This window comes from Brassica napus, chromosome C5 (genome assembly GCF_020379485.1).
Source record: "Brassica napus cultivar Da-Ae chromosome C5, Da-Ae, whole genome shotgun sequence".
Lineage (NCBI taxonomy): Eukaryota > Viridiplantae > Streptophyta > Magnoliopsida > Brassicales > Brassicaceae > Brassica > Brassica napus.
In genome coordinates, this window is record NC_063448.1 from 43,074,040 (window position 1) to 43,218,218 (window position 144,179).

The window sequence follows — 144,179 nt, forward strand, 5'->3', positions numbered from 1 at the left end:
ACTCTGGTACTTCCTCAGCTATTCTACATTTTTAATATTTAAAGCACTAGATCTAAGTTACAAAAACTAAAATATGATTCTTAATTTTGAAGATTTTAAGTGATATCCTCGTTCTTTGTTTGTAGGTTACCACTTTTGCTGACATGGAGGGCGAAGAAACATTTGATCCGGCACACCTTGGATCTGCAGACGAAGTTGTGGAGGAGAGAATCGCAGATGATGATGTTGTGCTGATAAAGGGAACTAAAACAAGCAGTGCGGTATGCCATTTGCTCTCTGCTTTGGATCATGCTTAATTGTTGACACTACTACATCACACGAAATCAATCATATATTTCATTTGAAGTTATTCCCAGAAGTTATTGATTGCTATGAGAGTTTAGTCTAGTTTTGTCATGACTTGACAAGTTTTTTTGTCTATTAGGTTTCCGTGATCTTGAGAGGTGCGAATGACTACATGCTTGATGAGATGGAGAGAGCGCTTCACGATTCTTTATGTATTGTGAAGAGGACCCTCGAATCCAACACGGTAATATCCTCTTGCTACCTGTTAGAGAGACCTTCCTTGCATTTAGTAATGATTATCACATTTTTGGTTTACGCAACACTCTACTCTGCTTCGTATCAAAACAGGTGGTTGCAGGTGGAGGTGCAGTTGAATCAGCATTGTCTGTGTATTTGGAGCACCTTGCTACAACCTTGGGCTCTCGTGAACAATTGGCAATTGCTGAATTTGCAGATGCGCTACTGATTATACCGAAGGTGCGACATACAATCCCATTTCATCAATTTTATTAAAATAAGCAATGTTTTCATCTGTTTCTGTTATCCAACGTTATCATCCTATTTACAGGTACTTGCAGTAAACGCTGCCAAGGATGCAACGGAGCTGGTAGCTAAACTAAGAGCATACCACCACACCGCACAAACCAAGGCTGATAAGAAGCACTATTCAAGGTAATAATGCAATACTGCTGTTTGTGTCTTCTCCCCTTGAGGTCTTGCTTGAAAGTGTTAGCTCATTTGGCTTTATCTTTAAACGCAAATGCAGCATGGGACTTGACCTTGTTAACGGAACCATCCGTAACAATTTGGAAGCTGGAGTGATCGAACCAGCGATGAGCAAAGTGAAAATCATCCAGGTAAAGCATTTTGACTTAGTTTTTCACATCAAACAGATTCTCATAAAATCGAGTTGTGTCTTTAAACTTTAAATGAGCTTTGTTGTGTGGCCAGTTTGCGACAGAGGCAGCCATTACCATTCTGCGAATTGATGACATGATCAAACTGGTGAAGGAAGATGGCCAAGGCGATGAGTAACCAAACCTCAAGCTTCTCTTTGTTCGTCATATCTTTAGTGTGCGTTTCTCTGTCGGCTTCTTTTTCGAGTTGTAACAACGACATTTCCTCTGAAACATCAGTTTATGTTTTTTCGTTTTTTTACTTCAATTAATCTATGTCTTTTCGGATTTATCGTTTTCTGAACAATATCTTAATTCGTTGTCTTTTGATACTATAGTGTTAAAATCAATACTATTAAATTAGGAACATGTCCAATTGATAATAGTAGAGTTCGGTTTAAAATATAACTGTATTGAACTGAATAAATAGAATATATTTTTATTTGTAGTGATATGTTAATAACTGCATAGATCCATATTGTTATAACTGCATGAACTTTTTGTACACTTCCTACGTTGAGAATATCCTTACAGTTACATCATTGACATATCTTTCTATAATGATATGTTAATTGTTCCTCATAATCTCGGTTAAGAAGTAAAAATTGTAATTATTAAATTATAGACAAAGAAAATATATACTATTTTCACCGATTATTACCGTATAATATCTAACTATAATAAACTTTAATATATTTTTTTCAAAAAAAATTATCACACTACAACAACATAACTTCTCAGCCCAAGAAATTGAGACTTATTCAACCAGACATTAATTTATTCAAATTTGAAATATTTTACACAGACATTAAATTTATCAATTAGCAAATCACATGATGTTACAATAGAGTTTAACAGGATTTAAGTAAACTTTTAATAGAAATAAATATTCATATAAACTCATTTAGTACAACGGGTTTTAGATAGGTTATTCAATTTTTTTTAATTAAATGTGATTTTACTCAAAGTTAGTGAAGACCATATTAATCATTTACAAAATATATTAAAAATTATTATTTTTTAACATTTTTCAAAAAAATTGTTCAGTTTTCGATACAGATTGGGTTTGATATTGATTTTTGAATATATTACTTTAAGAATCGTTCGAGTATATAGACCACGTCTAATAGAGTATGAGACTTTGATTTTCAGGTTGATTACAAGCCCATTTTTTTTGTACGAATATTCTTGACTAATTATGTTAGGTATCTACTAAGAAAATATAATATACTGCAAACTTTAAGAATAAAGTTTAAAAATAATTTCTTAAATAATTTCTTAAATGCATATGTCACAAGTATATAGTTATGCAACTTGTCATATTTAATATAGTTACCAAAAATTATATTAAATTAAATTAATATTAAACATAAATATGATTAAAACTCTAATATTAAAAATTAAATTATCAAACAAATTAAAACAAAAAATATACCCTGACCTAAGGGTCAAAATCTAGTTTTCCATTAAATAGTTAGTGTCATATAATTATGAGCAGAAGAGACTAAAATATTTACCTACATGCGTCTGAAACAATCGATTAACTATACATTCTTAAACTACTACGCAACTATTCATATGTTCGATATGGTTCGAACGCTATGAGATGAAGCCAGCAACAATGCAGAGCCGATGCTCGAGCCATCTTCCATGGCCTTAATCACTACTTGTCGAGCCACGTCTTCTCCCAATATATCTCTCAAAGCTTCGTCCATGTATTCTCTGAACATCCTATAATTCGAATAGAGACCACCTTCTACTGCCACCACTGTCCTTCTCATCATCTGCTTATCGCTACTTCTTCTTCTTCCTTCTCCTACGCTCCCATCTCTCCCCAGTTTCTTCAAGATTCCTGAGATTCCTGCTGCTGCTAGCCTAGCAGCTCTGCGTGTCACTACATCGCATATCTTCACTACAAGTTTCCTCACCTTCAGTGGTACCTTCGATACCTGTTGTTATGAACAAAGGAGATGGTGTTTAAGTCATGGGATTGTAGGTAATCATTCATTTATAGGGCAAAACATCATTTACCCCTAAATGTTTCAAGATTGTTGCTACTTCATGTAACTCGGGTGTGTCATCTTCGTGCATTGCTGAGACTGAATTTGTTCTGTGATTGGAACAAGTATTTGATTTAAAACATGTGTAGATAAACTCATAAAATACAACTATTGGCTGCCATTACGTAAGCTTTCTAGCTCTGGCAATTCGTAAAAACCTTCAGATACAGAAGAAGATACAAAAGGAAATGTACCTTAGAACAAAAGGCGTCGATAAAATGGATGAGATGGGTCCAAAGATGTCAGACTCTTGTGACATACGAAGAATTACTCTGCGGACAATGTCGCCCAGATACATCCCTCCTATCATCTTCTCAAATCCCTATATTAAAAACACCCACCAGTTCATCTTTACTGCTCATTAGTTACCTGATGATAAGCCTTAAAGCATGATAAAACGAAAAGAGGAAAAAGAGAAGTTAGCAACACATTACCATGTCATTTGAATTCAAACTCTCTGCATCCAACTCAATGTCATATGAAGTTCTTGGAAGACGAGATGACCAAAAGTTTCCCCACTCCATGTTCACCACCTAACACATAAAGAGCAAAGCATTACATGATAATATTTTACACTAAACCCAGAGGAATCTAAAATGCAGGTTTCTTAGAATGAATACCATGCTTCCAGAAGTTGTGCGCGGATTCTGACACTTGATTATTGCATCAGTGCGTTCGAGGTAACAAGCATTACTACCTGTTCCAAATACAACAGCGGCAATCGTGTCTGGGTCATGATAATGTCCATAGGACAGGGCCCCAACTGTATCATTCACCTGCGTAAACAGTGAAACTAATATTAGAACCAATCCCCATGCTTCTTCCGTTAACAAGAATTTTGTAAACGGAATATGAAACAGAAAGGAGAAATTTCAAAGGATTTGTAATGGATGAAGGAGCAGTTCCCCCAAGGATATGAGTCTATTGCAGTAACAAAGCACTTACAAGAGCTGCGACGTGTATATCCAGCCCTCTCCTGTCCACCGCTCCTTGTAGACATTCAGCAATATCTTCCCCAGCCTAAAGTAATATGATCAATGTGTCAAGAAACATAAGAAAATAGTTAACTTTAGATGCGCTAACGCTTGACGCAGCATCAGCGATTATATTTACCCCAACCGAACTCAAAATGCAAGAAGATGGATCACATTATACGTCAGCAAATTAACATACAGAACAGAGTGAAGGTTATATGCTTGACTTGATCCAACAATTATATTAATTTCTTCACCGATTGAGATGATACAATGAAGCCTTAGAAGTAACCTTTAGAAGGCAGACAAGTAAAAAGAGGTTGCAGAAAATTTGAACTAACCATTTCACTAATTGCAAAACCTTTGGTCCATTTGATGAGAACTCCTGAAGAGAGGGAGGTTTGCTTAACTGGGAAAGAAAAAGTAAACGCAAGTTCCCTTTTCACATCTTGTGAAGAAATGGACTCGTGTCCTTCTTTCTCAATAAACCTCTGCAAAGATGATGCGAGAAAGTCGAAGAGAACCTGTGAATAAAAAATAAATAAGTAGTATACTACTCTGTTGGATTTTTATAAACCGAGCTAGGAAAAGAGCAATCTTGGGGGCAAGCATAGTTACCTCGCTGGTGCTATTCAACAAAGAGGTCGGTATGCTGTGTCTTTCGATATCTTGAACTTCAAGAGACGACCTTTGGCCACCCAAATGAACTCTTATAATCCTAAAGTAAGAGCCTCCAAGATGAAGTGCGTAATAAGTTCCTCTCTCACTCCTGAGATAAAAAAGAGGTTCATACATTACATAAAGATACTTACATTATGACAATTAAGCAACTAAAAAAACTTCAACTCCACAAAACTAACAAGCCATTTTATCAAAATAAATACTTTTTATTTCAAGGTCCACACATTGCTCTCTAACATGTCACCAAATCAACAAGCATTGACACATGTAAGAATATCTCTCACCCATTAGGAAGATCATCGACGAAAGTGAGGAGCATTTTAAGCTTAGACCCTCCTTCAGAGACCAAACCAGCTTGCATCTCAACAGCTATAGCATCCACCATCTGCCTCAACCTCCCCAACGGCGTCTCAAACGATTCCTCCAATTCCTTCAATAGCCCCACCACCTTCCTCCACTTCCTCCGACGTTTCACCCTCCTCCTCACCATCACCGTCGCCACCGAACAAGCCACAACCGCCGCGGCTGTCGTCAAAATCACCACAACCCTCCCCATCCCAAAATCAAGCGCAATTTGCAATGTCTGTAATCAGAATGTTGACTTTTCTACAGGTTTGGGTGATGATTGGTGATCGCAGATAGATCCTTGATCCGCGTATTTGTATCTCGTGGCCGGATCGTGGTCTTCGCGGGAGGATTGAATTTGGGTGCGAAAGGAGAAGATAATCTCATCAACATTTTCTTGCCTTTGATGGAAGAAGAAACAACTGTATCCCCCCAACTCTCTTTCTATTTTTAAAAATCCACTTGATTCGCCTTTGTCTTCTACTTATTGGGCTTCATGTTCCGAACCCAAGCCCACTAGATTTTCTTTGTGTTTTCTAAATACTATTAAATAAAATAAAAAATTAAATTGCTATTTTTAAAATTCATTTTAATATCATTACTATTTTTAAAGTATTTTGTTAATTAAATCATTTTAATATCATGGTGTTCATAAAATAATTTAAAAATAAAAATTACTATCAAATAAGTTTTACATTTCTGTTTTGGTTACGATTCATAAAAAAAACTAATGAGTGTTGGGTAATTTATTTTAGATAATTATAATTATATATTTAAAATTTTTTAACACATATCAAAATCATAGATTTTTTATTGACATATGTCATAATCATGTTAATTAGCAACTTTGGAACCAACTTTATGAATGTGAAATAAGAAAAATAAAATAAATTTATTTCACTCATTTCTCATCAAATTTGAATGGAACATTTTCTTTATATATATATATATATATATATATATATATATATTAAAATTGATAAAATGATTCTTCCATTTTAATTCAAAATAAATTTTATTTTTGATAGAATTAAAGGAATAAAATATTCCATATCAATCCATTTCATTGACATTCCAATTGAGATTTGAGTTAGAGATCTAAATTTGCACTAACTAGTTCATCGAGCTTGAAAACGCTTCTTACGATAAACATAATATATTTTTTTGACCTTTTGTAATGCAGAGGCATCATTGATGTTTTAAAAACATGACAATATCAATTGATTCAAACTAGTTATCAATATAAAGAGAACTTAACAACAATCCACATAATACATTCAATTTTTTTTCTAACGGAGCCGTTACATATAAGTAGATGAATTTCATTTCAAATGCACCAAAGAGCCGCTCTCTTCAAAATTCCAAAAAGGGAAAAAGAGATTTTTTCTTAATATAAAATAGGAAAAAATATTTAAACATAGAAGGTAAAATTTCATAATTCAGTAGTTTGATGAGTGTATAATTTGTAGATTACTTTGTGAAAAAAAAAAATCAGCATGATACGATAGATTTTTTAAATGTTGAACTTCTTATAATGGTTTAGAGTGATGAAAGTAGAACCATGATACATGAATTTTTATAAGATAAATAAAACTGTTGGTTGAATAATTGTTTATATGAATTTTTGTGATTTGTAGTATAGGGTTGACCACTTAGTCTTTAAGGTTTAATTGGAATGAGTAGTTTTAATATTTTGTTGTTGTTGACTTGAGTCATTCCAACTGAACTCCAAAACACTATTTTGATGTAACTTTCACACTATTTTAGTGTAATCTATCCATCCAACATTAAAATTTAAATTATTTTAGTGCAATATTATAATTATACACTAAATTGTATAACTTTTAGTGTTGAATTGGAGATGTTTAAGTGTGAAAATCACACACTAAACTAGTGTTTTAGAGTTAGGTTGGAGATGAAAAATTTGTTAGCGTTGAAATCACACTAAAATAGTATAAATGTAATTTTGACACTATAATAGTGTTATAAGTTAGAAATACTTTCAACGCCGTAGATTTTTATTCTGCGCAGGTAGATATTTTAACAGTAAGACTTTAGTTGTAGATTTGAAAATGCTTACTGATTTACTTGTAAATTGTCTAAAGCTAAAATATAAGTGCTCTTACAATTTTGTTTTCTACAGCTATAAAGAAAAAGTAAAAAAAAAAAAAATCTAGAAACCATGCGAGAGATTATGGTTTTGAAAGATATTGGGCTAAAGAAAAACTCTATCCGCTCTTCTGAAACACTCCCAATCACACTCTTACACTTTCTCTCTCTCTTTTTTTCTTTTCTTTGACATGATCAAATTTCTCTCTCAAAACCAAATCATGAAAAATGTTTTCGGGTCTTATTGGTAAAGACTGTAGCTTTAACTTTTTTGCTGTAGAACAAGTGAAGTAGATTTTTTTGCCGTAAAACTTTGGCTGTAAGATCTTAGCTGTAGGTTTTCTTTTTAAAGCACGATTGATATACATTAGCTGTAGATTAGTATTATATATATATATATATTAAACAACATACTAATAGAAACAAAATAAAAGTTATAATAATAATAATTTTGCTGAATAAATAAAAATAAAGAATTCTAAAAAAAAACCATTTAAAAAAAAGTAAAAAAAAACTTTTAATATTCTTCTTGTTTTCTCTGGATTTTTTTGGCTCTTTTACGTAGGTAGTATATATATGTTAAGTTATTCTTGGGTTCACCCCCTAAGGTTCAAGGTTCACCAGCCAATAGGATTTCATTATTTCAAATTCGATATCTTTTAAAAAAGGAAACAAAATATTATCAAGTTATATTATGTTTTTAAATTAAAAAGTAAAAAAAATATAGCAGCTACAGAAAAAAAGAATTAAAAAAATATTTTTAACGTCGTCAGCAAAACACTAAACCCTAAATCCTAATCCCTAAACCCTAAATCCTAAACCCTTGGGTAAACCTAAACCCTTGGGTAAACTCTAAACCCTTGGGTAAACCCTAAACCCTTGGGTAAACCCTAAACTCTTGGATAAATCCTAAACTCTAAATAAAAATACTAAACCCTAAAACTCTAAACCATAAATCCTAAACCCTAAACCCTTGAGTGTTTTAGTGTTTAGTGATTTTGATTTAGAGTTTAAGATTTATCATAGAGTTTAAGATTTATCCTATAGTTTAGGGTTTACCCAAGGGTTTAGGGTTTAAGATTTAGAGTTTAGGGATTAGGATTTAGGGTTTAATGTTTTGCTGACGACGTTAAATTTTTTTTTTTGTAATTACTACTATTTTTTTTTTTTTACCTTTTAATTTTAAAAAATAATATAATTTGACAATATTTTGTTTCCTTTTTTAAAAGATATCGAATATGAAATAACACAATCCTATTGATTGGTGAACCCAGAAGTTCACCCCAGGGGATGAACCCAATAATAAGTCATATATGTTTACAACTAGGACTTTTAGTTTTAGTGTTTAGCTTAGGTTTCGTTAGTTTTTATCTTATTTTTTGAATAAAAGTTAAATGAAATATTCATTTTTTCTTTTGGAAAGTTCATAAAACTGAGCCGTAGAGAATTTGCTTTCCAAAGCCGTAAACTAAAACAAAATATGGATTTGGCTGTAAGTTTTAAAAAAATAATCAGAGCATGATTACTTTGATTTTGGGGCTGTAGAGAGATTTGAGGCTGTCTGTCTAGAGCATTCACGTCACTTACCAATCGCCTCGGGTTTTTTAATTTACATACATATCAACCCTTTTAATTTGTAAGATTAATGAAAGGACCCAGAAACAGGGTTAAATGTTAAAACGGTATTTGAAAAAAAAACAATTTAGGGGGATTTCTAATTAAAAATGAAAAAAGGAGGGTCCTTTACAATTACATTACAATAGTCAGTCGTCAAGCGTCAGAGAAGAGTCCTCTCCTCTCCTCTCTCTGCTGTTTGTCTCTCTCTCTCTCTTGGTTTAACTGAAACTATGCAATCTGGCGGCGATTACACCAACGGTTTCCACGGCGGGCTTCAACGGGACGAGAAGCAAGTCCCCGTTCTCAGCTCTCTTGGCCGAGCCAAGAGGCGCAGTCGCGGCGGAGCTCGTGACCCTAGAGGCGGTCTCACCAATGGTGAGCTTAGGGTTTCCGACCAGATTAGCGAGCAGAAGCCACGGGAGACTCAGGAATCTCCTCCGCCTTGTACGGACTTCGATGTCGCCTATTTTCATTCCTATGCTCACGTTGGGATTCACGAAGAGATGATCAAGGTACGCCTTCATCTTACTACTCTGGTATGAGAGCTTGAAATTGAAATTGAAAATGAAAGTTAAAGTTGAATTCTTTTCGATTTGGTGAAGTTGCCCTCTGAGCAATTGGTGTATATTAGTTTCAAGTTTTGTGTCTTCATCTTCATTAAAGTTTCATTCTTTCTTCTCTGCAGTTTTTTTGTTGTTCCTTTGGAGTTCTCACTTCTCTGTTGAGTTTTATTGGTTGATACAGGATCGGGCGAGGACGGAAACGTATAGAGAAGCTATAATGCAGCATCAGAGCTTAATCCAAGGAAAGGTACTACTCTCTTTTTGTTGTAATTTTGTCCTTGTAGATGATATTGACCAAGATTCAGACTGGTAATTTTGTTTAGTTTTTGCTTAGCCTGTGTCAAGATTCGATTCCTTTGTGTGAAGGCTTTCTTTAGCAAAATGTTTTTGTTATTTGGTAATGTTAGTATTTTGTTTCCAAAACCTATTGCTGCAACGATTGCTTGTAACAGGTTGTGGTGGACGTTGGCTGTGGAACAGGCATCCTTTCAATCTTCTGTGCCCAAGCGGGTGCTAAACGGGTATGACTTATGTGGAGACACAACTTTGTTATGGAACATTTTGAAGATTGTAGCATTATATATGATTACTATGCATGTATCTAGTTGACTGTTGTCCGTATAAAATCCATAGACCACAAGGTAAACCAATACTGTTAATGTGTTTCTTACAGAAGTTAATGTTCTTACAGGTATATGCTGTAGATGCAAGTGATATTGCAGTCCAGGTACTATCCAGTTACTTAGGCATAGACGATTTCTCTCTATTATCTTATCCTTTGTTTCTATTTTCTGCAACTTCCGTGAAGTGATGACTGATGAGAGTAGCCATTTCTTATCATCAAGTGTTAATGGCTTGGAAATTTTCCAGAATAGTTTTTTTTTTGTCATTTTTATAAAACCTGTTGTCGTATGTTAAACTTTGAACTTGGAATTGGTGAAATATGTCTATAGTGTACTGATAGTATGTCTTATTGTCTTGAAATTTTCACAGTTAAGTTGACCCTAACCTAGGCTTTGTTTGTATTTTAGTACTGCTCTATTCACTACTTGATGTTTTGTGTCACTCTTGACATTTAATCAGACCAAGAAAACAAATCCTTAGAATTTTTCTGAAGTATTGGGCTCTGTGAAGTTGATCTAACTCACATATAATTTATTACGAGTTTGGTGTCTTAGCTCTGCATATGATATTCATTAAAAATTGTTTCCCTATCAGAGTTGAAATGCTTATCTGAATCATACTAATGGCTTCTGTTCATTCTTTGTTGTTCTCCTAATATCACTAGGCAAATGAAGTTGTAAAAGCCAACGGTTTATCTGACAAGGTTATTGTTTTGCATGGGAGAGTGGAGGTAAATTCTGTTATATAATAAAAATCTGTCCTGATGTGTCAGACTGAGACATGCTTAAGGTTGATGTCTATATAAGTTGCCAAAAGATAAATTGGTGTCCCTGTACAGAAAGATGCGAAATTAAATGATTGAGATGAAGAATTTAGGATACTATATACCTTTACACCAGTGCACCACCATTGAGGTGGATTGATTGGGTGCAACAATCATCCAAGTTTGTTCTGTAGTAATTCTTCTTTCGTTATAATGTTCTTCAGGATGTTGAAATCGGCGAGGAGGTTGATGTTATAATTTCAGAGTGGATGGGTTACATGCTCTTGTATGAGGTTGTTTCCTTATCTTGTATATTTAACTTTTTATGTTGATGTCCAAATGATAACCTACCTAATTATTAAACTTACTTAACTCTCCCTGGTCTCTCATTCTCGTATTATGTTTGTTGATGTGATGTAGAGCATGCTGGGAAGTGTTATTACAGCTAGAGATCGCTGGTTGAAGCCTGGAGGTTTAATTCTCCCATCACATGCCTCTGTATGATTATGATCTCTTCAAATATTATATCACAGTATGCTCTAATGACTTTTGTGAAACAAGGCAACATTTAATATCTTGTTATTTACTTTGTGTTGACAGTTGTACATGGCACCTATTTCACACCCTGACAGATACAGTCACAGCATTGATTTTTGGCGCAACGTTTATGGAATTGATAGTAAGTATTATATCAACTTTAACTTTGAGGCAATCACTAAAGTTTAAAAAAGTACCTCGCAGTAAGGTTTCAGTAATGATGTATGATGTGGTTTGCAGTGTCTGCAATGATGCAACTAGCAAAACAGTGTGCATTTGAAGAACCTAGCGTGGAGTCCATATCAGGCGAAACCGTTCTAACATGGCCCGAAGTGGTATTTTTCCTTGTTCTCTAAGTGCTTGTTACCTGCAATCCCTTTGGGATATCTGCAATGTTAACTGCGCTACTGAGCGAGTATCTATCCATTTAAATGCAGGTTAAACATATAGACTGTCAAACAATAAAAATCCAAGAGCTAGACTCTGTTACTGCAAGATACAAATTCAAGTCAATGATGAGAGGTATATCACTTTCCATCAACTATCCGTGCGTTTTTATGTTCATCTAAGAGAGAGGATTACTCTGTGCTGAGGCTTTTTCCTTTTCTTGTTGTAGCACCAATGCATGGTTTTGCATTTTGGTTTGACGTTGAGTTCAGTGAACCTGCCAAGAATACTAATGCAACAAGCGTTGCTAATGGGTCCTCATCAATAAGTCCTTTTACCGAAGGAAATCAGAAGAAGCGGAGTAATCCGAATGATGCACTCGTGCTGTCCACCTCTCCTGAGGCTCCTCCGACGCATTGGCAGCAAGTAAGACCATGTTTTTTTTTTTGCATTTACTTCCCAATTTTTTCAAAACTCTTTTTTTTTTGTGCACTTTCAAAATTCTTATCAGTTTTACTTTTCAGTGAATCATCTAAATTGATTCTATACAGTATAAAACATGGTAATGTTATGGAAAAAAATAGCTTACACGTTGTGACCATTTGAACCACTTTTCTTGTACAGACGATTGTATATTTCTATGATCCAATAGACGTAGAGCAAGACCAAGTCATTGAAGGTTCCGTTACTCTTTCTCAAAGTAAAGAGAATCGGAGGTTCATGAACATCCACCTCGAATATACGTGAGTAACCAACTCACTCTTTTACACATTTCAATTTTTCCGAGTTCCACCAATGCTTAATCTTGCGGTTTTTGCAGCTCGGCCGGCCGTTCCTTTGTGAAGGAGTCGGTAATGCGTTAAGAAGGCGAGAGATCTCCTGAATCTAGAAGCTCTGTAAGGTTGAGTCTCTTTTGCCAAAGCAGTCATTAGTTCATAACTGAAACCCGAAGACATAGGCAAAGACAAGCTATTGTTAGTCTGCGAATTCATATGTTCTTGTAAGAATATTAAGTTTTAGATCAGATGGAAGCAACTATAGGACATTGTTCTTGAAGCCATTTAGCTTCTTTACTAGTTACTCAACATAGCATACTTCTCTATGACTGCTTTTATTGATCATGCATTTTATTTTTTGTACTTTTGTGTAACTAATACATTAAGGTCGGCATAGTCAAATTTATGTGTTTAAAATAATTTATCCTCAATTATTAGTTAGTTAGTAAAATCTATCAAATGGAATTTAAACGGTAATTTACAGTTAAAAATAAATTAATATAAATATCATTTCATATGAATTATGATACTGCATTTTTAAAAATAAATTATTTTTTTATTTCTTTATTTCATTTTAAAGAAGTTAAAATTCCTAAATATATATATTATTTGGAAATAAGCATTTAAAGTACATATTAATATGTATGTATATATATGTTTCTTACAAAATAAAGTTTGAAAGAATACAAATTCTATTTTATTTAAAATTTAAATGTTAATATATTTTAAATATATTGAATATCTTCAAATTAACTTAAATTACGTTTTTGCCAAAAAAAAAAAAAAAAATCAGGGTGCGGTGTGAATTTAAAAAAAAATATTGTACCATTTGGTTCAATTCGGATTTTTGAGAGTTTGGTTCGGTTTGGATCTTTGCGGGTTTGGTTCAGGTTTGTGTTCGGAAAACCTATTTTTAAAAAAATTCAAAAATTAAAGTTCCTATATATTTTAAAATTTTCAAAATCTAAAAACAAAAATAATATATAACATATAAATTTGAATAATGTATACCAAAATACTTAAACTTAACTTAAAAATTGGCTTAGCTTAAATATTTGGATAGGAAATCAATAGGTATTTTAAGTATTTTAAGTATTATATTTTCAAGTATTTTGGACAACTTAAAAACGTCTTATATATTTTGTATATTTTTTAGATATCAATTTTAAAAATAATTAATATATTTGAGTATATGAATCTTGTTCGGATATGTTCAAATACCTATAATATTTCGGTTTGGATCGGGTTCGGTTCCGGTTCACTAAATACCAAAATTTTGAACTCATTCGGATATCTAACCAATTTTAGTTAAAGTACAACACTATTCTTTGGATCGATCTTGGTTCGGTTTTTTGGATTCAAATTTTTTGTCCAAACCTAAATTTTTATTGTGACAAAATTTTAAACGAAAATTATGATGGTTCATATTGATTTTGGGTATGCAATAATTTTTAAACCAAAACATATTTTACTATATATGTGGTTCATTTAGTTAATCTTTAAACATTGTTCTATGCAAATTTCAAAATTAAAATATTAAGGTCTTAATACTCTTTCAATGCAAATTTCAAAATTAACATATTTACGTATTTTAAATGGTACATAGTTTAATTTAAACGATATTAATATATATATTATTTAATATGAATATCTAATAAATAAAAATTCATATTAATACGATTGTATGATCATTTGTATCTTGTTATAACAAAAACATAAGCCATTGATCACAAAACTTTCAAAAGAATTTATAACATTTTTTTGTAATTTGAAGTCGTTTCAAAAAATTCAAAATATAACATATAAGGAAAAAATAAAAATTTTATTATATGGCTAATGTGATTGTTTAATTTATTTTAATAATATAAATTAAACAAAAATGAGGAAAGATGCAAAAATTATTATTAAATCTTTATTATTTATAATCATTAATTGTCATATATATGTTAATCATTATACGTAACTCCGTAACTTTTATTTAAGGAAATAATACATGTTTCTTATATTTTGGGTTAATATAATGTTTTCTGGTAATTGAATTTTGGACCAACATTTTATTCAATTGATTCCTAAGCTGTCACATAAGATTAATTGCATCTTAATTAAGTGACAACTCAGCAAGACTTTTTGTAATTATTACAACTATATGTTACAATTTTTTTAATGTTTCTTTATTAATATAAAAGGAAATTGTAACAATAATTTTACAAAATCTATTAGATTTTCAACAAAATTTTAAAGTGAACAAATTCTCTAAATTTTTTGATCCAGTTAACCTTTTTACTGTTCTTGTGAGAGAACTTTTATATTTATTTTATTTATAGATATTTACAATATATCATAAATTCTTGTTATTGAAAACATTATCAATCAATGATCTTATCCTTAGACCATCTCCAATGATTCACTATATTTCTCACTCTAAAATAATAACTCTATAATATTGTTGTGATATACTTCGTTGGTACTCTATTTTAGAGTGGAAAATATAGTGATGAACAAAAAAACAACAACTTACTATATATATAGAATAAACTCATCTTTTGCTCTATTATAGAGTGAAAAATAGAGTACTATTAGAACATTTTTACTTTAAACTCTATTTCAGAGTAGAAAATAAAGTGGGGCTGGACTACATAGGATAAATTATCATTTAAAAACCTTAACAAATTATGAAAAATTCCCTCCAATCCCTACCATAAAAGTTTTTACATATAAAAAATACTAGGATAAGACCAGCGCCTTGAGCAGGGTGAGTTTATTTCTATATATTATCGATATTTTTTTTTTATATATATACAATATTTTTTTGTTGTTATTATATAATTTCTTTCCGATAGATCAGATCAATTTTTATTAAAAATGATGAAACAAAACTATAATTAATACTTCATGGGTTGATCGGATTGGACATTAAACAAATTATGACATAAAAATCTTATTTTTTCCATCGAACACATTCTTGAAAAAAGTGAACAGTATTGTTTTCACAGTTGAATTATTTTAACTTTTATCTTCCACATTGTTTTGAAAGCTTTCAAATCAACTATCGAATTGATACATGTCATTTTAATGTTTTTAGTCGTATACTCAAGGAAAACTTACATTTTTGAAATTTAAAGTCGTTTTAAAAAAATCAAAACATAACATATAAAAAAGAATCTAACATATAAGAAAAATATAACATATAAGGTGTCCTCATTTTTGTATTTTAAAGTCGCTTTTAAAAAAAAATATATAACATATAAGGTTTCCTCATTTTTGTAATTTAATGTCATTTTAAAAAATTCCAAATATAACATATAAGAAAAAATCTAATTTTTTTATTATATGGTTAATGTGATTGTTTTTTTAATAATATAAAATTAAACAAAATGAAGAAAGATGCAAAAATTATTATCAAATCTTTATTATTCATAATCATTAATTATCATATATATATGTAAATCATATTAGGTCATTTCATAGCTTTTATTTAGGGAAATAATACACACTTCTTATATTTTAGGTTAATATAATGTTCTCTAGTGGACATTAAACAAATTATGACATAAAAACTTTATTTTTCCCTCGAACACATTCTTGAAAAAGTGAACAGTATTGTTTTCACAGTTGAATTATTTTGACTTTTATCTTCCATATGGTTTTGAAAGCTTTCAAATCAACCATCGAACTGATACATGTCATTTTAATGTTTTTAGTCGTATACTTAAGGAAAACTTACATTTTTGTAATTTAAAGTCGTTTTAAAAAATTTAAAATATAACATATAAGAAAAAATATAATATATAAGAAAAATATAACATATAAGGTGTCCTCATTTTTGCATTTTAAAGTCGTTTAAAAAAATATATATAACATATAAGGTTTCCTCATTTTTGTAATTTAATGTCATTTTAAAAAATTTGGTTACTTTTTAATAATATAAAATTAAACAAAATGAAGAAGGATGCAAAAATTGTTATTAAATCTTTATTATTCATAATCATTAATTGCCATATATATGTAAATCATATTAGGTAATTTCGTAGCTTTTATATAGGGAAAAAATACACACTTCTTATATTTTAGGTTAACATAATGTTCTCTAGTGGACATTAAACAAATTATGACATAAAAATCTTATTATTTCCCTCGAACACATTCTTGAAAAAGTGAACAGTATTGTTTTCACAGTTGAATTATCTTCACTTTTATCTTACATATGGTTTTGAAAGCTTTCAAATAAATCATCGAACTGATACATGTTATTTTAATGTTTTTAGTCGCATAATTAAGGAAAACTTACATTTTTTTAATTTAAAGTCGTTTTAAAAAATTAAAAATATAACATATAAGAAAAATCTAACATATAAAAAAAAATATAACATATAAGGTGTCCTCATTTTTTTTTAAAGTCGTTTTTTAAAAAATAAATATAACATATAAGGTTTCCTCATTTTTGTAATTTAAAGTCATTTAAAAAAATTCAAAATATAACATATAAGAAAAAATCTATTTTTTTTATTATATGGTTAATATGATTGTTTATTTTATTAATAATATAAAATTAAACAAAAATGAAGAAGGATGCAAAAATTGCTATCAAATCTTTATTATTCATAATCATTAATTGTCATATATATGTAAATCATATTAGGTAATTCTGTAACTTTTATTTAAGGAAAGAAATACACACTTCTTATATTTTAGGTTAATATAATGTTCTCTAGTGGACATTAAACAAATCATGACATAAAAACCTTATTTTTTCCCTTGAACACATTCTTGAAAAAAGTGAACAGTATTGTTTCCACAGTTAAATTATTTTGACTTTTATCTTCCATATAGTTTTGAAAGCTTTCAAATCAACCATCGAATTGATACATGTCATTTTAATGGATTTAGTCGTATACTTAAGGAAAACTTACATTTTTGTAATTTAAAGTCGTTTTAAAAAATTTCAAAATATAACATATAAGAAAATTCTAATATATAAGAAAAATATAACATATAAGGTGTCCTCATTTTTGTAATTTAAAGTCGTTTGAAAAAAAAATATAACATATAAGGTTTCCTCATTTTTGTAATTTAAAGTCATTTTAAAAAATTCAAAATATAACATATAAGAAAAAATCTAATTTTTTTATTATATGGTTAATGTGATTGTTTAATTTTTTTTAATAATATAAATTTAAACAAAAATGAAGAAGGATGCAAAAATTGTTATCAAATCTTTATTATTCATAATCATTAATTGCCATATATATGTAAATCATATTAGGTAATTCCGTAGCTTTTATTTAAGGAAAGAATACACACTTCTTATATTTTAAGTTAATATAATGTTCTCTAGTGTTATATAATTATGGAATAATGTGACACCATTAGATTAAATTATACTTTATATTAGATGCTCTAGAATTCTTTGAAATAGAATTTAGAAGACATTTAGAGTGCCACCTAAGATTTGAGGTTTTTTTTCATTAGTACAAAATTAAGGTTCTAATTTTTTAAATGCTTCTCAATTAATATATAGGGGATACAGTTAATTTAGTATACTTACAAAATACAACAAATTTGATATTTATGAAGGGTACTCACAAGTTTACTAAAGATTACTAAATCAGTTACTCATGTGCCCAAACAGAAAAAGATGATATGAATGTACCTAAAAAAAAGTTAGACATATACTCTCTTCATTTCACATTTGATTTTGTTTAAAGTTTTTTCACACAGATTAAAAATAATTAAATGGTCAGTTTTATCCATATTTAATTATTAAAATTTATAGTATTTATTATTTTAAAATTTAATTAGGAACATGAGAGATAAATTCATGTAAAACTGAATTAAAAATATAAAATGATATTTCTTTTGTAACAAAAAACAATTTATACGACGAAATTGAATTTGAAACAGAGGGAGTATATGCATTAATAATATTTCCATGTAGTATTTTATCACAGTGTGCTTATTTTCTGATAAAAAATCTTTTAAAACAAACATAAATGTAATGATATTGATTATAATAATTGAATTATTTTTATGTTGTACGCACATTTTTTTATGTTTGAAACATAAAAAAATATCATATAATATAAGTTTCAAGTTATTTTAGCTGTGTTTATAATAGTATAGAACACTCTAAATAAACTCACTATTTCACCAATATTGATGCACACTAAAGTTTAATTAAATTTTAGTTCTACATATACCCATTCGATTTGTGTATGCCGTGTCCATCTCTTATATATTAATTGAGAAACATTACAACATTGTTTTGTAGCCACGTGTCACCATGAGAATGAAATTCAGAATTCTTAGAAAAAATAGGTTAGTCCATTTTAACTTATATTATGCTTTTTATTAAACTAACTATTAAATTGATAAATAGTGTACAAAGAAATATTCTCGCACTTTCCTTAAATAAAAGCTACGGAATTACCAAATATGATTAACATATATATGACAATTAATGATTATGAATAATAAATATTTGATAATAATTTTTGTATCTGAGCTCTTTTGGTTTAATTTTATATTATTAAAATATATTTAACAACCACATTAACCATATAAATATTTTTTTCTTATATGTTAGATTTTGAATTTTTAAAACGACTATAAATTAGTAAAAACGTTAAATGTCTCACACTAAAATTTGTGATCATGGTTTAAGATTTTTTGTAATAACAAGATACAAATGATCATAAATCGTATGAATATAAGTCTCATTTACTAGAAATTCATATTATATATTAATATAGTTTAAAATTAAACTATATAACATAGAAAAATACTTAAATATGATAATTTCTAAATTTTTATTTAAAAAATATTGAGACCTTAATATTTTAATTTTGAAATTTCCGTTCAAAAAATTGCACATTAGAAATTTTGTGTTTTCACATGAGTATAAATTCTCAATAATAAATATTTATATTAAAATATAGTATATATCTATGTACATGTCACTGAAATTTAGTTATATACCATATAAAATAAATAAAATGATTGTTTTGATTTATTTACCAAATAATTATCGTAAATAAACAAGATGTATTGTTTGATTTATGTCTTTACTCTAATTTAATTATATATATAATACTTAAATGAATAAAAATAAATAATAATAAAATTCTTTTTATATATAACATTCATCCCGTGCAATTGCGCGGGTCTTAAGCTAGTCCTACCGATAAAATAGAAAATATAAATTATGGACAGGCACAAGGCAACCCGCTTATTTTTGGATACTTAGCACTTAACTTGTTGTTCAAATAGTTAAATTTGCTATTTGTACGTGATCGGTTTAACACAAGTATTTGCCATACCAAGTATTTATCAAAATTTTAGATACTTGCAAGTTAATTGATTTGTTCTTTGACTTATTCAAATACATTGTTTAAATCGAAAATACCTGATTACTTGAATTTATACTTTAATTTTAATTACTTAAAACTCAAAAATACAATAATTTTTGATTTAAAACTAAATTATTAGACTTCTTTAATAAAGATATCGATTTTTAAATCACAAATATCTATTAAATTTTGTTTATAGAAATATGGATGTCAACATGTATATTGAGTTTTGTTAGAAAGACATAAATGTTAACAACACTTATTCAATGAATATTAAGTAGAATTACTATATGGGTTTAAAAGTTACAAAAATAATTAGATTTGATATTTGACTTGTACTTGTAAGTAATAAAATTTAAAAACTTATTACTTGACTTGATAATAATATGTATTTGATTTTTCAAGCCGAGTACGAGGCAAATAGCATGTATAAGTCAGGTACCTATGCTCGGCCCTAAATAGAATAATACTATAATTCACAACAAAATGGAAAGGAATAGAAACAACAGGTAATGAAACCATCTCTCTCAGTTTTGAATGATTACTTTCTTCATTTTTAGAAATATATGCATATCTCTCTAAACCTAAAACCTTATAGTATTTTTGGAACTTACAAAGTTATTTGGGACAACCTACTTTGCGAAAGAACACACAAAAGTAAATGATTATTTACTTATCTCAAAGGTTCTCTCGTGATTAATACACGGTGTTATGCATTGGCTATTAGATATAGTTCTAAACACATGAGCTCAACCAGTCTTTCATATTAAGTATACACGCATTAATGAATATGATACCAGATTACCAGATCAGATCATTATATTCTAGAATTTTTGAAATTATTTTCCCATTCATATTGTATGGAACAAACCCCATTTAAATATGCATATACATGTATCATTGGATTATAAAATGTGAGGAGCTTTTAGGTGTAATAATTGCTCAATTATTGATAAGTGGTGCATGTCTTATGTAATACCCAACTAATGCCCATTTAATAAAAATTAATTATCCATTCGACCGTGTGTTGCATAAGATATTTATATCGTCTCTCTTTTTCCAAATTATTTGTAGTTGGTGTTGTCGTTCTTGTGTTACATGCTAATAGCAACAGCCATCAAAAATATATGTTTTTATAATCTCAATAGCTTTAGAACTTTTGGGCACGCCCACAAATGTATGAATCACGTAGCACCATTTCTTTTCGAAAATTATTTCCTTTCCATGATTTATAATTTATTATTGAATTAGATTGTATTTAGAGAAGAGATTAGATTTGCGTTAATTTGTTATCTAATGGGAAATCTTCTGAAGTTAACGGAGGAACATCAAAATGGATTACACCTCCTCGTGTAATGCCAAAACAAAAAAAAAAACTCACATTTTTCCCACCAAACTTGACTTCTTTTAAGAGTAACTAGATTCTGATCCGTCCTTAAAAAGGACGGGTATATTTTTTGTTTTACATCTTTTTAGGTCTTTTCAATTGGTAATTTAAATATAAGTCTAATAGCATAAAGCATAATAAATAATATTCTAAATAATGATAAAGATAAAAGAAATAATAGTTGGACCATACTTTTATCAATGGGTCACACTGCTATTTTAATAGAATAGATTAAAATATAATCTTATAAAATTTATTATTTGATATCTTACCATTTTATGTTCTATTTTACAATACTACTACAAAATTTATAATACATTCAAAAATTCATAAAATCGAAAAGTTTACAAGTGCTCGAAATTGGTTTAGGAATTCATTTTAGCCTGTTCAAAAGCATTCATGAACCAAAAATATAGAGAGTTTTGGAATTTTATATAAGTTGGTTTTGAAAGAACAGTTTTGCATGTACTTTGATACTATCCTATTAATTACTCTTTTCTAGGTAATTGCATTACTTTAAAAAAGCGTAGGCATTTGGTATTCTTGTTTGGTTTGGATAAAAAAAGTTTGGTTTCTTGAATTATTGGGTGAGGATATATTTTTTTATTCCATCCGTTTCATAAAGAATGTCACTTTGACATTTTTCACACAAATTAAGAAAATGATTGAAATGCATTAAAGTTTTTATTAATTACACATATTCAACCAATAGTATTTGAGATAAATGAAATTATTTATAAAATCAATGCATTTGTAATTAATTTTAAGCTGAAAACTGCGTTGAAATTCTAAAATGATATTTTTTTGTAACAAGAAAAAAATGCTAAAATGACACTTAATATGAAACAGAGGGAGTATCAAACAGGAACCGACATGTGTTGGTGCGGTTTACACGATAAATAAATTTCGGTTTAGCTAATGTTTCTGGTTTATTTTCTTGTAACCGAAAAAAAATCTTTTAGATGAATCAATCGTGTGTGTGATCAATTGTACCATTCAACATGTCGATTTCATATATACGCAGCCAAAAGCTCACTTGATACTTCCAAATCTTCGTTTATCCAAGAATAAACCGTTGCTAATTAAGAAAGACATGGAAGGAGAGGCACATCACATGAATAGCCAATAAATTGTCGTCGTCTTTGAAAATCTTTTTTTTTTTGGTCTAAATAATGTCTTTGAAAATTCTTCAACCAGTAATAATCACAGAAGGCGCCCTTAACCAAATTCTTTCAAGAAGCTTTGTAGCATGGGGATCTCATCCTCTTTTTTTTTTTTTTTTGAACACAATGGGGGATCTCATCCTTGCCTCAGTTTCACTGCTTTCTAAATTTTGTGATTTCTTGCATATTTGGTAGCGTATACCATGAAATAAGAAACGTAGACAAGAACAGCGACCAACATCAGAGGAGAGCATCATTTGCTTTCCAGCATGGTGATACCAAGACAAGTAGTGATATAAAGCCAATGAAATCATTAACACTACGTGTATATATCATGGTTGTGTTCTTATCTATTACTGTCATTATATTGTGCTATAGCCAAATTTCTCTGAAATGCTGCAACGTAAGTCATATATACACGACAATGTAATTTCCACAATGTAAATATACTTCTTTATTCAATAAAGCATTTCAACTATCTCGTGGTTTCCAAGTATGAACTAGATATTGTTTTGGTATAGTTCAAGAAGATTGGATGAGACAAATATGCCAAAAAGATGATCTAAGAAACCACATATGTATAGTTGCAACCAACATTTGCTTTTGAGCTACTCTTGCACTATGTCCAATCTTAAATATGTTTTTAATGTGGCGTTAATTCTAAAAATGAAAGATAATATTTTCAATTTAATCAAGTTTTGGCTCATACGACGAACTTTGTCCTTGATCGTGAAAATAGGTAGTGGCTTTCATAATATACGAATAGCCATTCTTGTATATGAAGTTCTTACATTTCATAGCTTAAATTTTCGACATAAGCAATGGAGATTGGAGATGTTGAACTCAACAAACAAAAGTATAAAAGAACAATGGAGATTAAATAATTAAAAGAAGCTTAATACCTAAAAATTAATTGTTCATAATTCAACATGACATCGTCTTGATATGACTGAGAAACAAATATGAAGGTAAATAAACTCAATAAGAAAAACTGATATCTCTAACTACTAAATCCAATATGATATTATAAACTGGGGATTGAACCTTAACATGTTTACCTGGTTGGGATGGATGCTCTTTTAGGCGGATATAACATGATACTGATAGGTACCGAAAGGCATATTACCGTAAGAGGAGGGGTAAAGAAGCAAAGGAAGAGAGTGAGGAAGTAACATAAGAGGAGGGAACAGAAGAAGAATAAAAGAAACCTTTCGATTGAAAGAGAGTATTTGCAGTTATTCATTTCATACCGTTAGACGATATTAAATAAGGAGTAGAGTGTTCATTGGTAGGGTATGCTTTTGTATGTGATTGTAGAGAGACGAGATGAGTCCTCTGTTTCCAGTCGCTATGAGACTGTCGATGATGATGAACTCGTGATGAGAGTGATTCATTGTTGAGATACAAAGCTGTAAACACTTCTTCATTCTTATTCAATACACGAGTTTGGGATTTACAAGTAATAGATAACTTCAGTCTATCATTGGTTCGGCGAAACTTGATCGAGCTCACGTGTAACAGCATTGATGGAAGATACGGGGATCGGAGTTGAATCGGAGGCGACGACGACCTTCGGGATGCAGAAAGAGACGGTTTGGCGACGAATGGAAGATGAAATCGAGTATATGCGAATCGGTTTTGATAAGCTTGCGCGAGCTGACAAAGCTACTTCGGAGCGTCTGGGATCGTTGGAGAATCAAATCACGACGATGGGTTCGGAATCAGCGGTCAGATTGGGAGCATTGGAGAGTCAGATGTCCTCGATAACGGCCACACTGGCTTGGATCGAAGCTAGTTCTGTGATCAATCAACGGCCTGGCAAAGGGATTGCGTCTTCGTCAATGGATTATCATGATCAGGTACCGATCGCAACTTCAGATCTGGATCAAAATCATTTAGGTTATCGGGGAATCCACAATGCGTTAACAAATAGAGATAAGTTGTTGAGAAAAGTGGATATGCCTGTGTTTGCTGGTCCTTTGCCATTTGATTGGATTTCCAGGGTGGAGAGGTTCTTCAGAATTGGTAACTATGACGAAGAGGATAAATTACAGTTGGTATCATTGAGCTTGGAGGGTCCCGTTCTCAATTGGTTTAACGGAGAAATGCTCAATGATCCATTTCTGAGTTGGACTCAATTTACAGAGAGGATGTTAGAAAGATTTGCTGGTCCAATTGATAATAATCCTGCAGCGAGATTGTTCTGTCTACAACAAGAAGGCGACATTGTAGACTGTGTCAACGAGTTTGAGTCTCTGAGAAATCAAGTAACATGAATTGATGAGAAAAATTTGATAAAGGTTTTCTTCAATGGATTGAAACCAGAGATGAAGGAGGTAATCAGAATGAAGGAACCAGTGGGTTTAACGAATCATAAACTAGCAGTGTTGAAGATGCAGAAAACTACTTTCTGCAAGGTGATTGGATCAGCGGCAGGAGGTGACATTCAAAAAACATATCAGCGCCAATCTCATAATGTTAAAACTGCAAGTTTCACTCCAAAGCAAAGCGACGATCAACCACGGCTAGAAGCTGGAGCTAACAAAGAAAATTTACCACCACAACGAAACACATTGAGACCAAGGCAACAATATTCGGATGCAGAACTTGACCGTATGAGAAAAGAGAAGATCTGTTTCAAATGCAAAGCTCCTTGGTCTCCAGCTCACAGAATGGAATGTCCAAAAAGAATGCTAAGAGTACTTACAGTGATCAACGGATTAGAGCTTGAGGTTATTGACTCAAACGAAGAGGAAGATCAACAAGAACAACAGAATCCGCAAGTACTACACACGTTATCACTGAATTCTTATTTGGGCATTGACTCTCCGAAGACTACGAAGATGAGAGGTTTTATAAATAACAGAGAGGTGATTGTCATGCTTGATAGCGGAGCATCACACAACTTCATCTCACCTGAGGTTGTGGACAAGTTACGATTGAAAGTTTATGCTGACAGTAGCTTGGACGTGTTGTTGGGTAATGGAGTGACTGTGAATGCAATGGGAGTATGCAGATCAGTTTCATTCCAACTAAATCAAACCAACTTCACAAGTGACTTCATCTCTCTTGAACTGGGGAATGTAGATGTGATACTTGGTATTCAATGGCTTGAAACCTTAAGCATTTGTGAAGTGGACTGGAAGGAGCAGGTCCTTTCGTTTGTCTATGAAGGAAACAAAGTGACCTTGTTAGGCGAGAAAGAGCTACACGGCACTAAGTTCTCTTTCAAGTCATTGAAACCGGTCTATACAAGCTGCAAGATAGGAAGGGAAGTGCTTCTTGCTTCTTCTATAGCAACATCTCCATTTCCAGAAGTTCGTTTGCAATTCTCCCAAATACTCCAGGAGTTTGTTGATGTGTTCGCAGTACCAACTGCCTTACCACCATTTTGTGGACAAGAACACGCAATCAACTTACAACCAGGAGTATCTTCAGTATCTGTTCGACCTTATCGGTATCCTCATGCCAGCAAGGTGGCTATGGAACAGATGGTGAATGATATGTTATCTACGGGCATCATACGACTAAGCACCAGTCCTTTCTCCAGCCCTGTACTACTGGTGAAGAAGAAGGACGGTTCTCTACGTTTTTGCGTGGACTACAGGGCTTTGAACAGAGTAACCGTGTTAGACAAGTACCCTATTCCTGTCATATACCAGTTACTCGACGAGTTACATGGGGCTACGGTCTTTACAAAGCTTGATGTACGCTCAGGCTATCACCAAATACGGATGGTGGAAGCAGACATTCATAAGACAGCGTTCAGGACAGTGGAAGGACATTACGAGTTCCTGGTCATGCCATTTGGTTTGACCAACGCTCCAGCCACTTTTCAGGGACTCATGAACAAGGTGTTTTAACCATTCCTCCGCCGTTTTGTCCTTGTGTTCTTTGATGACATATTGATCTACAGCAAGAATCAGTCAGATCACGAGAATCATCTAAGACAAGTGTTAGAAGTGTTGAGGGAGCAGAATTTATATGCTACTCAAAAGAAATGCACGTTTGCAGTACCGAGTGTGGAATACTTAGGCCATATAATATCAGCTAATGGCGTAGCTACTGATTCTGCAAAGACTAATGCTATGAATATATGGCCTATACCCAAGGTGGTTAAGCAGTTGAGAGGATTCCTTGGGTTAACTGGATATTATCGGAAGTTTATAAGAGATTATGGAAGTATTGCTCGTCCTTTGACCACACTGCTGAAGAAGGATCAGTTCTCTTGGCCTACTGAAGCTCAGCAAGCTTTTGAAAAGTTGAAACATGCAATGGTAACGGCACCAGTACTTGCGTTACCAGACTTCAGTCAAGCTTTTGTGATCGAATCAGACGCCTCAGGATTCGGGTTAGGCGCTGTGCTTATGCAGAACAAGAGGCTCATCGCTTTCTCTAGCCATGCTCTGACAGCACGGGAGCAACTGAAACCAGCTTATGAAAGAGAACTGATGGCTATCGTGATGGCAGTGAGAAAGTGGAAACACTATCTACTTGGTAGAAAGTTTCATGTTCACACGGATCAGCGGAGCTTGAAGTTTTTGTTGGAGCAAAAAGAGGTAAATTTGGAGTATCAAAAGTGGTTAACAAAGCTATTGGGATTTGACTTTGACATCTTCTATAAACCGGGACCGGAAAACAAGGCAGCAGATGGCTTGTCTCGGAGTATGCCTGTCTCTTCACTGTTACTATCATTGACAGTCCCAACAGCTTTACAATGGGAAGATTTGTATAAGAAAATACAAGACGATACAAAGTTAAGCACAAGGGTCATGCAGATTCAGAAAGGAGAATTGCACTATAAGAAGTATACGGTGATAGAAGGGAGATTGTGGTCAAAGAAAAGATTGGTGATTCCTAAGACTTCAAAATTCATTTCAGTGATATTGCGAGAGGCTCATGACAGTAAATTCGGTGGTCATTCAGGTGTTTTGAAAACTTTGAAGAGAGTTCAGTGTTCGTTTTATTGGACTGGAATGTACAAGCAGGTGCAAGAGTATGTGGCGGCTTGTGGTATTTGCCAAACACACAAACATTCAACTCTCTCTCCAGCCGGTTTGCTTCAACCATTACCGATTCCAGAGATGATTTGGGAAGACATCAATATGGACTTCATTGAGGGGCTTCCGGGGTCTAATGGTTATAACAACATATTGGTGGTGATCGATCGTTTAAGCAAATTTGCTCATTTCATCAGCCTTAAACACCCGTTCTCTGCACTGGATGTAGCCAAGAAGTTCGTGTCTGAGATCGTCCATTTACATGGTTTTCCGAAGAGCATCACGTCAGATAGAGACAAGATCTTTCTGAGTTCTTTTTGGACAGAGGCTTTCCGTTTGGCTGGGACTAAGCTTCAGTATAGTACGGCATTTCACCCTCAGACGGATGGTCAATCTGAGGTGCTCAACCGTTGTTTGGAAACATATTTGAGATGTTTCTCGTCTTCTCACCCTCGGACTTGGCACAATTATATGGCATGGGCAGAGCTATGGTATAACACGGCGTTTCACAAGTCGATTCAGACAACTCCGTTCAAAGTGGTCTATGGCTGTGATCCTCCTCCTATTCTGCGTTTTGAACAGGGTTCTACAAAGAACTTTGAGCTGGAGCGGGCGTTATTGGAAAGGGATGAGGTATTGATCAGTTTAAAACAAACACTTACTCGTGCTCCGGAGATACTGAAGAATCAAGCCGATAAGTCAAGGAGAGATGTTCAGTTGGTGGTTGGTGACATGGTATTTCTTAAGCTACAACCCTATCGTCAGAAGACTGTGGCTCGTAGAGTTTGTCAGAAACTTGCAGCGAAATTCTATGGCCCATACAAAGTGTTGGAGCGCATTGGAAACACAGCTTATAAGTTACAATTACCTCCAGCTGCAAAGATCCATCCTGTGTTCCATATTTCCCAATTGAAGTTAGCCTTGGGTTCGCAGGAGCAATGTGATGCGTTACCACCAGGGAGTATCACGGAGGCTGAAGAACCGATTAGTCCAGAAGATGTATTGGAGAAACGTTATGATGCAAAGGGTGAACTGGAGTTATTGGTTAAGTGGGTTGGGAAATCTTCATTGGAAAATTCATGGCTGTATTATCAGGATTTCATCACTCATTTTCCTGATTACCAGCTTGAGGGCAAGCTGGATTTCGTTGGGGGAAGTATTGATAGGTACCGAAAGGCATATTACCGTAAGAGGAGGGGTAAAGAAGCAAAGGAAGAGAGTGAGGAAGTAACAGAAGAGGAGGGAACAAAAGAAGAATAAAAGAAACCTTTGGATTGAAAGAGAGTATTTGCAGTTATTCATTTCATACCGTTAGACGATATTAAATAATGAGTAGAGTGTTCATTGGTAGGGTATGCTTTTGTATGTGATTGTAGAGAGACGAGATGAGTCCTCTGTTTCCAGTCGCTATGAGATTGTCGATGATGATGAACTCGTGATGAGAGTGATTCATTGTTGAGATACAAAGCTGTAAACACTTCTTCATTCTTATTCAATACACGAGTTTGGGATTTACAAGTAATAGATAACTTCAGTCTATCATACCGAGAATTCTATAGTGCATATGAGTAGTTCATGTGGTTCGTAACATATGCCAGGAGAAGACGTGAAACGGGCATGGTCGAGGGTCGCATGACAATTCACAATTGCTTTTAATGATCTTTAGTGTTTGAGCCTTGATATGCTTAGTGTGGAGTAACTTGCACGATGGAGGCAGTGGTTAATTGAAAATAACGAGTATGCAGGCCATGTTAAACTAGTAGATCTCTTGTGGTGCCTTGTAAAACTAACATCAAAGTCAGGATGGCCGAGTGGTCTAAAGCGCCAGACTCAAGTTCTGGTCCTTGTAAGAGGGCGTGGGTTCAAACCCCACTTCTGACAATATTTTTTCATTAAAAAGAAGAAGATGCAACATGGCACTAGCAGTTAGTCTACCACCTGCATCTTCCGAGTCTTTCCTTCCGTATGAGACGCGCATGAACCTGTAGCTGTTTTATGGACTCTCTTTGAATAATTGATGGGCTTGCTTGCTGGCATCTGTGATTATGGCTGAGAGCGGAGTAAATAATATATGCGTCACGGATCGTTACAAAGTATAACTGGATAAATCAAACGAACACTGCTTCAGTCTATAACCAGATGTCAGAACTATTAACCGCTGGTTTAGTTTCTCACATGTCATCACTATGAAGCATGAATGGTCAGCTGATCACATAAGGATAATTTTACAATTTCCAGGTCGAATCTTAACTTGCATCTATCTTGATTCAAATTTCATAATTCCAGATATGTAAAGATTCGATGTCGTTTTAAGAAGTCAAATACAAAGTATTGGTTTTAGAGGTGTAAATATAAACTAAAAAAAAATTGTATGCCCCGAAAACAACATAAAAATAATAATATGAAATTTTGGTAAAAATAGTTAGAAAATTGAAGAATATATGAGTAAAATGTTTTTTTTAGAACTTACAAGATAATATAGTATAGTTTTACATATGATTTATGAAATATTTTTTAGAAAAAACTACAAGATAATACAAAAGAATATTTGTACAGATAGTTTATGAAATACATGCTAATACCATGTATTTGCCTATCACAATTATCAAAAAGAAAATCTATACAACTCTCAAACAAAACAAAGAAGACTGGAGGAGAGTATAGAAGGAGATCGAAGCCGACGTGCAAAATCAACGGAGGAAAAGAGAAGGCCCCACACAATCCACGTAGGCAATAAAAAATAGCAATAAGAGATATCGACCCATCACTTCCAAACCATTACATAATCACAAGTCTCAAGTGGTCTCTCACCTCCAATAAAGAAATTGGAGACGAAGAAGAAGACACCAAACATAAAACTCATCTTCTGACATTAAAACCCAGAATCCAAGAACCACTCTTCACGCTCTCACACGGGTCTTTGTGTTCGGCGTTGTAAACAATGCTGCTTCCTCTCTTCTTCCTCCTCCTCCTCAATCTTCATCTCTCTTCTTCCTCTTCAATCTCCTTCCCTGATTTTCAGATCATCGACGTTCTACAACCGCTCACCGTCACTGGAACCGGAACCCTTCCCGATTTCAACAACACCGATGAGTCTAAGTACACTCTTCGTCTCCTCCACCGCGATAGATTCCCTTCTGTTTCTTACCGTAACCACCACCACCGTCTCCACGCCCGTATGCGCAGAGACACAGACCGAGTCGCCGCCATCCTCCGCCGCATTTCCGGGAAAACTGTAGCTTCCGGTTCGAAATACGAAGTCGACGACTTTGGCTCCGATGTGGTTTCCGGCATGGACCAGGGGAGCGGTGAGTACTTCGTGAGAATCGGCGTCGGAAGTCCGCCGCGAGATCAGTACATGGTGATTGACTCCGGGAGCGACATGGTTTGGTTCCAGTGTCAGCCTTGCAAGCTCTGTTACAAACAATCCGACCCGGTTTTCGACCCGGCTAAATCCGGGTCCTACACGGGAGTCTCCTGCGGGTCTTCCGTCTGCGACCGGATCGAAAACTCCGGCTGCCACTCCGGCGGGTGTCGCTACGAGGTCATGTACGGAGACGGGTCCTACACGAAGGGGACGTTAGCTCTCGAAACGCTGACGTTTGGTAGGACTGTGATTCGAAACGTAGCGATGGGATGCGGCCACCGGAACAGAGGGATGTTCGTCGGAGCCGCCGGTTTATTAGGTATCGGAGGCGGTTCGATGTCTTTCGTTGGTCAGTTAACCGGTCAAACCGGCGGTGCGTTCGGTTATTGTTTAGTGAGCCGCGGCACAGACTCGACCGGTTCGTTGGTTTTCGGGCGTGAAGCTTTGCCAGTTGGTGCCTCGTGGGTCCCGCTCGTCCGTAACCCGCGCGCGCCGAGCTTCTACTACGTTGGTCTCAAGGGCCTCGGAGTTGGCGGCGTCAGAATCGCTTTACCGGACGATGTTTTCGACTTAACCGAAACCGGCGACGGCGGTGTGGTTATGGATACCGGAACCGCCGTGACAAGGCTTCCCACGGCGGCTTACGCCGCTTTTCGTGATGGGTTCAAGTCGCAGACAGCAAACTTGCCGCGAGCTTCCGGCGTATCGATATTCGACACGTGTTACGACCTGTCCGGGTTTGTTTCGGTCCGTGTTCCGACCGTGTCGTTCTATTTCACGGAAGGGCCGGTTTTGACTTTACCGGCGAGGAATTTCTTGATGCCGGTGGATGATTCGGGGACGTACTGTTTCGCGTTTGCGGCGTCTCCGACGGGTTTGTCGATAATAGGGAACATACAGCAAGAAGGGATCCAAGTATCTTTCGACGGAGCCAATGGCTTTGTTGGGTTTGGTCCCAATGTTTGCTAGCGTTTAACAAAAAAAATAAAAGATATTTACGTTTTTTGTTCGCTAGTAAGTAAAAAACTTTTGTCTCAATATGTATCTGTCTTTTATTTATTAGCTTTTGGTTTTGAGTTTTAATAAGTGGTAATTAGTATAGAGAGTACTGAAATGTATATGATTTGACCAAAATTGTCTTTTGGATTTTTGATTGAGGAATCTATATAATGATATGAGTTACTGTTTGATTTGTGATAATAGAGTGAGATTACCAAGTCAAAAGTAACTAAACAGCAAAAAGGGTTAAAAGTTGCTCAACACTTTTTGTGGTGAAGCGTGAGGGACATTGGGGAATGGACCTTTTGTAGTTTTGTATTGACCAAAGTTAACGTTACAGTAAATACGTTTTACTAAGCAGTTAGCACTAGCAGCACATGTTCGGTCAGAGATTTTCGAAGTCATGATTCATGATGAACACTTAACTGAAGTTTGACTTTTTAATTTAACATTTACACAAAAATTACCAAAAGCTAGATTGGTATGAAGTTTCATAAGCCCTTTGTGTTGTTGTAATTTTGCATAACCTGATAGTATGTGATTAATTTTGATTTGGAAGAGAGGCTAAGGAGTAGGCCTGATGGGCAAAAATTATATGGTGCCACTCTTTAAGTTTGTACATGAGTACCTGAGCCAGAGAGACCAACAAAAGCTGGACATTTTTATTCAAAAAGGAGTGAAAGGGGTATCATTTAAAGCAACTTAATAATCTCTAGTCACAATCGTGATGCACCTCTTCAATTCATTACTTCCCCGTGGTATTTTTCAAAGTTCGTTAGAAAGAAAACATAATAACTTTCAATTTTCACTTTTGTGTCCTTTAAGTGGGTTTCATGATAATCACAATACAGGACCCAATCTAGTTGATTCATGGATGAAAAGGCCCAGAAGTGTACCTTCCCAATTGTCAGAATAATTTTTTCATCTTTCTTCTATTACCTGACGTATTTTCTAAATGCCGTTGGATACCTTGAATTTTTAACAATAGAGTCAATTATTCACACCGTAACTTGAAAAAAGGAAGAGAAAAAAATCAAGATATGAATATGAGGAGAGAGCACTAACCGACGAGAAGCACGTGCATTCATACCATCATAATTATCAACTTCTTGTGAAAACTTAAACCCAAAAAAGCCTTTGGTGAAAAATGGAAAAGAGAAATGACTTAAAGGGCCAAAAAAAAAAAGGAAGAGAAAAGTCATACATAGAAGAGGTCCCATTGTCTTCTATGTTGTCCCCTTCATAGGGCATTTAATCAATAAAAAGTTCCACCACTGTGTATCACAGTAATGATTCATCATCTTGAATCTTAAAGCTGATTCTTGCACAGAACCAAACTTTAACTTTCTTAGCAGTTTCCACTCATACTTTGTTATTTCTGTATCTATTTATATATATGTGTAACATTGGTTCCTCCCCTAATCTCCCACCTAAATTGCAGAGAGTTTTGTCCTAAACTATCTTTAGGTTCTGCATTTATTTGATCGAACACATCATGAATGCCTCTCCCACATAAGACAAAAGAGTTTTCTCCAGTTTCTCATCAAATATACCTTCCTCTAAACTGCAAGGTGTATTTATGTTAAAAACCATAGACAAGCGTAGACATCAAAACGGGAACATAGCAGCAAGTCAAAGGCGGACCTAGGATGGTCGAGTCAATCACTACGACCTGATTAGAGGAAACCATCCTCATCCTCTTCCAACAAAGGACCATGAAGGAACGAGCTATGTACAAACAGAGGTTCTCTCACCTCATCTACATTGCTGAAGAGGTAGGTAAGCACACTGCACATATATGCACACAACAGGAGTTTCCAAAACAGACGCAGAACCTGCAAGCTTTAAAGGTTGCTTAGCATGGTAAGACAAGAATACATAACTGTCATGATAAGATAAGCTGCTCGAAGGTATCAAATATACAGCAGGAGATCCTTAAGATTCACCGTTAAACTCTTATACAAACCATGAGACGATTTAGTTATTTACATATGGCATACTTCCAATCGATGCAACTCCGAAACATAAAAAACCTAGACTGGCTTCAAACCCTCACAAAACCAAACCCCAAATCCTAGGAGAGACACAGTTAAATTACATATGCAGGTAGAGGGGTTTCTTCCTGCCCAAAAAAGCTCTGTGCATAATCTCCCATAATAAATACTATGCAACCTAACTCAAGCAGCGATTCGAAAGCTAAGCGTAGAGCATACAATGCGTGGTCTACACCATAAAAAGATACTTGAGATCGTCAACTGTCAGTCGAGTGGCAGAGCTTCCACCATGCTCTTCACCATACGCAGATGCAACAATCTTCCTTTTCTCTTCCTGATGAAATAAAAAATTGAAAATGATAGTGCTGAATCACTGTAACCAAGTCAGAGCGAGCTGAAATATTGCGTAGAATACCTGAAGTAACAAAATTCTATCCTCCACGGTGCCTTTTATAGTGATGCGAGTTACACTAACTGGCCGAGTTTGACCAATACGATGTGCACGATCAATAGCTTGATCTTCGGTTGTTGGATTCCACCAAAGATCCAGAAGAATAACATGACATGCAGCTACCATATTCAACCCAAGGTTTCCAGCTTTTAGCGACATCAGCATCACCTCTACCTGTTAATAGAGAGAGCTTTAGGATCGATACTCCATGATTCAGAGAAATGACTAGTTAAAGTATTTTGGAAAATATATCTAAGATATTCATATCACTCACATCTGGATCATTGCTGAATTCTTTTACAGCCCTGTCTCTTGCTGCTAGACTCATTGTTCCATCTAATCTTCTGAATTCAATACCATTTTCAATAAAACTCAGCTCAACCAAGTCAAGCATACCCGTCCACTGAGAGAACACTATCGTCTTTATTGCCCCCTCGCTAAGTGAAGATGAGTTAAGAGTCGTCGGCTCTATAATGGTAACATCGTCATCATCATGTGGCTGTGAGGAAGAAGAAGGCATTTGACCATGTTCGGAAAGCGATTTCAGAATATCTAGGACAGCCTTAATTTTTGATGAACTAAACTCGCTTTTTCGAAGAGCTGATCTATCCTGTGAAGAACTACATCCTGTATCATTGGTGATGCATTTTCTAAGGGAAGATTCAGAGAAAACAACATCACGCCCAATGTCTTCTCTGCATCTCCGTACAGGGCACACGTTCTCATCCCCAGTGATATGTTCTGAAACACACTGATAGCAAAATACATGCCCACACATCGTAACAACAGGGTTTTCCGGTGGATCCTGCAGATAAACAGGTAACAAGAGTAAAAAAATTCAGAACTGGCCTAATAATTAGAGAACAGTGAGCCTGAAGACATTTCGTAGCTCTCAATTACTCTGCATTTACATCACATATATTGCAGATGGCGGATGATGACTCTAAACGATTGAGCAAGTTGATTCGAGCCTCCCTCGGGAGTCTTTCGACCGCTTCTTCTGATTCTTTGCCAAGAGGATCTGAGTTATATCCGTTAACAAGTTGTGGGTGGTCACACGCTTGGCGTAGACGCAAAAGCATCAGAAGAATATTTCCGTAGTTTTGGCCCAAAGTTCCTGCAGCAGCATAAGCCTGCAGAAGATATGATTAATCATCTTAACAGGTACAAGACTACAAGTACGAGTTTATGTTGTTTCGCTGGCAGAAATAAAAGACTTGACACCAGAACATGATTTTCCAAGAACGCTCATGCAAAACTACAAGGTCACATAGAGTTGCTTTATAGTTGTTTCTTCTTTTCCAACAAAGTGCACATCAAATTTCAAACCAAGTATGAACTGATAAAGTGTGGAGGACGAAAAGGAAAACCTTGAATTGTGATCGTGAATCTGCTTCAAGCTTCTTGTAGAAAGAGCGCTCCTCCACTGAAAAGTCCACTTTGCTCAAACTAATTTTCTTTGGAGGTAGATTAATAATGGGTTTCCCATCAAGCAATGTTCCTAGATATCAAAAAAAGGTTGTGAAGTCCCCACCACCAGAAATCGCACAACCAACCATCTAAGAAAACAGAGAGATGATCGGAATACCTTTGGTACGGCGCAGCATTATAGCCTTTAGAACAGCTTGAAGCTTCTTGTAACCATGAAGAGAACTTTTGGAAATCGGAACCTTGATTGTATGGTAAAATGACTTGTACACGGCATACGGATTATATCTAAGGAACCTGAAATAGCTGTATAGATCATCAATCGTATTTTGAATTGGCGTTCCAGACAAACACCACCTCCTCTTGGCTCGAAGAGTGCAACAGGCTCTTGCCACCTGTGTTGTATGATTTTTAATTGTCTGAGCTTCATCTAGTACTACTCTGAGCCACCCAACTCTTGATAATGTACCACAATCAGAGTCAAAAGATGAACCGTCCATGCTTTTTCTACCTCTTTTCTTACTCTTCTTGCTGGCCTTCATTGCAACCTTACGTTTCTTCTTGTTGCCATGTTTTTGGTTATTGTCTTCATCGTTCTCATCATCGTCCAACAAGGACTGTTTGGGAGCTTCATTGGTAACAATGGCGTAAGTTGTGACAACCACATCATATTTTGCTAACTCCACAGGATCTTTGGTCCTATTACCACCATGGTAGACTAAAACAGAAAGTTTAGATTCATCAGAAACCTTCTCATCAAGCTCTCTTGCCCATTGCCTCACAAGACTCGCTGGACAAACAACTAATGTACCAGCAGCTGGTCTCTTTCTTTTAAACTCCCTTACTGAAGTACTCGCTTCTTCATCTTTGACTTTCTCCGTATCTGAACTGTCATTCTCATCACTATCACCAACACTCAGAACCGTGGTCTCACTGTTGGTTAAAACCTTGAGCTCTGTTTTTGCGCGACTTTCACTCTCATGTTTTGCATTTTCTGACTCATCATCAGCATCCAGATCCAATATTTCAGCTTCTTCCTTAATAGACAGAACCGTGGTCTCACTGTTCCTTGAATTGAGCTCTGGTTTTGCATGACTTTTACTTTCATGCTTTGCATTTTCTAACTCATCATCAGCATCCAGGTCCAATATTTCAGCTTCTCCCTTGGTTGAGATTTCAGACTTCAATTGTGACTCAAACTTTTGCTTCAGGATAAGAGCAATCATCGAAACTGTCTTACCAAGTCCCTACAAAAATAGACCTTACGTAGTTTGAGGGGAATATCCACGCAACAAAATCACAGATATTAACTTGGGAAGAAATTTAAGAATATGTGACCTGATCATCTGCTAATATCCCTCCCGAACAGTGCAAACTAGTTGTTTCCTTCTGAAACATCCACGCCAATGCAATTTTCTGAAAGCAACAGTATTTTCAGTACACTGTACACAAACCAATTTCAACGGCCAATAAATGGTAACATTGAAACATGACAATACCTGATGCCTCATAAGAGGAACTGAAAGAATACCAGGAGGTAGATCAATCTCGGTCTTGGGTTGATTCAAATCCTGCAGGATTAACATACTCTTTTATTAAAAATTGCACTTAATATACCATTAAATATCAGGTTGACTATGGAAACAACACAACACAGAGGCTCTCAACATATTTACAATGCACCTGGGTAAAATCGAAAATGAATGCTCCTCATAAACACAATTATCTAAAATATCATTTTTCAGATGAAGAAAAATAAAGCAGCTTATTGCATAACTAGGATACTCGGTCTAAAATGAGTAGATTCAGCATGGTAATATAATATGACTCCAGCATCAATGAGAAACCATATAAAACGAACAATGCACCATAAATCTCTGAAAAATATTTAACCAAAAGAAAGGAGCCAAGTTTGGAGCTATTCATTGCTCCATATTCACTATTGCAATCATACCAGGTGATTAAAGCGGCGCAAGACATGCAAACAGAGAAGAACAGCCAAGTGTTGAAGGCCATACATAAGAGAAGATTGAGTTACCTGTAGCGCAGCCTGATAGATCAACCTCTCGTCGTTTTCAGAATTCATGTCTTCACCAACGCCAACCCTGTGCATTGGATCGCTTGGGCCACCATAATGTAACGGAGAGGATGCAGATGTTCCAAGGGTCATAGATGGAGGAAGGATCCTAACCCCATTCATGCCACGATGAATTCCTATCTCAGAATGAGCTCCACGGTGACGATCACCAAACGCACTCTTGTTGCGTACAGCAGAACTAGTACTATAGTCCGCACCAAAGCGACCCACGTTGCCATGGCTTATACTGTTAGTAGCACTTCTTGGAGGAATAGGAGCCGTATTAAAAGATGGTGGAAGGGTTCTTTTCAGAGGTTGTTGAGAAGGTGGCGGCTTCTTCTCATAATCTACACCAGAAGGAACACTGGAAGTCCTCGAGTTAACAATGCTCTTGTCATTCCCTGTAGAGCAGTCTCTTGGGCGAGATACATAACTAGAGGCACCATAGCGAGAAGCAGGATTTGGAGGTCTGGCTTTAGGTTGAGTATTAGCAGCAGAGGAAACCTTTTGAGGAAAACTAGTGCTGCCTGGAAAAAAAGTAGCAATGGTGATTTGATAACTCCATGAAAGCTAAACCTCACTGAGAGAGATAGAGACTGAAGATAAAGAGTATACCATCTAGCCAAGGGGGATTCTTCCTGGTTTTAACTTCTTCCCTAATGGGCTCTACTGATACCTCTTCATCGCTGCTACTACCTGAACTAATATCGATAGCGGATTCCATCATGGGATCTCCTTCGTCTTCACTCTTTCCAGCAGTCGAGCTTCTGAGAAATCGAATCAGCCTGCGATGCAAAACATTCTCCACACTGAAAAAACCATCACAATAGCCAGCAATGCTATCAAATTCGACTAAGCTGAAGATCAATGAAGCTAATCCAAGGAAAATCAAAACGGAGTAAGCAGAAATGGCGGGATAATGGAAACGGAACATTTATTTTGATTTTGAAGAACCCTACACGAAAGAAGACGAGGAAGATGGAGAATCGGGAAATGAGAGAGAGATAGAGTGTACCAAGGAAGCAGCGAGGTGGAGAAGAAGGAAGCCACTGTTGATTCGGAAGTTTTTATTTTTTACCTTTCTGTCACGACGGCTGGTTGCGGTTTTGACGGAGAGCAAGCAAGCGAAATGTGAAGGGATGTTGGGACGTCCGTTTTTTTTTTTTTTAAAAGAAACTTTACTAATTTACCTTTTTAACCAATGTAAAAAAAAAGGGTATTAGCCCGGCCCATAGTGCCTAATTATCCATAAATCCAAAATTAATAATTACTTATATACTAAAATGTTTTAGTTTATATAACAAAATTTACCTATAACTTAACGTAATTTAGTGTTATATATTATGTAATTCTATAATAGCTATGTTTACGTGTCTTATATATTATTACTATAAATTTTGTATTTTTGTAACAAAAATTATTTTGGAAACTTTATTATGTAACAATATTACTTTACATACTTTTTTATTTTAAATTTATATGAAAAAAAATTAAATTAGATCTATATAGTAGAAAATATATCTTTTGAGATACTGTAAAGAATTTCTTTTAAAGAAAAACTATAATAAATTGTACTTCAAAATATGTTTGTAGTAAATATCATATTTGAGAAATACACTAACTTGGATAAAATATCTTCTTTTAATTTGAAATAGAAATGAATATTTCTAACAAAATCTTTGTAAATTTTATTTTTGAAAATTAATCAGTTTAGATTGTTATTTTCAGTGAATATATAATTATAATACTTTATATAATTTTAAATTTTCATATATAAATCAAAACTAAAATAAATTTTAATTTATTATTATAGTTTATTATAACTAAAATTAAAATTAATTACTTTTGGATATAAAATTTAAATTGATTCCTAAAATATTTTAAAAAGATTTTTTAGAAATTTCTTAAAAAATATTTATTGTTATTCAATTAAAAATATAAATATTAAAATTAATTCATGTAAAATTTGATAAAATTTTAAAGAATGGTCCAAATGAAAAAATCACGCATGAAAAATTCATCACTATAGTATTTATTTATTAAAAATATTATATATTTATCGATACATGTTTGTTAACACAACATCTATATAAATACTGATACATGTATAATGTATAACATAATTAATAATAATAACACTTATTATGAAAATACAAGTGTTAGGATTTTAATATTTGATTTGATTTTATTATTTGTATGGTGAAATTCTAACATTATTTTATTTGCATAATAAATGTTAATTTTTATTATTATTAATTAGATCATATGCAGGTATTAACTCTAGAATAATTAAATGTTATTATTATTAAGTAGAATATAAATGTTTATATGCAACTATAATTATATATTGATGGAATAAATATATTTTCGAAATTATCCATTATTAATAATATTTTGATGGAATAAAAAGATGGCTTTTTGCAAAATTGACCTACAACTTAAAGTCAAACACAAAACTAACCTCCTTTTTTTTTGAAAATTGGTTTTGCCATATTCACCCCACAAGTTCATATAATTTACGAAAATGCTATCAATCTTTTTTTTCTTTTTTTTTCGAAAATGACATCTTTACTCTCTCACCCTCATCATCTTCAAGTAATTACAAGATTGCCATTGTCATCAATACCACAACCACCATGAACAACCAATTTGAAGCTCTTAATGCTCCCAAAATCGATTTACCCTTCTTCTTTTTCCATTCTTGTGAACTAAACACAACATATCTCTCATTTTTTCTCCACAATGAGCTAAAAAACCCAAGATTTTGATTCTAAAATTTTTATGGTTCATAGAGTCATAGAAGCTAACGATTCTGGGTGGGTGACTTTCGTTTGTGATTCTGTGTGCTTGGAGAAGCCTTATGTATGCTAAGGAACTTATCTCACCAATTTAAGGTATGACATCGAGTTTTTTTCCAGATCTGTTCGTCAGACGACTTACTTGGGATGTCGTCTGGCTGTAGACGACTTAACTGGAAGTCGTCTGGCTGTAGACGACTTACCTGGAAGTCGTCAGGTAAGTCGTCTGGTCAACGCAAAGGTTATTTTTGCAATTGACTTTGAAATCTGTAACCTGAGACGACTGAAAGTTAAGTCGTCTACTATTGTTTTGTTTCAAAAAAATTTCTAAAGAACCTAGACGACTTACATTTCAGTCGTCATAGGTTAGTTTTGCATTTGACTGGATAATTACAGAAGTTTGACTTCCCCAGACGACTTACATTTCAGTCGTCTGTCGAAAATTAAAATAATAATATTTTTTAAAAAGTAAACGACTTACAATTAAGTAGTCATAGGTTAGTTTTGCAATTGAAAAAAAAAACTTCAAGATTTAATTATACACAGACGACTTATAATTCAGTCATCCACCAGACGACTTACTTGTAAGTCGTCGAGGATTTTTTTCCGAGATTCTGGTCAAACCTCGTAAATCCTGGACGACTTACATTTCAGTCGTCTCGTGGACGACTGAATTATAAGTCGTCTGTATATAATTAAATCTTGAAGTTTTTTTTTTCAATTGCAAAACTAACCTATGACGACTTAACTGTAAGTCGTCTACTTTAAAAAAAATATTATTATTTTAATTTTCACTAGACGACTGAAATGTAAGTCGTCCAGAAAAGTCAAACTTCTGAAATAATCCAGTCAAATGCAAAACTAACCTATGACGACTGAAATGTAAGTCGTCTAGCTTTTTTGGAGTTTTTTTTTTAACCAAACAATAGTAGACGACTTATTTTTCAGTCGTCCGAAATAACAGATTTCAAAGTCAATTGCAAAAATAACCTCTGCGTTGACCAGACGACGTATAGTTTAGTCGTCTGGACAACTTAGATTGAAGTCGTCCGCGTCTTCTCTGCTAGTTTTTAAGTCTTCTACGTTAGTTTTTGAATAACTTGTATTTTTAAGAGTGATAAGTAACTTCAAGATATGTAAAACTCATATTTACAAAATATGTTCTCTCCCTTAGTTTTACTAAATTTGACTAAGTTTTTCAACGCAAACTTATAAAAAAATATGATATGCTTTGACTAGTTACTATTGTTTGTTTCTATCTCTTAAGTATTATTGTTATAGACAATAATGATGACTATTGTTATGAGTTGGAAGAAGGGTTAAATGCTTCTTAAAATGTTGTATCAATATGAAGCTACCAACATTCTTGTTTATTAAGATGAGAAAAGGCCATTGGAGTTTATTATTGCATATGAGAGATCCAAAGATAAGAAAAAGGCTACTGAAGTCTATTATTTCATTGATTTGTAAATGTGTAAACACATTGTTAGCACATTTAATACATCTTGGAAAACATTATTACTGATTTTACAAAAAATTCACAACTAAAATAGTAGACATGCAATTCACAAAACAGACCACAAACAAAACTATTATAGATCATTCCTCTACAAAGACAAGCTTGGATTCCACTTGAGCAGACAAGACCAGACGACTTTTAAGAAGTCCAGACGACTTCTAAGAAGTCCAGACGACTTCCAGGAAGTTCAGACGACTTTGTCAGAAGACTTTTAGGAAGTTCAGACGACTTCCAGACGACTTTACAGGAAGTCCAGACGACATTTAGGAAGTCCAGACGACTTTCAGACGACTTCCGGACGACTTCCAGACGACTTCCAGATGACTTTCAGACGACTTCCAGACGACTTCCAGACGACTTCCAGACGACTAACAAGTAAGTCGTCCCAGAAGTCTTCTAGATCTGAAAAACCTGCATATTAAATCCAGATTTGAAAAACCTGCATATTCAAAAACGTTCAAATGGCTTAAAACAGAAAAATGAGTGGAAGATTAGATAAATCTACCTTTACAGAACACACAAAAATACATATCTAAAAATAATAGATCTACCTTTAAATTAGTGGAAGATGAGTACCATCTAATTAAAAACCTGCAAAAAAGATAGATTAGTAAGAAAGACATGAGACAAAACTGAAAAATTCATATAAAGTTTGGTGTTTTCAAGTCAAAAAGATTAGAGTAGGTTTGGAGAGTTTTAGTTTGGGAAAAAAGTAAGAACTTTATACAACAAGAAGTTACCAAATGAAGAAAAATCAGACATAAGAACTTACTAAAACGCTCAGAAAAATCCAGATGACTTCCTGGAAGTCCAGACAACTTCCTGGAAGTCCAGACGACTTTGTCAGAAGACTTCCAAGAAGTCCAGACGACTTCCAGACGACTAACAAGTAAGTCGTCTCAAAAGTCTTCCAGATCTGAAAAACCTGCATATCAAATCCAGATCTGAAAAACCTGCATATCCAAAAACGTTCAAATGACTTAAAAATAGAGAAAATGAGTGGAAAATTAGATAAATCTACATTTATAGAACACACAAAAATACATATCTAAAATTAATAGATCTACCTTTAAATTAGTGGAAGATGAGTACCATTTGATTAAAAACCTGCAAAAGAGATAGATTAGTAAGAAATACATGAGACAAAACTGAAAAATTCATATAAAGTTTGGTGTTTTCAATTCAAAGAGATTAGAGAGAGGTTGGAGAGTTTTAGAATGATGAACATTACATTTTTGTTGCAGCCATTTGAGAGGAGGAGAGAGAATGTGTAAATTTTTTCTTTATATAGGGAGACAAAAAATCCAATTAGGTTAAATATTTTTGACTCAGACGACTTCCTAGACGACTTACATTTCAGTCGTCTGTTAAAGAAATTAAAACAGACGACTTACATGTAAGTCGTCTAGAAGAGTTTAATATTTTTAGTGGGAAATTAAATATTTTTAGCGGGAAACTAAAATAGAAGACTTTCCGGACGACTTACAAGTAAGTCGTCTGGTTTAAATTATTTAAGCGGGAAAATAATTTTTTTTAAAAAATTTAGGCGGGAATATTTGGACGACTTACATATAAGTCGTCTGTTTTAATTTCTTCACCAGACGACTGAAATGTAAGTCGTCCGAGTAAAATGATCCGGTTAGGTTAAAACGTACATTGGTAAAATTAAAGGTTCGGTACGATGTGGACGACTGAAATATACGTCGTCCGGGTAAATTATTCAACAGACGACTGAAATATAAGTCGTCCACACCCTAAACATAACCCCTAAACTTATTTATCTAATTAAGCACTTCATAAAACCAAATCAAACTTGAAAAGTGTTTACTATACACAGAAATAAACACATATAGGTGAAAACTAATTTTTGAAAAAAACATTTTAGTTTTCCAAAATCTAACCCTAACAATACATACAATACTACAACATATGTTTGCCAAACTCCTAAACCAAAGTATTTCATGATTCACTACTTCCACTCATCTATCTTCAAAACAAATCAATTTTATCATATCTTAATTTATATCACTTAAAACTGTTTATAATTACTTGATTTTTATTTTTCACGCATCAAAATATTTTTTTACAAGATTTATAAATTATTTTTAAAATAAACTGGTACCAGGCGACTTACACTTCAGTCGTCCAGACGACTTCCAACATCTCAAACGACTCAGACGATTTACTGGGGCTATATTCGTAAAAATGGCTTCTGTTTTTTTGTTTGGTCACAAGGGGTTGAGCTGTAATTTCACTAGGATTTTAGGTTAGTTTTGCATTTGATTCAAGTTTGGGTATAGGTTTGGGATTAAAATCAAGTTGTGGGTTAGTTTTGGCAAAAACCCTATAAAAAGATAATTAAATATCTTGTTCGGATATTGTTATGAAGATACAAAAAAAAATAATGCAAGCAACTTTCTATGGATAGTCCATTTAAAATATCACACATAAAAGAAGTATAGATTTTCTCTTTTAATAGTATAGATTTTTTCTTCTTGATCGAACTACACAACAAAAACTTCCACAGTTCCACTGGTGAAAATTTTATGAACCAGAAAAAAAAATCAATTCGATATCCGGCCAGCCTATTTCCAGACGACCATTCCCTTACATTCTCGCTCAAATGATCTTTGACACCCGCAAATGAACGACTCCAGAGCATGACACAAGACTTTGTTGGTAATAATTGGGTTGTAACCCGAATAATTTAGAATTATATACTTGGATAATGATTGAATCATCATGCTTTTTTTAAAGAGTATTTCGACTCTATTCCAAGCTTTTGGGTTACACGAAATCCCTTTGTAAGATAAGACGATCAAAAGTCTCATTCTTGTTCTAAGCTAAGATACAAGAATAACAAATAAAACTTTAATGCTTATATGTGTTTCTTCAAAGATCTTTGATGATCTTCGAACAATGAATCTTTCTTTCTCTCTCTTTTATTAACTATTAGTTTTTGATCTTCAATCTTGTTTTACAAGTTGTGATTCAAGTTGTTATTTTCCATTGCCCACAACTCCTTTTATAGAATACTAAGGGTTGCAATGGTTAGCACCAATAGTTACAATGGTTAGTGAAGAGTTACAACCATTAATACCAATAGTTACATTGGTTAGAAAAAAGTCACAATGGTTCATCACCAAAGGCTATAATCACCAATGGTTACAATGGTTTATCACCAAAGGTTGCAACCATTTACCACTAATAGTTACAATCACAAACAGTTGCATTTGTTCATCTAAACAATTGCAATGCTTCACTTTAATGGTTGCAAAGATTCACTTAAATATCCAACAATCCTCCCCCATTTAAGTGTAATCATAGATTCATTAAATAATTAATACATATATCAAACTCATGCATAAATGAAAATGTTCGAAGAATTGAATTTTCATCTTAGTGAAATACACATTCCAAATGCCCGAGAATCAGGATGTCCTACGGATTGAATCCCTCAACCCATTTTGAGCACATGAAGATAATACACACACGTGTTTCCACACTACTCTAAGTGTTTATACTTGACACTATTATAAGCCATGTGTCTCTATCCATTCATGAGTGCATACAATGCCAAGTCCCAGCTTATTGAAGCGGCATCACTTCACACTCATATAGGTAATTTCACTCATGCACCTGCAAATACACTTTTTCAAAGTATTTATTAAGAATAAAATTTTAACCTAGCTCTTTCTTGCAGGTCCAAGCACATACCTTGGGATGATATAAAAACATGTGCTTCAATCTTTAAGTGTAGGCTTTCCACATTGAATTCAACCTCTAACATCGTATTAGAGGGGAATTGGGTATCCCACCATTAAAAATTTCAAATGGACTTTAAACTCTCCCTAACAAACATAGTTACCAAGTCTCTAGCTAATCATTTCGTCAAATGATATGCTACCTTTCTTTCAGACCGAACAAACTCTTTGGTAATCACCTCGTGAGTGATCAACTCACATACTGCTCTATATCTAACGCTAGGTGTCACGAATTACCATTATATGCTTAGTTACAAACCTTAACCAAGATTTATTCATTATCAATATAGATAGAAACTGGTGATACTATTTCGGTCACAACAAAATCTCTTAAACTAAATTCCTTAGCCAATATGCCTATTTACCGGCATATTCTAATGCTACAAACTCTTATTCTATAGTAAAAAATTTCATTCAATTTTGTTTCTTGGAAGCCCATGAAATAGCACCTCCCCAAGCAAAATTACTCAACCATTTATAGAAGAATAATCGTCTATATAGATAATCAAACTTGCATCTAAATACTCTTCTACCATCGAAGAAAATCTGACATATAACAAACCATAATTTATGGTTCCTTTCAAATATTCAAATAAATACAGAGAAAAGACAGAGAGTTGGTCGGATTCAACATCCAAGACCAAAGAGTGGTGTGAAGGCCACAAAGAGGCAGTTTTGGGAGAGATCAAAGGGGAAGTTATGAACGACCCTTGATGGTTTTTGATTCGTGTTAATATCACCTAAAGCATCCTCCAGGACCTGAGAACACACGCAAATGGTCAGGAAAGAAGAGGGATGGCCGGATTCCACTTTCTACGGCCAAGATAGCCTTAACGGGAGATGTGTGTGGGAAGGCAGTTTCATGGGAGTTAGGAACGACCTTTGGATGGTGTTTGATCATGGATGATCACTCCCTAGGCTTCCTCCATATCCTGGGAACACACGCAAATATCCAGGAGAGAATAGAGAAGGTCGGACTCCAATCTTAGTGGCCAAGACAGCCTTGAAGGCGGATGCAGTGTAGAACCGGTTTTATGGGGAATCAATGGAAGGAAAGATTGGTGCGACCCATGGAGGGATATTATCAATACTGGAAGTATATGATAAGAATTGATAAAGGCGTGTGCAAAAGGATCAGGGACGTCCATGATAAGGGAATGCACAATATCTAGTAATATCAAGTATAAGGTAACCGATTTATGATTACTTCCCGGTTTATGTTTATGTCTCTTGTAGAATCGGTCCTGGCCAAGCATGGCACGCCCTTGAAGACTACATATAATGTGATGTGATCTAAGGATCCAGTAGTTTAGGAAGGGGCCGGATCATGGTTGGTATAACATGTCCTTATGGTGTGTTGGACGGATGCATTGCATTGGCCATTCCACAAGGAGCGGGACATGGAAACTTGGTTTGTGTTGATTGATATATGGTATTTTTGGCATCTTGTATATATTCTTTTAAATTGGGTTTCAATTCTTTATCGAGTCTTCCTAGTCCTTTTCGAGTCATTACAGGTCTGGAGTTGCATTGGAAGGGAGATGGACCAACTGGAACAGAAGAGGCGGAAAACAGTGCAATTTGGTGATTTTCACGCAGAACAGTCAAGCGGAGCAACCTGAGTGTCTATTCCAGCGGCAGAGATATTTAAGGAAGTTTCCAAATATTTCGGGATTTTACCTAGAGCATCCCCCCTTTTACTCCCAGGCCGCCATAGACCTGCATATATATCTTTTCTTATTTTCTATTATGATTTGACGCTAGTTTTTATACAAGAAAGCATTGGAGACTTTTATACTTGAAGATTTGTACTCTTGTTATGGGAGAAGAATCTCTACATCTTTTGGAGAAGATTTCTAAACCCTCTTTGCTTTTTATTATTAATTCAGACATGTTTTCTTCATCTGTTATCTCTGTGATTTCTCTGTCCATGGCTGAGTAATCCACTTGCTTAGTCTAGGGTGTTAGGGTGTTAGATCCGTGAGTTAAACATAGATAAGTGAATCCATTGATTGTCTTCATTCATAAATGTTCTTAATGCTTGCATTAAACTGGCCGTTTAATGTTAGATCCTAGGTTTAACCTGTTCATTAACCGTGTAATAGGTTGCTAGATCTGTTGTGCAAGATCTGTTGTGAATGAGCATTGCATCCCTAGTCAGCGAGAGTAGATATTAGGGTGTATTGTGAACATATCGGACTTGATATCTAAAGCTTGCTAGCGCGTCTTGATCCAAATGAGAGTTTAGGCATCAAGACCGACTTGCAAAGGAATCAATACCACGAGAGTGGGTTGATTCAACCTGAGTGATCCGAGTTCTAGATTTACTCTTAATTGAACTTGAATAATTGTCTGGCTCACACTTGTTTAACACCCGATCAAACCACCCTAGGCTAGCATTCTTAATCATCTGAAAAACCTTAAATCAATCTCTTACTTGCTTGTTACGAAATCAACTTTAAAACCCCCATATTGTTTTAGCTTGATATTGATCCTATAGAAATAAAGTGTAATCATTGGTCTCTGTGGATTCGATCCTAAAGTGCTACATCGACATACCATTCGATTGTGGTAGTGTGCACATTAGGTTAATTGGTGTGCGTATACACGTAATATCAATTTGGCGCCGTTGCCGGGGACCATCTTTTTACCTTATTTTTTTGGTTATTTATTTAGTCTAAGACCTCTAACTTGCTCTATCCTTTTTGTTGCAACTAATTTTTCAGGCGCATGACCAGTAGACATACTCGGAGAAACGCACAACGAAATTGGTTACACTTACCAACCAGGAGCTAGCAAGGTTAGAAAGAACAAATCGTCAACAGCCAAGGCAAACCGACACCACTATGGGTGATCAAGCCAATCAGGATGATCTTATTGCTGCAATGGCAATCATGCAGCAGCAGATGCAACAGTTGCAGCAGATGCAACAGTTACAGCAGACCATTCAAGCGCAGGAACAAGCTGCTCAACAGTAGCAGGAACAGCAGGCACAGACTGTTCCGATCGGGATGAGAAACCTTCCGCGTAACATCCCTACTACGCGCTCTGCCATTGTTCCTCCACCCGGCACCAGGCAGGACTACGAGATCAAGCCTGCTTTGATCGGTCTAGTACAGAGAAAGGTGTTCTCTGGTCTCTCTACAGAAATTCCAATGGAGCATATTGAGAGCTTCGAAAAAGTCTGCAGTTTCACTCGCGTGAATGGCGTACCACCAGACTACATCAAGTGCATGCTATTCTCATTCTCTCTTAATGGAAAAGCTGCACGGTGGTTGAACTCCCTCCCTACCGGCTCTCTCACTTCATGGGAACAGGTCCGATCAGCGTTCCTCAACAATATCTACTCTAAGGCGAGAACAACTGCATTGAGGAACAAGATCACCTCCTTTAGACAGCTCACTGATGAGCCTTTCTGCGACGCATGGGAGCGCTTCAATGACTATCGCAGAGAATGTCCTCACCATGGATTTGATGATGACTACCTCTTGGAAACTTTCTATGATGGAGTTGACTGGGAATTTCAGAGTGCAATGAACTCTGCCAGCAACAGAGACTTCATGACTCAAACCACTGATGGAGCGTTTGAGCTGATTGAGAACATGACTGCTACCTCAGCCAATAAGAACGAGGAGACCTATCGCTCCAAGAAAGGGAACAGTTCCGACACCCAGAAGATAGATGAGCTGACTGCCAAGGTTGATCAGCTACTGAAAAATAACCAAAGGCACGTCTTCAGCATGGAGCAAGCTACGGCCGGATAGATTCAGAACCAGAACCAGCGACAACCGCAGAGCAATCAGCAAGCTATTCCAGCTGCCGGGAATAATCAACCAGATGAGCTGAAGGGTATGATGATGCAACAGTTGTTGCAGGGTATGCAGATTCAGGGCAAGGCATTGACTCAAGTTTCTACAGACATCAACACCAGGATGGACAACATGTTCACCGAGCTGAATACAAAGTATGATACTGTGAGCAACCACATAAAGAGGATTGATGTTCAACTTGCTCAAACAGCTGAGAGTGTTAAGAGGCAGCAAGGTATGCTTCCTGGAAAGAGTGTGATGAATCCTAGGGTTAAGCACTGTAATGCAACAGAGCTCAGATGTGAGAAACCTGAGGGAAAAGAACCAGAGCAACTATCTGCTGAGACTGCTTCAGGCGCAGAAGAGAGAACAGAGCAGCCTGCTAGCTCTGAAGTGACTGCTCCCGACGAACCTATTGAGATTCCACCAGTGCGAGTCTATGTTCCTAAGGTTCCATATCCAATTCCATCTAAACATCTGATGGATCCTATTGGTGCAGAACAGATGGCTGGGTTTAGGAAGATGGTAAGAAGGCTTCCTCAAAATATCTCATTTGAACATGCTTGGGAGATTCGGCCGTTGCATATTTTCTTCAAAAATTGCAGAGAATCTCAGGAGGATATCAAGGCACTCTTTACTGAAGCACTGACACCATCGCTGAAGGTACTGCCTAAGGTTGATGACCCTGGAAAGTTTGTTTTTCCTTGTTTCATTGCTGGAGTGGAATTCAAGGAAGTTTTTTGTGATTCTGGGTCTAGTGTGAACTCAAAAGCGATTGTAGAAAAGTTGGGCATTGTTGATGTTGAGCCTTCTCTGGTGACTCTGGCTTTTGTAAACTCTTCCATGACTGTCCCTTATGGCACAATTCGCACCCTTCCTGTCCAAGTTGGGAACTGTATTCTCCATACTGAATTTCAGGTTGTTGAGATGAGCAAGGATCATGAGATGCTTTTGATCTTTGGAAGGTCATTTATGGCTACAGTTGGAGCAGTTGTCGTCATGCCTAATAAGAGAGTCTCCTTCTCCAACATCAACAAGAAGGTTTTCTACAAGGCTCTCCCAACCAGATCACAAATCCGCTACGCCTCTTGCATCTCAGTGGTTAGTGGAGAACATCTGGATATTGTTCCTAAGAAGGAGCTTGGTAAAAAGGGTGAGATCAAAGAAGTTCTAGATGGAGATCCTCACACTGATACCAAGAAACTCAGTGGGAATGCAAGGGTGAATGAAAAAGTCCAGAAAAAGGGTCAAGGGTGACCCTATGATGACTTTGATACCTCGGTTGTGTGATGAGAAATCCATTGAGTATGAGGTAAAGTGCAAGGGTACCTCTAAACCTTTATGAGTTAAAGTGCAAGGGTACCTCTAAACCTTTCTCTAAGGTCAGAGTAATTCTCACACATGAGCTGAAAGAGAAAGGAGAAGCTGTTGTGAAAGGGTTGTTGAGCAGAGTTTTGAAGCTGAACATGTCTGATCGTGGAGCTTATTTTGGAACACTACAAGAAAACACAAGTTTAACGAGAAAAATTAACGAGGAAAAACAATCCTCGTAAAAATACGTCGATTTTGCGAGGAAATTACGTGGAAAAATAAAAGCATCGTTATTTCCTCGTAACATTACGACAAAAAAGTTTCGTCGTAAAGATGATGTAAATTGACGTGGTTTTTACGAGGAAACACTATTTCCTCGTAAATACGACGTAAAGTTTGCGAGTTCTTTACGAGGAATTAGTTTACGTGTACTTTACGAGGTAATTTTGAATCCACCACCAAGTTAGCTTCCAGAGACGAAATCGTCGTAAATACCTCGCAGTGTAAAAACTAGAAAAAACATAAAAAGGAGAAAGATACCAGATTCACATGTGGCAAGACTTCCAACAATTATACTACGTAAGTCTCGCCCACATGAATTCTAATATCTTCTTCTTTTCTTTTTTTTTCAAATATTTATAATTTGAATAGGATTTTCCTGAGGGGTGTGATTTGAGATAGGGTGTGATTTGGGAGTTTGTGTGTGGTTTGAGAAAGAGAGTTGTGGGTATATTTATAGGAAAGCGCGGCTCGTCAATTCCACGTAAGCAAAATCGTCGTTAATACTTCGTACATAAAAATGCGGGCCTTTGTAATTCCTCGCTATTTCCTCGTACAATAAAACGCGGGCCTTTGTAATTGCTTGCTGAAATCAAATTTCCAGGGATACTGAAGCTGAAATGCGTCCTCTTCAAATGTGAATGGTTTGACCCCGTTGTCAACAGAGGTTTTTGGTCTAACAAATTCGGTGTAGTTGATGTCAACGGTGGACGACGGTACAACAAATTCGAGCCTTTCATCTTAGCTTCACAAGCAGACCAAGTTAGCTTCCTTCCATACCCTCGGATGAGAGATTCGAGTATAAATTGGTTAGCAGTGATCAAAGTTACACCTCGAGGACGAATCATCAGTGGAGAAGAGCCACCATTGCAAGAAGAACAGATAAATGAAGTCGAGGAACCTGAACAAGAAATTGATGACATCCTTCTCATTGATCCGCATAATCACGAGTACGAAGATCTTACCGATGATGCCACAGACGAAGCTGTTGAAGACAAGTTTAATGAAAATGATGACATTTCTAGTGATGACGAGAATGTCGATGAATCCGATTGATGTATTTTCGATTTTGTGTAGTTTGTTTTATGAATAAGGTAATGTGAGAGTTTGTTTTATGAATAAGGTAATATTGTGGGAGTTTTTTTTGTGAATAAGAAAATGTGGGAGTTTGTTTTATGAATAAGTAAAAGTGGGAATTGTGGTTTGGAATATATGAATTAGAAGATAAGGAATTGTGGTTTGGAATGAAAATAAAGATATGGTTTGGAATATATGAAGTAGAAGATAAGGAATATGGGGTTTGGGGTTTCGAATTTTAGGGATTTAAACGTAATACTCGTTAATTCCTCGTACGTTGACGTCGAACTTACGATGCAGTCCTGGTTTATTCCACGTTGACAGATTCGTCGTAAAGGACTCGTTGAATAACGTGGAAATAACGACGAAAAAAAAAAAAAATAAAGAAAGCGAAACCCGTTAATTCCACGTAGGACAGAATCGTCGTAAACACCCCGTAATATAAATGATGAACGCGGCCCTCTTTAATTCCACGTAGGACGGAATCATCGTAAACACCTCGTAATGAAAATCGTCGTAAACACCTCGTAGTGGAAAAACTAGAAAAAAAAAAAGAAAAAGAAGAAAAATACTGGATTTACATGTGGCAAGACTTCCAACAATTATATTACTTAAGTCTCACCAACATAAATTCTAATATCTTTTTCTCTTCCTTTTTTCTCAAATTTTTATAATTTGAATAGGATTGGATTTTGGAGTATGATGTGAGATAGGGTGTGATTTGGGAGTTTGTGTGTGGGTTGAGAAGGACAGTTACGGGTATATTTATAGGGAAGCTTTCTTCGGTAATTCCACGTAAGCGAAATCGTCGTAATGTCCTCGTACCTAAAAAACACGTGTCTTTGTAATTCCTCGTAACTTCCTCGTACGATAAAACGCGGACCTTTGTAATCTCTCGCTGTTTCGTCGTAAAGAAAAACACGGGCCTCTGTAATTCGTCGTAAAATTACGAGGAATTTGCGACGGTATGTAATCTTATATATACCCCCGAGCGCTCACTCTTTCTTTCCTCTCTACTTCCTCTCCACTTCCTCCATGTTTCGTTGCAATGGTAAGCCTCTCTAATTCCTCTCTAATTTAGTTAGTTTAGGTAGATTAAGTGGTTAGTATAGGGAATTTAGATAGGTTTACGGATCTTATGTTATTTAGTGTTGATTAGGTGGATAATGTTGGAAAATATACTGTTGACGAAAATTTAAAAAATTAATTTTTTTCTCAGGTTCGAAAAGGTAGACTTACTGCCCATTACAGAGAGATGTTCGGTGAGCCGGGTAGTCGTTTAGACCCGTCGTCTTCTTCAGCGCCCGGTTCTTCAGGTCAGGAGACTGTCCCCGAGACTCAGTACACTCAGAGAGTCTCTGGGTCTCCTTCTTCTAGTGCACCATCGGTTCCTCATGTGCCTCCCCCGATGGCTCATCCGACGATGCCTCCTCCTGTGCCTCAGAGAGTCTTTGGGTCTCCTTTTTATTATTCATTTAATTTAACTTTAAATTTTTACTAACAAAATTTATATTTTCTTTTTAAGGTTGTCCCTAAAAAAAAGGGACGGACGTTGGGGATTAGTTCCGTCAACGATGTTCCGAGAGTGACATCGTCTTATGGTCAGCGATGGGATGGTGAAGTCTCTCAGCTGCGTAGGGAGTCCGATGAGTTGCGTAGAGAGTCTGCTGAGCTACGTCACGAGTTGAGCTCGACGCGATCTCGTATGGGTGGACTCGGGGGCTTCTTGGACGTTGTAGCGGCCACAAATCCGGAATGGGAGACTTTGTTGAGGACCATGCGACAACGAAATCCTATTCCAGGCGAGTCAACATCCGACACACATGCCGAGGCGGATGTAACGGCGAGGAGTGATGAATTCTACCGGCGATTAACGACCCTTAGTTCTTTTTAATTTCGGTTCTTGTATTATGAATTCAAAACTTATTTATATATAAAATATTTTGGTTTTGATTTTTTTAGAATTTTAATTTTATTAATAATTTAAATAATTTAAATTATTTTTTAATTATATTTTTTTATATTTCTGTAAAATAACGAAACGAAGTAAATTCGTAGCTAATTTTGCGACTTCTTTACGTCGAAGCTTAACGAGGTTTTTACGAGAAAAGGGTTACAAGGAAATGACGTGGAAAGTTCACGTGGTCTTTACGAGGAAAGCTATCAAGGTATTTACGTTTACTTTACGAGTATTTACTTTCAAGTTATTTACGTGGGTTTTACGAGGAACGGCTTTCGAGGTATTTACGAGGAAATTTAGCGACGTCCTTACGTGGAAGCTTTACGTGGTCATTACGACGAAATATTATTCTTCGCTTTTACGGTGAAATTATTTCCTCGCTATGTTACGACGAATTAGCGTGGATATATGCGTTACGACAAACGTATAACGACGAAACGGGTTTCCTCGCTAATTACTCGTAACATTGATTTTACGACGAAATCATGAGGAAAACTGCCCTCGTAAAACTTGTGTTTTCTTGTAGTGGAACAAGCCCTCATGCTCAACCCGACTGATCCCTGTCACCAAGTCAAGCTATTGACTTAAACCAAGCGCTTGGTGGGAGGCAACCCACTGGTAAGTGTAAATATAACTTGGTTTTGTTTTGTTTGCTTATTTTTCGTTTTAGTTTATTGAGTATCAGGTCAAAAGGCAGAAAAACCCGAGATACTTCAAAAATTATGGGTTGCAGCAACGAAACAACCTGCCCCTTGAAAAGAGCAGTTGTTCCAGGCGACCATCTGACGATAGAACACCCAAAATTTTCATGGAGCACCCGCTCCACTCAGGTAAGTATCTCAACAAAAAAAAATGTTTATTCTTGTTTTCACCTTCTTTCTGATTTATTTTCACACCAGGGACGGTGTGAAGTAAGTCTGGGGGAGGGTTTTCGTCGTTTACTAACTCGTTTCTTTTTTTTTGTTTTTCTTTTGAGTCAATTTGAGTCAGTCTTTATGATCGAGTCAGTCAAAACTTTGTGGGAATTATGATCTTATTCCGTGTTGATCACTAACCACCTCGTGCTTTAGTTATCTTATTCAGTGACCTTAGCGGTGGTGAAAGACACACATGTGGACCTGGAACACCCTGACATATCTCACTTGATTCTCCAGAAGTTCTCAGCCGATCAGATTACACTGGGTAGACTTAACTCCACCTAACTTGAACATAATCTTCACTGAAATTCTTCTTGTTATGAGCACTAGATCAGGGAAACGAGAACACACTCAGGACTTCTTATCTTTTTTATCCATCTTGCTGATCCTGAGTGGCTAGCTCATTTTTAGCTAGTTCTCACCCTGCACCTTAGCCTTTATTCCACCTTCATGCATTTGTTTTTCAGTGTCATATGTGCAGATATATATGTGCAAAAAGGTCGGAGAGGAAATGATCGACGCAGCCTCTTACTCGTTACTGCTGCAGAAATTCAGTCAAAAAGAGAACAAGCAGATTAAGGGAGCAACCGCTCCATAACCAATGAACTGCGCAAGAGCAGGGGTAGAGAATCAGAACCACCAGTGGCACTCAGAAACATCATGTATTACCTCCTCCTTCGTCACATCACCATATCAGTATTCAAAAAAAAAAAGAAAAAAAACCGAAAATGGGGTGATGAAGAAGGGGAAGAAATCAAAGAAACATTAGCCACTGGGAAGGTCAAGCAAAAGAGTGGGTACCAAGTTGAAAGATTGGAGAGCAGTCAGATGGCTGATCCAAAACGGAGCAGTCGTTCCAGAGGAAGCAAAAACGAGTAGAAGCTGTGGACATCAATGGATCTATCCTATCTTGCCATTTTGTGTGATATCCTGCATCTTCTACAATGAAATGGTAGCCCCTAAACACTTTTAACACCACCATTAAATAGCCTGTTTAACACCAAGCCCGTCTACCCTGAATAGTGCCTGTGATGAGAAGCTCACGCTACTCTTAAATGAATGTAGGGAGTTTTGTCTCGATAGTGTTGCTTTTTTCAGGTTTGAGATGTAAAGTATGGAGCCGATTTTTGAACAGCAGTCAGTGGGGTTCTGGTAAGGGTGTGTTATCCTAGTTTTACTGCTTATATGGTTCAAAGATTCGTGGTTAAAGTATGGTTGCTGAGAATAGGAGAGTTCCCACACTTTCAAACTTTTCTCCATGTTCTTGATACTTGACATTGTTTGAGGACAAACAAGGATCTAAGTCTGGGAGAATTGATATATGGTGTTTTTGGCATCTTGTATATATGCTTTTAAATTGGTTTTCAAGTCTTTATCGAGTCTTCCTAGTCCTTTTCTAGTCATTACAAGTATGGAGTTGCATTGGATGGGAGATGGACCAGCTGGAACAAAAGAGGCAGAAAACAGTGCAATTTGGTCTCAAGTTCCAGCGGCAGAGATATTTAAGGAAGTTTCCAAATATTTCGGGATTTTACCTAGGGCTTCCCCCTTTTACTTCCAGACCACCATAGACCTGCATATATATCTTTTCTTATTTTCTATTATGATTCGACGCTAGTTTTTACACAAGAAACCATTGGAGACTTTTATACTTGAAGATTTGTACTCTTATTAAGGGAGAAGAATCTCTACATCCTTTGGAGAAGATTTCTAAATCCTCTTTGCTTTTTATTATTAATTCAGACATGTTTTCTTCATCTGTTATCTCTGTGATTTCTCTGTCCATGGCTGAGTAATCCACTTTCTTAGTCTAAGGCGTTAGGGTGTTAAATCCGTGAGTTAAACATAGATAAGTGAATCCATTGATTGTCTTCATTCATAGCTGTTCTTAATGCTTGCATTAAACTGGCCGCTTAATGTTAGATCTTATGTTTAACCTGTTCATTAACCGTCTAATAGGTTGCTATATCTGTTATGAATGAGCATTGCATCCCTAGTCAGCGAGAGTAGATATTAGGGTGTATTGTGAACATATCGGACTTGATCTCTAAAGCTTGCTAGCGCGTCTTGATCCAAATGAGAGTTTAGGCATCAAGACCGACTTGCAAAGGAATCAATACCACGAGAATGGGTTGATTCAACCTGAGTGATCCGAGTTCTACACTTACTCTTAATTGAACTTGAATAATTGTTTGGCTCACACTTGTTTAACACCCGATCAAACCACCCTAGGCTAGCATTCTTAATCATCTGAAAAACCTTAAATCAATCTCTTACTTGCTTGTTACGAAATCAACTTTAAAACACCCATATTGTTTTAACTTGATATTGATCCTATAGAAATAAAGTGTAATCATTGGTCTCTGTGGGTTCGATCCTAAAGTGCTACTTCGACATACCATCCGATTGTGGTAATGTGCACATTAGGTTAATTGGTGTGCGTATACATGTAATATCAGTTGATCACGGCCTGAACCATCAGAGTGTGAACTCTGGATGGTTATGAATGGCCACGATCATGTGTCATTGGTGGAGAGTCGTGACCTTTCACCATGTGGGTTATTTATGACAGTTGCAACCGAGTGATCGGGACTGTTGTGAAGGAGAACTAATGGCCGCATGGTCTATTAGGGATGTTGATGGCTTATACTATCAATCATAGTCTGGACTGAGACTGATGGTATGATGAGTATCAAGCCAGGAGACACGAATGTCTGGTGAGGCTGGTCTTGCAACAATGCGAGACAAGAGTAAGGCTAGTACTATGTGTCATGGATCATGAGTATTGAGCCTAGTTTTGTTTATTCAAGGAAGGCGGTGTGTGATCTGATCATGTATATGGACGACCTGATTCCATAGATGGTGGTTCAAGGTGTTGAATCTAGTTGATCAAAGGATGCATCGGTTGGAAGAACAAGACAGATCGGTTTGATTGGGATCTAATTCCCTGGTCGGTTAGTTAAGAGTGAAGACTTATCAGTTCTGAGTCATGTGGGGGTGGTTGGTTGATTGACTTAGGGTTGGAAGAGAGAGAAAGAAAGATTCATTGTTCGAAGATCATCAAAGATCTTTGAAGAAACACATATAAGCACTAAAGCTTTATTTGTTATTCTTGTATCTTAGCCTAGAACAAGAATGAGACTTTGATTGTCTTATCCTACAAAGGGATTTCGTGTAATCCAAAAGCTTGGAATATGGTCGAAATAATCTTTAAGGAAAGCATAGCGATTCAATCATTATCCAAATATATAATTCACAATTATTTGGGTTACAACCCAATTATAACTAACAATCTTAAAGAGTATTTTCGCTGTGAACTATAACTTATGATTTTGTGCGAGAGATAAAATCAAAGTTTGAGAAGTTGTAAATGCTTGAGAGAATAGACTTTCGAAGAGGTGCGATCATATTGTAATCCAAGGGATGCGAGTGCATCGTGAACCAAGAGATGCGAGTGCATCGTGATCCAAGGGATGCGAGTGCATCATGATCCAAGGATGCGATTGCATCGTGATCCAAGAGGTACAAAAGTGTCATGATCCAAGAGGTACGAACGTATGATGATCCAATGGATGCGAACGGGTCGTGATCCAAGGGATGCGAATGGGTCGTGATCCAAAAGGTGCAAACATGTCGGAACCCAAAGGGTGCGAACGTGTGGGAACCCAAAGGGTGCGAACGTGTCGGGACCCAAAGGGTGCGAACGGTTCGAGACTGAAAGGGTGCGAACGGTTCGGGACCGAAAGAGTGCAAACGGTTCGGGACCAAAAGGGTTCGAATGTATCGTCACCAAAAGGGTGTGAATGCATCATCACCGATAAGGTGCAAATGTAACATCAATGAAAGGCATGGGGAGGTAGATGTGATTGTTAAAATTTTACATATAAGTAAAAAACTATTGTTAACACAATCTCATTATATTGAGAAAGTTGTTAACTAGTTCAACTGTGAGATTGTTCTCCAATGAAGTCTCCCATGTATGTGAGAGTGAAGCTTGTACCTTATATAGGACAAGAAGTATCACAACTTGTAAAACAAGATTGAAGATAAAAGACTAATCCCCTTACTATTATATGAGGAGTATTCTAAATAATAAACATTTGCCACATGTGTTATTATCAAGATTGTCATTACTTATGTGTCATCATGAGAGCTCTTCTCATAGCATTTAGTGAATAACTCATGTTTGCCTAGACTAATTACATATAGTGTCATTGGACATTTAAGTTTCATATTTATGCATAATATAATTGGTTTTGGCGGATTATACATATATTTCTTATTTTCATGAGAGTTTTAAAAATGTATTTATTTATTTCATGCTTATATCTTCTCATTCTTTCTTGGCTGTATTTTTTTTTTTTTTTGCAACCTAACAATAGTAGTCAACTGTATTGTAATCAATATCGCATTGTAAAGAAGTTTTTATTTCTTATATTTCTTATTGAATGATTTAAATTCTACAAATATAATATTTGTGTTCGTCAAACAAAAATATATAATATTGGTGTATGAGTTTTATAAGGAGTAATATGAGTTTTTATACGGAGTGATAACACATTTCGTAGTTTGAAAAAATAAGGACCATATATTGATCAACGTTGTAGAAAGTTGCTATATTTCTAATAAACTATAGTTTACTACATAAATATAATGCATAATCTAACTTCTTTTTTAATGGTATACGTACTATGTAAGCGTATAGTTTAAATATTATATATAATATAATGCATAATCTAATCTTTTTTAATCTTGTATGTACTATGTATGCGTATAGTTTAAATATTATATATAATATAAAATACTCGAGTTTTATATAATTGTAAGATATAAACTATTAAAATTAAAATTGAAAAACTTTATGTATCTTCATCCCCACAACTAGGTGGTGCCCAAACAAATTTAGTGACTATATATATGGCAATTTTTCAATGCAGTTTAATAATATTTGTCCAATATTTCAAATCGTTGAATCTATAACAATATATATGACATTACTTTCCGTTATATATTCACAACTTAGTATTCGAAAAATTATTATAGGAAAGTTTTGACTCAGACCAATATTCGTATGGAAATTAGAACAATATGTGCTACAATTATTTATTAATTTAAAGTCCTATACAAATTCTATTCAATTCCTTAGATTAAGCACCAAGATTCTGAAATTAAGGACTCAGCCCATCACAACACGTCAATCTGGTTATATTCGATCAAGTTAATTTACAAAGTTAATTTTGTCTCCTATATATTAATTTCTTAATTATATTACTTTCCATAATTTTAAAATTGGCAGCTCAAATTAAAGAATTAGTTCGATTTGATTTAGGCGAGATAATATTATTTTCTCTCTAATCTTTCATAAGCAAAATCCTATAATTGATCCATATATATAACATTAGACTGAAATTCATCCACATCAAAACCTACTATTTTTCTACATAGAAAAAAAAATCATGAATTTCGTCTCTGATTTTGCTTACATTTTTTTTTTATTATGATGAGGTCGATTGAAGAATGTGATTAACATTGATGGGTTTCAAAAATTATTTTTAAACCTAATGATGTTCCAGAAATCGATGTTTTCAGAAATAGGTATATCATTTCGTTTACTGAATTTGGTAAATATATGTGTTTAGTTTGGTAAGTTGATACTTTGTTATGGCTTTCTATAGAATTGCAAACCAAGAGTTCCGAAGACTCTTCTAATAGTAGTTGTGGTTTTATCAATTTTTTATTTGTTTCTTTATAAATTTGTTTCTTTCATATTTTATTATTCTGCTGCATATGTTTCGTTTTATTTTATATTCATAATTTATATTATGAAAACAATAATGTTCTTGCTTTTTAACTTAAATTCATAATAAATTTATATAAGTTTTTACTTACTCTTTTAGATGTATTTCATAAAATATAATTAAAATACACCAATAAATTAGTCTATATTTTTTTTAAAGTTATAATCTCTTTTGGTCCATCACTCCGCGCAGGGCGCGAATTACCACCTAGTAGTTAGTAAAAGAGAGAGAAAGAAAGATTCATTGTAACCATTGGTGATTAAAACTTTTGGTGATGAACCATTGTGACTTTTGTCTAACCAATGTAACTATTGGTATTAGTGGTTGTAACTCTTCACTAACCATTGTAACTATTGGTGCTAACCATTGCAACCCTTAGTACTCTATAAAAGGAGTTGTGGGCAATGGAAAATAACAACTTGAATCACAACTTGTAAAACAATATTAAAGATCAAAAACTAATAGTTAGTAAAGAGAGAAAAAGAAAGATTCATTGTTCGAAGATCATCAAAGATCTTTGAAGAAACACATATAAGCACTAAAACTTTATTTGTTATTCTTGTATCTTAGCGTAGAACAAGAATGAGACTTTGATTGTCTTATCCTACAAAGAGATTTCGTGTAACCCAAAGACTTGGAATATGGTCGAAATACTCTTTAAAGAAAGTATGACGATTCAATCGTTATCCAAGTATATAATTCACAATTATTCGGGTTACAACCCAATTATAACCAACAGACTTAGTTGTGGAGCCGAACATAACTGCTAATTCCCTCGCTATTTTACACATGCAGGATTGTAATGATGGCTACGAAAGGAAGCCAGAAAGAAGAACAACTAGTCGTCTATGAAAGAAAGAGAAACAAAAAAAGAGGGGCGATTAGAGAAAGAAAGTGACGACCAACTCTTAGATTATTGATTGCTTGTTCTGTATTCTCAAGAGTCCAAACTTGTATCATTCTTTCCGGTCTCATTAATACACTTTATTAAACGGAATTTATAGTCTTACCTCTATATCTTATTATTAATTCTTTGGTCTCTAAAGTTGACTAGAGGTTTTAGGATTCAACAATCAACATCGTTGATAGATATCTTTTTCCCATCATAAAAGTCATGTAACAAATGTCAATCAAGTACATCATCAAACCCTGTACTTTTAAATCTTTTCCAGTATTCTACTGTAAATGTTGCTAAGTGACGCTTCTCAGTGATTTTAATGACATTTGGAGTAAATAAAGGAGTGGCATATGGCGTGACAGTTTGATGTATGCCACAAAAGTGCTTTTCATACCATCGCATTAGTCTCATCCGCTTTAGAGTTTAGCAGAAGATGTAATTAACATAAAACTGACATAATGCAAAGGAGTGGGATTCACATTTTTAAATCATACCACCACCTTGTTCTACTCAAAACTTGTCACACGCTTGTTGAAATCCACGAAGGATTGTTATGATTTCATTAAAATAAGTCGAATAACAATATGCGATAAAATAACCATCAACATATAAGAAACTCTATAAGCCCTTTCTAAAAAAAAAAACTCGAACAATATGCAATAAAATAACATCATCAAACCTTGTAATATGATTTTATTTACCGGGCTTGATGACTAAAGAAGCAAGACTACGAGCACAAATCTCCTTGTTCAATTCGTTCAAGAGAGGCCTAATCAGCTCACTAATAATAGTCTTATCAAGTTTTAACACTTCAGAATTTGTTTCAAAGAGAGACTTCCACAGGGGAAGAATCTCAGACTCAATTGCTTCCCTAGCAAACCCATATGCCTCAGAAACATCCTTGACAGAACCCAGATTCTCCTCTAGCTTCTTCAGCTCTCGGTTGTATTGTTCAAAAACAGACGGTTTCACCAGGCAACCAATTTCGAGAGTGGAAACAATGTGAGCTAAACCTCTGATGGCAGAAACAAAATCTTGTCGAAACGTCCCCATCAGTTTTGATTGAGTGGATTTTCCGCCATCGATGTAGACGAGATTCTTGGGTTTGATATATGTTGCATACACTTGTTGTATGACACGGTACAATCGTCTTACCGCGGGACCACGACGATCCATCTTTGTTTTAAACAATGTCAAAAAACAGAAGTACGTCATAGAACGTCTGTCATCGGATAATATGAACATTGCTTCAGCCATAAAGAGGGAGAGCTCAACTCCGAGTCGCACAGCTAGTAGTCCTGTAAATAAATAAATAAATATGAGAAAAGTAAGGGATTTAGACTTCCTCTCAAAGGGAATGAACATCATCACTGACCCATTAGTGAAAGGGGAACATCTAGACTGTGGTAGTCTCTTTGTGTGACGGATAACACGGTCAGTCATCTGTTGTTTCAAGATACAAATAATCAAATTCAGAGTCAAAATTTCTTATCTAAATCGAGCAATATAAATATGGAGAAGAACCCTAGATCGTAACTGTAGCCTCTAATTTTTTATCGACTGAAAACTAACGATTCGAATCAGGGCTTATCGATTCCTTTTTATCCTTTTTTTTTTTTTGTTGAGACGGTCAAAACTGAACCTCTGTTTACGGTTTTAGCATTTATCTATGTAGATAAAAATAATCTCAACCATTCCCACAATTATCTCAACCGTTTTTAGAATTTTATTCCTCCCTGATCACTATTGCAATCATACCAAGAGAATACAGGAGCCAGAAACACAGTAAAGCTGGTTAAACGGACACAAGACATGCAAGGAGAAAAGAACAGCCAAGTGTTTTAACTTGAGAGAAGATTGATTCTATCTGAATTGTTCTTTCTTTGGTCAAAACTGATTTATTCTTAAATAGAAAGGAAATGAATAGACCTCTCGGTGGTAGTAAAAGAGACCTCAGGCAAGAAAGTAAAAACACAAATAAAAACTCCTTTAATTGAATGTTCTCCGAGAGAAAACCTAAACCGCAGGTAAACATCACAACATTTCCTTTTGTTTTTTGTGTTCAACTTCCCAAAGAAAAAAACCCTAAACTGAAATCTTGAAGGGAGAGAATATAATGAAATTGAACCGAATCCCCCGCACTACAGCTGCTACAATCTGCAGCTGCCAGGGCTTTTATTGCGTGCGTCATTATGCTTATTAGCCGACTGTTAGTCCGAATCCAAACTTGTAGTCCTTCTTCTTATGGTCAAGCTAGAGATAAACAAAAACCAATCAACAGTTAGAAAAGGAGAATCTTCCATTCAATCTCAGTGCAAAGAACAAGGAGAACTGTGTACCTCTGCAGAGATAAGAAAATTGAGTCCCATACTCAATCTTTCTTCCAGGAGAGCGGATGCTACACCGTTTGAATCTATCTTTCCCCGCACACGAGCCTGATACGAACACAGATAGTTTTCAAGCAATCTATACCAACTCCATTACAATCCAGAAAAATAAAAATGGCGACTTTACCTGTCTGAGCATGTAGTCATACCCTACACTAGCTACAGCTTCTCTTGAAAAAACGTTGTACATGAAATCAGTGGCAAGTGAGACCTGATCATGAGAAGAAGGTGTCATGTGTTATCTCTATCTCTGTAGGTTATAAGATGAGCTCAGTGATAAGAAGTGCATTTACCTTATCGGAAACCTTCTGAACATAGTTCATAAGAACAAGACCAGTGCTTGCAACTTGCCCAGAGGCGACCTGTTGGTAAAGAAAACGTTCTTAGTATGATAAGGACACAAACGGTTAGAGTATTGTTGTTCTTGAAACGAATGAGAAGAGGAATTACCATCTTATCAGTTTCGTATCTTGCAGCGTAACCTATACCCGACTTCCGAGGCCCACCAGCCCAGAAAACTTCCCCACCCAATGATAGACGTGGTGTCACACTCTGTCCAATAATTCATGAAAAAATACAATTGAGTACAATGAAACACTAAACAAAAACAAGTAGCACCTCGCACATTCACCGTACCAAAAAGTTTTACTATCACAGTTCTAAACTCGAAAGACTTATGAAAGATGAAAGACAACTTTTCTTATCGCCATAAAACTAACCATGAGTTATGACCACAACATGTTGATTAGAACGATTTATAGTTCATATCTCATCACTGCTTTACAGCTAGATGAATAAATTCAAATATGGCTAGTCCTTTCCTTAACAATATGACTTTGCGCAGAAAGATTTACAAAAAAAAATGCAGCTGTTGCTAAGGAACAATAGTCCACTTTACCTGAATATAGTTTGCTCCAATTAGAGCACTGTTCCCAAATTGAAGTTGGGCTCTGTAGTCTGATCCCTACAGAAACATGAAACAAGAAAAACTTCAGACGAACCAAATGCTAGCAAAGGTGCATCACAAGGATGAATGTAAAGCTGGGAAAATTCCTCACCATGTAATCAAAGTGAAACATTGCACTCGACATATGAGGCTCATTTGTTATCTGGAAAAGAGTGTAAACAAAGATGTTACATACAAGATTTTCAGAGAATGAATGTACACCATAGAACAAACAAATTCTCACTTACCTGAGCATTCGCCTTCATCATCAACTTATCAGTTAAATCAGCTCTCACTCTTGCACTAGTTCTACCATCAGTCATAACCCTTCCAACAAGCATCAGCTGCATATCTTTATTTTGTCATTTTTTTTCATATCTTCTTGATAGCCACAAGTATACAGAACAAAACGACTAGCATACCTTTGGGTCAGCATAATTGGCACCAAACTCATAGTGGGCAGTTGGAATTTTGATGGTAGTGTCAGGTGACTGAGAAGGAACTTCCGTTGGCCCCATCATTACACTGTTTCAAAAAATCGTTAAACAAGCTTAATGAGAGAAACGCAAAAGAAAAAAGTGTAATCCTTTTTTCACCAGTAACTGTAAACATAATCTTACTACCTGTGGCAGAGAGCAAACTTTTGATTCAGGCCCTTGGTAAAGTCGAAGCGAAAACCCTCAAAATTGTCCGTCTTTAAAGACACTGCAAAGTGTAATCAAACCACAGTTAAAAACATCATATAGAAGCAAAACTAAAATGCTTCACAACACAGGAAGTAACCATTAGGAGAGCCATTCATGATCTCCATTTAACTATCAAAAGAAAGCATCGTCATGTGAATAAGATTTGACCCCAAACAAACACTTTGAAAGAGCTGAGTGAAACAGTTTCACAAACGTTAAGTAGCTACAATCTCATTTTTGACTATTTGAGAATCATTAACAAAAGTGTCATTAACCTAACTCGATCCGAACATATATAAAATCCAAAAAAACCCGATCAGAATCTGAATGTGTACTCAAACGCTCAGGTCTATTTCAATCACACTATATAGTTTGCAAAATCTTAAGACCTCGAGATGATTCATGGAAAAAAAAAAGCAATTAGAGACAACACAGAAGCTAAATCTCTAAGTCAATAATCGAATGCACTAAAGCCACACTCCTCTTCTAGATTGCTTCATTCCAAACAACACAGATCAGATCACCACACGGATTGAGATATTTTAAAAAGAAGAAACGAAAATCTAGATCGAGAAGAAGTAGATAATGATGTACTGAACTGTAAGCTTCACGGTGGAGTTCATCGTAGGGAACAGGGCAAGGGAGATTCGAGTAATCGACTTTCTCGTCGACTTTAGGCTTGTCGTCGATTTGAGCCGTCACGAGAGGTGGGAAAAGATCCGCCATCGCCGCCGCCGCTACCGAAAATCCCTAACGGCGAGAGTAGAGAGAGAGGGGGAACAAGTGTGTGTTAAGGGTTTTCTCTTGTGATTTTGGGGGCGAGATCCTCTTTTGGGTTTTGTTGCCTTTTCAAGGGTTTTGTAGCTTCGTTTTTTACTCTTTTTTCTTTTAATCCAAATTCGGTTATTAAACTTAAACCGGTTCTGGACCGTTCATTCCCCGGTCTCATCCAATTCGGGTAAGGACCATTTAATTTCATCTGGTTCAATAATAAAGAACACATGCAAGTGATATCATTTTACTGGTGCCCTGTACAAACTTTACTAGTTCTAGAATGTGAAAGTATATGTACATATAAACGTTGCAGTTTTAGTCGTTCAGTTAGTTAAGCAAACCAAATATGTGCATAACCAAACATACCATCGGTTACGAGTGGTGTTGTAAGTTGTAACCAATGACATCAGGACGTTTGGGCCTTGGTCACTTGCATATATCGTCGTGTTGGCCAGGATGCGGGATAAGCAGCTTCAGGGATGAATTTCAATATTATGGGACTTACTCAGCCCAATATGTACTCCTGTGTCCTGACATTGCTTCTCTACACATCTCGAACATTTTCTACTTTGAAGATGTTTTTAGACTGTTAATCATTTTTTTGCCGTATAGTTTCTTGTGTTGGAATCTTTTGGTTCCCATTTGAGTTCTCTATCGTCCAATTCCCATACTTTCTCGCCTGTGTTACATTGTGGGAAGTACTAAATATGATCAATCTTCATAATTGCATGAATTAATGACATATACCATAAGGCAAGAAGATTTGATCTACATGCATCGACTGATTCATCAATCTTTTTATTAAACCTTATTTTGGTAAGCATAATAAGCAAGCACGTACAAATTGTAATCTTAGCGGACAAGACCCAAGTTCAAGATCCCCCAAGAAACATCAGGCCAAGACTGATCACTTGACTTCATGAGAAGAACTCTAACCCAAGCAATCCAACCTTCCCATGACATCCTCTTGTCCCAAGGACTTCCCCATTGCAACAGCAGGACAAGCCCTCTCTCAGCTTCTCTTTCTGCTTCTAAGAATCTCTTCCTTCCCAAATACACTTGACTCAACAACACATGTGGCTCTCCCACAAATGGATTCTTCTCTATACACACCAACAACCTCTCCTCTGCTCTCTCCAAGTACCCTTCTTTGCTCGCGTCGCTGCTCACAGCTTCCCAGTACGTGTCCCTTGCTTCTATCTGCTCTTTTGCATCTAGTACCTGTTCCATTACATGTGCACAGCTTATCAATAAAGCTCTTATAAAGCTCAACTAGTTTATTATTGATAACAACTGAAACCTACCGAGTCTATCTATATGTTCTTTGATGAAAGTTCGTAAATAAGTACCAAGAGGCACTTATAGTGTCATTTTGTGAAAGCACATTAACCAAAGGAGAGATACAAATTGTATCATACAATCAATGAAAGCATCATGATCTACACATGAAAATAATTAGCTAATTAAATACATATATAACCTGGATATATGTGATGCTAACTAACATTTTATTTATTAAAAAAACGCACTTTCATTCTTGATAGCATGTACTATTCATCTTTCTTTCTCTTTATTTATGATCAGTTTCATGAAAGCTACTAAACTAATGAAGATAATATTAGAGAACCCAGTTAATTTAGATTAGCTTTTGGTTAAGTTTAATCATCGGTTTAGCTTTCCTTCACTAAACCGTATGCAATGTATGTATAAATGCATCTCTTGTACGTACATTGATTGATTGAGAAAGTATTTTTTACACTTTAAACAACTTTCTTGTTATGGTATCAGAGCACATAATGAGCTTCCGCCATTGATTCTCGATCTTCTTCTTCAAATCGATTCAAGGATGAGTGTTTCAGTTCGTGAGCTAACGATCGATCTCTGCCTTCGCTTCATCCTCGATTTGATAGAACTGGTATCGCGAATCACCTTCGTCTTCTTGGTTTTGTTGCTCGATTGAATCTTTCTGAGCATGTGATCGATCTCTTGTGATGTTTCTTGCTGATTTCTCGCCGTTCTGAGTTCTCGTTGATCTTGATTGATTGTTTTGCCGATTGCTTTCAACATCTCTTGATTCAATGAGCTCCACGGGTCAGAAACAGTCCGTTCCCGATCCATCTCGTTCGATTACTGATCTGTACGAGAATCCGTACTATCTCCATTCATTGGATCATGCTGGTTTGATTCTTGTTTCCGATCGTCTGTCTTGCGGCTCGGAATTTCACTCTTGGCGTCGTTCGATGAGGATGGCTTCAAATGTTCGCAATAAGCTTGGGTTTATTGATGGTACGATTCTGAAACCCTCTCCCAATCATCGTGATTCTGGTTCTTGGTCAAGATGCAATGATATGGTGGCCACTTGGCTTATGAATTCCGTTTCCAAGAAGATTGGCCAAAGCTTATTGTTCATGTCTACTGCTGAATCTATCTGGAAGAACTTGTTGACTCGCTTTAAGCAAGATGATGCTCCTCGGGGTGTACGAGATTGAACATCGTCTGAGTACTATACAACAAGGTTCGATGGACATCAATACGTATTATACAGAGCTTGTTACTTTGTGGGAGGAATATAAAAACTATGTGGAGATTCCGGTTTGTACTTGTGGCCGTTTTGAGTGCAAAGCTGCTTTGTTATGGGAGAAGATGCAGCAGAAGAGCCGTGTTATGAAGTTTCTCATGGGTTTAAATGAAGCATATGAGTCTACACGTCGTCATATCCTCATGCTGAAGCCCATCCCAGACATTGAAGATGTGTTTAACATGGTGGCACAGGATGAACGACAGAAGTCAATCAAACCATCCACACGAGTGGATAATGTGGCTTTTCAGAACATTGGTCCTATTGATTCTGCTGCAGTCAACCTTCAGGATCCTAGCTTCTATACTGGTCCCATTGATAATGCATCTTATGCTACAGCTTTCCAAGGCAATCACTATTCTCAGAAGCCTGTCTGTACTCATTGTAAACGTCATGGTCACACTGTTCAGAAGTGGTACAAACTCCATGGTTATCCTCCCGGGCATAAACTCCATCAGATGACTTCGTCGTCTTCACGTGGTCCACAACAACAATATGCTCCTAAGTCCTAGTTTCCTCCGCAGAGCCAGTTCCAACAGAATCAGTCAGCTAATGCTGTTGCTGCTCCTAGTCCTTCTCTGGATCTGAACCAGTTTACTACGAACCAAGTTCAGAGCTTGCTGGCTCAACTGATTGCTCAAACAAGAGTTGGTGACAAGCAGTCTTCTCAACAACCAATTGACACTACTACTGAACATGGTTTCATGGCCTCTACATCTACTGCTGGTAAGGTTTCGATTGTGTTTCCCTCCACCAACCTCCGTTTTGAAAACCACATTTTAACCTTTCAACATCATTGCCTTTCCACTTTATATTCCATTTTGCCATATGGTTGTTGGATTGTTGACAGTGGTGCTACTAGTCATGTCTGTTCTGACTTGATTTTGTTTAGTGAAGTGTGTCATGTTTCAGGTGTAACAGTCTCTCTACCTAATGGCACTAGTGTTCCCATCAGTCACACGGGGACAGTGCATATTTCGGATTAACTTACACTTCATAATGTTCTGCATGTTGAGAGTTTTAAATTCAATTTGGTGAGTGTCAGTTCTTTGCTTTAAAACCGTGATCTGTCTACTCATGTTTACTATGTTTCTTGCTTCATACAGGACCATATTCGGGACTTGACTATTGGTAAAGGGTCACTTTTGCATGGTCTTTACATTTTGGAGCCTCAATTACATGCTAAAACAAATTCTTTATGTGGATCTTTGCTTGATGGAACTCTGTGGCATCAACGTCTAGGACACCCTTCGTTTACAAAACTGCATCACATTCCCGGTATTCCTTTATCATCTAAAGTCAATACAACACCTTGTAATGTCTGTCCTTTAGCTAAACAACGCAGTTTACCTTTTGTTTCTAGTACGAAGTTGTCTGTAAACCAATTTGATCTTATACATATAGACATATGGAGTCTTTTTTCGTTTGAGTCTATAGAAGGTTTCAAATATTTTCTTACCATTGTTGATGATTGTACTCGTGTGACTTGGTTGTATATGTTGAGGTATAAAAGTGATGTTAAAACAGTTTTCCCAGCTTTTCTTACTCATGTTAAGACTCAATTCAAAACTGTTGTTAAGAAAGTTAGAAGTGACAATGCACCTGAGTTGGCTTTCACAGATATTTTTCTTTCTAAAGGAATTATTCATCAATTCTCATGCGCTTATACGCCGCAACAGAACTCTATAGTTGAACGAAAACGTCAACATTTGTTAAACGTTGCTCGTGCATTACTCTTCCAATCAAACGTTCCTCTTGCTTATTGGTCTGAATGTGTTCTCACTGCTGTATTTCTGATCAATAGAACACCGTCTTTGTTGCTTGATAAAAAAGCTCCTGATTTTTCTTTCTTACGTTCGTTTGGTTGTCTTTGCTATGTTTTGACTTATCTTAAAGATTGAAACAAGTTTACACCCCGTGCAAATCCATGTGTGTTCATTGGTTATGCTACTGGTTATAAAGGGTATAAGGTTCTTTGATTTGCAATCTAATATTGTGAGTGTTTCTCGAAATGTAGTTTTCCATGAAACAACTTTCCCTTTTACAAATGTGCAATCACCTAAACCGCGTCTTGATTTGTTTGGTCCTACTATTCTGCCTATGCCTATACCTGCTGCATTAGATGTTAGTTCTTCATCTGAATCTGTGTTGCATGATACACTGTCCTCGCATCCTCCATCGTCTGCTAGTGCCTCATTACCACAAGAGACTGTTGCAGCTGATTCAGAGCAGACTTCATCGATCAACACTCGGCCAAAGCGTCATACTAAAACACCAGGTTGGCTCAGTCAATATCATTGTAACCTTCTTTTCAATCCCTCTCCACTTACCCCTCATATTTCAGAAACCTTTGATACTGCCATTCCATTTCCTTTGTCCTCTGTTCTCACTTATTCCAAGCTTCATCCCTAATATGAAAACTTTACCCTTTCGTGCACAATCGAGACTGAGCCTCATACATTTAAAGAGGCAGTGCGACATGTGGTTTGGAACAATGCCATGGGGGTTGAGATTACTGCTTTGGAAACTAAGGAGACATGGATCATCGTGACGTTACCGTCGGGGAAGCATGTCATTGGCTGTAAGTGGGTCTTTACCATCAAATATAATCCTGATGGTACCATCTTGAAGTATAAAGCTCGCTTGGTTGCTAAAGGTTATACCCAGAAAGAGGGTATTGACTACATTGATACGTTCTCTCAGGTGGCTAAACTTGCAAGTGTCAAGTTGATTTTGAGTTTGGCAGCTTGCTTTGGTTGGAAGTTAACACAGATGGATGTTACAAACACGTTCTTACATGGAGATCTTGACGAGGAGATCTACATGAGCTTACCACTTGGCTATACACCTTCAAATGGAGTTCCTCCTCCAAATCCTGTTTGCAAGCTCCGCAAGTCTTTGTATGGCCTCAAGCAGGCATCGAGACAATGGTATCATTGCTTTTCGAAGGTGGTTTTAGCTGCTGGTTTTACTCAGTCTCCGGTGGACAACACTTTATTTGTTCGAAAGACTTCGACTTCGTTCACCGCATTGTTGGTATATGTTGATGATATCTTGATTGCATCCAACAATGATGAGGCCCTGAATTCACTGAAGACGGCGTTACATAAAGCTTTTGAGATCAAAGATATGGGCGTTCCTCGATTCTTCTTGCGATTGGAGATTGCACGTAACTCAACTGGTATCTCTATTTGCCAGAGGACGTATGCGTTGGACATTCTTTCTTCTACTGGAATGCTTGTGTGTAAACCCGTCTCTGTTCCAATGGATCCTTCAGTGCATCTTCGTAAGGATACTGGTACTCTCCTTCCTTCTGCAAAGCCGTATCGTGAGCTGATTGGTAGACTGCTATACCTCACGATCGCAAGACCTGATATCACCTTTTCTGTGAATTACTTGAGTCAGTTCCTTTCTTGTCCTACGGACGTTCACTTACAGGCTGCTCATCGGGTCTTGCGCTATCTGAAGTCTAATCCAGGCCAAGGTTTATTTTACTCTGTTGATTCTGATATCTGCTTGAACGCGTTTGCTGATGCTGACTGGGCCACTTGTCCTGACTCTCGCCACTCTATCTCTGGCTTCTGTGTGTATCTTGGCAAGTCGTTGATCAACTGGAAGTCCAAGAAACAACAGACCGTGAGTAGAAGTAGCACTGAAGCGGAGTACCGGAGCATGGCTCTTGCTACTTGTGAGTTGATTTGGCTTCACCAGCTCCTGAAAGATTTGAAGATCACGGTTAGTACCTCTACGAAGCTATTCTGCGATAACAAGTCTGTTATTCACATTGCTCATAATCCCGTGTTTCACGAACGCACAAAACACGTCGAGATAGACTGTCATACTATCTGTGATCAGATCAAGAGCGGCTTCATGCGACTCTTTCATGTCTCCTCCAACAATCAGCATGATGATATCTTGACAAAGGCGCTACACCCGGGTCCATTTCATTCACTCCTTCGACGTTTCTCCATTTCAAATCTCTTGTCTCCTTCTTCGCCTTCGGTTTGAGGGGGTTGTATTAGAGAACCCGGTTAACTTAGATTAGCTTTTGGTTAAGTTTAATCATCGGTTTAGCTTCTCTTTACTAAACCGTATGCAATGTATGTATAAATACATCTCTTGTATGTACATTGATTGATTGAGAAAGTATTTTTTACACTTTAAACAATTTTCTTGTATAAAAATTAAAAATACAGCAACACGATGATTATGACATGAAGCACAACCAACTTAGCTAAACACAATGATCTAGACATGTAACCACTTACCTGACTAGATACATGTATCATTTGTATATATGTGTATATGAAGACACAATTAAGCTCAGTTTAATTTTTGAAAGCAACTGATAACTCTGAGTCTACCTTTCTTTTTATGATCAACTAAAGAAGCAACGATGATCATGACATGAACTGATGAAACAGAGCTAGTTTAGCTAACTAGATCAAAGAAGAACACCACTTTGGGATCTAAATCATATATACCTTGGTGCAGAAGCTGAAGACTGGAGGCACCACAAGCTCAATATCTTCATCTCTCTCCTTCCTCGCCACAAACTCAGAACCATAACCTCTTTTCCTCTGCTCCATCAAAATCTCTTCTTCTCTCACTATCAAATTATATATTCCACCCATTCTCGAGCTAGAGTTCATCCACAGTCCAGGTTTCCCGTCCCCAGGCCATAACGCTGTCACGTTATTGCCTCTAAACTCCAATCTCCCGTCGTTGTTACAGAACAACTCGTCTCGAAACCCAAAAAACTGGTCGCTGAAATCCGCCATGGTCATCAGTAAGAAAACACCAACTACTCTCCTCGAAACAAGAACCTCTTCACCCGTCTTGATGTGCTTCACAACGACCCCGTTCTCAGGCACCAAACCGTTCAGCTTCTTCCTCCACACTTCCTCTCCATCGAAAACACCTTCCTCCTTAGCCTTCCTCAATGAAACCTCAGAGAGTTCAAGATGCTCGATGAGTTCGAGGTCGGAGTACTTGAAGAGAAGGTCGTCGTGGATCAGAGTTTGTCTCGGTATAACGCAGAAGAGATGGATCAGCGACTCTGCAGACCTCACCTACGTGTCCACGGACGACGTCACGTCCGGTGGAGGGATCGAAGATGGCTAAGTTGACGTATGAGTTGGAGTAAGCAGAGTGGAACAGACCACATAGGCAGACGGGTTCAGGAGCTTTCCACAGCTTGAGGATCTTGTAGACATCGACCAAGTGATGTAGGAAGCTGCCGTGTTTGTACCAACACTCGCCGGCGCCGACGCTTTTGAGGACGGCGATCAACGAGGGGAGTTTGGGGTTGATCTTCTCTAGCTCACCTCGAAGAAAAGGCCGGGCTAGTTCAAGTACCGGAGACGATAATGAGCCCATTGTTTCTCTCTATACACTCTCTTCTCTTCTTGTTATCATCATGGACATGGAGGTTGATCAGCCTCTTTTTAGTCATTTACTAAATTATAAAGAATGACTAAACAGTAACCGTTTTGACTTATAATTTACGATTTATTCGATGACCAGGCACCAACATTGAAACACTACAACAGCTTCCCACTTCTTAGTGTTTCGGCTTTTCTCATAACAAAATATATGTAAGCATGCAATATCTGAATTCAAATAGGAAATTATTTTAGAATTAATGTCATTTTTAACAACAGCAAAAGAGTATAGGAAACATTGTAATTGAACAATACAGAAGAAAAGATTGTGGGAAAACAAAAACAAAGTAGAGAAAATCACGAGTAGACTCAAAACTACTACAAACTATTGCCACCAAAGTGTCAACTTTTGAATTTCACAAGGAAAAAATGTTACGTAGAGGACATAAATAATAATGAGTAAATGAAACCCATTAGTAGATAATATTATATATCTACATAATAACACCTTCTGAGACTGAACGTATTGCCTATGGTAGCAATGGCTTCATCATCATCATCATCATCACAGCAATGTAAGGGGGGTACAAATATAATAAGCGTAATCATCATAGGAAATATGGAACTCCAGTCCTTGGCCCTCTCATTTGATTGTTCTCTTCCGTCTCTGTGAAGTACTTCACTGATTTTTCCTGTTGAAAAACAAGCATTTCCACCGATTTCATTCAGTAAACCATGGACAATTATGATCCAATATAACGCAGTTATTACCTAGAGAATCTATGACAAAGCAGATACCAAATCATAAAGTGTGTGCTTGCTCTGGTAGAGAGCATAATATCGAAAATAAACATGTGATATAACTAACTGAAGTAAAACAGAATCCTCTCTTGTTGAGAGAGGAGGTGGTATGGATACTATGCATGAATAGAAAAGACTAGACTATTCAATAGTAAAGACTTGAAGGGATGGCTCACCATGTTGTCATCGAAACTCAATATAGAAGCTACATTCCCACAGCGATAGCAGTAATTAGGCGCAGACCATACCTTCACACCAATGAAGAAGAAGAAGAATAAACACATCATTAAGCATAGTAATATTTCCAATTAGCTAGCGTAAGAAATTTAAGTTATAAGAAGCAGTACACTCACCGTTACAAGGCTTTTATCTTGGAACATGTACTTAAGACCTTCTTGTACCAGCTGGTGTGCACGGCATACTAGATCAAGCTTGTTTATATGGTTAAACTGCACAAGAAGCCAAAACCAAATATCAGACACGTAAAATCCGTTAATCATTTACAGTATTGAAGAAGGGAAACATACCTCAGTGGTAACCCTCGATCCGAAAAGCCAACCAGCTCCACGTGGACTAACAGCCCATGTTTCAATGTCTTCAGGATCGCTCCACATAAGATCGCAAAAGGGCCCTTCATGGGGAATTTCACAGTTTCGATCTACTAGTCTTATCTAGAGCCCACAATAAGATCGAAGTGAGCAAATGACCTTAATAACATGCTGAGCAACGGGTGGAAACCAAAAGCAATAGAAGCAGAGTTTAACCTGATCAATTGTCCGGACATCCGGGGAAAGGCCGCCATGAACACATAGAACCTAGACAAAGAAAGTATTTTGTAACTTCAGGATACAGCAAACATATGCACTTTAATCGACAACACCAAGTTGCTGAAGAAATTACTTACCGTGCCATCTATTATAGCTGATAAGGTAAGATAGTCAAAAACATCTGTGCAATAGCGCCACGCATTGGCGTTACCATACTTCCTTTGGCATTCGTCATAGAAACCATATACCTGACAACATAAAATTGGGATGAGAACCTTAATCCCATAAATGACATACGAAATATGCCTTCCAGCGGCAAAACAGAATCATAGACATTCACTACGAAGCAATACAAAACAAAGTAGATCCCCCTCACTTATTTCTATTGTGGATATCTTGGTTTATCAATTGAATGGTTCTCTGTTACAGAAAAAAGAATATCCAACATCTACAATAACAATACTTCATCCAACTCTTGGAACTGTTTACGTGTAAAAACACCAACTTTACGACTTATCACCATGAAGGTTTGCCAGGAGTGAAATGATTCAAAGAAATTATCACAATAACTTTCTTACTTAAACAGCGCTTGTATGAGATACAACAATGTAGGGAATACGATGCATCAAGAGCGCCAAGGAGACAACACATGGTTAAAAGAAGACCGGCACTAAATAAAACACCTTCTAAAATTAGATTTCCAATACTCGATTCACATAAAATGCATCTTAGCTTAACATCCATGTCTACATCTGACATGGAATTGCACAAAATCAGGACTTTTCAGAAACCTGATATAACAAAGAGGGCGAGAAGATAATCAAAAGTACTTGCCTCCTAGAAAGTGCGTGAACAGAATATTAAATACCTGCGTTAGCTGCCTACTTTCATGATTTCCACGCAGAAGTGTAATATTGGCTGGATGTCTACACATTACAATACAATTAATTGCATATAATTGAAAAATAGCAATCGAATTTAACACCAATTCGCATTCTCACAATAGAGAAAATGAGATGCTTGGGAAGCAAATACGTCCTCATTTGGACCAATTCTGAATGAAGAATGCTCTTTCAAAGAAATATAAACAATTGTCAAGATCAAGGGCTTAAAAAACAAGAGCAAAACGCTAGAAAAGCAGTGGTCACTGAAACATTAAAGAAACACGTCTTTACCTAGCTTTAAGAAGCAAAAGAATAGTGAAGACTTCAAGGCTGTTGTAACCTCTATCCACAAAGTCCCCCTGCGAAAACGCCACCGCCAGATCAGGATTGTATTCATCTCGAACGTGTCAACACAGGGGATTAAAAAAGAAAAACTAGGTACCATAAATATGTAGTTTGTGTCGGGAACATGACCCCCGGTCTGAAAAAGCTTCATGAGATCATGAAACTGGCCATGGATGTCACCACAGACGGTGACTGGACTGTTGACAGGCTGAACGTTGGACTCCTCAATCAGAATTTCTTTCACCTGCAAGCAACAGAAACACGGAGAAAGTCTATTGAACCATCTCCATGGAAACTACAGAAGGAAAAGCCCTAAATCTAATAACCAAAGTGATACGATACATAGCGGAAGAGACCAGATTCAAAAGTCGCCTCCCCCCCCCCCCCCCACCAAGATACAGATTAAGTAAGTAAGGAAGAAGGAGAAGGGCGTACGTATTCGCAGAGAAGCTGAAGCTCGTCTTCGGAGAGATGCTCGCCGTCTTTAACCTTCGAAATCCATTGATCCAAATCCATTACTCTCTATCTATCTAGCAAGAATCACACCTCTAGCGTTCGATTTCAACGGCGAATTTCTGGTTAAAAGGAAAAAGGAATCAAGATAGATCTAGCAGAGATTCTCCGAGTTCGCTAGGGTTACGTAAAAGATGAAAGAGAGAATGAGAGGTTCGAGAAAGGAAAAGAAAAAAGAAAAAAAATGGGGAAAAAGATCTCGCCACATCGCTCTCCGCCGCTTCAAACGCAATTCACACTTCTCCCGTTTGGGTTTTTAATCAAAACGCAATTGTTGTTGAACAGCATCTTTTTCTTTTCTGTCAACATTTTTATTATAGGGCTGTTTGCCCAAACATTACAAGTAGAATCAATATATTCCTATTTTACATTCAGCCCAAGCCCAACTTAACGCTAAATAAAGATTAACAAAAACACGTGCTTTCTTGAGCTGGCATTCGACATTTCTGGAGATCAGAGATGGTGCCGTCGGTTTCGTCGGAGACCTACCGGATCAATAACCTTCAGCAACTTTCTTCGACAAATTCATCTACTTGACTGTTTCTCCATTCTTTGTTCCCGTTAATCCTACGCGATTCTTCTTCTTTTTGGTATAGGTGAATCGAATGAGTAGCTTTAAAGAGATAAAAGGTGGGGCCTTGCCAGAACGATGAAAACTCCAGCTTTATCTGAACCTGCATTATCTCTCCATGCTCAATCAATCATCTTAATCCCAAATCTTCAAAGGATACTTCGCCATAAAACTCTGAAGCGAAGATTGATTCCTTTTATAGGAAATAAATTAAGCTTAACTAACAATAAGATTGGAGTCTTGTAACATCAAACGGGATAGTAGTTTAAAAAAGGATGAATAAATCAGACTTAAATACAACAAAAATTGCCTTATATGAAACCAAATCGCCTACGCGAAGAGAGAATTCGCCTTGCGAAAAGACAAAATCGATCTGAAGATCGAAAATATTTACAACCAAAAGAGTCTATTCAATCATAAGATTGAATCGAAAGATAAGCTTCTCATCTCTTCTTCTTCCGTGAAAGATACATAGACAGATAACGGTGAGAAGAGAGAGAAGTTAAACAATGTCTAACGGTAGAAAAAGTAATGATTGTGATCCCTCATAATTCTTAAAATTACGAAAAATAGCAAAATACTTTTGTGCAGATCTCTTAGATAGCAAAACAAAAGTTATGAAAAAAATAATGTACATAGAGAAAAATCGAAAGCTGACAAAAATCGAAGGATAAAATGACAAATTACTCCAAAGCTTAAATTCTTACCTAATTCTACCTAAATAATAATTTTTAAACTATAATTCTTAAATATAAATCAAAATTATAAAATAGTCTCTTTTAACTTTAATTAATGTTATTATAGAATTTTATTTATTTATCGTGTGTGCTATTTTTCAAACAAAAATGTGTTCATTTACTTTCCTAAAATATTTATGATTGACACCTACACATGAACGCTTGGATCAGGTTTCTCAAATTCTGAATTCATATTTGTAAGTGCCATTAAAATTTTATATATCTTCAGATTAGATTTTGTTAATAATATTTTAAATTCATTTAGATTTTTTCAAATTTATTATGGATCTCATTTAACAATATTTTGAATTTAATTAATTTTACGTTCAGATCAGAATAATGAATATTTAATTTCATACTTATCTATTAAATATTATTTAATGGCATATTTAAGAACTAACCTTTAAAATATAAGTTACTAGGGTAAGTCCGCGGTACGCTGGGATATGCTCTATTGTGTAATGTATCATATCAATATATATATATATATATTGTAAATTATAATTGTTTGTGTATTATATAACAAAGTGGTAGAGAATGACATTATAGGTCTGTGTTTTTAATGGATATTTGTGTTTTCTTTGGTTCTTTATATTTAGATTGTTTTGGCATAATTATTATGGTCTTTATAGGGATAAAATCACAATTCATATGACTAATATAGAATTCAATGGTCTATGAATAATGGGGTTATGGGTCTTGTTATTGTATTTCCTATGAATAGTCTAAACTATTTTTTATTTCCTAATAACGAATTTCGTAACACGTGGATTATATACCTAGATTTGTTAAACTCATAATAAAATATATGTAACATTTGCATTGTAGATTATATTTAATTTAATTCTAAATTTTGAATAGTCCATAATTGATTTTTTTTTGTCTTTTTCATTTGTTTCAAGAAAGAGATTAACTATCATTTGTAATTTTATAATGACTTTTACATACATATTTTCACATTAGTTGATGTGATTGTAAGAAATTAATAATTATTATACTTTTAGCTTAATATTTTCATTAGAATATTTTAGTATGTCTTAAGTTTTATTTTATATTTTTGATTTTGGTATCTTATAAGAAATTGAAATACATTTACTTTTTTTTAAACTAACATATTTAAATTTCGCCTATTATTTATTTTAAGCTCAAGTTTAATTTGATGGCTAGATAATTCAAAATAAGTCTCATGTGCAAATAAACAAAACATGGAACAATGTACAAAGAACCTTAGAGGATAATGGTAGAATATTTATGAAGATGTTTTTTTATGTTCAACTTAGTGTGAGCAAAAAGAAAAACCACTTGCCCGAATAATTTAAAATCTTAAATTCCAAAAAAGCTACAAAAAGATAAAACTATGTGCATATAAACACTCCTAAATTTTTTTTTAATGTTCAAGTTAGTGTGAACAAAAATAAAAATTACTTGCCCGAATAATTTAAAAGACCAAATTCCAAAAGAAGTTACGAAAAGAGAACACTATGTATAAACATATTATTAAAAAAATCATATTGTAAATTTTTATAAATGATATTTTTTTTATTTTTACTTTATTTTTGATTTTATGATTTATATTTCTATTTTAAAAATATAATTTTTGTTATTTTGTCTTCTTCAGAAAATAATTAACCATCGAAAAACTATATTAACTTATATTGTACATATTAAAGAATGTCACAATATACTGAAATATGAAATAAAATAAAAATTAAGAAGTATACTGAAATATGTTTTTTTATTGTATCATATTCAGATGGTTAATTTTATATAATAAAATAATTTTCTGAAGAAATAATATACCTAAGTTTCCATTTTGTAGCTTTTGATTTTCAAAACCCAAATGGGAACATGCTCAATTTTAAGGGTTGGTACAACTCTACCTGCAAGAACAATAAAGTGATTCGGCCTATGGTTCTGATTCGAGTCCCTCGCTTAGTGAACCTGGTGCATATTTTTCTTAAGCCTTTGCTCATCTCAAGAATATGTACATGTTATCATTTAATACACAATCTTGAGTTCATAATTTGCTTTTTGTTTGTAATTATTTTCCAGGCATCTAATGCATATCTTGAGCTCCTAAAAGGTTCTCAGACAAATATCCTCTGTGAGTATATCAAAGAAATTCCCAAACCAGAGACTAAATTGACCCTAGACATCACCTCCCTAATCGGTCCGCTCTTCTTCACATGGGTCATTCTGCTGCTATCCCCTGTAAGTCTTTAAGATTGTCTGAATGAAACACTCGAAAACACTCCTTCTCTCATGGCTTTCATTGAAGTTTTTTTAATCTGGATCATGTAAGGTGATCTTAACCACACTGGTCTATGAGAAACAACAGAGGTTAAGAATCATGATGAAGATGCATGGACTTGGTGATGCTCCTTACTGGATAGTTTCATACACCTATTTTGTTCTTGTGTCGATTCTATACATGTTGTGCTTCGCGATATTCGGTTCAGCCATTGGTAACTAATTCGTGATAATATGTGTCTTTCTATATTCATTTTCAGTTCCTGTTCTTGATTCTTTTACTTGTCTTCCAGGGTTAAACTTCTTCAGGCTTAATGACTGTAGTATCCAGCTTGTGTTCTTCTTGCAAAAGTAACTGTTCTCTACCAATTCTCAAGAAATTCTCCTCTTGTAAGAGTTTGCCAGTGTCTACTACTGATTTCCACTGCTACCACTATTAAGTTGATGCATCCTTCAGACGTAGGGAGTCCTCTATCCACTGGAATAACTGATGCAATGTTCCAAACTTCCTTTTATATATCTCACTTTCCATGTCACTACTCCTCTTAACACTGCACCAAATACACAAACATCAACTATGATCTATTAATAAAATACCAATCTGAGCTAATCCATGAGTCTGTTCTTACATTTTATTTCATCAAAATAAGCGCGTTTACAATGATGATTACATTGTCAAGAATGATTAAGCATGTCTAACATAAAATCAACTCATTTGATTTTCTTCATCAAAATCAAATCAAAATCAAATGATTTGATTTTCTTCATCAAAATCAAAACTTAAGAAAACCTACAAAACTGGTTTTTGAAGTTACTAAACATGTGGCTATACCACCGGCAGTGAGTGTCATGATATCTCCGGAAGTACAGAACATCGATGGCGGAGCTGAAAACGTAGGCCAAATGCTCTCTCCTAGCTCCAGTTACTTCAGCAGCCTGCATATACCGGGGATCCGCAAGGGTCGCGGCAACCGCCACATCAGCTTTAGCCATTTGCTAATCCTTCCTAGAGCACGAAGACTTGGCAGTGGCTCCTGCAATAGCAACAACAGCTGGAGAAATAGATAATGGTGAAAATTTTAATCAAACTCATCTCTCTTATAATTAATTAAAATTTCAATGAGCATTGAAATTTGAACAACCATAGCTTATTTACTCGCATAGGATAACCATGATATACAAAATCCTTCAGTGATAGTCAAAATTAGGGATGTTAATATGGGCTACCCGGCCCGTTTAGACCTGCCCGTTTAGACCATGCCCGTTTAGGCCTGTTTATTGTCAAGTCCGTTTAGACCCGTTATCCGTTTAAACACGTTTAATGTTAGTCCATTTATGTTGATAGTACCCGTTTAGTCCGTTTAGGCCCGTTTAATTTTTTTTCCGTGAATTCTATTTTTTGTCAATAATCTTTTGTCATATCTTTATATGATTTTAATAGTTTTTATTTGATTTTAAAACTTATAATAAATAGAAATTCCAATTAAAGCAAAATTTGAAAAAAATGCTTTACTTTTATTAAATATTAATCAGTTCATAATTCCTTATATGCTAAAGCACAAGTCACATATCAAATCAAAATTTGACATTTGGCAAAAGATTTATAAAAAGGTAAAAAATAAAATAATTAAACTTTTTTCATCTCCTATTTTTCTGCATTAAAAACAAAATATTATTTAGAAAAAAATAAACATGATCGTGCAACAGTTACTCAAACCACCACGATCATTTTTTGCCCACTATCCTTTTTTCTACCCTCTTATGTCTCTCAAATTCTCTCAGATTGGATTAAAATATGAGAAACTACCAATCGATCTAAAACAAAATATGAGTTAACATTCTCCTTCTTTGATTACAAAATCCTGCTTCATAATTTCATATTGAATGTTCCGAGAGCCAGTGCTGAATTCAATTTATAAGTAAGCAATGTAAACGTGGTAAAAGTCGTTTGATAAAGGTAAATGCTCTTCGTATGTATTATATTTAAATATATTTGTGAGTATAACTTTAGAGAATGGTTGACAAAATCTAAAACATGGAAAATCATTATGTTTGTGTGTCAATGAATAAGATATTTAATCTACTGTCCATGGTTTAGTTTTGTTGACGAGTGAGTGGGCTTATAATTGGTATCATGTACTTTAAAAGTTATAGGAGCAAGATCAATATTTTTCCATGTACAAAATTAAGGAAAAAATTAAAAGAACTAGACATAAAAAGTAAAATAGGAAGGTTCAAATCAAACTAATATTTACATTCAACAAGCTATTTCAGATCAATATAAATTTTTACAGGTAGATCAAACTTAATTTTATATGTTCGTTGTTAATTTTACATTCAACAAGCTATTACAGAACAAGTTTATTTTATACCTATCAAGTTTAATTAACTGAAATGTGTTTTAAGCAAAAATATTCTCATGCGAAGCATGGGTTAATACTAGCATCATATAAAACATCAACAAATTTTAGTAGGTTTTAAACACAATTATAATCAAAAAAATTTCTAGAGAAAAAAATACAATATATATATATATATATTTGTTTTGTAACACAAACTATATATAATATAACTATTTTCTTTCAAAACAAAATTATAAAAAATAATATTTTTTGGAAAAAATAATCTTTAAAAATAATTTTTTTTTTTTAAAAAAAAACTCGTAAACTGGTTTAAACGGGTACCCGTTTATTTAGCGAGTATATCTGTTTATTTAGCGGGTATACCCGTTAACGAGACATGCCTAAACAGACCGATCCGTATAAATCTGTTTATTTTTATATCATAAAAAATGAGTCACGGGTCCGCCCGTTTATACTAAAGTCCGTTAGGTCCGCGAGCTTCAAGCCCATTTTAACATTTCTAGTCAAAATCATAATACGAAAGAGAATTAGAAATTTGAACACATTTTTGCCGAGATGGTCATGGCCCAGTGGCCATGCTTGTGACAAAGTTCACCTTGGCATCAAGGGTTCAATCCCTCCTCTGCTCCGAAGGAAGGAGCCTCCCCTTCATGGGGTTAATGGGCTAACGGGCCGGCCCGTTGTGGCCCGAAGTTGACAAAAAAAAAAAAAAAAACACATTTTAAAAATGGAGAAATCATACGTGAGAGTTCGCAAAATGATAACGGATAACGCTATTGACATGATTCAATTGACGGTTCATCACAAGGGTTTTGGTCTATCGACCAATAGGATTGTGGAATAGAAGAGGCTGTCACTCCTGGTGTGAGAGTTTGTGAGGATTATACCGATTGAGAAATAATGTTGAATTTCACAGAATCGAACACCGTTTTTGTAGGTATGGATTCGGAACCCCTGAGAAAAGAGACGGTGCCATGAACGAGACGAAGTGGGAGGAGTGTGTTAACGACAACGGTGATTAGGTTGATTGCAGGCAACCGACTGCCGCGTCTTCAAAGGTAATGGATAGAACATATATCACACTATGGAGGAGACGTCGTCTGAGATAGATGAACATGGAGTTTGTCGGTTTATTCATTAAACCATCGTGGGCTTTATATAATTTATGGCCCAACAAAATAATTCAACGACAAGCAAATCAGCACTCGATTGAAACGCACCGTATGATTAAGGGACATGTGTCGTTCTCTGGCGCATCGATTTTATGACCTGAAATCCTAGGTGACAGCACCCCAAAAAAAAAATCTTTCTTTATATATAAAAACTAGATTAAGATCCGCGCCTTGCGCGGAATAAACATTATATATATAAATTATTTTATGTATTATATGTTCTTACATATTATGAAATAATAAATATATATTGAATAATTAAAAGTCAGTAACTATTACATATATAATTAAATTGGTGCGAACGTATAAATCAATTTTATTAATCCAAACATTTTTTTAAAAAAAATTGATAGGATATGTAATTAAATTTAAATGATATTAACATACATAATATATTTTTAATATTAATTTTTATTTTATTTTTTTTAAATGATGCTTTCTACTCATATGTTTTTTTATCATGTGTATTTTTAATAGTAAAAACTTTAAATTACTAATAACAAAATTTTTATTGTGGGACTAATAATTTTAGTAATTGATAATTTAAAAAAAATTATCAATGTTAGTTCAAAACTTTTATAAAAAAAAATTATTCAAAGTAAATTTTGAAACTAAAATATTTTTTTATTCAATTTGGTTTATAGTTTAATTTAGAATGATATATATACATATATATTTTAAATCTTAATGATTAATTAAATTAGACTTTTACTTATATGATTTTGTAATCATTTGTATTTTGTCATAACAAAAATTTTAAACCATGGATCAAAAAATTTGAATGTGAGACTTTTAACAGTTTTAGTAATTTATAGTCATTTTTTAAAATTCAAAATATAAAATATACAGAAAAATGTAAATTTTTATAATATGGTTATTGTCTTTTTTAAAAAAATATTTTAATAGTTTTAAATTAAACAAATTTGATAGAAGATACATTTTTTTTATCAGATCTTTATTATTCAAAATCATTAATTGTCATATATACTGTACCCACATTAGGCAATTCCGTAATCTTTATTTAAAGAAATAATAAATGACATTAATAATGAATTTATGATTAGTTTAATAAAAAGCTTATTATATAATTAGATGGACCAACTTATTTCTCTAATAATTCTAAGAATCATCCTAGTGATGACATGTGGCTACAAAAAAAAGTCGTAATGTTTCACAAATAATATATAGGGGATTAATATAATTGTCATCATCCTAATGTGTCACCACAATAGTTCTTCTCACATTCTTACACTTTAAAGATCCATGTTTTACTAAATTAATTATAAGATATACCATTCAATATCACATTCCCTTATATATTATTATCGTCTAATTTTATTGATTAGAGATTATAAATTAAACAATAAACATGTTAATATGAAAAACCTCATGTTACAAAACAAAACTCACGTAACTCTACAACTTTTGTGTGACCATTACATAATAGAAATAAGAGCTCATCAAAATAGAGTATTATAGCATGTAAATCAAAAGCATCATGGAGACTTAAATTTTAACAATAACCACATATAACATTTATCTCATCAAAAATTCTCTTATTCAAGAAGTATTAATCGTCTTTAAAAAATACTAGAACTTTTCCCGGGCTACGCCCAGGTTTATTTTCATAATTTTTGTTTTATTTTTAAAATATTATGTTCTTATATAAATATATAGTATATATTGGAACTATGATAAATATAAATTACTAAAATAATTATAACTTATTAGAATGCAAAACCTAAATAATGATAAAAATACATTATTTAAAACATTGCCATAGTAAAAAATAGCTTAAAAATTTAATCATTTAAAATTTTGATTTCCTAACTCCTCTGTTCGTTCTATATTGCTGATTCATATTGTATAATTAGTGGTTAAGTGTTTAAGATTTTACCAAGAAAACTAATCTTTCTAGAAGTAGTATACATGAAAAATAAAGTGGGGTTGTTGAAATTTTTCTTCCAATTTTAAAAATGTTGGATATAATAAATATGTTTTGTAGATACCTCGATATAAAGTAAACAATTAATTTCTTATTTTTTCTGAAATTTCAGAACTGTTGAGAAAAATACTATAGTTTTCGAAGGTGATTGGTAAGTACTACTCTGAATGATTTCCACACTTTTTTTTTCCACATCTACTTTAATTTAACCATGCTCTAAGAAAATAATTTAAAGATACAGCTCAAAAGTTAAATTAAAAATTATATTGGTTTTGAAAATCAATTTTTTTCTTAAATTTTATATTTAGTTATTTGAAAGTTTTTTTGAGCAAAGTTATTTGAAAGTTATTGATATAAATCTATATCAATAGATTATATAGCTACAATAGAAAGACTTACATTTTATATTCTAAAGCAAAGTAATTAAATCTATAGCTTCTACCAATCAAACACTTAATGAGGTTCCTATTTTCCAACATCGATTTTTCAAGAATGAAAATAAAAGACATTATAGATATTAGATACAAAGCGTTGGTTATGGCATGATTAGTCCTGATCTCTTAGTCGGAGTTCTTAATTCATGATTTGATATTTTTTTGTGTGTTTTTAACACTTTTCGGGTAAGAGACGGCTCTTCTATCTCTTATTTAAGAGACGGTTTTTAGATTTTTTAGTTAAAATCTAAAAAAAAGCTAAAATTAATGATGGTCTTATATATTTTTGTATCCTGATACGTGAATTCTCCCCATTAAGGAAAAAAATACATGTTAAGAAATATGTTGTATGGTACAATCGCAATAGATTATTAAATATAAATCGAAATAATATTTTTGTTAAAAATAATAATTAAGATTTGGGTTGTGATTTTGCATCTAGTTAGTTTTTTTGTATTAAAATAATACAAATGTTTGTAAGATACTTAAAACAACCAAAATAGGACAATGTGCCTTCTAATGTATGATATATATTAAATTGTTCATATACAAACACTCATATTACATATTTAAATGTTATTAAATTAGGGGATTTCTAATTTTACCATAAGTTTGATACATTTTCTAATTTTTTTTGTTAAAAATAATAATTTTCATAATTAAATTAAATCTATGATAAAAAATAAGACTAAACTAAATTCTCCTAATTAACTCCAATGATACACAAAAATAACATTAATTTATAATCCACTATCTATAACTCTATTATAGAGTGAACCATTGGAGCAAATCCAACTCTATAATAGACTTACTCTATTTTAAAGTGAATTATAAGTATTCAGGACAAGGTTCGCTTAGTACTTTGGAAGGTTTCGATGGATTACTGGGGGCGAGGAATGTAAGGGCTAGTCTTTCGCCTCTTCATGCGGAGATGGAAGCACTTTTATGGGCAATGGAATGCATGAGGAACTTACGTCAATTTCAGGTTACGTTTGCAACAGATTGTTCTCAATTGGTGAAGATGGTTTCGGAACCAGAAGAATGACCAGCTTTTGCAACATATTTGGAAGATATCAAGATCCTGAAAGAGAGTTTCACCCGATCAGAAATCATCTATGTACCACGGACGCAAAATTTAAAGATGGATAGTCTAGCACGCAGTGCTAGAAAACAGCCGTCTTTCGTCGTTCACATGGATGCAGATCACCCAGTTTGGTTCACAGAGTCAATATGAGTCTGTATTGTTGATGACAAAAAAAAAAAAACTTAAGAATCATTTATAAAACATTTATAGAAGTTTTGTGATGAAATAAATACAAAATACAAAATCAGTCAGAAAGAAGTGTTAGGAGTCATTATTTTATGAAACAAAGGGATATGGCTACTGCCTACTGGCATTGAGTTGCAAATAACCAATAGAATAATGAGTAATATAGTAGAAGTCGTTAAGAAAATTAAAAAATTAAAAATTGAACAAAAAGAAGGCAAGTAAAACTTTTAGTATACACAACCCTCGATAATAATTGATGAATGAGGAATACAATCACTGTTACCTCTGTTTCCTTGTTTGATCTAAAGCAAAATGTGAAATCTAAGATCGTTTTGTCTCTTTAGCTAAACAGTTCCAGAACTCCACCGATTCTAGACCAGCGTGATGCCCAATTGTGGTTCCAAAACCTAGAGTTCCTAAGATTCTGATAAAGTGATAAAATGTAAGACGAAGCCTCTGAGCTGTGACCACCAGCCATCCATAACACGCAACAGCAGATTCTGCAATTAGAAAGGTCTCATTTGTGTCTCAATCTAAAGATCCGAGTCTGAGATATGTGATAAAAGGAGATGATTTGATAAAGGAAGGATGTATAATGATTCTTACAGCTTCTAGAAAAGGACCATGTCTTGTCTTTCTGATTTGTTATGTGTATTCGCAGAGCTCAACATATAGATGGACTGCTCTGTTCTTGGTCTTGTTCTTCTTGATCTTATCTTCCACTATAGCTCCTCTTTAATTAATCTGAGAAACATTAAAAACAAAAATAAAACAGGCAATGAAGTTGAATTTCGTTTTGGGTCTTAGTGGCTCGATCCGATAGCTCTTAAACTTGCCTACATTATTAAGCGGCATTCCTCTAGCAGATAGCAGCAACATAGAGCAGCGAGACTGATTTATCAAGACACACACCACAACAAAAAAACGATTTGGTTAGCTGAGTCACTTCACTGTAACGTAACATGATATAAAGAGGACTACTGTTATCTAACATGATATGTGATTCTATCAACCCGATTAATCAAACACAATCACTCAATCTGTGAGAATAAAAGTTTATCAAATGCTTACATTAGCACCAAAACGAATGAGAATCAAACGACCTCCAAATGACCATGTTGGCAAGCCTGCACCAAAGTCGTTTGTACAAAGCTATAACCTGTCCACGTTAGTTACAGAGATTGATATCAACTCCTGATTCCACCAACACATAAAATATCTGTGGATATAAACAACAAAACCCATATTAGGATCATCCTTACCATAAAGATCAAAACTTGTTAAAATCTCTGAGATCTTACAAACTGGGATACTTCGTGGTGGCACTGGGCGGCAGCATAATGGAGAGGAGAGTTACGAACACCGAAGAAAGAATAGCGAGCAACTTCCAAAAATTAAAAACGAAAAAGTTTTGCTTTGGAAGGAAAAACAACAATTCCACATCATCTGATTGAGCAATTTACATCTGCTTGAGATGTTAATTACAGTTGCAGCATTGTGATATAAACAAATTGGGAAACACTGAATAAGATGGTACATATTCCAATCAGATGGAAGACTTCCAAACCTAAATCGACCTAGTATTCTCTGTCTGATGGTAAAAGGACAACAAAATCAGAACTGACATGGAAGCCTAACTTTCAAGGCGGAGCCGTAGATTCTGTAACTAAAATCTACCTAGTATTCTGCAACTACGAAATGTTTTGAACAGTATTAGTGGAGTTGGCATATATATATATATATATATATATATATATGGTTTAGAGGGGAAGTGGAATAGTAATTCGTGGAGTTGTTGTCTTCGATTTGATGAATGCAAAAATAGATGTATTAGTGGGAGGAGGAGAAGTTGAATGGTGATTTACAACTGAAAGGGAAGCGGAAAGGCGATGAAGATGAATGAAGAAGTGGAAAAGGCCAAAATCCTTAACCTTACCGCGACAAAAGCTGAAGAGAGAGATACTTTAGGAGATGGGACAGATGGCTTTTTCCTATTGGTTGAAATTTTAATCCTATGTGGCATAGCTCTCTTTTGAATATATTTAACTTTTAGTATAGTATAGATTAACCTCACATTATTAAACAATAAGTATTACCAAAGCCAACGTATCTACTTTGGAATAGTCAAGAAAAACTTTGGTTGCTTTTCAGACTCATGAATTACTTGGTACAAGAACAATCTTGATGTCATCCTAGAATATCGAATTACTTGGTTATGCAACGATCTGAGAAGTAGTTCCCTTCAGCTCATCCTCCCAATACAAAATAGAGTGCATAACAAATGAATTATACATTATTTCTCATCAATCAAATCATCATGAGAAACTACGCACAACTTTTCAATCAGTCACCTTCAAACAAATACAATAAATGGTGACCTATGTAATTCAATTACCACATTTAACAGTGACCTCTAAAGTGGAAGTTCAAGTATCACATCAAATTTATTGTATTTACAAGCTGCAAAATCCACTTTTGTACGTATTTTGAATTCCTAAAGCCAAGTTACATATAAGAACAAGATTGTTTGCTTGATCAAATCATAAATCCAAGTTACACTTTACTTGTTCGTTTATCAAAGCTAAATGTTAATAATATATATTGTTATCTTGTCGATATGATTTTATTGCTTACTATAGAGGAAACAAATTAGATCATTTATGCATGATATATTACAATTATAAAAGATTGTTACAATAATAGTAAACATCCTCTTTTCTATCATTTTGTTTTTCTTGGGTCGACCGTTTCATCTAATGATATGCTTGTAACACAAATACTTTTAATCAAGAAATCAGTATTTATTTGGATTGAATATCGTAGTGATACAAGGTATACTAGTTCATATCTTTTGATATTTGGACATGGATTTTTTTTTATCAAAACAAGAACATATATTAGTGCTTTTAGTTCTTGTTGGAGCACTTGTCTGAGCATGAATCCACACAGTCCGCAACTTTGTCTACATCTGATCATTCCACAAACAACAATAATAAACCATCAATTATATAATTTTCAACTAAAATCCATAATAGTATATATTATGTTTTGACAACAAATAAGATACTAAGTATATTTATATATATTGTTATCAATTAATAAGATCTGTTCATATAATAGAAAGAAAAAAACTTACTCGGATTTTTGAGGGATGAAAGAGAAGCACAATGATTAGTAGCACAACCAAGCTTGCAAAAGTAATCAATATGATCGATTCCCCTCGCCAAAAACATTTGAGAAGGAGGAGAAGGAATATTTGATGTTGGAGGAGAAAGACAAGTAAGGAGACAAGTGAATGGACACAAAAGTAATTTTGGTAACTGCTTCTGAACGGCACAACCATCAATACAACTTGGATAACAAGTTCTAAAAGATAGAGTGTCTTGAGCTTGTGTCTGAACCACAAAGTTCCCCATTACCATCACTACTATCATTGAAATGAATATTATGTTCACTCTTTTGCTTTCCATTTTTTCTCTCTTTTCTTTTTGGTTTGAAGAGATGATTGATTATATAATTTGAGGTATTTTTTTTTTTTGTTGCTAGTGGATGTTGTTAGCTTCTGTTGTTAATGTTCGTTTAAATAGAGATTGTGGAACCTTTTGTATAATATTATTGGCAGAGAAAAAAGGAAAAAAATCTTTTGTAATGATTGACATTTCTATAGTCAACAAATTTACAACATATTAGGTGTAATTATGGAGCGGATTTTAATTATTATAATAATATCTTTTAATTTTATTTATTTCTAGTTTGGTGATTATATTATATTGTTTGTGAGGTAAGAGTTTGCATTAACGTAAATATGTGCAAGCTTTTCAGATATCATCTACTTAAATACATGAATCTACTTTTTCTTGTTTTGACATCTCATGCATATGTATGAGTGTGCTTTCAAAATATATGTATTAATGTGTATGAAAAATTATTTTATTTGATGATCACAGTTTATATCGTATTCAAATTTACTTGTTTACAATAGTATAGTAACCATCTAGTTTCTTACGAGGACAATGTGGAGATAAATTATAGTATGTTACATTTATAACCTCTCATAAAATGAATAATGATTTACGTACATAATTTCTATATTGTGCAATACAGTTTTTTTTTTGACTAAAAAGGTTAAATCCGGATCAATTAAAGACACATAACTAACTTTCGGATGGAGGTACAACCCACGGATATACCCTCTCCTGGGCATTTAAATGAGCCGAAAGCAATAACTCATATCCGTGTGGCCAGCGGGGTTCGAACCAGGATTCGCCGTATTGGGTATATTCCCTCAAGCGCCACTGGACTACCACCAGTGGTTTGTGCAATACATATTTTAAACTAAAAACTTGTAACTTGCGTGCTAAAACTAAATATATTTAAATTTTGAGATCTAAAATCATCAAATTTTCTTAAAGATTTTTATAGTACTATTGCTATAACTTATTTGCGAATAATATCTGAGCACAATAAAACTATATGCTTAAATATAGTTCCGGGTTCAGAGTTCTATTATTGATTTGCTAATAATAGAAGAAAAATATCAAATACAATAAACAAAATGTAACACCCGTCTCATTAACACTCGAGACCGGCGTGCTACTAATCAACAACTTATATCTTAAATCCGTAAAAAGGTCTGAAAATCGACTTTCATATAAATAATGAAATAAATCCATAAATCCCATAGTCAAAATAACTGAAATAATCGTCAAAATAATAAATAAAAATCTGAGAAATAGAACAAAGGAAAACGCCCAAAAGCACCAGTTGTCCGATCAATTTCCTACTCGTCAGTCTCACCTGAAAGGGGCAAATGAGGGATGAGTAACGTGGAAGTCACTCAGTGAGGTATGGGATACTAAACCTGAAGTCCATGGACCCGGACAGAGCACTCCGAATAAATATAATTTAATCCTAACACGTTGCAAACACGGTACCTAAAGTACCCAAAGATCACACAACAGTCCTAGCGAGGTGCACACTCGCTGCCCACTAACAGGCCAAAACACCACCGAATATGTGCTCGGTAACACACGCCCGTAGACGATTTATCGACCTCGAAGCCTTGGCACAACAGGTCGACTAAGCAGTGCCGCAGCATACACCACACCCAATGTACTGGTCCCCAGCCGACACACAGAATTATCTCCATGGTCGGCTAACACCCAAATCACCTCAATATACTGTATACATATATATTATCAATTATAAATGAACAAGCACTGTTGAACCATCTAGCACCCTAGTTCCGGTTTAAGCGAAAGCCTAAAACTAAATAAGAAATGACAGACTCGATTTCACACAGACGGAACACATTAGAAACAAATTATACTTATTCGAGGTCCTAAGCCGTGTAAGAGAAGCTCGAGAAAAGACCCTCACCTTAACAACGTGGAAAAGTAGTAGCTATGAACTCCAACTGCTCAAACAGACCCCAAATCTGAAATCAGGGCGAAAAATCGAGTCAGAACGCCCTTCGAACGGTTAAAAACGGATAACCGGCGATCTGGTCAAAAATCAACCTGCTGGTCAAAGGTCAACCGACCAGAAGTCAACCTGCTGGTCAAAGGTCAACCCGGTCAACTCTGACCCAAGCCGGTCAACCCTTGACCAAATTGAAATCAAATTGAACCAATCGGTTTACCCAAACCAAAATCGATTCCAATTAGACCAAATCGATTTTTCCATAATCGAATTTAAATCAATTTTAACTACCGGTTTAACTTAACCAATTTAATTAATTTAAACCAAAAATCGATTTAATAAATAACCGGTTAACCTAAACCGAACCGAAATCGATTAACCCAACTGGTTGACTCGCCGAGTCGACTCGGTCGAGTTGCCGAGTCACCGACGGCGGAAAAAGGACGGCGGCTTACCAGAATCAACGGCGGCTTACCAGAATCAACGGCGGCGATGGAACACGGTGCGTGGTGGTGGCGCGTGAGATCCACTCGCGGAGCGTGTGGAGGACGGCGGCGGCGCATGTGCTACACGCGCGGAACGACGCGGGAGAAAAGCCGTGCTTGACGGCGCGTCTGGGCGACTCTCCGGCTGATCTTCCTGGTCCCGACTCGTCTCGACGTCACGATCACGATGGTGGTCTTAGAATTACGAAATTCCAAATGGTTAATGAGTTATGATTGATTGAATGAACGGCCGTTTTAAAAACAAATCGGAAAGATGATTTCCGGTTACCTTCGTTTGGGATCGGCGGTGAACTGGTCGATCTCGGCTCTGGACGTGGTGGTGGCGGCGGTACGATCTCAGGTATGAGTGACGGCTCAGTCTCTGTAGAGTTACAACGCTTAGGGTTTCTGAAGAATAAAATAATGGGGAATAATGGTTTATATATGGGACTCACTAAGGGCTTCCTGCAACACTAACGGGCTCTGACGGGCCGAAGTGACTGGGCTGGGAATTGGGTCGTTACACAAAAAATTTCTTGAAATAGATATACTAGATTTCATATATAGTTATTAAAAAAATCAATGAATGTTTCCTTAAAGTAATTGTGAGCTACGTTGCACGGAAGCTTCATCTGAACCGGAATCGGAACCTTGTGGAAGCTTACGGAATATCGCTTCCAAAACGCTTCTAAAATATTTTCTTTAAAAACACGTTGGAAGCTTACGATTCCGTTTTGGAATCACGCTTCCATTCTTTAAAAAAAACACAATATCTTATATCAATAAAAATATAAAATTATAGTTTCAATTTATATAAAATCCAAATTTTAATAGTATTGAATAGAGAGAATAGAAATATACATATATTAAAATTAATACTATAACTTATCTTTATGCATTGAGGTTTAATTAAAGATAAATCATATATTAAAATATATTATTTCAATTAATTATAAATTATTAAAAATAATTAATATAATATTTTATTTTAAATTTAATTTATGTGTATTTTCATAGTTTTAATATGAAATCATTTCAAAATTGTTATATATGAATAAATACTTTATTTTAAATTTAAATCATATATGTATATGTATATATATATATATATATAGATATGATTCCAACTCGTACCGTCGTATTCGTTTCCTAATTTTTTTAAAAATCTCGCTTTTGCGCTTCTGTTTCATCGTACCCGCTTCCGTTTCCATGTAACATAGATTGTAAGATTGGCAACTGATGAACATTAAAGCCAGAGTATAAATTACACCGAAGAAGTTAAAAGTGATTGGAATGCAAATTATTGGAACCTATATAAGAGACTACGTTACAATTTCCATTGAGGCGAAGTTATCGAAACATAAGATTATGTAGATGAGTATGTACTCTAAAAGAACAAAAAAATATACCTAACCTACTTTACACACTCACTCCACCATTATTGGAGTGAAAAGATCTTAATGTTAATATAGTGAATATCCATTAGTAATTGTATCAATATCTATACATAGACTTGGTCCTAACATCAGATTGGCTTGTGCTTAATACATTAATATATTTATTAAGAATTTAAGGGCACAAAACTTAGAGAAACCGGTAGACAAGTGATAATATTGATATCTTATCGATAAGATTATATTGTTTATTGTGGAGGGAACGAATCATTTCAGTTGATATATTACAATTATATAAGATTGTCACAATAATATCAAACATCCTTTCTTTTTATCATTTTTTTTTTCTTTGGTCCATAGTTTCATATGTTGATTAGCTTTTAACACAAATAATTTCAATCTGAAAATTCGTATTTATTTTGATTGAATATTGTAGTGATACAAACTACACTAGTTCATATCTTTTGATACTCAGACATCTATTTTTATCATAACTAAAACATTTAATAAATTTGCGTCTAGCTCTTGTTGGAGCACTTGTCTGAGCATGAATCCACACAGTCCACAACTTTGTCTACATCTGCTCATTCCACAAACAACAACAAAAAAACATCAACTAAGTAATTGTTAACTAAGATCCATAATAATAGATCTTATGTATGACAAAAAGAAAGATAATATGTATATATATATATATGGCTATTAATCAATAAGATATTTTCCTATAATCAAGAAAGAAAATGTCTTTGTATTAATCAAATAAAACAGCTTTATTAGAAATAAATAAATAAATAAAACTTACTGGAATTTTGGGGAGAAGAAAGAACAAGACAATGATGAGTAGCACAACCAAGTTTACAGAAATAATCATTATGATCGATTTTTTTGTTTGCCAAAATCATTTGTAAAGGAGGAGAAGAAATATTTGATGTTGGAGGAAGAAGGCAAGTCATGAGACAAGTGAATGGACACATCAAACCAGTGGGAAACCTCTTCTCGATGGCACAACTCACTATACAACCTGGAAAACAACTTCTAAAAGGATTAGCTTGAGCTTGAGCCTCTGTATAAACGACAAAGTTCCCAATGACTATCATCATGGTAATGAACATTATGGTCATTCTTTTGCTTTCCATTTTTTTGGTTTGAAGAGATGATTATAAAATTGGAGGTAACTTAATTGTTTGTTAATCGTGGAGGTTGTTAACTTATGTTGTGAATGTTTGTTTATATAGGGATTTTGGAAGTTTCTACATAATAAGCTAGTGACATTAAATAAAGAAACAAATCTTATGTAATAGTTAACACTAGGTGATACCTGCGCCCTGCGCGGAGCGAATGGATTAAAAGAGATTATAACTTTTAATCTATAGATATTAGAAATGCAAAACTTATAGTCACAAGATTACATATTATATAATGAGTTGAGACCCACCATAAGTGTTTTGCTTGCAAGATCGAATTTGTAATGAAGGTTTGGGAAGAAGAATGTGATGAGTAGATATGCTCAAAACAACCTATTTATATATACGATGAGGAAGGATCATATGTGATTCGGATGAAAGCTAATCTATAAGAGTAATCAAAAACTTATATAAACTAAATTATGAAGGAAAAAAAAACACATACAATAGAATTATTATTTTCATAAAATAAAATATACATATAAGATAAAATGAAATATAAGCAGTAAACTAATAAAATTCTTGAAAAACATGAGCAAATACACCATAAGAAACACACTTAATGATGACGTTACTGTAATCATAAAACATGATATTGCAGCATCTGTGATAGAATAACATAATAAAGTGAAATCACGATGTTATCACCTAGGTAAAATGACAATGTTACCACCTAGGTAAAATCAGAAAAAACTAATGTTTGGTAACAATGTTTTGAGATATAGACTGTGGTGAGGAGATGTTAACATCGGCTGCATATTTATATACAAGAAGTTTTGGGTCTAGGGTTTGCTATCTTTATTCGAAATCGCTTTAAATATATGTAATATTCAATAATTAATACTGAATAACTTGCACTACAATTCTATTTTGAAACTCGCCTTATTACTCCATTTGCGAATTGATCTTTCAAAATCAGAAAAAAATTTATTCTTATTTTTAATATAAGGAAACAAAGATTGCAGCTTGATTGAAAAAATCAATCGATCTCAAATCAATAATCAATTCTGATTTTGAAACTTTTCATTTTTCGTCGCAATTTTTGTATAGAAATTATTGAGTTCAACTCCTATAACATTCATTTATTCCAATAGCGTCATATTTATCTTTATACATTCCTGATTTGAAATATCATGGAGATCATCGTATGTCCCATTAAGTGTTGTGTGATTGACGATCCCTTCGTTTAGGTGAAAACTTATATTATTAAGAAAGTAGAAAAATATTGTAATATGTAAGTTTTAATATATATTTATTTTCACCAATGCCATTATTGCTGTAAGAAAATCTTTAAAATGCATAGCAAAGATATTTATAATGCATAGCAAGGATTTCATGTACACTATATGTTTAAAATGCATAGCAATGTTATTATATATGGCTTATTGAGAGTAAAAAAAAATACTCAGTAATTACATATCCCAGAAAGGAAGTCTTTGTTTGAAAACAAAATCTACATTTACATTTGAAATATTGTATCATAAATTTTATAGAAAACTCCTCTTTTCACGTCAATTGTGTTGCCATTTCCTACGCTAACATTGCCATTGACAATAATTTATTTGATCCCGTGATTGACAAATCAATTTTGATTCATATATTATCGGAACACTCAAAATGGTAATGTATTAAATTGTGTTGCCTTGAATCCAAACTATCATAAAATGATCGTCGATTACAATTGCATTGATAATTATGGAAACGATAAACGTGGTTAACATACAATGGAGAAGATTTGAAACTATTATTAGCTTTTAAAAATACTATATATTAGATCGTTTTATGAAATTTTTTTTGAAAAAGTTGATGTATATATCTATAAGATTTTGCGATTATGTAAGAATTGTTGAACATTGTGTTTGACAACACATATATAACGAATTCGTGATATAGCAACACATATATAAGTAGATATGTAGATATATACGTACACAATGGATTTTATATAGTTTAACTATATAGAAAGACATTAATATTTAAGTCAGGCTATACGGATTTCCATATTGAAATCGATAATTATGAAGAATCTCTGGTTATGGTAATAAAATCTCTGCGTATTTGAAAATGGAAACGTTTGTAATCAAAGAGTACTAGGGCATGGGATAAATTATTTTGTTAGTCAATAAGCTTATAGTATATACGGAAGTTTTAATGTAATTAGCAATGACAAATTTTGTAATTAGTCCAGTTAAGAAAGAGTGTTTGAAAATAAGATGTGAGAGAGCTTGTGGTGATGCCACGTAGGAAATGACACACATGTAATAAACACATGAAGTAAAGGTTAGTTTTATCTGATGCTCCTCAAATAATAAGAAAGGGATTTATACAGTGAAAAACGTTACGTATTAGGTGTATCCTTATGGAGCGGCTTATATAATTATATTATTTTTTAATTTTATTTGCTTCATGTTTGGTGATAATATTATTCTGTTTGTGAAGTAAAATTTGCATAAGCATAAATATGTGCAAGCTGTTTCAGATATACATCTACTTAAATACATGAATTCTACTTTTTCTTGTTTTGATGTATCATGAATTTGTAATCTGTGTAATAGTGTTTAAAAATATGTGTAATAAGTTTTTCGATTTGGTGCTTATAATATTCCATTTGTGAGGTAAAATTTTGCATTAATGTAAATATGTGCAAGTTTTTTCAGATATATCTCTATTTAAATTCATGAATCTACTTTTTCTTGTTTTGACATATCATGAATCTGTGTAATGGTTCTTAAAAATATTTGTATTAATGTCTATGAAAAAAAAATACTTTTGTTGATTATCATGTATTCTATTGCATTTAGAGTTGTATAGAGTAATGACCCAGTAATAACAAGAATATAAACCAATACTAATTCCTGAAATAAAGAATATATCTAATCTATTAAAAGAGGAGTACAAAATAAAAATACCATTTATTTGTAAGTTATTTACACTCCAATGCAACTGATATATTTATTGAACTTATTTGAAGTTTTCTTTCTCTTTTACGATTAATAAATACTAGGTCAGTTCCCGGGCTACGCCCGGGTTATTTTCTAAGAAAATGTTGAACCAAAATATCATATTAGATTTAGGTGTTGATTGTTTGAACACAAAAACTGTGTTTGGAACAATGGTGTCACCAACTGTGTTTGGTCGGAGAACTCTATGCTACTTACTATTCGATTGCAAAATATAATGAAGCTAAATCAAAATTATTTGGAATAAAAAGAAGACCAAAAAAGTAATCTATAACCCAATATTCACATAATATATCTAGCGACATCCATGGCTATAAGGCGATCACTACACCCCATCCCACCAAAATTCAACCTTTTTATATTATCCCTAAGTTTATACTTGGATTAAATTCTAAGTGAATATATAATACTTTCTGATGATAGCTAAATATTGATAGTGCTTTTCTTAGGTGGATAGCCAACTGTATAACTAAATATATTGGTACAATATAAAGTATAACTCAAAACAAAAACTCATAGATAGTAAGATTGTATAATAGTCACCACTCGGAATATATGTAACGGTCATTATAATATAGACATTATTTGATCGGGTTATTAAATATTTCTATGGGATAATACATAAGTTTTAACTAAAAAAAAGGGGCAAAGATTTGTTTACCTGCAGGAGGTGGCTGCTCCATTCCTTATATATTTCTATCCTTATAATGAAACCGATTACCAGTTAGACTGATGGAATAAGATTTGTATCTTCTTGGATGATTAAAAAATTCTTACCCTTTCACAGTTGGTTGGAGTCTAGCGTTGATTAAAGATTGGTAGACACTTCCAACGGAAATAGAAAGCTTGGTTCTCCGTGCAGCAGCTCAAGGGGATGCTTTGTACTTCTGTTTTCTTATTTTGCTGAGAGTTACGGGAAAAAAAACAATGCTTTAGGTATTGCAGCTAATGCATAAGATATGCAAATATTCTCTTACGTTATCGGAAAGAAATATCAATTACTTGATTGATTCTTTTTTCATTTAACGGTACTAAATTTATGCCGTTCAACACTTTTATGGAAAGTGGAGTAATTATGTTGATTGGAAAACACGTTTTTATCTAAAGTAAAATATGTACTTGAAAACCTCCTTTTTTTCCGAAAATGTTGCTTTCATTACAGACATTTTTCAAAGAACATCCACAGTTCGTGAAGAATGATTTTCAAATTCAGAAATGATTGACCTGTTTGTCACAAAGCTATATTTCAAAACACCTAAAGAAACAGAGTTATAAGCCTTAAGAAGTAGAATAATGATTATCAAAACATAAGCATTCAGAGTATATAAAAAACTTTAGAGAAACTGAAAGAAATCATGAGTCCATAACAGAGTGAGAAAAAAAAACTATAGATGTAATCCCATGCAAGACATGATACGACACACGAAAGATCTACACCCCACGCTTGAGGCGTTGTGCTTTGCCCATCTCATTAATGTCACCATTGCTCTTACTTCCCTCTGCCGAATCCACACTGATTTTGGAAGCTTCAGACACCATCGTTCCAGTCTCAAATCTCTCCTCCGAAGTTGTCGGGTTGTAGTTTCCTCCCGAAGATTCTGTGACTGGTGGAGATTCCAGAGGGAGAATCTTGGTCACAGTTAAAGATCGAGACTTCCCATCTAAGTTGTGCTTTGTAACTTTCACACAAAAGTTATGTTTCTGACCGATAGTGCTAATTAAAGCTTCCGGGAGAGGCACCTCTTGGGTAACTCCTTGGTCTCCATTAGCCTGACATTCAAGATTACCAATATTCAATTCTTACGTGAAGACCAATATTGAAGTACCAATACTAAGAGTTCCGAGTGATGAAACTTACCTCAAAATAGCTGCTGACTAACTCGGCTGCATGCTTCCCAGTTAACTCAAAACCAGCATCACCAAGCAGAACAAAAACAGCTTGCTCACTGTTGTCATAGACAGATATCTGTGCACGGTACCTGCCATGAAAAATTTAGAACCTAATACCATTCAAATTGTTACTGAGAATTGAGAAGTGAGTTTAGAATAAATACTGTGGTACTCCTGATATGTTGACTTTCCCACATTTTGAACACATCAAAGAAGTTGGGCCTTTCGTAGCCTTAGTATGGCAACCACTGCATGATATGTAATACCAGGTTGAACCATGGACCACATCATCAATCGTAGCCGTGCACTCAAAAAAAGCCTCCTGGACAGCAAAGCTATATAAGACTCAAAGTTTTTGATAAATGACTAAGAAATAATTAGACCAAGTCGTACCTTATTAGACCCATCCTTGATGTAGGAGAATATTTCTCCTATGGTCAGTGTCTCCCTTTTAGTAACCACTTCTGCATTAACCAGTTCAGCACTCTGTGGGTTAGAGCCCAACCTGAGACAAAGTAGTAACATTTTGATCCATTCAATCATTGATATGGGGTGAGGCAGCGAAAGATTAAATATATAAATGAAAATATATATAGATTTACCAGTTAAAGTAGTCGACCGTAGGTTGGACGTCGCAGTCCATAAAGACACGTGAGGAGGACATTGAAGTCAGTGCAAGAGTACCTGTTGTATTAAGCAACACCCATTTAAAGACCAGAAAGAGTAGATATCTAAATGTAAGAAAGTTTTCTAAAGTTAGAAATTGAACCTCCGAGACTCTTGGTGTTAACGGTCGTGACCAATAACACGGTGGGGGTGCCTTCGTATGATTTGAATTTTTTGCAGAAGTCTCTTGCAGCCTGGTCCCAAAGGTAGAGCTTCATCACAGGTCCACTGCAAAATATTGTCACTGAATGGTTAATATAAGTAGACAGATAAAGTGTTTAAGAAATAATAAAAAACTTACTCGTATGACTGCACATGAACCAACACATGCCTCGCCCTAGCTATCTCCACTTCATCAAGAACTGGGGTCCCAATGAGTCACTGTCCATTAACCAGCTTCATGTGCCCAACAACATCTATACCATTATTCATCAAGCGTGTAAGTAAGAAGACTACGCAATAGCATTCTACTCTAAATATGGAAAAGCATTTCAACAATTTCATAGAAAATAACCAGACATAGAACTCAAGCAGCTAACAAATCCTAATCAAACTATCCTACAAAAAAAAAAAAAAAAAAACCAAAAACCGAGTGTAGTAAAAAAATCCTTCCTCAGGGTACAAACGGAATTAGTGAATCTTATTCGAGTGAGCAAACAAAACCAAACACGCAATGCACTGAAGCAGCTAACAGATCCTGACCCCACTACACTACAATACAACCATATAAAAAATCAAATTTTAAGCACATTGTAAGCAAAATTCTAGATTTATATCTGAGCAGCAACGAAGACAAATACCACATCTAATCATCAAGCATTGCAACTCATAGATGGTGTGTGTGATAACAGAGATTACCGTAGAGGTCTCCTTTGTGATCACAGCTAGCTTGAAAATCCTCAAAGGAATGAAAACGGAATCTGTCTTCATCAAAAGGGGTGGGACTGTCTTCAAGAACAGAGAGCTCCGAATTCCATGAGAACGACACTGTCACAGCATGATCAGAAACCCGATACACGGTTTTGTTGCTTGATCCATAAAAATTGTTGAGCTTGTAAAGCGATCCAGGCTTCATTTTAGGCAAATGTCCCTCAATACGGCTTGGCGGAATGAATCCTTGGATAACAGATCCCTGCGAGAAAATACAGTACCAATCAAATAGTTGTTTTAATATTGTAAAAATTAACGACAGTGTAAAAATTAACGATATAAATCAGGATCTAATTAACAACTTTAAGAACGATCTAATATGGAAAAACGAAGAAACTTAACGATATAAAATCACGATCTAAAAAACAATTCTAAGAACGATCTAAATAACAAAGAACGAAGAAACTTATCGATATTAATGACGATCTAAATAACAACTCTAACAACGATCTAAAAAACAATTCTAAGAACGATCTAAATAACAAAGAACGAAGAAACTTATCGATATTAATCACGATCTAAATAACAACTCTAACAACGATCTAAATAACAACGAAGCTAAAAACTATGTTGGCTGAAAATCAAATACCTGTTCGTCAATTAAAAGCATCTCAAGGCCAATAAGCGTCTTTTTTAGAGGGTTCCAAGCCTCCCAGAAATGAATCAACCGGAAACGCAGCTGGGTTTCGTGGGGACCCGGTGTGACATCGCGGAAAAGCATGATTTTTTCATCGTGATCGGAGGTAACAGGGGATTTTCCATTTGGTTTGATCGCCATAGATTAAGGAGAGAAGTTCGAGGTTTGGTTTCCACTCAAAAGAGATGAACAATATAAAAAGGAGCAGGAAAAGAGCAAACCGAAGCGAACTCATAAAGGAGAAATTGATGGATGGAGATGTCGTGGGGTATTGATTGTAGAGATGTGGATCGAGAGATCTGTTACGATGAAGAACAAAGGGTGAAGACAAAGAGATGGAGGCGCAAAGCATCGGGGTTTCCGTCTCGCGTTGTTTTTTTTTTTAATATACCGATAGAGACCAAGCCCAATAAACCAAAACGAAGCCCAAACAAAATCTTATGAGATCCACCGTGTATAATTGGTCTGGCAATTGGTTCGCAATTGGTTGTTTATAATCAAACCGATAAAGACGCGACCCAGAAAATCAAAATGAACGCCTCGGTAATCCTACGTGTATTATTCAAATGTTTTGATTGGGCAATTAAATCTGTCGACGTGGACATGTTAAAAACATTCCATATCGTGCTTTTAGTATAGGATAGATATGTCCTAAATCTATTTTAAATAGAAAAATGTCTAAAGCTTAAAATTAACTCCACAAAATATTCTTAATATCAAGGACATTCTAAATTTAAAGTATCCCTACTTTATTGCTATCAAATTAACTAAAAGAAATCAATCTTTTGTATATAATCTATATTCTTAACTAACCATATAATAGATAAACAATTAAGTATTAGAAAACCTAAAATAAAAATGAACAACGAGATTATTTTCATATATATATACTATCACATATAAAAATAATGTCAATTTTTCAATTAAAATCGTTAATAAAATAAACATGAATATTCATTTTATAAAACTATTTCATAGTAGAAAATTAAATGTTCTATTACAAAATCATAATATAAAATCTTAACTAACCAAATATGATATAATCTAAAATATTTTAAACTAATGTGGAATATTTTATCGTAAAATATTTTATAAATTAAAAATGTTTTAAATTAATGTTAAATATTTTGTCCTAAAAATAGCATCCAATACCTAGCTATTTATTCCTAAGAACTAAATTTTTTTAAAACACATGTAAATAATCAATTAACATCACCGACTGGAACATTATTATGTAAAAAAAAAACTTATTTATAAATATGTATTTTACGCGTATTTACATTATTTATTCTATTGGAAATAAAACATAACAAGACAAATATATAAAATTGGCTAATATTACTGATGTTGAAAACACAATAAATTATTGCCGATCTCTCTTATCAAATTGTGTGCTTGAAAATGCATATTAAATAATTATTTAATATTGGTAAGTTTTTAATATATATATATATATATATTCAGTTTAATAAAATAAATTTTGGACAATAGAAAAGTTAAAAAAAATATCTGCATGGGTGTGCGGGTTAAAATCTAGTCCATTTTAAAGTCGTGACAAGAAAAATATATGAGTAAATTTCTTAAGAATAAAAATAAAAATGAAAATAAGAGAAAAATAGGAGTCATTAGCATGAAATACTTTAAAAGTATTAGCAGCTGATATTAATCTCATCAAACGTTAATACAATTATCACTTTATGACTTAGTAATTATTTTAAACAATTAAAATATATATCCGTGAAAGTCAAATGGATCTATGGTGGTGCTCTAAGGACATCTCCAATGGTACACAATAATTTTTTCTACATTTCACTATAAAATAGAGTAATTCTATTATAAAGTTGAATTTGCTCTAATGGTTCACTCTATAATAGAGTTACTCTATAATAGAGTTACTCTATAATAGAGTGGAATATAGAGTAAAATTGTTGTTGCTAAAGAAAAAGAGTAATGTTGTTTTTACTCTATATTTGGAGAAAAACAATAGCACTACTCTATATTCCACTCTATTATAGAGTAACTCTATTATAAAGTGAACCATTGGAGCAAAAGTAACTCTATAATAGAGTTACTTTATTTCAGAGTGAAATATAGAAAATATTATTGTGTAGTATTAAATATGGTCTAAGTTCTTAACAGAACAATGTCTAAACATTTTCTACCTTTTCATACAGCCTCTCATAAATTATTAATACATGCACGCATTCCATATGATTTTAAGTTACGACTTACTCAATCCGTTCCTTAAAAATATATTATAGAGAAAAAATTTGTTTCAAAAAGATCCATCTTTTATATTTTCATTGCATGTTTTACTAACTAATTGCAAACTTCAAAAAACTAAATTGCACTAGTTAAATTTTTATTGGCTTAAAATTATGGAAAAAAGATAAACACAAAAAACTATGCAAATTTAATGTATTTTATTAAGATGTGTGAAAAATATAGAATATATAACTTTAAGGAACATAGGGTGTATAACTTGTGCTAAAAGTAAATAAATATATCTAATTATATTTTGAGATTTAAAATCAAAGAAACATTCTAAAATTTAGTATACTACGGTTATAACTTATTTGCTAAAAATTTCTGACCAAAAGTATATATATGCTCACGACTACAGTTTATGGTCTCAGAATAGCGAGATGATGAAATAGCTAGTATTATATAATAAACTTGGATCTTCAAATAAATTTTGTTCAATTTTTTCGGTCTTTACGAATTTTCAGGTTGTTATATACCCTTTCGGATTCTATTAATAAGTGTTCAGATAATTTTACCTTCAAATCAAAATATACGTTAGTAACTAGTAACTCATTTTAGGAATGTATGGAATAAATGGAATTGGAATTAACAAAGAAATGAAATGAAATAAAAATAATTTGAGAAATTAATACATGATATACGTATTTGTTTTTCATTCCTTTCTTCTTCTTCTTTTTTATCATGAACAAGTTTCGTGTCCGTGCTACGCGCGGATTATGTATTTATATTTTTTCTGTTTAGATAAATATGAGTATGTGTTATTGATAGTTTCATCATTTTGCATCAAAAGAACCTACAAACTTTGTACATGAAAACTACGATAAGATTTTGGGTTCCATTTTGTTAATGTTTTGTTGATGATTTCATATGGGCGTAAATTTTATTTGTAACACTAAATTTATGTATATAAGTACCAATCTGCACATAATGGTAGAGTAACATATTAGTATTGCTCATTTTGAATAGGGTTGAGTGAGAAATTTTCTTATAAGATAAAGAAGAAGGCAACTCTCTTCTTAGCATGCCAGCGCAACAAATAAAGAGAGGAGAGCGTGACACGTGTCATCTATTTCAAAACGCTTCGTATAATTTATTTTGTGTTCTTACAGGTTTTTGTTTCGTTGGCCTGTTACTTTCTTTTGTCAAGCCCATCCCATGCTGTATCAACTTGGTCATGATGAAACGCAGCGTTTTCTTTAAGAGTTAGCGTGAGGTAGTCTTCCCATCTCCAGAGCTAAACGGCGACTTCGGTTGTGCGGCGGATCTTTCATCTTCTTCCTTACGATAACCGATCTATCATCTTTAAACGCTTCATTAATCGATCACCCACGACCTAGATTCAATGCGATTTTTTTTGTTATGCAAGGCGGTGGAGTTGGACTATAAAAAAGCCATAATTCGTTCTTATCAAGCCGACTGCTCGGTCTCGGCTACTCCCTCCTCATGGACGGAACCTTCCTCATGCTTCACTCCAAGCTGTTTGATCAAGGAAGCCTTATTGTGTTTGGCTGGAGACGTCGGAGAAAAAGGCCATCGGAAGAATGTTCTCGCCGGATAAGGAGAAACACTGGAAGGAAGCTCTGAAGGACTTATCAGTCCATGGCTGTCAAGAAACTCCTCACGTTCCTGAACTGGATTTAACCCATACCCGTAAGTTGTCGAATTGGGTTTGGAGTCAGTTTAATTAACCTGAATCCAGTAAGATGATACTGTAATTAACTGGTTATGTAAGAGATGCAGAAAGCCAATGAAATGGAGTCTGGAATCATGTGGAGCCATCGGAGAAACAGAGTTCTTCTGTTTGTGTCTTTAGAATCTTGGAGAGATTGAGCTTAGGACATGTAGAAGTATATTATTGATAAAGAAAAACAACGCACTGAACATTTTTCCTGAGTGTTAAGGTAAGCTTTTCATTGCTGATACATGAATGAATGATTTGCTTTTAACCATGACTCTGTTTTGAATATATATTTTTTTTGTTTTAATTCATATAAGCAGATAATAAAGCTGTGAAAAATGTTTAAAGCGGTTATGGTTTTGTAGAATATGACTCAGATATGTACATGTATATAATAGTTGTTTCTTTTAAACTTCGAGTTGATTGGATTTGATGAATCATAGCGACTCATTTCTGTTTGATTTCAGGGAACTTCTCTGGATGGGCATGCTTTAATATTAAATTTTCTGACGGTTGGGAAAGGTTCAGACAATTATCAACAAAAGTACGTGTGAAAAATGTAGCTGTTGAGGCAACGGAGAAAGAACTAAGACAGTCAGTCCATTTGGCAGGTAACAGCGCAATTGCTGAAGTTCTGGTCTTATGCATCGTCTGGGTTTATGATTATCTTATATACAAGTTACAAGAGTTACACGAGGATGTGACACTAGCCTCTGTCAGAATTAAAAGTATTGTTAGATTTACTATTCTGAGAAACATCAACGGTCCCCAACTCTCTTGCTCTGTTTGCTTAACTGTGACTTCTTGCTTTGTCATGTTTTGGTAAATGTCTGCTCTCAGCTGTGTCTTTTTCGTTGTCTGCAGAGTTGAATATAGACTAGCTAATGGTCATGTAGAGCCTTCTCCTGAATTCTTCTATGCTGGTTCTATGTGGAAGGTATAACAAACTCATATCTCAGTCAGCAAGCTTTCTCTTTGGAAACATTCAATGTTCAATCTTGGGTTTGATGAGACGCTTTTTAAATACCATATCCAGATTAGTATTCAGGCGTTTAATTATGAAGATACTCAAGGACACCGAACTATTGGTAACATGACTCAACTCAACAACGAGGAGATCACTTCACATTAAATTGGGTATGTTATAGCACTTAACTTGATGATCCGTTTCTATAGGTTTGTTTCTTCACCATCGTGAAGCAGAGATAACAGACTCAATAAGGACAAAACATGATGATCCATTTCAAAGAGGGTCTCAGTCTTCCAAAGAGGGCAGTATACAGGTTACGGTTTTTAAATATTATATATCGATCTCAGGTAAACTGGCTCGGAAAAAAAAAACAAGTCTAATTTGATATCTGGTTTGGTGTTAGTTTCATGTTTCTCGATCATTAAAATTCAAAGAATTTAAAATATATTTCAGTGCATTTGAGAGAATTTAAGTTTTAGTAAACATTATATAAACAAAGAAAAAATCTTAACCTATCTCCACATTCAAAATAAGATCAATTTGTAATCACATTAATCTCCTTGATGAAAATGACGATGAAAATGTGTTACTACTAAACTAAAGCTAACTGGATTTCACTCTCTCCTCCCGTGTCCCCTTAGCTTAATAGTTTTACAAGGAGGAGACACTTGGCAAGTTCCCATCTTCTCCAATCTGAAACCACAAGTTTGAACTTGAATTCTAAAGCGTCAAAGGGTCAAACAGAGAAAAATCAAAACCAACTTTGGTGAAAATGATGAACGAAAGATAGTTTTGAAACATACAACAAGCCTGAACCTGATTTATAAGGCAGTAAATGATCAGACAGATCAAAACCTTCACTCTTGGGAAGAAAAAGATTGACACTTTTATTGTTGAAACAGAGAATTCTTACAATGAAGAAGATGTCTAAGAGAGGGTTCTCTCTGAGTGGTTGGAACGAGAACCTACGGAGAGACCGTGCAAGTTGCAACGCAATCTCCCTTAGCTCCAACGGCCGTCTTGGGGGCATTCGCTGATGCGTATGGCAACGATGAAGACGGTGACACCGATGACCAGACTTAGCCCGTCCACTGGGTGTTTCCTCTGTTCTTCCTACTCGACATTGTTTCTTCTTTGGTCGTATCAAGAACAAAACATAGATTTTTATGAATAAATAGATCAAAGACAATAGATTAAGAGTGATAACCAATAAACAGACAAACTCTGTAACCTGCAAATCTTTTTGAATTTAAGAAAAAGTTAAACCGTGGAAACAATCTATTTCCCGAGTATCCTCACAACGTTATTATCTCTAAGAACAATAATGTCAGGAGTTATGGTGGTGTGGTGGGCAAGACAGCTCCTTCAAGATGTTTTGCCTTTTATCCTCCTGATCAAAATCTCAGACCTGAGAGGAAATATATCAAACGTATGATTGATCAATTGGTATGCTAATGTATTGATTTGGTTTTTAAAATATCTTACCCATACACTTCTCTAATTCAAACTGTTCTGGCAAATCAAATTCACCAGTTTTGTATACTAAGAAAACAGCTTCAGAAACATACAAACTCACTTATATCACATCTAACTCTCTTCATGTTTAGCTCTTGCAATCACTATGTACGCATCACTTTCAATTACAAAACTAACACACAACAAACAAAACCTTACAAAATTCTTAATAACTTAAATAACAAGTAAGGTATATTGTAGCGCAGACCGACTACCAGAATAAACTAAATAATATTTTTTTTCTTACATCCCGTCCATAGGGCGGGTCTACCCTAGTAATTTATGTATAGAAAAGTGAAAACAAACACCGACGCGATTGCGCGGATCAAAACCTAGCAAATTATATAATTGATCAGAGATGGTTAGTGGTTCTACTTGGTGTAGCATAAAAGTAAGAATTATTATAGAATTTTTGTTAAGCAAAGAATAATATCAATACATGATGTCAAAATATAAAGAACATAGGCTAGTGAAAGAAATTATGCCGAAAACATTGGCTTTGTTAAATCAAGTTGTGGATTTGTGGTGGCGTAGACTTTGGTTCCATTGTTTTTATTTCTGGTTTTATCTTTACAAATTTGTATGAACCATTCTCCATCTTCTTGTTGAAGTAAAATCAGGTTTCTTAAGAGATTTTAGAGGGGTTCTCCACAAAATAATGGACCCCACAACTACATACACATATACAATATATACATATATTTATTTTCCTAATATTAATGAAATTAGTTAGAAGATATTGTTTAAGGTTGAAAACTTATATGCTTTAATTTTCATATTTTTTGATTAGTTTGTGGCGAAGACAACTTTATGTTGTGAGATGTGTGCTTTGCAGAATCAAAATAATTAACATAGTATTTTTGGGTTAATTATTTGGTTTATTGTTAATTAGTTCTAAAACTATCTAAAGCTTAATGAATTTATAACTTTGTTTTAAAAATATAGCAACTTATTATCTTATACTTAAACATGTCTATTAAAATATTTATTTTGTAAACTAAAATAATAACTATTTGATTTTTTCTAATTATGTAAGTATTTTTTGGATATACTTATTTATTTTGCATATTAATTTTCAAAAAAAACATATATTTTTTTTATATGTTTTTTTTTCCAAAATATATCAACTAAAAAGATCAGTAAAATTATGAATTTCAATTTTTTTTTATGAAAAGATAGATTCATATCTTAGATAAAGAACTTAACTAAATGCAATGAATAAAACTAATCTGATTTGGTCGGATTATTATCAGAAATATTTTAATTCTGTTTAGAGAGATATGTAATTCAATATATCTGAAAATGAATAATCGAATCAATCTAGATTCTTATAAAAAATAAAAAATTAACTTCATAATATTTTTTTATTTTATACATATAAATTACGGAATGGCTCAAGATACATTGATAAATGAAAGTGAACTTTTAATTAAATTGTTATGATTTAATTCTTTTGAAAATTTATATATAAGCATGAGATTATAAATTTTAAATTGATCAATACTTTAATTTTTAAATTCAATTATCAATACAAAATATATCAAATCATATATAATTATACCAAATTTACAAATCTAAGACAAAATAACTAAACTAAATGCATTAACAAAAATAATCAAATTTATAAAAATAATAATATTATGGTTGAATTCAGAAAAATATATATAATCTAACTTACCTTAATAATAACCAAACAGACCAGATACTTTATATGCAAAGCACATGTCTAATTAAAATAACATAATATTGTTCAAAGTAATCATTGTAGTGTGGTTATTTTATAAATAGAAAATTAGCTAATATTATGAATCTAATATTATTTATAAGATAAAATATAACTATCATAATAAGCTAAACAAAAGAGTGACTTATTTAAATATTAATAATTGATATAAATTTTTAGTAGTGTTGGTGCTCATCTTCACTACTTCAGTTGTGTTGCATGAGCTTCAAATCAAAGAAAAGACAATTTTATTATAACACAAATGGTATTGTTGAATCTCTGTTGCAACTTGTATAAACCATTAGAACCATTTCACGATCTTATCTCTTCCCATTCTATAAACCTACTCATGAACTGATTTATTTTTGTGAAAAGAACTCGTTTGAGCAAGTTACCTCACTCTCTCATGAATTCTTCAAGATGCTTATGCACAACTCTCCCTGAAGCTTAACTATATAGAAGACACACAAAGTGGCGAAGAAGCTGGGTAAAAAATAGGTAAAGCAAATTACCAAGGATGAAATGAAATGGTAAAGCTTGAGAAAAATGTTTTTGTAAGTAGGTAAGCTCTTCATCACTCAACTTGCTCGAGTGTTTGGTTGGAAACATCTAGGTGGAGGTCCATATCCATCCAAGACAATGATCTTGAAAACTGAGAAGACAAAAAATGGTTAGAACTTGTAAGCTATGACGACATAATTAAAATGGTCAATGCTAAAATCATAAACTTTATAACCCATCGTGTAGCCTCTTAACTTGTTTTGGAGGATAGGTTCAAAACCCGAAATCATATTTTGTCACCACAATCTAACACAAAATTTGAAACTTCATTGAAATTTGATCATATGAAACAGTAGAAAACATACCAAAAGAAGTTGGATCGAAATGTTTTTTTTTCTACTCTCGGGCTGTCATCATCACGGAGGAGTAGATTCTTCATCTCCTCCTTCTTTTAAGATGGTCCTCCTCGTCCTTCTTTGAACCCGTCATTTTCAATTGGAGGGAGAAACAGCGACGGAAGACTTGCCGGTGGAGAGGGGAGAGTATCCAGTGGATTTCATGTCGGTAAATGTAGTTGTTTCTGCAGAGTTTCAATTAGGGCTAGGATGACGATGAGATGGAGCCCTTTATATAGAAGGAGAGAAAGGGGAAGGTGAAACGAAACCATTAAAGCAAGATTAAAGAGCATAATATACTAATGAAGAGGGATAACTGTAACAGCGAAGTGTTTGGTGCTGAGAAATTGATCAGTAATGACGAAGAGGAATAGTCGGGGAAGAGTCACGCTTCAGAAATGGCGAGATGGGTTGGACTCGAGTAGTTTAATAAATGTAAACACAACCCAAATGAAAACACAGATTCATGGCCCAAGAATTCTTGATGACATGGACAAATGATTAGTTAGGAATATTTCATCCTATGTGGACAGTCTAAGAAGGCTTGAAAATAGTTCATTTTATATAGTAGAGATGATTTTTAATGTGATTCATAATTTTTCTATTTATCCCACAGAAATTTGTTGAATCAAATTTTTAGTTCTTTTCAGTTAATTGGTAATACTGTATTTTTTTTTAGGAATGTATGGAATAAATGGAATTGGGATAAACAAAGAAAATGGAATGAAATAAAAAATAATTTGAGAAATTAAAACATGATATACATATTTGTTTTTCATTCATTTCATTCCTTTCTTCTTTTTTTTTATCATGAATGATTTTTAATGTGATTCATAATTTTTCTATTTATCTCACAGGAATTTGTTGAATCAATTTTTTAGTTTTTTTCAGTTAATTGGTAATACTGTATTTTTTTTTTTTTTTGGAATACTCATAATGACTAATTCCACATGATTTCGTTCAAAAAAAATGCATTCCACTAACAGCGAACATTAACTAAATATTTAAGGTGTTTATTAAGGTTTTAACTACTAAATCAAATCTTTAATCGGGTTTGTTCAAATCTTTTTAAATTCGGGCCAGGTTCCAGATAATCTAGCTATACATAATCTGTTCGGATCTTTTTAAGGTCTGACTGAATACAAACTCAAGTTTTTTTTTTTCTTTTTTTGCTTAGGTTTTAGATTAAATCTTAGGTTCAGTTACACATTCTCAGGCCTGTCATATGTACAAATAACAATAAAAACAACACGAGGTCCCTCTCTTGAATCTCCATACTCCTAAATGTACAAAGTCCAAACATTTACAAGAGAAGAAACAATCACAATACTAAAAGCAGCATTTCCTCAAAATCTAGGCTGCCACGTCTTCAAAAATAATTGACCAATCAGAACATTTCGTTCTCGGTCTGGGCTTAAATTTTTTCCGTATGGGCTTCGTTTCGTTTTCGGCTATGGGCTTGGAATTGGTTTTGATTTCGGTTGAGGCTTAGTCGTCTACCTAAACCTAGATCTACGGAGACGAAGTCGCGAGTCTCTCCGCCTCTTCCCCTTTTCTCTTCGTCTTCTCCCTTGAAACCGTAGCGTCTTAGTTTTGATCATCCCCTTCTTCACCATCAGTTTCTTCCCAATCAATTTCGCAATTAATTTCTTCTTAATGGTTTCGTTTCATCTCCCTCCCTTGCTCATTCTTTATATACTGTTTTTTTCCCCCGATTATAAATCAAAACCCTAGATTTGCTCGAAACTCGATCGATGGCGATGAAACCACATGGGAAGTCGATTGTCTCCTCCGATTATGACGAAAAAGTCGTGTTTTTCAACATCTCTCGCTGGGTCACCACGAAGCTCAGTTGCAATTTCGGCTCATCCATTTCCGGGAGGCTTGGAACCCACAAAAGAAGACGCTCATCGGTATGGAGATGCTACTCATCGATGAGAAGGTACAGTAATTAATCGTTCGTTATCCTTTCAAAAGAAGTGTATCCTTATCGTTCTTCACTTACTTATATTATTTTTTCTTATGTTGTTCTTCGCAGGGAACTGTTATTCAAGGATTCGTTTCCCCGGGGCGTATCGAAAAATATCTGCCTGATATGATGCGAGGATCTGTTTACAAACTCAACAACTTCTATGGATCCAGAAACAAAGCTGTGTTTCGTGTTGCTGATCATACCGTTACAGTGTCGTTCTCATGGAACTCGGAACTGTCAGTTCTTCGAGACTGTCCCATCCCTTTCGATGAAGACAGTTTCCGGTTCCATTCGTATGAGGAATTTCAAGCTTAGTGTGATCTCAAAGGAGACCTCTACGGTAAGCTCTGTAATTCCCTACGTTATTTCTTAGTTGCGCTGCTTGATTATTGCGTTGGTTGATTATTAGACGTATGCTTTGGCCTTTCTTACTGCTTAGATATATATATATATATATCCCGACTTGATTATTAGACGTGTGATTTTGCCTTTCTTGCTGCTTAGATATATATATCTCGACTTAGCTGTATCGATGTTTTGGGTTTCTTAAATACTCTCTGTACTCGGCCCTCGGATTTTATTGAATCGATGATTGGATTTGTTGAGTACATTGAAAACTTTGTGTGTTTGCGATCTTAGCTTTTCACGTAATATCAATTAACATTATTACTTACACTAATTACTAACACTATTGATGAAAAATGTAATAGATGTTGTTGGCCACATGAAGTTGGTTAATGGTCAGAGTATCGTTGAGGCCCCCGTTCTTGACGAAGTGGAGATAGCAAAGGCGAGGCGTGTTATGATTCATATCCAATCACATGAGTATGTTTTCATTATTTTTTAAACACAGCTTCTGTTTACTCCTCTTAAGTATTTAGTATCGTTTTTGGGCAGTGGACCGGTCATGAAGCTATACCTTTGGGATCAGGCTGCAAGAGACTTCTGCAAGAAGTTTAAGTCGTACGAGAGCACACCCACTGTGTTACTGGTCACGACCGTTAACACGAAGACTCTCGGAGGTTCTGCTTTCTGTCTGCAATATAGGTTTTTTACAGCTACATATATTCAGTTTGTGTTCTTTAATGGGTTTTTTCATGTGACAACAGGTACTCTTGCCTTGACCTCAATGTCCTCTTCGCGTGTGTTTATGGACTACGATGTCCAACCTACCATAGATTACTTCAGTTGGTAAATATTTATGTGTTTTGCTTTTCTCTTTTACTTAATGAAGTGCCCACGTTACCTCATTGCAGTGAATGACTAAATCAATGATTTCTACTCTGTCTCAGGTTGGGGTCTAATCCATATATTTCTGAGCAGGTTAATGCAGAGGTAGTAACTAAACGTGAGACAATGACTATAGGGGAGATATTCTCCTACATCAAGCAGGAAACCGCAAAGGTAAACTCAATCTGTATATATTTAATCGGTAAGAGAAATTTATATTCTTATGCACTTCCACAAGATGCCTTTTTTGAGTGCGCGACTACGATCGATGATGTCATGCATGGTTCTGCTTGGTACTACATTGCATGCAGTGGGTGCCATAGTAAGGTTAGCAAAGGCCCAACTTCGTTGATTTGTACAAACAAAAAGTGTGGGAAGGTTAACGTATCCGGTGTGGCACAGTAAGAACTCTCGTCTGACTTTCAATTAACTTTTCATTGGTATTAGGCTCTAATTGTTTCATAACAGGTACCTTTCAAAGATATCCGTTTATGACAACAGTGAGCAAGCTGTTTTTGTGCTACTTGGGGATGCTGGTCGTGAGCTCACTGGGAAGCCCGCATCAGAGTTAGTTAGAAGCTATTTTAAGGTAACCTTTTATAAGTATTTAAACTCTGAAACGTATTGACTTGATGCTGTCTAATTTTTCTCAGACAATGCTCTGAAAAGTATTAGCTTGACGCTGTTTTGATTGAATGTCAGGCTAATGGGAACGAAGGAGTTAACCATGAGGCGCCTGTTTCGGAAGCTCTGATCAGCACCATCGGTCAGAGGCATAAATTTTGTGTCAAAGTTACAGAGCATAACTTCTCAGGCAAGACCCGATCTCTTACCGTGACCAAGATCCTCCCTCTAGACACTCCACCAGCGACAGAGTCTTCAGAAGGTAACCAAACTACTGCAGCATCGGAGGAAACATCCATAAACCATGTGGATTCTGCAGAGGGGAATAAGAGAACTTGTGACAGTACTGAGCTAGAGAAAGCTAAATGCCCTAAGCGTGGGGACTAGAGTTCGCGTGAGTCTTCTCAGAGATGGAAATTTTGATGCAGTTTTAGTGTTTTTGTTTCCAGATTTACTATTTCCTCATGTTTTTTTCATTTTGAGTTTGAGTTTTGAGAGATATTTTTCATGACTATGGTTTTGTTTCAGTTTGAATTGCCAGAGTTTTGTTTGGATCATATGTTAACAATTATCAGAGTGTCCAGTTAGTCACTGCAGGAAACAAAAAAACAATTGTTTAGGAACTAATGTTTGATTCTCCTGTTTGATTCTCAGGAAAGAGTTATAAAAGAATGGAGAACCCACCTCCAACACCCCCTTTGGAAACTCCAGGTACAAAAATACATACTTTTGAAGATAGTAATGTCTCACTCTTCTAAAATACTAAGCTAAATATATTAATATGAAAATAACTGGTATTTGAAATTTTAAATTCTGTTACATCACAAATTATTATTATCATAGAACACATATCACAATTCGTATTTTAAAAAGTTAGGCTATTAATTTATGATTAGATGGTGCGGGCTTATTAACTTACTGAAAATAGTTTATTGATATATTATCAACTCAAAACAAATGGAATAAATCTTTTCTCTTTATCATTATTGCTTCCAAAAATTATCATAAAAGTTATGTATACTTGTGTATTGATTTTGTTGTAAGAACTGTGTTTTAGAATTTGTTTAATTTACTATATATAATAAAAGATGGAGTTCTCATATATTATTTTCCCTCCGATTGTTACTAATGAAAAACTCTTTTAATAAGAACTTGGTAAGAAAGTAGTCATATTTATATATATAATCATTGTTATAAAATTCATATTTAAAAACAAAAATGACTATCCTTTTAGATTTTTTTTGGGTAAGACAACTATAATATCATATGAGTTTTACTCCTTTGTATGAATGATATTTGTTTTGGTACACCTACATTATCAATTCGAAAACCATTAGAATTAATTACTTATATTTTTATGATAAATAAAATAAAATTTTATTTTCAAAATATAATAAAACGTTTTCCGCGATAGTTAAAAACGTTTGGAAATGAGGTTTTAAATTTTATAAAATTGAAAATAAATATTAAAAATTTACAAATAAAAATTCTTAAAATAATTTCGAAAAGTATATTCGGATTACGAAAAGAAAATTCGAAAAAAGAACTTTCGACAAAACAAATATATATACAAAAAAAAATTGGATTTGAAAACATTTAATTGAAAACATAGTTCCAGTTCCTCAAGCCATGATTGATACCATTGGGCAAACAAGAAAGTTCATTGTGAAGGTATCAGATCACAATCTGAATGGCAAGTCCCAGACTTTAACTGTGACAAAGGTGCTCCCTCTTGAAGCCCCAGAACCCGTGGTCAAGACAGGAGAGAACGTTGATGGGGAATCTGATAGTGAAGGGGGTGATCATGCAGATGAATCGGTGAAGAGGAGTGCTGATGGGATTGAGTTAGAAGGTGTCAAGCGTGCCAAATGTGGCTGATGAAGTCTTATTTCTTTGTTCTGTTTAATTTAAGACTATGCTTTTTTTTCTCCTTTTTCTGAATTTTGTTTTGCGGTGTTATAACAACCTTGGTTATAAACTCTTTTGCTAATAAAATCTATCTTTAATATCTATATATTTATGAGTTTGGAAAAATAATGATAGATAAATCATTATAATTTCTTAACGTACGAATGGGTGAGTAGTCTATGCCAAACGAAATTTCAATACCCTTGGTCTTTTGTTTGGAATAAAATGATGTCTTAGTAAGAGTGTGGGACACTGGAATTATTTAAAAAATTCTCTATATTACATTATAGTTAGTTTTGTTTGTTTATAATAAATAGTTTTTTAATTGATAAGTGACTTATAATTTTATATTTGTATTTGTGGTCTATGTAGTTTAAATTTAGTTATGTAAATATAATTGTTTATGTTGTTATTTTAATCTAGGCAAACACATTAAAAAGAATAAATAGAAATGAGACAAGTGTAAATACTTTTAAATTTACAGAAGTTGAAAAGTAAGCTAGTCTAAGACAAGGTAAGTTCCTCCCAGAAACTATAATATCTACTATTAATCTCTTAACAAAATATAATAATGGCCAACTATATAATGTGATCTTTAGAATCTATATAGAAACCAATAAAATGATAATATCTATATATTTTTACCACATCACTTGGTTGATAACAAACCAATTCAGAAATATTTCAAATTCCGAATTCAATTCACAACTACTATTCCGGATTGAACAACTGGTTTTTATTTAATTAGAGTAGAATTAGTTTAGAATTTTTTAAGTTTGCCGTGCGATTTGAAATTATGATATTAGATGATTACTTAGCATTGTTTAGGACTAAGTTCTTTAACTCAATCGATCAAAAACATAATAATTATAAATATATGTAGACAACCATGAATGATTAAATACATTAACTCTTTATATAAGCCAAAAATGGAAATTTTGCCGAAAATTAAAAAAAATGTTGATATCAGGGTTCGAACCCTAGACAAGAGCATATGCGAAGGCTACTCTACCGGTAAACTAAAGACACACATTGCAAATACATGCCAAACACTAAACATATCTATGAACCGCTCGGGAAGATTTAATTGGTTCTTCTTCCTTTTTAACGAGGGAAACTCGACCCTTCCTCTTCTATATTTCAACTGCCTTCCAATCCAATCTCCTCGCCATGGCTGATCAAAATCTTTCTTCATCTGTTCGAACTAGGATTCAGAGGTTTAGCGAGATTGATAACGCATATGGAGAACATTTCCAATTCCGATCGCGAGTCCCGTTCAAGTCGTTTGATGATCGTCTACAAGAAAGTCGATTGATATTCTCCGGAACCGTTCCGCCAATCGGGGGTTACTCTCGGCGTCATCACAGCCACGAAGCCACTATCGGGTATCACTCTCTTTGTCTCCGAGGTTTTGTGGTTCAAGATTCTCTAGATCCTAGGAATCGTCTTTTAGAGGATGTGTTTAGGGTTATTGATAACATAGGGTGGTGTTACACGGTGTTGCATGTGAATCTGTTCTGTCCTAGAGTTGTGAGAGAGTTCATCTCTAACAAACCATTCAACGAGGATGGAGCTCTTATTCGGGGATTTGTGTACCGTTTCTCCCCTTCGGTGATCAACCAATTGATGATGACACCGACTGTCGAACACTCCTTTCAGTGGAAAGACGTTGTGCTGAAGCAGGCAATCACGCACCTCATCGGGGGTCAAGGCTCTGGATGGACGGGATTCAATCTCAATGCTCTGCTCAATCCCTTCCAAGTTCTATACTGTGTGTGTGAGCGTAATTGGCTTCCAGGTCTGGATTTTGATTTGATGATCAAAAAGCGTCTCCGCCTCCTGTATGCTGTTTCCAAACGCAAAGAAATCGACTTTGGTCAGCTTGTGTATGAACAAGTGATCGACATGACCCGCACAACAGACTTGGACACAAGCTTGATATTTCCAAATCTTATTTATCAGCTCTTGGTGCTTCAAAAAGAAGTCCCTCTGTTACCGGGAGATAAAGAACCTATTGGAAGAGGTCTCCCCATCTATGGCTCAGGAAGTGACGGAAGTGGTCCAAGGGGACGTAGAAGGCTATGTTAGTGTAATAGCCAAGTGTTTTTTTGTAAAGTCCATCGTTCTCTCATGAATGTAGCTACCGTATGATCTTTTTGATAAGTAACTTGTGTCTGAATCCTCTTCCGAATGTTGTAATCACAATGACAGTTATGTTTTTGCTATGATGTCATTGTCTAAATGAAAAAGTTGTTTGGTATGAGATTATCCTTTCAGTTGTTTCTATTATTACTCTTTTCGTTCCACCATTGTTGAGATGATCTTATTGTTGTTAGAAAGACAAACATATTTATAACCATAAGAAGTTTCTGAGGAATCATTTTGGTCTACATAAATAACTCAGAACTAGATTCTTGGCTTTGTTGTAAAGAAGCAGTACGAAGAGGTGCATATTCTTGGCTTTGTTCGATTCTATACATTATGTGTTTGCTTTCAAATCCCGAGACAAAACTCTACACAGCCAAAGCAGTTGTACTTGGACATAAATGATGCGTCTATAAAAAAGGAGCAACATATAAACCCTCAATGCGAGGAATAAGAAGAAGTCATGGCTGAGATTTTTTTAAAAAAAAATTGTACAGTGGAATCATAAGAAAACTATCAAAATCTACTTAATTTACATGATTCCTAATTAATATGGAATCATAAGAAAATCATATATTTTCAGGAAATCACCACGGGAAAAGGAATGTTAGATATTTTATTGATCCAATGTTCACAATTTCGACCATATCATGGTACTTCTTTTATTGTATACACCACAGTTTATATATGTTCTTCAAATGACTTGATATATTCTTAAATTATTTATGATTACTTAAGCTATTCTTTTTGTTTTTAAACAATCCAATAAACTTGATTTTTTAGAGTTTTGAAAAATACAATTCTTTCATTCCAAACAATAGCATTCTTAATTATCTGCACTTTTCATTTTTTGGATAGTTAAAACTACATCAAGTCTAGCCATTTTTTTTATAATGCTATGAAGACTTTGTTTTCCCTTTATTTAAAATTTTGCTTTATTTTTTTTTTAATTTATATCATGTAAACAATAATTAGTATTTCTATGGTATCAATTTAGTTTAATATGTGATTCCATATATTACAATTTTGGATCCTTTCATGTACGGTCCCTATATTTAATTTCGAATAACATAATTAGAACCATCTTTCATATTTGATTGAAGGGAAACTTCAAAAAAAAAATTTATACCATTGGATTGGAATGATTCAACGGTTGATTACCTCATCAGATAGGTTTGTTAATTAGCTAGGATTGCATGTTCTTATTATCGTTTTTATCCTTATTCTAAAGATCTAGATTTGGTTAACTTTTACAGCTACCAACTCTGATGGAAGCAAAGAAGCAGTCAACACAGCTCAACCAGCCACAACAACCGCCACAACAATTAGTGGTCAGCACATCTCAGCCAGCCACATCAATAAGCACTCAAGGAAGCTCAACCTCAGGAGTAACTAATGTATACAAGCTAAGCAAAGCCGAGCTCAAACACTACCAATTGACACGCATTGAGGAACCAGAAGAACACATCGACCCAGACTACTTGCATTATTTGAGAGCAATAGGTGCGTACGACTCATTTCAGCAGCAGACAGAACGAGGAAAGGGTCGTGGTCATAAGAGTCGACGCTAACACATCTACCTAATATTCCTAATGCTGTGATATTTGTATCACCACTGCTTCGCTAATCTTTTATTTGCTTCAGTATGCTATATTTGCTTGGTATGTATAATTTGATTCTCTATGTTTGATTTGCTTCAGCACAATATTTTCTTTGCTTGGTATGTTATATTTGCACAGTATGCTATATTTGCTTGGTATGTTTTGATTCACTAATGTTGATGCAGCAATCCAATAAGATACATATAAAAAAATTATCTATAAAACTTTACATCCTAGCACAAGAAACATTTGTTATATACTTATATCATACGAAGCTACATTGACATCACACTGAGTGGGAGTGTCATACAAACCCATTGAGGCATCTCCTGAACAATACATAACTATGATCAATTTATAGCTAAATTATAATACTGAGTGGAACCATATGTTAACTTATAGCTTATAATCAAAAATTAACTATCAAGAGCAATTATCAATAAACAACTGATCTATCTCAGCTATCCTCCAACAATCAATTACTTGCCAAGCACACAATGACAACAGACACAATCACTTCAATTACAACACAAGAAAAAAATATAAACGCACCATGAACGACCCATAATATTTCAAGATTTATAACTATATCGTATCTCACCGAGTAATGTATTCTACTTCGGATATAATAAGTGCAACCATAAATATTTTCGCATTTTTTCTACCCAAAAATAGTTTCTCATCTATGTGAAACGTATAAAAAATTGGAACATCCATTCTAAACTTGATTACCCCTAGCATAAAATAGTAATTATATATTTTAAATCAAACACACAATTGAAATAGCCCATTTATTTGACCAACCGAATTCGAATAATTTACAATCAAATGAGAAGGACCTGCACGGAGTTTTTTTCCAGCTAAGCCAGGTATGTACATTTTTATATAAATAACATAACTATTGTATGAGTGCGTTACGTATTCAGACACTTTTTTCTTTTTTTTGTCATGTTAAGGCACTTCCTGCTAGAGGCATACTTTCTTTCCTTTTTCTCCATGTGTTTGTACATAATTACCTTACCGGTTAAGAGAAAGAAGAAGCTGGTTAGATTTTTTAATTTTAAAATGATATCAAGTTTGTGGGGACCAATTTTAACTATAGTAGTTGCGTCACTTTTTTTTATTCGTACTTTATATCTCCTCAAACCAAACCAAATGAAAAGACATGTTTCTTTCTTTTTTTTAATTATTATTGTTTGTTTTACCTAGTTTTAGTTTGTTTTGTTTATTTTAAATTTAAGGATATATTTGACAAATTTGTTTGATATATTAAATTATGTTTTTTTATTTTCTATAATTTGATATCCATTTTGATATGTATACAAATGAAAAAAGTGGACAAAAAAGTTGTGGATAGAGAAACATTGTAATTGTGTACATCCAACTATTGTGGATGGATATGATCATATGATATGTTTTCTTTTTTTAATATTGCTTTATCAATCTTTTCTATTTCTTTATGTGATTATTTTAACATATTAAAGTATATAACTAAATAAATTTTTGATATCATAAATTTTATCTTTTTGTTCTTTACATTTTTAGATCCATTTTAGTATATTTTTGCAATCTAAATATGAAAAAATCATATCAACAAAAAATAATCGTGTATATAGAAAAAATGTGGATATGGACACATCTAATGTTTTCAATTGTATTTTAATGTCTGTGTTAGTGGATGTGATCTTTTTTAAAAAAGAAATGATTGGTTATTTATTTTATTATTGTTTATACTACCTAATGTTTTCAATTGATTTTATTTCAAATTTTTAAGAGTTATAAAATAAATATACTATTACAATAATTTTTATATATAATTTTCTGTTTTTGACATCATTTTATATATATCATATATGTATATATATCAACGTTTACAAAAAAAATATGTCGACATGGACATGAACTAAATATGTGGATGTGGACGACATATGTAGATAAAAATTTGTAGACAAAAGTGTTTTCATTACTTGAAAGAGAAACCAAAGGTCTGGAGACAATGACTCAAACCAAAATGTGAGGTGCGGATGTGGATGTGTTTATCTCATCTAAATTCAAGAAAATGTTTTGCACATTTTAAAAGTATTGGGTGAAAGCGTAAATAACCAAAACGTGAGGGACCACAATTAAAAAAACTGAAAATTCACCATTGTTGCTCTCACTCTCTAGCATGACCCAAATCACCAACTAGCAGCAGATCAAACTCGTTGACATCATCAGCTACATGAACTTCTCCGATTCCAGCCCTACTCTGCGTTTGTCGTCACATGTTCAGTCGTCCTCCGCTGAAGTAGAGAGGTGCCGTCGTCACACATTCAAACGCAACTTTCTTGTCTTATTCTTCCCCTTCCTCCTCCACATCTCCTTTTCACTGACACAGAACAAGAAATTATGAAATAGTTTTCAGACCAAAACTTCGTGTCTTATGGTACCAAAAAGATGTCGTCATCAACTCATCTTCTACAAATCAAAATCAAAGGAAAACATTGAGGATTAAAGACAAACCTGGTGCTAACTTGACGTTTCTATGTCGTAGTGAGCGCAAGGGATCGAGCTCAGAGATAGATTGGGAGGTAGAGTTGGTTTGGTCAAAGAAACAAGCTCTTAAAAATTACCGAGAGAAAGACCTATGAATTTCTGAGGTTTGTGATATTATTATTGAGAAAGTAAAAAAAACACAGAGAAAAACAAAATTTTCCAGAGAAATGTTGAGTTAGGAAGAAGGAGAGAGTTTGAAATTAGAATTAGGGGATTTGGAAAAGTAAAAGTAGATTTGAGATTTGAAATCATAATTGGAGAGAGATATGGAATTAGGGTTGAGAATTTGTGAAAGAGAAAGTGGATCTGCGTTTTGAAGGAGAGAGGAGAGAGGAGAGAGGAGAGATGAGAGAGTAGAGATGAAAGAATATAATCATGGTTAGTTGTCTCTGGTTAGGTTAGTCTGGTCTGGTCAAAATTGGGGGTATGAAAGACATTCGACAGGCATAATGTGTCTAGCCAGTGAAAAGTGTCTAAAGGTGTAGACATAAGACGAAAAGTGTTTATAGAGTAAAAAAATCTTATTGTATTTGCTTAAATTTATGCTTACTAATTTATTCTTAACCAATTTCAGGTCATTTCTTTCTGATGAACCTCAGCACAACTTCTGATCTACAAAAAACTTAATCTGTTTCTTACATTATTTATTATGTTTACTTAGCTACTCTTTTAGCTTTAAAACAATTGCGTAAACTCGATATTCACCAATTTTCAAACATTTTGGAAAAAAAATTCTTCCATTCCAACCAAAAAAACATCGAAACATATAATAAAAAATTGACTATAAACCCACTTTTCCGGGCGGAGACAGGACCTAGTAAACTGTAATAATTCAATCTATACACCAATCCAAACCAAAAGAATCATCAAGTAGTCCTTTTTTTTCTTCTGTATAAAAATGACCCAAAGAATAAAAGTTGGCAACAACAACACTTGTGTGGACGGTCGCTATGAAGAATGGTTGCAACAGGCAAGGACAAAGTTGTCCATGAAATGGTTGAGCTCAGCTGTATAAAGCTGTGGGTTACTCCTGAAATGGTCTACATGAGGTGAAGATATGAAGTTGCAGGCACGGACCTCGTGTCCTGCTTTCCTCTGTTCTACAATGAATGACTCAACTTGCCCCGCGGGTATAACTCTATCCGCAGAGCTGTAAATGTACAACTGTGGACATCTTGGTTGTGATGATGATAAAGTCTCTAGAACATTAGCTAGTCTCCTGTAACAGCACGAGTTTGTTTGGTTAGTGTGAAACATTGCATTTGCGTGATGAAAGGCGCCTTTTTGTGTGTGAGAGAGCTTTTACCTGTTTACTTTGGGAAGATTAAGAATCACCGCGAAGAACTTCTCCAGAATCATAAGCAAAGCTGTTTCTGTTGCAGCGGGTTTAGGCTCGGAGAAGTTTATACGTGCTCCCATGTTTGACTCAAATGACGAGCTTCCGGATCCTTTAGTGGCTACACTGTTTTTCTTCAAGAATGCGGCGGAGAAACCTGATGCCCATACCTGCGTTTACAAGCCAAATTAGTATCCATAAAGCTCAACTGAACAGTGCAGAGATGTATGACAGGAATAGCACCCAAACAAAACATCATTTAACAAATCAGAACCATAAGCCTCACAAGTTAAGCCTCATTTTACGGCTATATGACCATATAAAACAAGCTATGAATTCAAGAACCATCGCTTACAGTAGGATCAGCAGCAGCAACAGGAGCTGAGTCCACTATGCAACCTTTAACCCTTCCCATCAATGAAGAATCTTGCTTCTGAAACTTTTCCAAAATGGCTCCATATGTTAACCATCCGGTGTTGCTGAAGGTATGAAAGACGAGATTCTTATGTTGCTCTTCATCCAACCAATCAGCCAAATGATTAACCAGCGACTCGATGTTCTTCTCTGCTTTTCCTCCAACTTGGTAGCTCATAATCTCATTCATGGGGAGAGTAAACGTGATCACATGGTAACCCCTTGAAGTATACCATTCTGCATATTTCTTCATATGCTTCTGCTTCGATCCAAGCCATCCCAGCAAAACCACGACGGTCCTATTCTTCTCCAACGCACATCTCGAGGAGCCAGAGAGATCAACTGCACCAGTCTCGGGCAAATGCCATTTGTACGAAACATCAGGAACAACAAGAGAGGCCCCAGTTGTGAATGCTGCTGGTTTTGATGCCTTAGCCAACTCCGCAGACTGATAAGCGCTACGAAGAGCGGGCAACGAAGTAACAGAAGGAGCGAGATTACAGCTGGGGTTAGGAGCTAGGTGATTAACGTTTGGTACAATGAGACGAATCCTGGACATGAAAGATAAATCAGCGAGCTTGGAGGCTGAGATATGAGAAACCCATAATGACTTTTCGTCCTGAACCGAACCAGACACTGAAGCAGCAATAGGCTCTGGTTCAGAACCTCGAACAAGTGATCTAAGAGAGGAGAACTTGTCAGAGACATCTGCAGAGACAGAAGCGGCGATAACAGCTGCAGCAGCAACAAGTGGCCGTTGGATACTCCCAGACAAATAACTCATGATGGCCACAATCTAAATCCAAAACTAGCATAAAAGTCTCAATGCAATGGAAAGGACTCCTGTTATATAAGAAGAGAAATAGTAGTGTAAATATAAGTATACACACACACAAAACACATGTTGAAAACGCGTGTAAGACTACAAGATTGTTGGGACATGCTGTAAATTACCTGGAAGCAGAGCTTCCTTTTGATTCTTCAAACGAACTCGGGCTGTCAAGTAATGACAGCCCGACCACAATGTAGTAATTGCTTGGTCAGAGTCAAATCTCTCTTTACACGCGGCTCCTCTGCAAGAAATCGTTTCAAGTCAATCACATGTATACTTTAAATTAAACCAGCTCGAAGCTAACTGCTAAAAGAAAAGATTTACTATGATGTTGACACAAAAGGAAAGGAAAAGAAAAAAATTTTATGGTCTCTAAAATCATACGAGGATCCCACCTCCAACAATGAAAACAAAGCTATGATTTTTAGATGAAACATTCAAAGATAAATCACAATAATCTCCCAAAAATTAATAATGGGGTCAAATTGCTTGTTTCCCCCAATTTGTTGCAAAAAGGACCCACCAACCACGAGAAATCCCGAATTAATCGCATGGAGCACGACGTGGTGATTGCGACCACCACCCAACCCCATTCTACAGACGAAGCAGGACAATGATAATTCGATGGAAACCAAAAACTCATTTGTGATTTTAAAAAAAAAAAGAAATCGAATTTCAGAAGATTAATCAATGTAAAACTGAAACGATAATGAGTAATGTTGTGATTTAGAGAGAGAGGGAGAAAGGAAGGAGAACTCACCGCAGAGAGAAACGGAGAAGAGGGAGATGAATCTTTTTCTTTTTCTTTCTCTTTCTTTCTTTCTTTCTGTGTTTAGGGCAACGATAATCCTTCGATATTCTCTTCAGATATATATATATATATACCGCCTTCAAATAGAACAAAAAAAAAACTATTTATTGTTTTGTTTTCTCATAACAAGTTTAATTATAAAAACAATTTAATTTGATATAAAAACAAAGGCAAATCTCCAAAATAGCACTTTTCTAAGTTTATATCACAAAAATAGCATTCCAAAACTAAAATGACCAAAATAGCACATTTTTAAGTTTATCCTCTGAAAATTTTAATTTTTTTATTTTTCAAAATTTGAAATCTTATCCCAAAACCTCATTTCTCAACTCTAAACCCTAAACCCTAAACCATAAACTCTAAACCCTAAACTCTAAACCCTAAACCCTAAACTCTAAACCCTAAACCCTAAACCCTAACCCTAAACTCTAAACCCTAAACCCTAAACTCTAAACCCTAAACCCTAAACCCTAAATCCTAAACACCACCCTTTAACTCTAAACCTTAAGTTTGTGACTTTTGATAAAACATTAAGTGCTATTTTTGTGACTTTTGACCTTGAATGCTAGTTTGGGAACAAAAACTTGATTTAGTGCTATTTTTGTCTTTTTCTCTAAAAACAATTTAGTTATCTTGAAAAAAAAATATTAGTGTCTTTTTACAATTTATTTATTTGTTTCGTTCTTATGTTTATTTTGTAAAAGCTTTTATGGATCTGATAACTAGTAATATTTTACACCAAAAAAAACTAGTAATATTAGGCTAAAGGAGTGTAGTGAAATTTGTCAAGAAAGTTGTTTATTAGTATATGTAAGATTATATCGAATGTACTAACTTATTTTATTCTTTTTTATAGTGAAATTTCAAAATAAAAGAATAATGTTTTTTTTATAAGTCCTATTGACTGATCCGGTCGGTTCCGGGAGGAACGCGCATAATGGTACAAAGTGGACTAGCCTGAAAGCGTACCACACTGCCTGACCAATGTCACGGGGTGGACCAATCATTTTTTATGGCCCACCACGTAAATCATTTGGGCCGAAGCCCAAGCCCAGACTGACCAAGTAGTGATAATTTAATTCCCAGGAGAATCAAATTCATGACTGATGTGGGTACACACCAAACCCAAGAGATTGCCACTAGGCTACCACCACTTAGTTAAAACTGTTGTGTTACAAAAAAAACTGTTTATAGTGACTAACCCCATCCCGAAAGGCCCCATATATCCAGGAAATCCCGAAAGATTTAATTGGAGAGGTATAGTACCACAACGCTGATAGAGTATCGAACCTTCGACTTCTGTTAGTCGTCTGTGACTAACCCCACCCCGAAAGACCCCATATATCCAGGAAATCCCGAAAGATTTATTTGGAAAGGTATAGTACTACTACCACGTTGACAGAGTATCGAACCTTCGACTTTTGGTAGTCGTTCGTAAGAATCTCAAGGAACTACTAGGCCAACTTGAGATTTCGAAATAATGTTATTTATTTCCTTATCGCTATGAAATAAATGACATTTCCTTTTTTAAGTAAACTTTTATTTAACCAGAAAAATGTTCAATTGACGTATGAATCATACCATCCCACCACTTGGATGCGGAGCATAAAGACATTGATGTTTTGTGACGCGAATATTAACAAAAAAGGTTCATAAACGAGTTATATCATGTGGCTCGGAATCAGACGGTGTAAAGAAGGCAGGGTATAATTATTGAAAATCCTTTTTAAGTGCCATATTTTTTCCTTAAAATAATTATAATAATTTCTTGTCAACTTTTATGTGAAGGAATATTCGCTTTGGATATCCAATAAAAAAAAGGGTACGGGGGAATCTTGGTTTTACACTACGCCAAGTTGTCCCCACCACCACCATTTCAATCTCTTCCTTCTTTTTTGGAAGTTTTGGGAGATTTGATTTCTATTCCTGATCATCAGACCAAAGTGTTTGGTCTAGTGTCTGCAAACTTACTTTCTGCAAACTTACTTTCTTGCTGAAATATATATGGGTTTGAAAGTGGGAGAGGAGAAATGCAGAAAAAAGCAGAGAAAATAATATACAGATTGATCTGTGTTTAGTTCCCAATCAACATTAAAAATGTTAAGATATACTCTCAATCCCCTTGATTGATACAACATTAACTACTCTGTAAATGCACAATATATTATTTCCTTATGCTCTGCTCTCGATTATGTATATATGTCTATGTTCAGTCTATCAATAAGATTATCTTCCATATTCAACATGGTATCAGAGCATTGACTTCTTGACCTAAATTTTTTTTTTCTCTGCGCCTCCATCTTCTTCTCTTCTTCCCTCCCGCTCCTTTCTCTGTATCTCTGTTTCTTCATTCCTTGATTCTCTGAGACATCATGAACACTGAAAGCTCTGCATCCGTTGAACAGACCTCTGTTTTCAATGTTCGAAACCCTCAAAGTACGTTGCTCTCGGTGAACATGTCAAGTGTCACCAAACTCACCAACGTCAACTATCTTATGTGAAGTAAGCAAGTCACGGCTTTACTCGAAGGTCATGAACTACATCCGTTCCTTACTGACACTGATCAAGCTCCTCCACCAATGATCACCGTGGAAGGCCAAGCTACGCCGAACCCTGCCTTCGCTGCCTGGAGACGATAAAGATCGCCTCCTGTTCAGCGCCATGATCGGAGCCATCTCCCTTCTGGTTCAATCCATCGTCTCCAGCGCCACAACTTCAGTTGAGATCTGGAGCCTCCTCGCTACTGCCTTTGGAAATCCGACACGAGGTCACATCCGCCAGCTCAAACATCAAATCAAAAGTTGTACCAAGGGCACCAAAACCATCTCAGAATACCTGCGCATCATCAAAGCCAAGGTTGACGATTTGGCTTTGCTTGGGAAACCGATGGATCCTGAAGATCTAATAGAACAAATCCTCGCTGGACTTGGTGAAGAGTACAAGCCTGAGATTGATGCCATTAATGGCAGAGATCAACCCATCTTCTTCGCTGAGCTACATGAGCGGTTACTTAAACGCGAAGCTATGCTTATGTGCACGGAAACTCCTCAAGCAACACCTATCGTGGCTAATGCAACTGATACTCGATCATGGAGATCCAACAACAACCAGCAAGGCCGTAGCAATCAAAACTCTCGTCCCCACAGCAACAACAACAATCGCCAGTACCAAAACAATCAACAACGTGGAGGAAGAGGACAATATCAAGGTCGGTGCCAAGCGTATGGTGTTCATGGCCATAGTGCCAAGTTTTGCCCTGAGTTTCGTATTGTACGTGGGTCTCAAGCAACTCAACAATGGCAATCCTCTCCCAACCCACAGCAGTGGCAGTTTGCCACACAACCATGGCAGCCAAGAGCTAATCCAGCAATGCTTTCCGACTCCTCAACTTGGCTGCTGGACTCCGGAGCCTCACACCACATGACCTCTGATCTCAGCAATCTCTCTCTCCACGCACCTTACAATGGCAGTGACGATATGATGCTTGAAGACGGCTCGGGTCTCCAGATATCACACACTGGTTCTTTCTCTATTCACACTTACACTCGTCCCTTCTTTATTGACAAAGTTCTACGTGTTCCTTCACTTGCAAAAATCTCATATCTGTTTTTCAACTTTGCTCAACTAACGGCGTTTCTGTGACCTTTACACCAACTTATTATCAGGTGAGAGACCACCAAACGGGAACCCTTCGGCTGGAAGGCAAGCCTAAAGATGGAACATACGAGTGGCCAACTCCGAGTTCCTCCTATCGTCCATCTCTTGCGTTTGCTTCCACCATCAAAACCACTCTCTCAGATTGGCATTCTCGTTTAGGCCATCCGGCTGTTCCTATCTTAAAACATATTGTTTCTGCTTTTCATTTACCAGTTTCATCAAACGCTTTATTAGACAAGCCTTGCAATGCTTGTTCTATCAATAAGATGCACAAGTTACCGTTTTCCACTTCAACTTTGCAATCTAATCATCCTCTTGATATTGTTTTTTCTGATGTGTGGACTTCACCAATAATTTCAGTAGATGGTTTCAGATACTATGTTATCTTCGTGGATCATTTCACAAGATATACATGGATTTATCCCTTGAAACAAAAGTCTCGAGTTTTTGAAGTTTTTTCAAAATTTCGATCTCTAGTTGAAAATCGATTTCAGTTCAAACTTAAGACCTTGTACACTGACAATGGTGGTGAGTACATTGGTCTTTCGAGTTTTCTAGCTAGTCATGGGATTTCTCATTTTACAACTCCACCTCACATCCCTGAGCACAATGGACTAGCTGAGCGACGCCACAGACATATAGTCGAAACAGGCTTAGCTCTACTGTCTCATGCTTCAATGCCTCGGTCATATTGGACTTATGCATTTGCAGCTGCAGTATACTTAATTAACCGTATGCCTACACCTCTACTTCAACTCAAGTCACCATTTCAAATTCTGTTTTCTCAGACTTCAAACTTTGAAAAATTAAAAGTTTTTGGCTGCTTGTGTTTCCCCTGGCTCAGGCCATATGCATCTAACAAACTTGATGTTCGCTCAACACCTTGTGTGTTCTTAGGATACTCTATTACACAGAGCGCTTATTTTTGTCTTGATCGTACTAACTCGAGGATTTATACCTCACGTCATGTGTTGTTTCATGAAAATGCTTTTACCTTTAGTGTTGCAGGAAATCTCACATCAAATGGGCCAGCACAAGTAGAGGAGACACATGCTAGGCCATCAACCGTAACGCCTACTCAGAGATATCAACCACCAGTGCAATCAACACAACCCATCCCTGCTCCAGCAACTACCAATCCAGTTCCTGCTCCTACTGCAGTACCTGATGCGATTTCTCCTCCTACAATACCTTCAACAACAACTGTTGCAGCAACTTCAGCGACTCAACAAACTGAAGCACCACAACAAGCTGCAGCACCACAACAGCAACCCCCACGCTTAAGCACTAGAACCCGCAAGCCTGTTAACAAACTCAACCTTCACGCCACTGTCCAACAGCCAACGGAGACAATACCTACATCAGTTGCACAAGCTCTCAAAGATCCTCGGTGGAGAGCTGCAAAGCAGGCTGAGATAGATTCTTTATTTCGAAATAAAACTTATACTCTGGTCACTCCTGAAATGGCTTCTAATATTGTTGGATGCAGGTGGATTTTCACAATTAAAAGACTACCAAATGGAGCGGTTGACAGATTTAAAGCGCGTCTTGTAGCTAAGGGGTTTCATCAAAGGCCGGGAATCGATTTCCATGACACTTTCAGTCCAGTTGTAAAGCCTGCAACAATCAGACAAGTTCTTAGTATTGCTGTCTCACGCCAGTGGCCTCTTCGACAACTGGATATCAACAATGCCTTTTTGCAAGGCAAGCTTGAGGATGATGTGTTCATGACTCAACCACCGGGTTTTCAAGATCCATCAAACCCCACGGCGGTGTGTAAACTACACAAAGCAATATATGGGCTCAAGCAAGCTCCTAGGGCTTGGTACAATGAGCTCAAGACATTTCTCCTTCAGTCCGGGTTAAAAAATTCATTAGCTGATGCATCTCTCTTCGTCTACAATCACAACAACATCATCCTCTACATGCTCGTCTACGTTGACGACTTGATCATCACAGGAAGCCACACTGATATCCTAAATAAATTCATTCAATCTCTCTCTGCTCGTTTCTCTCTTAAAGACTTTGGTTTACTATCTTATTTTTTAGGCATGGAAGTTCAACGTAACTCACAAGGCCTGTACCTAACAAAAACTCGTTATATTGCAGATCTTCTTAACAAGACAAAGATGTCGGGTGCGAAGCCGATGCCTACCCCAATGTGCTCCTCAACGACCCTAACACTTCAGAGTGGTGACCCACTACCATCAGGAACAGAGTATCAGGCCGTCATTGGAAGTCTCCAATATTTATCACTCACCCGACCAGACATTGCCTACGCCATCAACAAACTCTCACAGTTTATGCACCTTCCCCGCACTGACCATTGGGCCGCTGCAAAGCGGATACTGCATTACTTGGCAGGCACTCCACACAAAGGCATATTTTTCTCATCACAAAACACACCATCTCTCCACGCATTCACCGACGCCGACTGGGCAGGGAATCGAGATGACTATACATCAACAGGAGCCTACATTGTCTACTTCGGCAAACACCCAATTGCATGGTCTTCCAAGAAACAAACAGGCGTGGCTCGGTCATCTACTGAAGCCGAATACCGATCGATCGCCTCCACAACAGCTGAGGTATGCTGGACGTTATCCTTACTCCGTGAACTAGGGATCAAGTTGACTTCCACTCCAACCATTTACTCAGACAACAAAGGAGCTACATACTTAAGTGCAAATCCTGTCTTCCACTCTCGGATGAAGCACTTAGCTCTAGATTATCACTTCGTTCGTCAACAAGTACAGTCCGGCTTTGTTCGAGTTACACATGTCTCATCAAACGATCAATTAGCTGATATCATGACGAAGCCTCTCTCCCGCGCTCGCTTCAACAGTATGACTATCAAGATTGGACTCACCAACGGTGCTCCATCTTGAGGGAGCATGTTAAGATATACTCTCAATCCCCTTAATTGATATAACAATAACCACTCTGTAAATGTGCAATATATTATTTCCTTATGTTTTGCTCTCGATCATGTATATATGTCTATGTTCAGTCTATCAATAAGATTATCTTCCATATTTAACAAAAAATGTAGAACAAATAATAATAATAAAAATAAATAGAACTGTATGCACCACAAATCTGTTTGGAAAATTTCTGTCCTGCAAGAACAAGGAAAAAACGTGTGGACCAAATGCAGGGGCCCAATCACTGCTGCTCGATTTTTTTTGTTTTTGCGTAACTGTTTTTTTCTTTGCTTTTTTTTTTAACCTTCAAATATTAAAAATTAGTTTATTTATTTTTTCACAACAAATATCCTCTCTAAAAGTAAGTTTTTTTCGTTTATAAAGAATTTTCGGATAACTTTTTATACAAATATATAATATGATATATTCTTTACATATTTATATTAAATTTTATTTAGCAGAATAAAATATATATATATATATATATATTACATTTTATACAATTTTATAACCACATACATTAGAACATCTATAAATTAATACTAGATAAATTAATATTTCTTTAAATTAATAAATTTCACCGGTCCCAACTTGGACCGGTTCAAAATTTGACACAAATCGATAAAGTAATAAAATAATATTTTTTAGAAAATTCTATGTAAATATATGGTTTCATTAATATAATAAATTAATAATTTATATATATATATATATATATATATACATATTTTATATAAGTAAGAATCTATTCTTATATTGTTTGTTATATATTCACCATCAAATTATCTTTATATTTTATTCACGCTTAATATATTTTTGATGAAATTTAGTAATATTATATTTAAAACAATATTTAAGTCATATGCAATATATATTATACACACCAAATAATATAATAAAATTAATATAAATGTCAAATTTCAAATATAAAAATTAATGTTTATACACTAAAATCAAATATTTTTCTTATCTTAGAATAAATATATCTTAAAAGAATAAATATAAATAAGGAAACTTTTGTATATTAAAATCTCTATAAATTAATAAAATTTCAAAGTTTCCAACAATTTAATTAATAGAGTTATACTGTATATACTTAATTTAGATATTCAAAATCTTATATAGTTTTTATGTAAAACATATTATACACATTATGTTAAATTATTAAAGGAAAATTTTGTTAATTTAATAATATATATAAAAATTGACAATATTATTTTTGTAGTCGAACCAAATGGTAAGAAAGAACCAACAACTGAATAAAGATACAAAAATAAAAGCAAAACAATATTATTATTTTCATATAATTTCACTATTAAATTTCATATAATTTTACTATCATCATTCAATAAATTTCACTATTAAATGATGATATTTATTTTTATTTTTGTCAGCATGATTTTTTTACTTATTTATAATAAATTTTATTTTAAATATTTAATTTTCATAAATTTGATTACAAAAAAATAATTTCATAATTTTTTTCATTTATTTAGATACATCGATTTATTAAATTAGTTTGACCTACATTTGTTTTGTTTGATTCATTTGTTCTGCTTGAACTGCATTTTTGTTTGATCTGCATTTTTTGATCTGCATCACCCATTCGAAGCCATATATATATTTACTGGTGTTTGCCCTTTGCTACATACAGGAAATACTTTGATTTTTTTTTAATAAAATAAATAAAATAATTTTTTTTACAAAAATAAACACAATGTGATCGCATGCTTTAACATTTTTGGGTTAAAAAGGTACTAAACCACATAGATCATCTCCTAATGTTTCTAGGTGTCAAAAGATGACGAAGAATGTTACTATATATTTGCATAGTCATAAATTATGTATAATATATCTAGAGAATTATAACAATTTACAGCAATAATAAATTAAAACTAGATTTTGATCCGCGCTTTCGAAACACATGTTATTTTGGATTATAATTTTTTTTGAAATAAAATAGTATATTCTAATTATTATATATTATTATGTTAAAAGTTGTATTATACTGAAGAAGAATTTTTTTTTAGATTATATAATTTATGAATTAGTTTATTTGTGATTTTGTATGTACACACTTTTATGTAATTATCTCTTATGCTTGAGCATTTTACTCAGACCCAAAAACTGAACCGAAACCGACTCAAAAATACAGATTTGGGTTTTGTCCGGGTCCAGAGCAAAGTAACTATTGGATATTTTTTTTGGACCCGCAAGTGTTTGTCGAGTCCATGTCTTACCCGAGACCCGATCATGTATCCAAAAATACCCAAAATATTTTGTGTATATTAGTTATATTTGAGTATTTCAACGAATAATTTTAGTTATCAGGTTTGTGTTTTCGGTTATAGTTTCGGGTTTCAGGTACAATTTCAAAATTTAAAATATAATATTATGTATATTTTGGTTCCTCTAATCAGATTTCGGGTAAAATTTTTGATCTTTTTGGATATTTGAATATTTTGGGTATTTGTTTTAGTATTCGGGTACGTTTTTGTGTTGTGTGTTTTTCAATTTTTCAAGTATTTTGGGATTTTGGGTATTTCAAGTTTTTTTCGGGTATTAGATATCCAAACCGATCTGGACCCTATGTATCCAAAAAGTACATGTGTTTCACAGGTATTTGAATTATGGATTTGTACCGGAAAAGAACCAATCCGAACCTAAAATTTTCGAAATTAGGTCTAAATACATAAATTATTATACGAATATGTCTGAATATAATTTTGGTTTTGGTGATGTATTGGCCATTGATTAAGATTATAATATAGACAATATAATTCACGTGAATTAATAGTGTATTGTATGTTAGCCATATGACTTAGTAAAATAAAGGTAATACTAAATAAGAATGATATTCTAAGGATATTATCGTAGATTTTTATAGATAATAATATTCTAAGGAAATTAATGATACTCTAGATCAGAATCTTACATATAGGAGCTAATATTATTAGGAGATATTTAGAAAGATTATTTAATTGGTCTAGAAAGATTAATGAAAGGGTGCAACAACGTTGTTTAAGTAGATTTTTTAAAACTTTTTCTCTTTTAATAGATAAGATATATTTATTTATAATATTACTTTAATCTCTTCTACACAACACGAACATTTGTTTTATAATACATTTTTTTATATAATTTACAATAGATTCAAAACTGAACACCACAAAAAAATTTATGCTATAGTGTTACCTGCAAATGCTAGAACCCCTGCAACAAAATCCTAAGGATTCTCAGAATCTTTCCACGTGTCAGTATTAAGAGAGAGTTACGTTGAGAGACACATTGTGACTTTTTTTTCCCCTAATAGACACATTCTCTAGTTGGCACACATTCTCTAGTTGGCACACATTCTTTGGCCAACTGTAATTTTTCGGACAAAAATAACACTCCTTTTGTCTAAAGAGAAGTGTGTTACTTTTAAAGAGTCAAACTTAAAATTCTTAAGTTTCCGTTCAGTTGCAATAAATGACAAAGGGGTTAAGTCAAAAAGTAGGTGTATGGGATAAAGTTAATTGTTTTTAGTCGTTGGATCTGTTTAAAAGCTAAAAGATCTAACGGCAGCAAATATGTCAGTGCTACGAGGGTGTTTGGTAGATGGTGCGAGAGAAGGTAAGCAGATTTCGCTATAACTCTATAACGTTACAAACTTCGTATTCCTTTATACAACTTTCTGTGGATACAATTTATATGGACACGAAAATGTTACAAAATTTTATGTGGGCAAATTCTGTGTACACAATTTGGTGGGTAGGGCTGTTACTTTGACTTGGATGGGATTGGCGTGGATGCATGCGAAGCCGTTGTGTGCGTATTGAATCAGTGGTTAGGTTTGTAGTGGACACGCAGCTGTGGACATGAGATGAAGGTAGGCATGAATATGTAATATGTTAGTTAAATACCAAAAGAGCCACACATACTCAGTTCGTGGAATTAAAGTACATGAATAGACATAAGCCTAACGGCACATTAAGATCAAAACAAAAGGTGTCCATTAGGTGTATCATGTGTGGCGACATGAGGCAGGTTGCTAAGGTTGTTGTGGTTGGGTGAGTTGTGGTCGGGTAAGTCATGGTTAGGCGTCAGCTGTTCGGCAGCTTTATGGTCAGAGGTTATGTGGACGGGCGATGTGTGGTCAGGAGTGGAGTGGTTCCGAAGTGTGTGTTCGGGCGATGTGTGGACGGGGATTGTGTGGTTGTGCGACGGGCAGTGGTCAAACAAGTTGTGAAGTGCTGAGGAATCAAGGATAGGTGGCAAGTGAATGTCGGAGTTGAGGAATAACGGATAAAACTTTTCTACAGATTTAAACAGAAGAACATAGAGTTGAGGTTTATATCGAGAACTCAGACAAAACTAAACCACCACTTCCTCCTCCTCATGTCCTCCACCTCTGTATCCATATCCACCACCATAACATCCACCATCACGGCATCCACAACCACCTCCTCCTCTTCACGTCTTCTACCTCCGTATCTACATCCGCCACCACGGCATCTACCATCGCGGCATCCACCACCACAATCAGACAAGAAACTAACTTTTCATATATGAATCTGTTAGATATATCTATGAAATTAGGAACATAGAAACACGATTGAGAATGGATTGGAGTTTATGGATTCATGGTGTGACTCACCAATGGTCGAGGATGAAGAGCTGGAGAGGCTAATCCGGCGGAGCAGTCTCAGATCGAGTGAAAGCTAGAGGTGGAGACATAGTACGAAACGTAAATCACCTTCCATGAAGAAACGTAAATCACCTTCCATGAAGAAACAACGGCGGCGGAGACATAGTACGAAATGTAAATCACCTTCCATGGCGGGTTTTTCTCAATCGACGGTGGTTGGCCTCGGTTAATGACGAAATCGACTATCGCCGGAGAGGATCTGATTTTTAGAAAGTTGATTAGGGTTTCTGAAGTTTGAGTTTCTAGATCTACAAGAAGCCGGGGGAAAGATAAACTTTGTCCCTTGGAATCTACAAAATGAGAGTGAAAAATCTATTATTTGTTTTATTGTTACTAGTTAGGAAAACCAAGAACCAATTATTCTGGTTAGAGAATTCATGAAACTCATTTTCACTAAGAGTTGAGGGTTAAGCTAGACATTTCACTAAGAGAAAGTGTCCACTATGACTAAAGTGTCTTAAAGTGTAATTCATAAGATGAATTGTGTCTGTGGGCGTAAATTTTTCTAATTTCTTTTGGTGAGAGTAACGTCAAACAATGACATTGTAGCTCAGCTAGTTTTTTTTCTTTATTATTCTTCCATCTCAAGTTTCTATTTACTTTTTCTCAATTTTGAGATATATATATAAAAAAAATTATTACGATAAATTATAATTTATTTTTCTCTATATTTTAACATCCATTTATATAAATATTTTGTATATTTCAAAAATTATATAAAAACATTTGTGGATATAAAAAATGTGGATGAAAAAATGTGGACATGAAAATATATGGACATAAAAATATGGATATGTACATACCTTACAATGTAATATTGTGGATTTAGTTAGAACACTCATGAGTTTTCTTTCAAAAAAAAAACATGGAGATTGGAGAAGCTTGGACATAGAACATGTAGGTAGGATAAATGTAGACACAGGGACTGTGGACAGTTGATCTTCTTCTCCTACTCGTATCCATAGTGCAATAAAAATGTGGATGTGTACAGACCTGACAATGCAATAGTGTGAATTTAGTTAGAACACTCGTATGAGTTTTCTTTGAGAAAAAAACATAGAAATTAGAGAAGCTTGGACATAAAACATGTTGATAGGCTAAATGTGGACACAAGGACTGTGGACAGTTGATCTTCTTCTCCTCCTCGTATCCACAAGCCTATAATCTTTCTCCACGAACTGAACAAGTATATGTTATCAGAAGGAACAATGTCTGAGCAGAATTACATAAACAAGCTATTAGATGAATCCAAAGAAGTCCAATGACAAATCCCTGTAAATAGTGTATTAAAGATTCTTTTTTTTAACTGGTGTATTAAGATTTTTTGAACATCGTTTCTACACCGGAGCTCCGACATGCTCGCTGTCTTTCGTGCCTTCCTGTCGTCCAACTTTTTCCTCCCTCTCCCAATACACTTGCCATTGAAGTTACGGCGTCGGTGACAGATATCCTTGTCATGTCGCTTTTAGATTCATCTCACAATCTCGTTTCTGGATCTGACAATGGTTTTGCTGGATTTGAAGGAAGCATCGGGGATCCAGGGGTGAGCAAAAGTGAAAACAATTGAGCTTTGTGTGAGATTATATTTACATTAGTCAAGGGCTTTCGCACGTGTTAGGGAGTGTGTGCACGTGTCCGTTGATCTAATTTATACAACGAAGAAAATTGAGAAAGTTTAGTTTGGTTAAAGTGAGGGTTTTTGTGTCTTTATCCATGTATAATGTGTGTGCAAAGTCAATTGTGTCTCCAAGAGTAATTGATAAGTCATAAAGTGTCTTACGTGGTAAATTTCTCAAGAAATTAGTTACTTTTAGCCAACCAGAAAGAATGAAGTCGCTGAGCATAAGGGATAAAATGGTCCGAAAAATGCCAGTTGTCCAGAAAAAGTGTGTCTCTTGCTGCATGTGTCTCTACAAGTAAAAACAAACACAAATGTGTCTGATTTGGTAAACAACTCAACAACTGTTGAAAAAGAGGTGGGGCAAAGCCATATCTCATGTTAAGCCCAAATTATATCTCATTTTAAAGCACTGAGACAAAGGAGTTATACATGACTGGAGAATAGATATTCCCATTTTAAGCTCCTTCAGGTGACAACGTGCTTGGTATCCTCTAAAAGAGCTTTGGTACGTAAAATGCCATGGAGTGTACGGTTCCTTGTATCTTCAAGAACCCCAATCTGCAATGCACATGAGACTACTATTCATACCACTTCTAAAAGAAAATCTTTGACATCAGGCAGATTAGCTATTATACCTGGCCGGTTCTGAAAAACAACGTCGTGTAGCCAACTTGGCACATCTCAGGGCAAGATATTAAACTGATGGAGAATAGCAACTGCGACACTTAGAGGATCTTTATCAACAATGTTCTTCACCAGAAGGAAACCATACCTGTAGTGTGTGATCATTTATAAACAATGTGGTTACAACTTAAGAAAAATAAAGAATGTAAGGTCCGTTGCATAACTGCTAAATGACGAAAGACGTTGTCACCTTCTGGCAAATTTCTGATGAGACACTCTTGTAGGAAATCCAGACAGTGAGATTCGAACCACTTCTATGACCCCACAACATCTTAGCAAGTCCTTGCTCATACAAACCTGAAGACTGAACGTTATTTGGCATGATGCAGCCGATGAATTGTGGGGTAGTGTTCCCTAAACGTTGCATCAATTGGAATAGTTGACCCTAGAGAAAAAGATCCAAGTAGACAATTAATAATCATTTATAATAAAACTGGTAATCTTGCACAAACACAACAAGCTTTGAAGATTTCAAAGTGGTAATCTTGACATCACATTTATGCAGATAACGAGCTTTAAAGTAAAGCAGGTAAACCAAAGCTAAAGTTACATTAAGGTTTGAGTTTGAGGCCAAAACAACCTACCTTAAATTTGGTTGCTACACTCAACCGCTGGGAATCAGCACCACCTGCCTTGTACAAAGGACCGACTACAGGTTTTTCAGATTGGATCAGCATGCTAGAAGCAAACGCTTGAGGAAGGTGGCAGGAACAAGAGGACAAAAGTTGAATAGAATCCAAATGCAACAAGTCTCTGTTCTTCTGTAGAAATCCTGTCGTCTCATATGTAACCTGATTAGGAACAAAACAAGCTATCATGAAGCATTCACGACCGTGACTAGGTTCATGCTTGCTATCGAATTTCAATATCTGCAAAGAATTACAAAAAATTATATTTTAGTACCTGGATAATTATAATCGAGAAAACATACGTAGTTGGATAATTATAGTGTTAACCTTAACCGGTTCTTTCACAAATGCTAATTTACGAAGTATATAATATAATTACATTTTAATCGTGCTTACTTACATATCAACTACTCTCTGTTTCTAAATAATGCATGTTCTATCACTTTTTATTTGTTTCTAAAAGATCAATGTTTTAGATTTTCAATGTATTTTTTTAATAATGAATTGTAAACTTCAAAAAATATTAATTGACAATATTGAATTTATAGAATTGCTATTGGTTTAAATTTATGGAAAATTGTTATAATTTTAAAAATTAATGCATTGAATGTCAAATATTTTTTTTCAAATATTTGTGAAAAAACTAAAACATGCATTATTTAGAAAGAGAGGGAGTATATGAATATTTAAGTTAACATTACCCAAAATAAAATCAAGGAAAATTAATACAAAAGCATATGTTTATTAGCCAACTAAACTAATTTATAGACTAGAAACATATTTTGTTAATCGTCTAAACTAATTTAACACTTATATTTTTGATAGATCTCCGATTGCAAGATGTTCACGAAAAAACTAAGGAAAAAGACAAAATAAAAATACAGGGATAAAAGGTTCATTAGTAGAAACATGTCGAGAAGTTTATCGGAGAGCCATCTGCCAGTAGAGGAAGACATGTCGAGAAGATTATCGGAGAGCTGTATCTGGTGGTACACTGCTGCTACGCCAGATCTCTATCTTCCGTTCATCGACGCTCTACCCTTATTGCAGCTTTTATGTTCGTCATGCATTGTAGAGAGAGAGAGATAGAGGGGGGAGAGAGCACTACAAGAAAACAACGACATACTGAGGGAAAAAATCGTCGGTATGTCGTCGGAATAACGTTATTCCGACGACATACCGACAA

The 144,179-nt window shown here is 34.7% G+C and overlaps 11 protein-coding genes, 1 long non-coding RNA gene, 2 other non-coding genes and 1 pseudogene across 22 annotated transcripts in view; 5 read left to right on the forward strand and 10 right to left on the reverse strand.

Annotated features, from left to right (window-relative positions):
- Nucleotides 1–1,550, forward strand: part of LOC106425154 (T-complex protein 1 subunit alpha) — a 3,989-nt gene extending 2,439 nt beyond the window's left edge. For both annotated transcript variants that reach the window (XM_048756645.1, XM_013865880.3), the window contains 7 exons: nucleotides 1–6; nucleotides 126–260; nucleotides 425–529; nucleotides 634–762; nucleotides 854–957; nucleotides 1,052–1,142; nucleotides 1,237–1,550. The exon at nucleotides 1–6 is cut by the window's left edge and continues 81 nt beyond it. In XM_048756645.1, coding sequence (XP_048612602.1) covers nucleotides 1–6; nucleotides 126–260; nucleotides 425–529; nucleotides 634–762; nucleotides 854–957; nucleotides 1,052–1,142; nucleotides 1,237–1,320 — 654 coding nt within the window. In that variant the 3' untranslated portion in view covers nucleotides 1,321–1,550. The remainder of the gene's footprint in view (nucleotides 7–125; nucleotides 261–424; nucleotides 530–633; nucleotides 763–853; nucleotides 958–1,051; nucleotides 1,143–1,236) is intronic.
- Nucleotides 1,551–2,586: 1,036 nt separating this feature from the next.
- Nucleotides 2,587–5,680, reverse strand: LOC106425081 (hexokinase-4). Its single transcript, XM_013865806.3, has 9 exons — nucleotides 5,181–5,680; nucleotides 4,834–4,984; nucleotides 4,557–4,739; nucleotides 4,187–4,261; nucleotides 3,862–4,017; nucleotides 3,676–3,774; nucleotides 3,436–3,563; nucleotides 3,213–3,291; nucleotides 2,587–3,130 (listed from the first exon to the last, which is right to left on the reverse strand). The coding sequence occupies exons 1-9, from the start codon at nucleotides 5,450–5,452 to the stop codon at nucleotides 2,756–2,758; spliced, it is 1,518 nt and encodes a 505-aa protein (XP_013721260.1). The 5' UTR covers nucleotides 5,453–5,680; the 3' UTR covers nucleotides 2,587–2,755.
- Nucleotides 5,681–9,098: 3,418 nt separating this feature from the next.
- On the forward strand, nucleotides 9,099–13,037 carry LOC106425074 (probable protein arginine N-methyltransferase 6). Its single transcript, XM_013865798.3, has 13 exons — nucleotides 9,099–9,479; nucleotides 9,712–9,777; nucleotides 9,983–10,051; nucleotides 10,222–10,257; nucleotides 10,819–10,884; nucleotides 11,142–11,210; nucleotides 11,338–11,415; nucleotides 11,518–11,596; nucleotides 11,695–11,789; nucleotides 11,892–11,976; nucleotides 12,071–12,267; nucleotides 12,466–12,584; nucleotides 12,662–13,037. The coding sequence occupies exons 1-13, from the start codon at nucleotides 9,198–9,200 to the stop codon at nucleotides 12,702–12,704; spliced, it is 1,284 nt and encodes a 427-aa protein (XP_013721252.1). The 5' UTR covers nucleotides 9,099–9,197; the 3' UTR covers nucleotides 12,705–13,037.
- A 16,273-nt stretch (nucleotides 13,038–29,310) lies between these two features.
- Nucleotides 29,311–29,394, forward strand: TRNAL-CAA. Its single transcript has one exon. It is a non-coding gene; the product is annotated as a tRNA-Leu (tRNA).
- An 851-nt stretch (nucleotides 29,395–30,245) lies between these two features.
- Nucleotides 30,246–32,070, forward strand: LOC106425075 (protein ASPARTIC PROTEASE IN GUARD CELL 2). The gene has a single exon (XM_013865799.3). The coding sequence runs from the start codon at nucleotides 30,455–30,457 to the stop codon at nucleotides 31,847–31,849; it is 1,395 nt and encodes a 464-aa protein (XP_013721253.1). The 5' UTR covers nucleotides 30,246–30,454; the 3' UTR covers nucleotides 31,850–32,070.
- Nucleotides 32,071–33,752: 1,682 nt separating this feature from the next.
- LOC106425163 (helicase-like transcription factor CHR27) lies at nucleotides 33,753–38,998 on the reverse strand. 4 transcript variants are annotated; one of them, XM_048757044.1, is made up of 11 exons: nucleotides 38,845–38,998; nucleotides 38,445–38,638; nucleotides 37,791–38,356; nucleotides 37,252–37,323; nucleotides 37,091–37,168; nucleotides 35,913–36,999; nucleotides 35,695–35,825; nucleotides 35,236–35,457; nucleotides 34,599–35,129; nucleotides 34,289–34,498; nucleotides 33,753–34,207 (listed from the first exon to the last, which is right to left on the reverse strand). In XM_048757044.1, the coding sequence occupies exons 2-11, from the start codon at nucleotides 38,554–38,556 to the stop codon at nucleotides 34,103–34,105; spliced, it is 3,114 nt and encodes a 1,037-aa protein (XP_048613001.1). In that variant the 5' UTR covers nucleotides 38,557–38,638; nucleotides 38,845–38,998; the 3' UTR covers nucleotides 33,753–34,102. The 4 variants fall into 4 exon arrangements, with proteins under 4 accessions (XP_048613001.1, XP_013721346.1, XP_048613002.1 ...); XM_013865892.3 differs by having other exon boundaries at nucleotides 38,445–38,614; nucleotides 38,845–38,995; XM_048757045.1 differs by having other exon boundaries at nucleotides 38,445–38,614; nucleotides 38,789–38,880.
- A 10,277-nt stretch (nucleotides 38,999–49,275) lies between these two features.
- On the reverse strand, nucleotides 49,276–49,382 carry LOC125588113. The gene has a single exon (XR_007324507.1). It is a non-coding gene; the product is annotated as a small nucleolar RNA R71 (small nucleolar RNA).
- Nucleotides 49,383–62,496: 13,114 nt separating this feature from the next.
- On the reverse strand, nucleotides 62,497–63,707 carry LOC106425141. The gene is made up of 2 exons (XM_048756658.1): nucleotides 63,335–63,707; nucleotides 62,497–63,257 (listed from the first exon to the last, which is right to left on the reverse strand). Exons 1-2 carry the CDS (start codon nucleotides 63,336–63,338, stop codon nucleotides 62,653–62,655), a joined length of 609 nt encoding a protein of 202 aa, XP_048612615.1. The 5' UTR covers nucleotides 63,339–63,707; the 3' UTR covers nucleotides 62,497–62,652.
- Nucleotides 63,708–63,925: 218 nt separating this feature from the next.
- LOC106425139 (mitochondrial import receptor subunit TOM40-1) lies at nucleotides 63,926–66,831 on the reverse strand. Its single transcript, XM_013865854.3, has 11 exons — nucleotides 66,578–66,831; nucleotides 65,916–65,997; nucleotides 65,715–65,817; nucleotides 65,541–65,636; nucleotides 65,405–65,455; nucleotides 65,245–65,310; nucleotides 64,797–64,898; nucleotides 64,640–64,708; nucleotides 64,474–64,557; nucleotides 64,299–64,394; nucleotides 63,926–64,212 (listed from the first exon to the last, which is right to left on the reverse strand). Exons 1-11 carry the CDS (start codon nucleotides 66,702–66,704, stop codon nucleotides 64,159–64,161), a joined length of 930 nt encoding a protein of 309 aa, XP_013721308.1. The 5' UTR covers nucleotides 66,705–66,831; the 3' UTR covers nucleotides 63,926–64,158.
- Nucleotides 66,832–67,329: 498 nt separating this feature from the next.
- Nucleotides 67,330–74,723, reverse strand: LOC106425086 (annotated as a pseudogene).
- Nucleotides 74,724–74,947: 224 nt separating this feature from the next.
- On the reverse strand, nucleotides 74,948–78,285 carry LOC106425140 (phytochrome-associated serine/threonine-protein phosphatase 3). Its single transcript, XM_013865855.3, has 10 exons — nucleotides 77,947–78,285; nucleotides 77,609–77,755; nucleotides 77,458–77,525; nucleotides 77,151–77,208; nucleotides 76,420–76,530; nucleotides 76,280–76,330; nucleotides 76,043–76,186; nucleotides 75,869–75,964; nucleotides 75,692–75,763; nucleotides 74,948–75,406 (listed from the first exon to the last, which is right to left on the reverse strand). Exons 1-10 carry the CDS (start codon nucleotides 78,025–78,027, stop codon nucleotides 75,323–75,325), a joined length of 912 nt encoding a protein of 303 aa, XP_013721309.1. The 5' UTR covers nucleotides 78,028–78,285; the 3' UTR covers nucleotides 74,948–75,322.
- Nucleotides 78,286–88,901: 10,616 nt separating this feature from the next.
- On the reverse strand, nucleotides 88,902–95,286 carry LOC106425125 (thionin-like protein 2). The gene is made up of 6 exons (XM_048759170.1): nucleotides 91,903–95,286; nucleotides 90,029–91,734; nucleotides 89,838–89,925; nucleotides 89,607–89,657; nucleotides 89,373–89,510; nucleotides 88,902–89,266 (listed from the first exon to the last, which is right to left on the reverse strand). The coding sequence occupies exons 1-2, from the start codon at nucleotides 92,234–92,236 to the stop codon at nucleotides 91,673–91,675; spliced, it is 396 nt and encodes a 131-aa protein (XP_048615127.1). The 5' UTR covers nucleotides 92,237–95,286; the 3' UTR covers nucleotides 88,902–89,266; nucleotides 89,373–89,510; nucleotides 89,607–89,657; nucleotides 89,838–89,925; nucleotides 90,029–91,672.
- Nucleotides 95,287–96,584: 1,298 nt separating this feature from the next.
- Nucleotides 96,585–98,999, reverse strand: LOC125575409 (thionin-like protein 2). 2 transcript variants are annotated; one of them, XM_048759115.1, is made up of 3 exons: nucleotides 97,100–98,999; nucleotides 96,869–97,033; nucleotides 96,585–96,646 (listed from the first exon to the last, which is right to left on the reverse strand). In XM_048759115.1, exons 1-3 carry the CDS (start codon nucleotides 97,200–97,202, stop codon nucleotides 96,585–96,587), a joined length of 330 nt encoding a protein of 109 aa, XP_048615072.1. In that variant the 5' UTR covers nucleotides 97,203–98,999. The 2 variants fall into 2 exon arrangements, with proteins under 2 accessions (XP_048615072.1, XP_048615071.1); XM_048759114.1 differs by having other exon boundaries at nucleotides 96,869–98,999.
- Nucleotides 99,000–107,717: 8,718 nt separating this feature from the next.
- LOC106425082 lies at nucleotides 107,718–110,520 on the forward strand. Of its 2 annotated transcripts, XR_001285024.3 has the most exons (7): nucleotides 107,718–108,248; nucleotides 108,339–108,499; nucleotides 108,744–108,887; nucleotides 109,141–109,213; nucleotides 109,313–109,364; nucleotides 109,453–109,559; nucleotides 110,149–110,520. It is a non-coding gene; the product is annotated as an uncharacterized LOC106425082 (long non-coding RNA). The 2 variants fall into 2 exon arrangements; XR_001285023.3 differs by lacking the exon at nucleotides 110,149–110,520 and having other exon boundaries at nucleotides 107,724–108,248; nucleotides 109,453–109,768.
- Nucleotides 110,521–126,113: 15,593 nt separating this feature from the next.
- Nucleotides 126,114–128,859, reverse strand: LOC106425151 (transmembrane protein 53-like). Of its 3 annotated transcripts, none has more exons than XM_048758558.1 (5): nucleotides 128,738–128,859; nucleotides 128,100–128,218; nucleotides 127,087–127,941; nucleotides 126,702–126,901; nucleotides 126,114–126,614 (listed from the first exon to the last, which is right to left on the reverse strand). In XM_048758558.1, exons 3-5 carry the CDS (start codon nucleotides 127,927–127,929, stop codon nucleotides 126,344–126,346), a joined length of 1,314 nt encoding a protein of 437 aa, XP_048614515.1. In that variant the 5' UTR covers nucleotides 127,930–127,941; nucleotides 128,100–128,218; nucleotides 128,738–128,859; the 3' UTR covers nucleotides 126,114–126,343. The 3 variants fall into 3 exon arrangements, with proteins under 3 accessions (XP_048614515.1, XP_013721332.1, XP_048614514.1); XM_013865878.3 differs by having other exon boundaries at nucleotides 127,087–127,988; XM_048758557.1 differs by lacking the exon at nucleotides 128,738–128,859 and adding an exon at nucleotides 128,373–128,412 and having other exon boundaries at nucleotides 127,087–127,988.
- Nucleotides 128,860–144,179: the final 15,320 nt, after the last annotated feature.

Coding starts and splice junctions, on each gene's coding strand:
- LOC106425081 (XM_013865806.3), bottom strand. CDS start 5,452: ATGGGGAGGGTTGTGGTGATTTTGACGACAGCCGCGGCGGTTGTGGCT. Junction 3,775..3,861: donor GCACAACTTCTGGAAGCATG/GTATTCATTCTA, acceptor TTTATGTGTTAG/GTGGTGAACATGGAGTGGGG. Junction 3,131..3,212: donor CAATCTTGAAACATTTAGGG/GTAAATGATGTT, acceptor TCATAACAACAG/GTATCGAAGGTACCACTGAA.
- LOC106425074 (XM_013865798.3), top strand. CDS start 9,198: ATGCAATCTGGCGGCGATTACACCAACGGTTTCCACGGCGGGCTTCAA. Junction 11,597..11,694: donor CAACGTTTATGGAATTGATA/GTAAGTATTATA, acceptor TGTGGTTTGCAG/TGTCTGCAATGATGCAACTA. Junction 11,977..12,070: donor ATTCAAGTCAATGATGAGAG/GTATATCACTTT, acceptor TTCTTGTTGTAG/CACCAATGCATGGTTTTGCA.
- LOC106425075 (XM_013865799.3), top strand. CDS start 30,455: ATGCTGCTTCCTCTCTTCTTCCTCCTCCTCCTCAATCTTCATCTCTCT.
- LOC106425163 (XM_048757044.1), bottom strand. CDS start 38,556: ATGATGGAATCCGCTATCGATATTAGTTCAGGTAGTAGCAGCGATGAA. Junction 38,357..38,444: donor GAATCCCCCTTGGCTAGATG/GTATACTCTTTA, acceptor CTTTTTTTCCAG/GCAGCACTAGTTTTCCTCAA. Junction 35,130..35,235: donor CCATCTGCAATATATGTGAT/GTAAATGCAGAG, acceptor GTTTATCTGCAG/GATCCACCGGAAAACCCTGT.
- LOC106425139 (XM_013865854.3), bottom strand. CDS start 66,704: ATGGCGGATCTTTTCCCACCTCTCGTGACGGCTCAAATCGACGACAAG. Junction 65,998..66,577: donor ACTCCACCGTGAAGCTTACA/GTTCAGTACATC, acceptor TACACTTTGCAG/TGTCTTTAAAGACGGACAAT. Junction 65,311..65,404: donor TGTTTCACTTTGATTACATG/GTGAGGAATTTT, acceptor ATGTTTCTGTAG/GGATCAGACTACAGAGCCCA.
- LOC106425140 (XM_013865855.3), bottom strand. CDS start 78,027: ATGGATTTGGATCAATGGATTTCGAAGGTTAAAGACGGCGAGCATCTC. Junction 77,756..77,946: donor TTCAGCTTCTCTGCGAATAC/GTACGCCCTTCT, acceptor TGTTGCTTGCAG/GTGAAAGAAATTCTGATTGA. Junction 76,187..76,279: donor ATGTCCGGACAATTGATCAG/GTTAAACTCTGC, acceptor TGTGGGCTCTAG/ATAAGACTAGTAGATCGAAA.
- LOC106425125 (XM_048759170.1), bottom strand. CDS start 92,236: ATGGAAAGCAAAAGAGTGAACATAATATTCATTTCAATGATAGTAGTG. Junction 91,735..91,902: donor TTCATCCCTCAAAAATCCGA/GTAAGTTTTTTT, acceptor TGGAATGATCAG/ATGTAGACAAAGTTGCGGAC.
- LOC125575409 (XM_048759114.1), bottom strand. CDS start 97,202: ATGGAAAGCAAAAGAATGACCATAATGTTCATTACCATGATGATAGTC. Junction 96,647..96,868: donor TTCTTCTCCCCAAAATTCCA/GTAAGTTTTATT, acceptor TGGAATGAGCAG/ATGTAGACAAAGTTGTGGAC.
- LOC106425151 (XM_048758558.1), bottom strand. CDS start 127,929: ATGAGTTATTTGTCTGGGAGTATCCAACGGCCACTTGTTGCTGCTGCA. Junction 126,902..127,086: donor TTGCTGCTGCTGATCCTACT/GTAAGCGATGGT, acceptor TTGTAAACGCAG/GTATGGGCATCAGGTTTCTC. Junction 126,615..126,701: donor AATCTTCCCAAAGTAAACAG/GTAAAAGCTCTC, acceptor GTGCTGTTACAG/GAGACTAGCTAATGTTCTAG.